Below are 144,179 nucleotides of genomic sequence, written 5' to 3'. Positions count from 1 at the left end.
TGAAAAAGGCAGACGATAAATGATCCCTCTGTCATGATAACAACAATCTAGAAAATATACAGGAATATATAAAAATTCTAGAAGGGAGTACCAAAAGTACAAACAGTTGATATGTAAAAAATATGGTTATTCTCTCACTTCTTGTGAGAGGAGGGAGGTTTCCAATATATTTAAGGCTTTGCATTGGGTGTCTTGTAAGTTTACCTGAGGTAGACCAACGGCTTCAGGTGCCTGAAATGCTAGAAGCTGCTGGAGGATGACTGACCTCAAATGGGTGAGATTCCAGGCCCTCCTACCTCTGTGTCCAAGCTCCTTCCACGCCAGGGAGCTTGTCTTGGTGATAGGGAGGAAAATGTGTCCTAAGTACATTGGGCTTTGCTTTACTCTGCCTGTCCTCTTTCTTCTTTTTTCCCTTGTTGTTATTTACTCCCTGCCCACCATACTCTTTTTTCCATTAAGGAACAATTTAGACACAATTAGATGCACAGATATGGAGTGTATAGTTCCATGAGTTCTGATAAATGCACACATTCATGTATACTCACCAGTCAAGATACAGAACATTTTTATCCCCAAGAAAGTTCTCTGTGTCCCTTTCCAGAAATCCCCTTACCTCCGGGCAATCACTGTTCCGATTTCTATCAGCATAGATTAGTATTGCCTGTTCTAGATCTTCATATAAATACAGTCATACAGATGTTCTCTTTTTTTGGTCTGCCCTCCTTTGCTCAATATACTGTTTGCAAGATTCATTCACTTTGCATGTATTAGCAGCTCGTTCTCTTCATCCTCTGGGTAGTATATTCTTGTGGTTGACTGAATAATGGCTTCAAAGATATCCAGGTCCTAATCCTTGGAACCTTTGAATCATATTTTATGTTGCAAAAGGGACTTTGCTGGTGTGGTTAAGCAAAGGAATTTGAGATGGGAAGATTAGCTTGGATTATCCAGGTTGGTCCTAAATGTAATCACAAATACATAGGAGGAAGGAGGAGGTTTGACTACAGATGAGGAGAAGGCAATGTGATGTGACCAGAGTCACAGATTAAATTGATGCACTTTGAAAGGGCCATAAGCCAAGAAACACAGGAGGCCACTAGATGCTGGAAAAGGCAAGGAATCAAGATCCTCTCCTGGAGGCTCCAGAAAGAACCAGCCGTGCCCACATCTTGATTTTTAACCTAGTGAAAGTGATTCCAGATTTCTGACCTCCAGAACTATTGGCGAATAAATTTCTGTTGTTTTAAGCTTCTCAGTTTGTGGGAATTTGTTACAATAGCAACAGGAAATCATTATTTTTCCATTGTATGGATATACCACAATTTGTTGATCCATTCACTTCTTGATACATTTGAATTGTTTGCTATTTGAGGCTCTTCTGAATTAAACTGCCAGGAATATTCTTATACAGGTCCTTGTGTGGACCTATGTTTTCATTCCTCTTGAGTACATATACTTTGGAATGGAATTGCTGGGGCATAGAACAAGTGTGTGTTTAACTTTATAAAAAACTGGAAGTTTTCACAGTGATTATACCATTTTACATGTCCACCGACAAAGCATGTTACCTGGTCCTCTTTTTAAAAACCAACACAAATAAGAAGGCTGAGATCGTTCACCCCAAAAAGTAAGGGATTGGTGGGAGTCAATTCCTGGGTCTTTTCTGGATGATTCCAGAACCTGATTGTACTTCCAGGGTCCTCAGCATGAGCTCCAGGATAGATTTATGCCTGGATTTTTTTCCCCCTTTATGTTCTTTTCTTGAAAAAGAAATAATTCACCTGCCTAATTGCCCCCACCCTCTTTTCTCTTCCCTCTGTCCCTGTGGGCACTCCATTAGCATGCACTGTACTTTCTCTGTAGATGAGAGTCACACCCCCAGAGACCTGGACGACCCAGGGAATAGGAGCCAGCAAGTCTAGACCTCGGGGTCCTGACAGTGACACAGAAAGCATGAATGCAGCACTCTGAATGCCTTTCCTGTTGGGGCAGTCAACCATATTATTCTTCAGTTAATGGAATTTTCTTGCTCCTCTAAGTAGAAAAACACCAGTAGCCCAGATGCCTCCCACTAACAGTAGTTGATAAAACACTCAAAGAAAAGGGACCAGGGAAAGAGAGGGGAAAATCCTGCCAGATCTATTGGTGTTTTTTCTTGTTATTGTTATTCTTGCTTTGGTTTTTTTCACCTAAAGAAAATGTTCCAGGGCCACTTCCAATCCTGATCCCTCTAGATTCCAGAAGTCTTCTGAGGTTAAGCTCAAGAACAAAGAGGCAGTTGTTTTCCAGATGCAACCTTGGTGAGCCAAGTTTTGACACCTGAAAGAGGATCTGGAATTTGGGGGTCAGCTGGTTTATTCCCCCATGATTCTCAAACCTGCTCAGATCACTAATCTTTTAAAAATGGTCCATCAGCTTGCTAAAACACTTCTCCCATCCCTTCCCATTTATAATATCCACGTAGTAGTAGCTGCATAGCATGTAACCTTCCAAGCACGCACCTTCCGTGTGAGCACGTGTTAAATTCTGGTACATCATTTGACACTTCTGAGTTTACATCTGTATACACCCTGGTATATTTCCGTGGTCTGCTGGCCATACTGGTAAGCTTGGGAACTCAAGATCCTGGCTGTCATTTGGGACCCTTTGGGCCCAAGGAGAGTCTTGTACAATATCAGGGGGGCTGGACCCGTCCTGATTGTTAGTCCTGGAACTCAGGGATGGTCCCTTGGCAGTGACTGAATGGGGCTTCCCTGCTGGGCCTGGCCGGATGTCCATCTGGGAGACCTCTTTGCACATGGTGGGACAAGTCCTCTCCCTGCTGTGCAGTCATAAAAGCTGTGGAATGGGAGCACAGCGTGTGGTACGAGCATGAGCTTGCACAAAAGTGGAAGCCTCCTGGGAGGCAGGGTACATGGCCTTGCAGAGGAAGGTATTTGGACAGAGGCCCCAGGCCTGACCCTGAGTGAGAGGTGCAACTGCTCGGATAACTCTCCTTGGCATGGAAAGTGCTGTGCAAGGTTTACATGAGACTTTCCTCCCAGAGCATATTCTAGGTTGAATTCGTAACAATGCCAGCCATTTGTTGTACCAGGCTTGACAATACATGCTTGACCTATCATCATCTCTTTGTCTTCTCACCTTATCTGGAAGGGAGGTAGGGAAACAGTAGGGCAACTCCTTTCAGGCACACACACCTCCCCATCTCTTCCCAAGCCAGGCACCCTGAGAGCTGGCACCCTGTGGTTCTGGAATGTGAGAGCAGCGTGGGGTATGGGCACATGCCTGTCCTCTTCAGGTGGAGTTAATGAGCACAAAAGTCTACACTCCGTGGGAGCCATGATGCTGCAGAGCACCATGAAAAGAACAGGAGACCAGGGTCCGGAGATGAGGATGTGAATGGAATTTTACTCTTGCTGAGTTCTCACTTCCTCATCTGTAAAATGGAGGATGCTACTCTCACTTCCTCCCAAGGCGATGGGGGAGGGGCAAAGGAGACCTTGTGAATGAACGTACAAGGTCAACTGTCAAGGCCACATAGAGGCGGGTGATTTTTGTTCTTGGTTGGGAGGCAATACGCATTCAGGCAGCATGATAGAGGACTTGTCCTTGGCGGGAAATGGCACCCAGTGAGATTAGCACCCAGAGAAGGGGTGGGAGCCAGGGAGGAGGTTAGTACTCAGGGAAGAGTGTGTATTGGTCAGAAGGATGGTACCCAACGAGACGGCTTTTACTCAGAGAGGAGGATGATGGCTGGTGAGGAGATTTGGACTCAGTGTGGAGGTGGGACCTTGGCGAGGCTCGTCAGGTGATTTGACCCATAAAGGGGTCTAATAACCAAGGTCGGATGAGACGGAAAGAGGCGGCTGGTGCAGTTCATCAATTTAAATAAAAAGCAGCAGTACGTCCTAAACCTTTAGTGCTCTGCCCACGGTGAGGTGTGTTAGAACATCCATTTGTCCACAATGGTTTTAGATTTCTGCCCAAGGAACACTAGTTAAAATTAAAGTCAACATTACTGCGATCAAACTGATCTCATATTTCTCCCGCCTGGAAATACCTACAATTCCTGAAAACAATGTTTCAATTTACCACAGGTCCGGAGGAATTTTAAAGTGTAATAACCGCCCTCCCCTTTCCTTTTCCTGCCTCCCACTCCTGGTCTTTTGGAGACGGCAGCGCACACGCGGACTTTCCATCAAGAGGAGACTGTTCATCCTTTATTTGGGCACCTCTATCTTTGCTGAAGAGCATGACAAACCTACAGATGCTAGTGACTCAGGCTGGATCATGGGGAGCAAGTGGGCGAGTCATAAGTGAACGACGTGCGTGTGCTTTCCTATCCATCTGACATGTTCCAGAGCTTAAGTCAGAAGGGTCATTAAGCCACTTTGGATTTGGGGCCACTCATTCACCCAGTAAGCTTAATTGACCTGCCCTCCCATCATGTGCCTGCATTTGCACCTGTGGTCAGGGCTGATATTTGGCACGTACAGCTCAGTCTATTAAAATATTGAGCTACTTTCACGTTTGTTGCCAAATAACCATTGACTGGACAGTTTGCAACATCCCCAAGGGTCTGTGTCCATGCTAATTGATCAATGCCTGTTACCACACTGATCGTTAAATAGTTGTCATCCCAGCTTATGGACAATTAAAACAAATTTCCATCCACATAGGTGGTGGGAGGTGCCATGCATTCCCTTGCTTGGAAAAGTCTCCATGGTTCTTTCAGGATGAAAGGAGCCCCTAACCATTATCATTGTTTAGGCGATTGAGAAAACTCAGTTGAGAGAAGACCCTTCATTGACAAGGACCAGAATTAATATTGGCTATTTTTTTTCTTTGGTAGTAAGAAAGTCACTGAAATAATTCAATCAGATAAAATAAGCAGACATGTGGCCTAAAAAATATGAGGTTTGTACAGTGAGGCAGATGCCATCTGGCCCAGTAGGAATTCAATGAAAATGGGATCATTTTCTTTAATGTCGTAACTATCCAGATCATTGTCTATTTGTAGAGTCTTGGGGCACGTTGGAGGCAAAATTCGGAAAGCAATTCTAAGTTGAAGCTTTTTAATCCTGAACCACAGTTGATCACCATAGGGTATGCCTGTACTGGAAACCTCTTGTTAATTTCCATATGTTCACCCATAATATATGATCATTGTAAAAAAAATTAGAATAGCTGAAAGCACATATTTTTCCCCATGCCAGCCACTGCCAACACTTTCTTTAGCCCTCCCCAAAGAGTCTCTGCTAGTGATTTGCCTGTATACAAACATATATTTTAATACTTAACACATGAACCACAGTATCTAAAATGTGCTTCTTTTCACTTAATGTATAGCAGAGAACTTCCATAGTGGAAGTATGGTGTGCTCCCTAGATCCTGCTTCCGAGTGGAGACACTCATTTCCCCGGCTGTCTGGAAGTTGATTGGTGACAGATCACAGCTAAGTCCTTCCCCTGGAATTGCCCTGGCCAAAATAACACCTTCTCCCAGGGGACCGCTCATATCCAGGGGCTGGTCAGTGCAGGGTATAAAGGCTCAGCCTTCACTCTGAAAAGCCTTCCCAGCCAGCTCCAGAGTCTCCTGTGGGATCAGCTGAGACCCCTGTTCCAATTGCATCTCAGTTTAACTCCTCCTTTTGTGCCCTCCTACTGCCTTCACGCCTGCACAGGTGTTGTCCCTGAGGGCATTTCCCAGTAAAAGTCTGGCCTGCAAACCTCCGTCTCAGAGTCTATGTCCCAGGAGCCAGTCACGACAATGCCCGTCTTTTTAATATCTGCAGAGTATTCCATCATACAGAATCTAACAATATGTTTAGTCTCATTCCTATAATAATGTTTTACATTTTCTGTTTAGTATTCTTTCTTGCTGTTTCCTTCTAATTTTTAATAGATTTTATTTTGTTTTATTTTACCAGATTAGTAGTTTCCTTTGTACTTTCTTCATTCTAGACAAACACTAATAGAAATACAGTTAGAGCCACATATGCAATTTAAAATTTTCTAGCAGTCACAAAGGCACGACTCATTGGGGATCATCTTAGAATTCTGACTACAACACACATTATAAAAGGTTTTCAAAAAATGAAATTAATTTTAATAATATGTGTTATTTAATCCAAGATAATCAATATATTATCATTTCAACATATATTCAAAGTAAAAATTATTAAGAAGAATTTAAAATTCTTTCTTTATTGTGTTGGCTTTGAAATCCAGTATGTATTTTATATTTACAACACATCTCAATTTGCACTAGCCACATTCAAGGGTTCACTAGCCTCATGTGGCTAATGGCTACCTAGAGAGCACACTTCTAGAGGTTTGAAAGTCTCCATCAAAATTATATTCTAGGATGTCAGCAAAAATGATGAAGTAAGGACCTCCAAAAATTCTCTCCTCCATAAAAGCAACAAGAACACTGGCAAAAATGTTAGAATCAACATTTTCGGAACTCTGGAAATCAACCAAAAGCTTGCAGCAATCTGGGAGCATTTATTCAAGAAAAATAGCTGAATCCTGGTAAGAACAATGAGCTTTGTGTCATTTTCTCTTGCTGTATTCCATTACTCCCTCCCCAGCACCACAGCAGCCCAGCAGCCTCAGGAGGGGGCAGAATGGGGTTGGAGCTCCTTCAAAGCCCCATCCTTAGAGAACTGTCATAATTTGACCTGGCTGATGGTTCTTTGGAAGACCCCCCCTTACAATGCTGTCTTTATTTTATCCCACTCAGAGCTCATCTAGTGCAAGCAACCTTTTCCCCAGGGGTGTGTGTTGAAAATACCAAAAGCAATTGTTGAACATCATGGCAGCCTGAGATAGTGGAATAAGAGTTGTGACAAACAATAGGCTAACCAAAAAGCTTAAAAGGAAAATCTGGGGAATGGATACCCATAGGGGACTTTGGAAATCTCCACCATATTCCTGGGAGTCTAGAAGGTCATGCAAAAGTAGGGTTGTGTGCATGCCCGGGGCTGTGTGTGTGTGTGTGTGTGTGTGTGTTTAGGAAAGACCTGAGGAGGTCCTAGTTCTCACCCCTGCTTAAGATGGAGTTGTAAAGTGCTTGACTGAATGTTGATGGTGTCCCCCAAGACACCCACAGAACTTCCTGGCAAAAACTGGGAGCTTTGTTGGTTCCAATCATCTAAGGAAGTGTCTGTTGAATCATTAACTGATCACTAATCAGAGACTTCGGTGTTCTCATACAACAAACAATATACAATTTACAGAATTACTTCAGAAAAGTCAACAAACAAACAAACATACAACAAACAACAACAAAACCTGGGATGGAATCTGATTTCCAGAGTTGCTACATTATATTATTTTAAATGTCTGGTCTTCAACAAAAAATTATGAGACATACAAAGAAGCAAGGAAGTATGTCCCACATGCAGGAAAGAAAAGCAGTCAATAGAAACAGTCTCTGAGGAAGCACAGACATTGGATTTACCATGCAAAGTAAACCAGCTATGTTAAATATGTTTTTAAAAACTGAAGGAAACCATGGCTAAAGAACTAAAGGGCAAAAAGTCCTGTGTATAGAAAATCCTAAAGAATCCACAAAAAATACAGGATCAGTATACAAAAATCAATTGTATTTCTATACAATAGCAATGAACATTCCAAAAATGAAATTAAGAAAACAATTTCAATTACAATAGCATCCATAAAATACTTAAAAATAGATTTAACAAAAGAAGTACCAAACTTGTACACTGAAAACTACAAAACATTGGTGAAAGAAACTGAGGAAGACCCATATAAATAGAAAGACACCTACGTTTATGGATTGGAAGATGGCAATACGTCCCAAATAGATTTTCATGTTCAATACAATCTCTATCACAATTCCAGATGCTGCTTTTTGAAGAAATTGACAAGATGATCCTAAAATTTATATGAAAGTGCAAGGGATCCATAACAGACAAAACAATCTTGAGAAAGAAGAAAAAAGTTGGAGAATTCACATTTTCCAATTTCAAAACTTAAGCTACAGTGGTCAAGATTGTGTGGTACTGGCATTAAGGATAGACACATAGACAATGGAATAGAATTGAGAGTCCAGAAATAAACCCATATATTTGTGGTCGATTGATTTTCAACAACACTGCAGAGACAATTCACTGGGGGAAAATAATCTTTTCAACAAATGGTGCTGGGACAACTGGGTATCCACATGTGTAAAAGAATGAAATTGTGCCTCTTACATCACACCATCTTCAAAATTTAACTCAAGAGGGATCAAAGACTTAAGTGTGAGAGCTAAAACTATAGAACTCTTAGAAAAAAACATAGGTGTAAATCTTCATGACTTGGAATAGGCAACTTTTTCTTAGATATGACACCAAAACCACAAGCAATTAAAGGAAAAATAGACAAGTTGGATTTCATCAAAAATTTTAAAAATCTGTGCTTCAAAGTACACTATCAAGAAAGTGAAAAGACAAGCCACAATATGGCAGAAAATACTTGCAAATCATGTACTTGATAAAGGTCTAGCACCCAGAATATAAAATGACTATTGCAATTTAACAATAAAAAAGGCAAATAACCCAATTTAAAAATGGGAAAGGAACTGAGTAGACATTTCTCCAGTGAAGACGTACAAATGGCTAATAAGCACATGGAAATATGCTCAATATCTTTAACCATTAGGGAAATGCAAAAAAACCCACAATGAGATACTACTTCATACCCATTAGGATGGCTATAATCAAAGACAGACAATAACAAGTGTTGACAGGGATGTGGAGAAACTGAACTCCTCATACATTACTGATAGGAATATAAAATTTGGCAGTTGCTCTGGAAGAGTTTAATATTTCCCCAAAGAGTTAAACATAGTTTCCATATGACCCAGAAATTCCTCTCTCAGATACATAATCAAGAGAAATGACAACACATGTTCACACAAAACCTTGTACGTGAACTTCATAGCAGCATTATTCATAGTATCCAGAAAGTGAAAACAACCCAAATGCCCATCAAAAGATGAACGAACAAAATGTGTTATATCCATATAATGGAATATTATTCAGCTATTAAAAAGAATGAAGTACTGATTCATGATACAACATGGATGAATCTTAAAAACATCACGCTAAATGAAAGAAGTCAGACATCAAAAAACACAAGTTGTATGATTCCATTAATATAAAACATCCAGAATAAGCAAATCCATACAGACAAAAAGTAGATTTGTGGTTGCCAGGGGCAGTGTGGGGAGGGAAAATGGGGCATGATTGATAATGGGTATGGAGTTTCCTTTTAGTGGTGATTAAAATACAATAATGGTAATGGTTGCACAAATTTGTGAATATACTAAATTGTACACTTTAAAAAGATGAATTTTATGGTACGTAAATTATATCTCAATTTAAAAAAATTTTAAAGGAATTTAATAAAAGAGATTGGAAAAAATTTTTTACTATTAGATACTCTTAAATTTTTAACAAACCTATTTTAACCTACATTTATCTATCAACATCAAGAATGAAATAGCCTTTATAAATCATCTTCCATTCTATTATCCCCACAATCTGAGAATTAAACATATTCTTACTCTCCCTACTCACCTCTCTACAACCTAAATTCTTTTGTTAATAATGATAGTGGAAATAATAATACACTTACTACTTGTTGAGTGCTAACTGCCAAGTACCTTGTTTGTTTTATACACATTGTCTCATTTTTCCTTAGCTCTTAACTACCATCTCAAACTACTCCTCAGACTGTTTAGGGATTTTTGAAAAACACTGTCTTCTATTTTAAGCCTCCATCAAACAATTGAAAATTAAGTCATGTAACAACACTATTGATGATTTTTTCTACCGATTTCTTAAAGCCACTTTCCTTTTGTGGCTTCTTTGACACCACAGAATCCCAGTGTTCTCTCACTTCTAGGAGGCTTCCTCTCATTCTCTTTTGCTTGATTCTCCTCTTCTTCCTAACTTCTAAATATTGCAGTGCCCCAAGACTGAGTCTTGAGACCTCTCCTGTCTTCATTTACCTCACACTTTAGGTGACCTCACCCAGTCCCATGGCTTTAAACACCATCTTTCACAGATAATTCTCAAGTTTGTATCTCCAATCCTGACCTTTTTCCTAAACTCCACCTGCCAATTTGACATCTCCACTTGGATGTTCAAAAAGCATCTCAAACTTAGCATGTCCAAAACCATATCCAGACTTGGTCTTCCTCTGATATTCTCCATCTCTGTGAATGGCACCGTATTAATCCAGTTACTCGGGTCAAAAACTTAAGAATCAAACTTGAATTCTCTCTTTCTCTCATACTCTACAAATTCAATCCAATAGTAAATTCTGTTTTTTCTATCTTCAATGTAAATCTCCACTTCCTCTACTAATATCATCCTGGTCCAAAACAATGTCACATATCTTCTGGATTATCACAAAAGACTCTTATCTATCTTGATTCGTTTCCTCTTGCCTCCCTACACTCTTGTCCCCAAACCCAAGACAGAGTGATCCTTTCTATTGTTTCCCATCACACTAAAGTATAATCCAAAGTCCTTCCTATGGTCTGAAGACCTTAGGTGATCTGCTTTCTTAATACCTCTCTCCTTCTCCTCCCACTGCTCTCCTTGACTTCACTTGACCCCAGCCACACTCACCTCCTTATTGTTTCTTCAGTTTTCTGAGACAATCTGTGCCCTATGATGCTTGGAACACTTGCCCCCCATAGCCTCATCGTAGCCTCCCTCACCTCATTTGGGTCTTTGCTTCAGTGTCAACTCAGAGAAGCCCTCTCTGACCAACCCCCCATCTCTAACAGCAGCTCCTTCCACTCACTCTCTTTACCCTACATTGTTTTTCTTTATAGGATATGTATGTTTGTTGACTTTATGTCCAGAAGCATGCAGATATGATACATATTTTGTTTTATTTCCTCCTGTAACTGTATCACCTGGAAAAATCGAACATATGGTTTCCATCCATGTTCATCATCGAGTAAAGAGATGGGTAAGAGCATTGGTTGTGTAGCCAACTTCTTGGGTCCAAAGAACCAGCTCTGCCACCCTTCTGGCTGTTTAACCTTGGATGAATTATTCTTATTCCTTCATCTGTGTAATGGGGAAAATAATAGTTCATACCCATGGTGATATTGGGAAAATTAAATGAGATATTAAATGTAAAGTTGTTTAGAATAGTGCTGCTTTCATCAGTGTAAGCCTTCAATAAATGTTGACTATCATTATTATTACTATTACATACTAGACTTTTTTCTTGATTCAGATTCTTTTTTATTATTTGGGTACAGTATATTCTTAAGTAATTTTCTCAGAAAGGGTAAGGGCATGTGAATGCTCTATTTTCCGGCATTCCAAAAGTCTCTCCCTTTGATTATCATGTTTGATCTATAGTCAGTGCTCAATAAATGTTACCTATTATATTTAGTATATACAAAATCTTCCCTTTCTTGTCATCTTTATTCTGATCTGTTTTCCTTGGTTTAGAGAACTTCTTCAAGTAAAACCTTCAGAAAGTACACGGGGTGGTACGTAATTTGAATCTTTGTATGTCCAAGCCCATCTTCCTTTTATTATCACACATGAATCATGGTTTGGCTCTAGAATTCCCACAGAATTCTGTCAATGTCGTTTCACTCTCCTAGCATTTGAAAACTGAAGATGAGAATTTCAATGTCAGTCCTCAATACACAGTCTTCTATTTTTGTTTGGAAGTGTGTAGGATTTTCTCTTCACGTGACATTTCTCTTCATGTCTCCTTTGTGACAATGTGGATGAACCTGGAGGACATTATGCTAAGTGAAATGAGCCAGATACATAAAGACAAATAGTGTGTGATCTCACATATATGTGGAATTTTAAAAAGTTAAACTCATAGAAACAGAGAGTAGAGTGGTGGTTGATGGGCTGGGAGGTGGGGGAAACGGGGGATGTTGGTTAAAGGGTACAAACTTTCAGTTATAAGATGACTAAGTTCTAGGGATCTAATACACAGCATGTTGACTATACTGTTAAGAACAGTTAATACAGGTAACAGTACTGTATTGTATACATGTAATTTGCTAAGAGAATAGATCTTGTGTTCTCACCAAAAACAAACAAGAAAAGGTAACTATGTGAGGTGATGGATGTGTTAATTAGGTTGATTGTGGTAATCATTTCACAATGTACACATTTATCAAATCATTACTTTATATACCTTACATATGTATAATTTTTATTTGTTAATTATACCTCAATAAAACTGGGGAAAATAAAAGACATTTCACCATAGCAGTTTTGGTTGACTGTCTTCTATTTAGTATTCCTGCCTAGTGTTTGTTGGTTTCTTTTGATGTGAAGCTCCAAGTCTTTCTTTAGCATAGGAGAATTTTCTTTTATTACTAATTGGATTATGGGTTCTCTTCCAAGTGAATTATTGTCTATTGGAATTGATTTAAGTGGCTGACTCGCTTAGATCTTTCCTCGTATTTCATATCTTAGTCTTAAAATGTCTATTTCTTTGGTCTTTGTTTTTTGAAAAAATTTTTAGTTATTCATGCATTGAATTTCATAAATGTTCTTTTTACTATTCAGCATCCCCATTGAAGTTTTTTTGATGTACTTTTTTTTAAACTTCCAAGATATCTTTTCTATTGTTGTGGTAGCTTGATTTGTGAATGTAAAATTTGCCATAGACTGAATATTTGTGTCCCCCCAAAATTCATATGTTGAAACCTAATCCCCAGTGTGATATACTGGGAGGTGGGGCCTTTGGGAGATGATTAGGTCATGATGGTGGAACCCTTGTGAATATGGTTAGTGTTTTATAAAAAAGACCCTAGAGAACTTGCATGATGACTCAGCAAGAAGACAGCTTTATGAGCCAGAAAGAATGCCCTCCTCAGACATTGACTCTCCTGGTGCCTTGATTTTGAATTTCTCAACCTCCAGTGTTATGAGAAATAAATTCCTTTTGTTATAAGCCACCTAGTCAATGGTATTTTTGTTATAGCAGCCTGAACAGACTAAGACAAGGATGAAAACAAGATGTTTTTTGGAAGTTTCTTCATGTTTTCTGTAGTATTTCCAATGACTTCATGTTTTTCCTTCTCCAATGGCTCTCCAAATGGGTTTACCTGTCCCAGTGCACTAAGTCCATACACTGTGGAACTGTGTAGTGACTCCTGGAGTTCTCTTTCAATTTAATCAACATTGCATCATATCTGGATAATATTCTTCAGAGTTTGTAATAATACGTTGGGGTTTTTCTTAGTTCCAGTTAGAATTATTCTTCTCTATTTTAGTTTCATTTTGCTTATTTCCTCCCCTACAGTTTTTTAAAATGAACTGTAAAGTTAACCTTTTACTACGTAAGCTTATTCAATTCATACCTTAATTTTTTTTTTTTTTTTTGCGGTACGTGGGCCTCTCACTGCTGTGGCCTCTCCCGTTGCGGAGCACAGGCTCCGGACGCGCAGGCTCAGCGGCCATGGCTCACCTCAGCCGCTCCGCGGCATTTGGGATCTTCCCGGACCGGGACACGAACCCGTGTCCCCTGCATCGGCAGGCGGACTCTCAATCACTGCGCTACCAGGGAAGCCCGAACAAAAATTCTTAATTTTAATAAAGTACAATTTATCAATCTTTATTTTAATGGTTAATGCATTATGCGTCCTGTTTAAGAAGGCTTTTTCTACCCCAAAGTAGGAAAAGAGTATACTTATTATCAAAGTAGGAAAAGAGTATACTATATTATCAAAGGTAGAAGGTTGGTTTTACCTTTCACATTTAGATCTAGAATCCATCTGAAACTGAATTTTATGTATGGTGGGAGATATAGGTTGAGATTCTTTTTTTTTTTTTCCATGTAGATATCCATTGTCCTGTATCATTTATTGAAGAGAGCTGTGTCAAATACCCAGGGTCCAAATATGCATGAGTCTGTTTCTAGATTTCTCTGTTTTATACCATTGAAACATCTGTCTATCCATCCACTAATACACATTATTCTAATTAGTGTGATTTTATAACTTGATATCCAGTAGAGCAAATCCTTCTGCCTTATTACTCTTCTTAAGAGTGCTTTGCAGTTCTTGGCCCTTTGCATTTCAATACCTGTAGGTTTTTGACACATACTATGACACTGTTTATAAATAATGAGAGTTTTATATTTTCTTTTCTAATTCATATATCTTTCATTTCCTTATCTTGTTTTTCTACACTGGCTAGGAGTGTCAGCACAATGTTGAATGGGAATAAAAGTGGACATTTGTGTCTTATTCCCATTTTCAAAGGGTAACCTTGCAACATTTCATCCAATAAGTATGATGTTTGCTATTGCTATAGTTTTTTTTTTTTCTAGATAAATTTTACCACATTAAGTTCTCTTCCATTCTCAATTTTCTAAAAAAAACTTTTATGGATGATACATTTTATCAAAAGATTTTTCCGAATCTCTGGGATAGTCATAGTTTATTGTTAATGTGGCAAATTACATTGATTATTTTCTAATGTTATTCTCAGAACAAATTTAATCATGATATTATCTTTTCATAATGCTGGATTTGGTTGGTCAGTGTTTGGGATTTTTGCTTGTGAGTTCTAGAGTATGATTGGCTTGAATTTTCCTTTCTTGTAATGCCCTTGTCATGTTTTGACATCAAGGTTATGCTTTCCTCATATAACAAGTTTTGGAAAATTCCTCCTTTTCTATTTTCTGGGACCATAGGTATAAGACTGATGTTATTTCTTCTCTAAATGTTTGTTTAAATTCACCATTGAAGACTTCAGGGAACAGAGTTTGACTGTGGGAAAAAGTGTTAAACAACAGATTCAGTTTCTCTAACAGTTATTCAGGTAATGTTTTCTTGAATCTATTTTGATTTTGGATTTTTTTTTTTTTTGATGCCTATAGGATCTGTAGTGATGTCTCTCTTTTAATTTCTGACTCTGGCCTACTTTAAATATAATCAGGCCTGAATCTTTACTGTCTCACAAACACCATTTCCATTGTTGTTTCTCTCATCTGAAAAGCCAGACTTCACTTCTCTCCTTTTCAAATGACACTCATCCATTAAGCTTCCATACAAGTTTCTTGGTCTTGCTTGATGATTATCTCATTCTGCACTAATTTCTTTCTTCTCCGGATATCTATATATTTTTATCTTTATATCTCAATTTGTCCTTAATTATATGCTTTTTCTGTTTTATTATTTTGTGCCCTCTAATCAAACTATACATTCTGCAGGTAATGACAAAGACTTGTCAAACTTCCCATAGAACTCAGATGGTGATAATTATACAGAAGGGCTCAGTTTAAAAACTACTGATTGAGAGATAATAGATTAATCCTATAGTCTATATAAACTCACAACTATAGAAATGTCACAAAAATAATTTAAGAAGATATTTTGTTGATAAGACAGTAAAATAACATCCTAAGATAGGAAAAATTAAAGCACAACAAAAACTGTTCATATGTCAACTCTTGTATAATAAAGGAGCATCACCCTTTTAAACTAGCCTCCATTGTAGTCTCTATTGACATAAAAATTAAGGTGTGGGCTTCCCTAGTGGGAAGCCTGCTTACCGCAAAAAAAAAAAAAAAAAAAAAAAAGAATGTTTGTTCAACAAAAGGTACCATTAACATAGTGAAAGGGCAACAACTATTTGGAATTTTTTAAAAAGCAACTCTTACAAACCAATAAGAAAAAGACACTAGAAGAAAAAGAGGCAAGCCACTTGAATGGGCAACTCACAAAAAACGTTATCCAAGTGGCCAATATACCTATAAATCAGAAAAGTGCAAATCAAAACCACAGTGAGAATCAACAGATTCATCAGAATTGCTACAATTAAAAAGACTGATAATACTAAGTGTTGATGAAGATATAAAGCAAAAAGAACTCTCATACACAGCTAGAGAATAAATATTGCAACCACTTTGAAAAACAGTTTACCATTACCTATTAACTTTGAAAACACACACACATTATGCTCCTACAGTTCCACTCCTATATCTATGCCCAATAGAAATGCATGTACGTGTGTATGCACAAGAATGTCCAGTGAAAGTTCCCAGGAGCCTCAAACTTTAAACAGTCAAAATGTCCTATAACAGTAGGATGGATAAATTAATGGTAACATATTCATAAAATAAAATAAGGTAAGCAATAAAAATGAATGAACTTCAGTTGTATGGAACAACATGGATTGATCTTGTAAACATAACTTTGAAGGAAAGAAACAAAATGCAAAAGAATGTATACTGCAAGATTCCATTTATATGAAATTCAAAAATCGAGTAAAACTAAACTATAATGTTTAGGGATATAAGCTTAGGAGGTAAAAAAAAGTTTTTTTTAATTCGAAGTGACTTCCATAAAAATCAGGATAATGGCCACTTTTATCAGAGAAGAATGATGATTGGGATATTAAGGAGACTTCTAGGCTGCTGGTAATATTCTATTTTTTGAACTGGTTATACAGATGTTCACTCAAACGATTAAACTATACATTTTTGTTTTCTCCCTTTTCTGTATTTGGGTTCTCTCTCTCTCCTCTCTCTCTGTCTCTCTCTCTCTTACACACACACACACACACACACACACAATCTCACACACACAATTACAAAAAGAAAAAAGAATCATTAAATACATTAAGATACACGTAAATTATGGTGTGCTGAGATGCTGAGTAGCAGTTTAACAAAATGAGGTAGATTTATACATAGGAACATTGGAGAGTTTTTGAAGACATATTATTACCATTATTAAATTGCAGAATGATGTTCACAATGTGATACATTTATATCAAAACAAACAATACTATATATTTTCATATATACCTTCATACATGCACTTCTATAGTACATACATACAAATATACCTACATATACTTCTTCATTACATAGAAATAATTGCAGAAGCATCTATGCAAATCTAAAAACAGTGGTTACTTCTAGGGAGAGGCCTGTGTGCATGCCGGGGGTGGGCGGGGCTGTATGTATGACTTGAATAACTAAAAATAAACAAACAAAGAAGGAAGGGAGGGAGGGAGGGAGGAAGGAAAGACCAAGCCCAGAATTTTGAGCCAAGCCACCCAAGATCACAATGGAGGTAGTCTAGAGCAGCTTCACTTAGAATATTCCCTAGATGTTTCTTTCCTCCATCCACACTTGGGGGTGCCATTAGTCAAGAATTAGTTCATTCATTCATTCAACAAACATACGTATTATTGTGTTCCCTGAAGTAGACCTGTTTGTAATTTTCATGTTTCAGTCCAGCCATTGAATGGACAAGTATTTGACAATATCAAGCCAATCTCGCCTTGATGACATTCAAAAACTTCACCATTAACAGGTGGCAGGTAGATCAGGTTTATAAGAAACACGTGCATTTCTGAGTGTTTAGTTACCTAATCTAAGAATTGCACACATTCTTCTTTATTTGGTTCATCAAATCTTTAAAAGCCTTAAAAGTGTAACAGTGGCAGAGGAGCTTCTAGGAACTCTGGGAAACTCTAGGGGGGATGTTGAAACTTTAAGCGTTCAAATACGTAGACACAGTGATGAGTGTGAAACCCCAAGGAGACAAGAAAGGAATTAGAGACACAATCACACCGGAGAACCAGATGTGAACATCTGCCTAGGTGTGATCCCTACAGAACTTGACACAGGACAGCTGTGTGATTCCTCTGAGATGCAGGAAACACGGACAAGTTCTCAACATCACATCAGGCACAGACGTGCTCTTCATACCCAGCAGAAAATTTTCTAACTCTCCTATATAGTGGGGAGTGTCAGTAAATCACAGGGATACTTGGGATCAGAAGCTTCATCTTGCCATCACAATAGCCTCTTGTGTGGACTCCCTGCTGCCCTTTCTGGTCTTGCAATTGATTCCCTACCTGCAGTTGAGTATTCCTTTCAGAGAGAAAATTAGATCACCTCTCTCCCTGATTTAAAACCCTGCAATGATGACACTTTTTATGAAATGTCAGTGCTGCTTCCATATATTCTAATGCAATCCTTCAAGCATCCTTGGAGCTGTTCTTAACATTCCCACCTCACAGTTGAGGAAGTTGAGATAAAGAGAGGTCTTCCCAAATCCCTCTAGCTAATTTGGAGTGCCCCTCCGCCGTCTCCACCCAAATGCTCTCTCCCATTTTTCTTGGGTTTTCTTCACAGCACTTATTACTCTCTGAGATTTCTATTTGCCTATGTGTTTATAGTCCATCTTTCCCCACTAGACTACAAGCTCCAGGAGGAGAGGGACTTTGTCTAACTTTGCCATATCCCAAGTGCCAGAATGATGCCTGACACATGGTAGACACTCAAGAAAACTTTGTTCACTAGGCACTGAACCAGTGAGCTTAAAGCTAGTCCCTCCGGGGTTTATGAAATGTTACATCCAAAGTGTCCAAGATAGTTACTTGCATTTATAATGAATCATGTAAATAAGTACAGTCTGAACTTTTAAAAGCACTGGGGTTAGGGGCACTGATCCCCTGCTCAGTTGAAAATCTGTGTATAACTTTTGACTCCCCCAAAACTTAAATACTAATAGCCTTGTTTATCAGAAGCCTTGCCGATAACATAAACAGTCAGTTAACATATATTTTGTATGTTGTATGTACACCTACATATATTTTATGCATTCATGACAGACCTAACTTTTCCTTAATTTTTAAGATATTTCTAGGCTGGCTACACAGTTTGTGAGTTTTTTCAAACTGTCTCAAATCTCCCCCAAATATTTAATATACTTAGTGAAAAAAATTGTGTATAAGTGGACCCACACAGTTCAAACCTGTGTTATTCAAGGCTCAACTGTACATTAAATATGATATTAACTCAACAACAAGAATGATGTATGTTATCTGTATATAGTTCATTTACCAAATGCTGACTATGTACCACGCATTGTTGGGTATGGGTGATAAAAATTACCCTTAACTTAAAGAGCTTATAAGTGTGTGTGTGTGTGTGTGTGTGTGTGTGTGTGTGTGTGCAGGGTGTGGGTGGGAAAGAGAATACAGGCAAGTAAACAATGTCACCATACTGTGTAGTAAATGCAGTTATAGAGGTAAACAGATGCTGATGGCATAGAGGAAGGGGAGGTGAATACAAAGGGGGATTGCGGTGGGGTGTTAGGGAAAACTTTCAAGGGGAGCTGAGAAAGCAGCTGAGTTAGAAAGAACATAATAATTACCCAGATAAGTGGGGAAGCCTATACAAGGCACCGACTTATTAAAGGCAAGGAAATGGGTACTTTTGGGGAACTGTATGGTACAAGGCAGGGATGCATTGAGAGATTAAACTGGATATGTATGGGAGAGCCATTCACAGATGACCTTGAATTTCACTGAATTTTATATCACCATGTCTGCTCTATTTCCCACTGTATATCCACTGCTGGATATTTCCCACTGTATATCCACAGTGCCTGTCAGATGGTAGGACCTCCGTAAATATTTGCTGAATGAGTGAATGGATTTGGAATGCTACCCCAGAGCAACCCTTGCTCCAGGAGCCAATTAGAGTTTTAAATAAGGAGGGGACCTGATCAGATTGACTTTTGAGATAGACCACTCTGAGAGCAGAAGAAGGAAGATTCAAGTCAGTGAGGGGTGATCGGGAGTGAATTTAAGGATCCTGGAGTGAGGTAGGTCAGAAGGATAAGATGGATTTGAGAGTTACTTGATAACTGGTTGCATGGGAAGTAAGAAGTAAGATCAAGGCTAGGAGGGTTGCAGATTTCTGGCATAAGACCTGGGTGTTTGCTGGTGCCACTCGAAGGACATGGGACCCAAAGGGGAGCTACTGGATTCAGCTGGACCCCTGAATCTGAGTTGCATTTGGAACATCCTGGTAGAGACGTCAATAGTCAGCCAAAATGTGGGCCTGGAGCCCAAAAGAGAGGTCTGGACTGAAAGAAGACGTGGACACCAGCAGGGTCTAGGTAATGCATGGAACCTGACAGCGTGAGGAGGGAGCCCAGGGAGGGAGCTCTCCAGGGAGGGGGCTGCAGGGGTCCTGGAGGCAGGTGAAAGGACAAAGCAGAGAGGTGACCCAAAACTACCTCAGAGGTGGTGGTGGACCAAGAATCATGGATTGAAGGAACCAATGTCAGAGGCAAAAGGATTTTGCCATTGAACACAATTGAAGCATGAAAGAATGACCAATAAGACTGAAAGCTGAAAGGATAAAATCCAGGATGGAGTGAGGTGGGAGGAATGGACCAAGGCAGGCAGCCTGGAACAAGCAGGGATGAGACAGTTTCGGTCTTTTCGTAACTTTCGATGCCATCTCCCAGGAGGTTAGAGCTTCTCTAAAAATTATGCCCCTGGGATGGTGGCCTTCACCTGTACTTCTCCGCCACCCAGCCTCTGCTGTACAGCACGTGAGCCATCAGCTGTTTGAGGTGGTGCAGCCGGAGCGGGGTCCAGGTGCACCATCTGCACGTGGGCAATTACATGTCTAGACTTATTACTCACATTCTCTGGCACAGATTTTCACATAAATCAGGCATTTCCAGCCATTCCCAGTTCCTCTTCCTAGATCCTCTGACCTCTTATGCTTCCTTGTTCTGGGGAAGTTTGGTTGCAGTTTCTCGGGGACTGAGAACATAGGATCCTTGCCGTTTGGGGCTCAGTTTCCCCAAGTTCTGGTTCTAATCTGAGGCCTGTTCTCTTTGGGAAAACAGCGTGGATGTAGACCATAAACGATTTGGGAAGTTCTTCTTTGAGAGGCCAAGTGAAGGAGGCATTCCTAAAGGCAGGAAAATCCGATGCACAAAGACATTCATCTTGGGATTGGTTTTAAGAATGAAGAATGAAAAATTGTGAAGTGAAATGGCCAAAAGCAGAGGAATGATTAAGAGGACAATGGCATTTCCTTGGGTGGAATATAACACAACAGTTTTAATACTAGTTACGAAGATTAGTTAAGAACATGGAAATGCCGCTGGTTAGATATCAAGAAAGGAATAGAATACAAAATGATGTGTATAGTATGATTAAAACTATGTAAATAAAAACACACAAGAAGTCTAGAAAGAACCTCTCAAGTCTCAACAGTGGCTGTGTTTAGATTGTGGGATTATGGGCATTTTTTTCCTGTTTCCCAGTTTTTCCATAATGAGGTTATATTGATCTTACAATGGAAAAATACATATAACAAAAATAACTTTTTAAAACCCTGAAATCTCATTTGACAGCTACCTTCTCTTCTCAGGTTTTTCAAGAACCAGGCTGTCCTGGTCCTCCCTCTGACTCCCTCTGTCCTCTGTGGCCTGGGGTTCATCTGTTGATCTGTCTAGGCAGGGCCTCCCCTGGAAACTAGACTCCCTCCTTGGTGTGGGGCAGGTAGGGCGCCGTCCTGAGGTGTGGGCATTGAAAGTGTGCAAAACCTATTAAACACAAGTTTTAAAGAGTAGCACACGAAGGCTTTCCCTGGTGGCGCAGTGGTTGAGGGTCCGCCTGCCGATGCAGGGGAGGCGGGTTCGAGCCCCGGTCTGGGAGGATCTCACATGCCGCAGAGCGGCTGGGCCCGTGAGACATGGCCGCTGAGCCTGCGCGTCCGGAGTCTGTGCTCCGCAACGGGAGAGGCCACAACAGTGAGAGGCCCGCGTACCACAAAAAAAAAAAGAGTAGCACACGGTGAGCAGGGGAAGCTTCCGGAAAGTTCTTGAGAGCCACTCTCACAGCCTGTCCCTGACCCTAGTCATGAAGCCCCCGGTAGGTAGGCTCATGAGGGTGGGGCAGTCAGCCTCCTGTGGCCACTCTAGTTAATGTCCCACCCTGTTGCACCAAGAGTAGACTCCCAGGCCATAGGGAAATAACTCCATCAAAGGCAGGGGCATGGTGTCATGGGGTAGGGGCAGGTCCCCTCTGGGAGACTCCGGAGAGGCAAGCCGGCTGACAGCTGGCCCAGGAAGGCACACCAGCGGTGGCAGAGACCAGTCTCTGGTACCCGAGAGGTGCAGATGGGAGTAGAGGGAGGTGAGGGAGGGGGTACTGGATGGCGCAGTAAAATAAGGGCTGGACTACAGGAACAGGACAGCCAGGCTGTGTTACAGCTGACTCTCTGTGGGATGAATTATTAGGGAGATAAAACACCAATGATGTTGCAGTGCTGTTGTTTTGCACAACTGTGGACCCAGGAAAGGAGAATGTCACCCTTTTCCACCCGACACTAGGATGGAGAGGCCAGCATTTATCCTAAGGTTTGAACTGCCTTTGAGTTCCTCCTAGAATGTTTTTGATTCAGGCCCCCTGAGGGGAATGATGCTGAAGGGACTCCCTAGGGGGAGGGTACATGGGGGCAGAAATGGCAGAGACCTGTGTCCCAAATGGAACCCAAGGCCCCAAGTTTGAGGCTCTTCTTTTTTCTCTAGTCCCCATCCCTGGGGGCTCCCCTGAGCTAAAGGCTTGGGTACCAACCATACAGGGACTCACAGGTTGATACCCAAAGTCCACCCCGTCAACGAAACCCTACCTTATACTGCCAACAAATATTTATTGAGTGCCCTCTTTGTGTCAGGCATTGTCTCAAGGACCAGGAGCAACAGCAATTAGACTGAGCCCCTGCTCTGGAGAGCCTGCATCCTGCTGAGTCTCAAAGGCACCACAAACCCATTATGTACTACACGCTGACACTTACAGAGCCAGGCACCCTTTTAGATGCTTTACGTGTATAAACTAATTTCATTTCACAACAGTACTTTCCTCATTTTCAGAGAGAAAACCTGATAAAGAGGTTAAGGTGCTTGCCTGATGTGCAGCTGGTGAGCGGAGAGCTGGGCTGGAACCCGGGCAGCCTGATTCTGTACACTACCAAACTTCCTGTTTCCTGCCCTAACCAAAAATTGTGATTTCCCTCTCACATCATCTCCCTAAATGTCACCAGTACCCATCCAATGACAGAGAACCACAGCCCAGAAGGCATTGCTGACACCTTCTTCTGCTCCCCCCTCCACAGCCACTCAAGCAACAAGCCTCACTGATTTTACCTGTTAAGTTTTTCAAGAGGCAGAAAGGTGTATGGTTTTTGTTGCCATTGTGTCCAGTCCCCAGCAAGTATAGTGACCACTCCACGGTGAGTCCATCAGTGAACCCCACAGTCGTGCTTGGCCTGGAGGGATGGAGTCCCCTATCTCTGGATGCATCACTTTGTTCTAGATGGAGAACGAACATCCCAGGGGGCAAATCATGACTGAGATGGAATCTCTTGTCAGGTTTGGTAGGTGGGAGCCAAACCGGAAGATCTCATTTAGATAGATATATATAGAGAGATAAATTAATGAATGAATGCAATAACTCTAGCACCTGAGGTGGGGAGCAAGTTCATGCAACCTCCATCTGTTTACTTGTCTGTTTTTTCAATCAGAATACACAGCAAACAGTTGTTAAACACTTCCCACATGGCAGGCAGGTTTCCTCATGCTTTCCACGTACTACCGTATAACACATAGGACCACAGTCCTATGCCTTAGGTATGATTATGTTACAGATGGAGAAATTGAGGCCCAGAGAATTCAGTTACTTAGTCAAGGTCACAAAATCATTAAGCCATGGGACCATGGGTTTGGATCCAGGCAGTCTGGCTTTGGCTCCGTACCGTTTACCAGCAAGCTCTACTGCCCAAAACAGCCACCTTTGGTGAGATCTCCTCTGAGGACAACTCTTCCCTGAGAACCAAGCATTTGTCCTTCATGGCCACACTCTCTTGGATTCAGGGTGGTTGCACCTTCTAAGGTGGATCTCAAGTGAGATTCCTTCTTCAGACCAAAGGTGATGGTCAATGTCAGCAGTCATTTGAACTCAGCACATGTGTCCTCAGGACAGTCAGGCTATGGGCCAGCCATCTTCCACAGTGGGCGTGGAGAGGCAGAGAGACAAGATACTTCTAGAGCAGAGCAGAGACAGATACACGTAGTTCCGGAGACACCAAAATTGTCACATCTATTTCTTCAGGAGCCTCAGCCTCACGTCCTGTCCCAGATTATATTCCAGGATATACTCTGGAATCCTTTAGTAAGTTCCTGGTTTTTGCTTTTTCATTGTAATAACTACAAAATGATGGCCGTTGAGATAGGCAAAGACATAAAAAGAGTGTTGCAGACAGCATTCAATTAACCCTAATTTTACAGATAAGAGATTAGCTGCAATCTGCTGTCTGTGTGTGGGTTTGAGCCTGCATGTATTTATAGGGTGTGTCTACTCAAATCACACGATAGAAAGTTGAAAGAGGCTTCAATTAAAATAGTTTAAAGGAGAAACTTGGAAGCCACCTAGAAAACATGTGAGGCAGTGTTATGAAATGAAATTCCAGGTGAAGAGTATAGGCAGAGATTCCTCTTGACACAGGAGATAGATTCCAACTCTAGTTTCCCAACCCCAGTATTCACAGCTGCCCAGGCAGGATCATTCTGGAAGTACCATGCACCCACATCCACTTCCAGTCTTCACTTCTCTATCAAGAACTTGAATCTGTAACTACTTCAGGATCCTGAATCTCTCACAGATAGACCAAGTTGGCCCAAGATAGCAAATATTCTCCTCTTGGCTGTTGGGTAAGTAACTTTGAAACCCCAGGAAAATCTGGAGATCAGAACAGAAAATGGGCTAAATCAAGACCAGAGTATTGCTGTATTGTATCGATTTTAACATCTTGCAAATTGTAGTGCATTGTACAATCAATGGTGTCATACAACTATAAAGGGTGGCACTTCTTCTTTAACGATATTATAAAATAATGATGAATCTTATAATTGAAGATATCTTAGATCCCATGAAATACTGTTGACCTTGAACAACACAGGTTTGAACTGTGCTGGTCCACTTATATGCAGGGATTTTTTCAATAAATTTATTGGAAAATATTTTTGAGATTTGCAACAATTTGAAAAAGCTCACAGACGAATTGCGTAGCCTAGAAATATAAAAAAAAAAGAAAGAAAGAAAAAGGTAAGTCATGAATGCACAAAATATACATAGATGCTAGTCCATTTTATCATTTATTACCATAAAATAAACACAAGTCTATTATAAAAAGTTAAATTTATCAAAATATGCACACAAACACTTACAGACCATACATGGTGCCATTTACTGCTGAGAGAAATGTAAACAAATGTAAAGATGCATTAAAGATGTATTAAATCATAACGCATAAAGTTAACTGTAATACATACTGCGCTACTGTAACAATTTGTAGCCACCTTCCGTTGTTTGGCAGTGTTTCAAGTGTTGTGATATCCACTTAAAAACGCAGTGTGATGCTCATCATTTCCAAGTGAGCAGTTCCTCTCTCCAGTAAATTGTGTTTCAGAGTAAAAAGTGACCTCTCACGGTTCTTGCTTACTTTTCATTGTGTTTAGTGCAATACCATAAACCTTGAATAACACCCTGGGACCCATACGAAGTGCCACCAGTGATGCTGGAAGTGCTCCCAAGAAGCAGAAAGAAGCCATGACATTAACAAGAAAAAGTTGAATTGCTTGACATGTGCCACAGAGGAGGCAGTTGCCCACCATTTCAAGATAAATGAATCCAATGTAAGGACCACTGTAAAAAAAGAAAAAGAAATTCATGTAGGCATTGCTGCAGCTACTCCAATAGGTGTGAAAACCTTGAGCTTCTGTGAAGTACCTTTTTATCTCGTATTGAAAATACAGCTATTGTGTGGGGGCAGGGTTGCTCTAAGAATGGCATGCCTACAGACTCTAATGTGATTTGAGGAACAGCACAGTCATTTTATGACAACTTAAAGCAAAAGGAAAGTGAAAGATCTAAAACAGGAGAATTTAATGCCAGCAAAGGGTGGTTTGATAATTTTGGAAAGAGATTTGGCTCAAAAAAGTTCAAGATAGCAGGAGAAGCAGCTTCTGCTGACCAAGAGGCAGATGAGTTCCCAGTTGCCATTAAGAAAATCATTGAGGAGAAAGAAACTTGCCCGAACAGGTTTTAAATGCAGGTGAAAAGGCCCCATTCTGGAAAAAAAAAAAAGCCACAAAGGACATTTGTTAGTAAGGAAGAGAAGTGAGCACCAAGATCTAAGGCAGGAAGTGACAGGCTAGCTCTACTCTTCTGTGCAAATGCAGCTGGGTTTATGATCAGGACTGCTGGTTGCACAAGAAGGCTTGAACAACAACAACCCTTTTTCTGGATTGGTTCATCGATGCATTATCCCTAAAGTCAGGAAGTACCTTGCCAGTAAGGGACTGCCTTTTTAAATTCTTTTGTTATTGGACAATGCTCCCGGCCACCCAGAACCCCATGAGTTCAACACCGAAGGCACTGAAGTGGTCTACTTACCCCCAAACACAGTATTTCTAATTCAGCCTCTAGATCATAAGAACCTTTAAGGATCATTATACCTGGTACTCTATGGAAAAGATTGTCAATGTTGTGAGAGAGAACCCCAATAGAGAGAACATCATGAAGGATGTCTGGAAGGATTACATCATTGAAGATGCCATTGTTTTTGTAGAAAAGCTGTGACAGCCATCAAGCCCGAAACAATGAATTCCTGCTGGAGAACACTGTGTCCAGATGTTGAGCATGACTTCACAAGATTTACAATGGAGCCAATCAAGGAAATCATGAAAGAGATTGTGGACATGGAAAAAAAAAGTGAGGGTGAAGGGTTTCAAGATATGGGTCTTGGAGAAGTTCAAGAGCTAATAGACACCACACCAGAGTAATTAACAGAAGATGACTTGATCGAGATGAGCGCTTCCAAACCAGTGCCAGATGACGAAGAAGATGTAGAAAAGACAGTGCCAGAAAACAAATTGACATCAGACAAACTGGCAGAAGAGTTCCGGGCTTCCCAGGTGGCGCAGTGGTTGAGAATCTGCCTGCTAATGCAGAGGACATGGGTCCGAGCCCTGGTCTGGGAGGATCCCACATGCCATGGGGCAACTGGGCCCGTGAGCCACAGCTACTGAGCCTGCACGTCTGGAGCCTGTGCTCTGCAACAACAGAGGCCGCAATAGTGAGAGGCCCGCGCACCGCGATGAAGAGTGGCCCCCGCTTGCCACAACTAGAGAAAGCCCTCGCACAGCAACGAAGACCCAACACAGCAAAAATAAATAAATTAAAAAAAAAAAAAGTAGTTCCGATTATTCAAGACTGCTTTTTTTTTTTTTTTTCTTTTTGCGGTACGCGGGCCTCTCACTGTTGTAGCCCTCGCGTTGCGGAGCACAGGCTCCAGACGCGCAGGCCCAGCGGCCATGGCTCACGGGCCCAGCCGCTCCGTGGCATGTGGGATCTTCCCGGACTGGGGCACGAAACCGTGTCCCCTGCCTCGGCAGGCGGACTCTCAACCACTGCGCCACCAGGGAAGCTCTCAAGACTGCTTTTGACTTCTTTAACAACATGGACCCTTTTATGATATGGACACTGAAACTAAAGCAAACAGCGGAAGAAGGATTGGTACCATGTAGAAATACTTATAGAGAAATGAAAAAGCAAAGAAGTCAGACAGAAGTTATGATATATATTTTTTTAATTACACAAAGTGTGCCTGCTCCTCCTGCCTCCCCTTCCCCCTCCTCCCCCTCTTCCAACTCTGCCATCCGGAGACAGCAGGACCAACCCTCCCCTTCCTCCTCTGCCTATTCAACATGAAGACGATGAGGATGAAGACCTTTATGACGACCCACTTCCACTTAATGAATAGTAAATAATCACCATGCCATACAGTTCATAAACATATCTTCTGTGTACGTGTGAGTGGCTTTGTGTAAAAATCTGATAACTGTGCATCAAGAACTGTGTGAGACGTTTTTGTGCCATCATCATGGAAGTATTTGTCATGTAGAACATCGTGGGCAAGACTTGTATTGAAGTGGATAGTGTATCCTTACATCAGCATAAGGTGAGTCATAGTGAATGTAAAGTTAATAATACATTAGTTTTCTTACTGCCTTACAACTTTGCTTCCAAAGAATTACATTACCATATAGTATGCCTCTCTCCCTTGTAATTGGAGAAAGTGCATATCAGCCTATCATCACAGGAAAGTGTTTTTTTAAATGTAACAATGTTTCTATTTTCTTGTTTTTTTTTTTTAATATTTATTTATTTTGGCTGCAGCAGGTCTTAGTTGTGGCATCTCCGTTGCGGCATGCGGGATCTTTTTAGTTACAGCATGAAGACTTCTTAGTTGCAGCATGCACGTGGGATCTAGTTCCCTGACCAGGGATCGAACCTGGGCCCCCTGCATTGGGATCTCGGAGACTTAACCACTGGACTGCCAGGGAAGTCTCTGTAACAACGTTTCTAATACTGTATTATGAACATTGTTATAATACTGTATGCCATAGATATTTTATAACAATTCGTGCATTAGTGTATAAGATAGGCTACCATGAGGCAACCTCATATCGATTACACTAGGCTATAATAAGTCAATCATATTGTTGCATCTTTGTTATCAATGCATGAATCGTTATACCTGTAAATAAATATGAATTTTTGTTTCACATTATCTTTTCATTTTTGATGTCTAGTTTTAGTAATACATATAACGTCTACAGTGCTTTGTATCATTGAAGACTCTACTGATGACAAACAATTCATTTTGTAAACAGACGATGTAAATTTATGGTATCGTAAATGCAATACAGCACCGTAAATGTATTTTCTTTTCCTTATGATTTTCTTAATAAAACTTTCTTTTCTCTAGGTTACTTTATTGTAATAATATGGTATATAGTACATATAACATACAAAATATGTGTATCAACTACTTTTTATGTTATCAGTAAGTCTCCTAGTCAATAGTAGGCTATTAGTAGTTAAGTAGTTAAGTCAAGTTATACATGATTTTTCAACTACAAGAGGGATCAGTGCCCCTAATCCCTGTATTGTTCAAGGGTCAACTGTATAGCATTCCTTTTGCAGTAAGGTTAGAAATAAGTTTTTAATCATCATAATCTGTGTGTTATTTAAAGAACCTTGAAACATTGAAGAAAATCTAACATATTAGAAAACCTGGCATATTAGACTTGTGATTTTAATTTGAAACGTTTAAGAGTATATAGTTAATTAAGCTTAGGGACAGTCTTTGGAAATTGTATTATCGGGGTACAATCTAACCCAAAATTACAATGGCTCAAAGGTGATAGGAGTTTACTTCATGCTCCTGTAACAGTCAAGTGGTGAGTGGTCCAGAGCTGTGGGCCAAGCAGCTTTGCTATGTGAGGTCTTCTAGGGAATTGGCTCCTTCTCTGCCTTGGCTCTGCCATGGCCTAAGGTGTTATCTTCATCAGCCTGGATGATGTTGGCACACCACCACATCCAAGGGAAGTAGGACAGAAGAGAGTCCAGGGCAAGTGTCTTAAAGAAGCACACATCATATCTGCTTATATCCTATTGGCCCAGCTTAGTCACATGGCCACAACTAGCTGTAAAATGTAGCCTACTGTTGGGTGGACATGTGTCCAGCTAAAACTCAGGGGTTTTAGCTAAAGGGAAAAAATGGGAGAATTAACACTAGAAAATATTTGGCAGTCATCCACCTTGAGTCTTAAGAAACTTCACTCACTAGATTTATTAAATTTCAGTAATTGCTTAAAGGCTTAGAAAGATTTCACTTGTCAGTTTTATAAGTTTGCCATGGCAGGTGTGTGAAGTGTTTCAGAGAAACAGATATATTTTAATTTTAAATGCACTTAAAATGTTTCAAGAAACTAAATAATAAGTTTATAAATAGTGTTAGTTATTTAGGAAGACTTACTATGTTAAACTTAAGAGTCAATTCAACATTAATCAGAGAAAATGAAAGCAATTAATATTATTTTTATATAAAAACTACCGCACATAATTAAGAATAAGATTGTGAGTTAAACATAAAGGGTTACAAAAACCCTAGGTTTTAAAATGTTAAAACTTTCCAGATTGACTTCTTATACTTAGTAACATGCATTTAAGTTTCCTCCGTGTCTTTTCATGGCTTGATAGCCGATTTATTTTTTATTGCTGAATAATATCACATTGTTTGGATGTACCATAGTTTTGTTAACTAAATAAACTTAGGAGGCAATAATCAAGCAAAAGGCCTTTATTTGGAATTGAAGAATTGCAATTCGGGACACACAAATTCAGGTAGCAACCCAAACAGTGTCCCACTATGGAATAAAAGTCAGAGGCTTTTAAAGGCAAAGAAGAAACGTTTGCATTACAAAGAATTTTAATTAGAGTTGCAGGCAGAAACTAGTCCTGGCTAAGCAAGATTGACTGCTAAGTCTATTGCTAGAGAGAAGAAAAAGTTCATTACTGTGACAAGTTGCAGGGGCTCTTGCAAAGTGCTTTGAATATTTAGTGTCGGCCCAGTTCGAAAGTTCATGGCTCCACCTGGGGAGGATGTATATGTTTGCTCTTCTTAATGTTCTCTCTGCTCCATTTTAAAACCCTTTGACATAAGCGACTCTATTTTATTTCACATTTCATAGTTTCTTCATTCGTTCACCTGCTGAAGGATACCTTGGTTGCTCCAAGTTTTGGCAATTATGAATAAAGCTGCTATAAACATCCATGTGCAGGTTTTCGTGTGGACATAAATTTTTAACTCCTTTGGGTAAATACCAAGGAGTATGACTACTGGATCGTATGTTAAGAGTATGTTTAGTTTTGTAAGAAATCACCAGACTGTCTTCCATACTGGCTGTACCATTTTGCATTCCCACCAGTAATGATAGTTCCTGTTGCTCTATATCCTCACCAACATTTGGTGTTGTCAGTGTTCTGGATTTGGACCATTCTAATATGTGTGTTGTGATATCTTACTATGGTTTTAATTTGCATTTTCCTGATGACCTATGATGTGGAGCATGTTTTCATATGCTTATTTGCCATGTGTATATCTTCTTTGGTGGCGTGTCTGTTAAGGTTTTGGGCCTATTTTACCGTTGAGTTGTTCTTTCTTTCATAGACTGTGCCTTTAGCATTGTATTTAAAGAGGCTACATACTATATTATTTCAATTACATGACATTCTGGAAAAGGTAAAATTATGGGGACAGTAAAAATATCAATGATTGCCAGGGGTTAGGGAGGAGGAAAGGATGAATAGGCGGACCATAGAGGGTTTTTAGAGAAGTGAAAATAATCTGTATGATACTACAACAGTGAAAACATATCATTATACATTTGTCCAAACCCATAGAACATGCAGTACCAGGAGTGAACTCTAATGTACACTATGGACTTTGGGTGATGATGTGTCATTGTAGATTCATCAATTGTAACAAATGTACTACCCTGCTGGGGGATGTTGGCTGTAGTGGAGGCTGTGTATGTGTGGGGGCAAGGGGTGCATGAGAAATCTCTGTACCTTCTCTTCAATTTTCCTGAATCTAAAATAGCTCTAAAGAAATAATCTTTAAAAAAATATTACCGGTGAAGTCATCTGGCCCTGAACTTTTGTTGTTTGGAGTTTTAAAAATCACTGATTCAATTTCATTACTGGTAATTAGTCTGTTCATATTTTCTATTTCTTCCTGGTTCAGTCCTGGGAGATTGTACATTTCTAGGAATTTGTCCATTTCTTCTAGGAGGTCCATTTTTATTGACATATAATTGTTTGTAGTAATCTCTTGATCCTTTGTGTCAGTTGTAACTTTCCTTTTTTCATTTTATTGATTTGGGCCCTCTCTTTTTTTCTTGAAGAGTCTGGCTAAAGGTTTATCAATTTTGTTTATCTTTTCGAAGAACTGGCTCTTAGTTTCATTGATCTTTTCTATTGTTTTTTAGTCTCTATTTTATTTATTTCTGCTCTGATCTTTATGATTTCTTTCCTTCTACTAACTTTGTTTTTTGTTTGTTCTTTTTTTTTTTTCTAGTTCCTTTAGGTGTAAGGTTAAGTTATTTATTTGGGATTTTTATTGTTCTCTGAGGTAGGCTTGTATTGCTACAAACTTCCCTCTTAGAACTGCTTTTGCTGCATCCCCTAGATTTTGGATCATTGTATTTTTATTTTCATTTTTCTCCAGGTATTTTTGAATTGTTTTCTTTGATTTCTTCAGTGAACCATTGCTTGTTTAGTAGCATATTGTTTAGCCTCCAGTTGTTTGTGTTTTGCAGTTTTTTCTTATAGTTGATTTCTAGTCTCACAGTGTTGTGCTTCGAAAAGATGCTTGATATGATTTCAATTTTCTTAAAAATTACTGAGACTTGTTTTGTGGCCTAGCATGTGATCTATCCTAGAGAATATTCCACGAGCACGTGAAAAGAATGTGTATTCTGCTGCCTTTGGATGGAATGTTCTGTATATCTCTATTAAGTCTATTTGATCTAATGTGTTGTTTAAAGCCAGTGTTTCCTTATTGATTTTTCTGCCTGGATGATCTGTCCATTGATGTAAGTAGGGTGTTAAAGTCCTGTACTATTATTATGTTACGTCATTTCCTTGCTTTATGTCTTTTAATATTTGCTTTATGATTTTAAGTGCTCCTATGTTGGATGCATATATATTTACAACTGTTATATCTTTTTCTTGGATTGATCCCTTGATGATTATGTAATGTCTTTCTTTGTCTCTTGTTACAGTCTTTGTTTTAAAATGTACTTTTTTTTGGCTCCACTGTGAGGCATGCAGGACTTTAGTTCCCTGACCAGGGATTGAACCCACATCCCCTGCAGTGGAAGTTCAGAGTCTTAACCACTGGACTGCCAGGGAAGTGCCTAAAGTGTATTTTGTTTGATACAAGTATTGCTACTCCAGCTTTCTTTTAACTTCCATTTGTATAGAACACCTTTTCCATCTTCTCACCTTCAGCCTGTGTCTATCTTTAGATTTGAAGTGAGTTTCTAGTAGGGATCACATATGGATTTTCTTTTTCTATCCATTCAGCCACTCTATGTCTTTTGATTGGAGCATTTGACATTTAAATTAATTATTGATAGGCATGTATCCATTGCCATTTTGTTAAACGTTTTAGGGATGTTTTTGTAGGTATTTTTTGTTTCTTTCTTATTCTTTTGCACTCTTCCCTGTGATTTATGATTATCTTTAGTGTTATGTTTGGATTCCTCTTTTTTTTGTGTGTATCTATTATAGAGTTTTGGTTTGTGGTTACCATAAGGTTTATATACGTAAAACTTTAAGTAATCATATATATGATTATTATATGACTATAATATGATCTCTTAAGTTTGAATGCATTTTGACAACCCTGCATTCCACCAAACATTTAGAGAAGTGTTAACACCTATCCTTCTGAAACTATTCCAAAAAATTTCAGAGGAAGGAATGCTTTCAAACTCATTCTACAAGGCCACCATCACCCTGATACCAAAATCAGACAAGGACATCACCAAAAAAAAAATTACAAGCCAATATTAGTGATGAAAATATATGCAAAAATTCTCAATGAAACATTAGCAAACTGAATTCAACAATACATTGAAAGGATCATGCACAATGATCAAGTGGAATTTATCTCAGGGATGCAAGGATGGTTCAATGCCCACAAATCAATCAACATGATACACTACATTAACAAATTGAAGAATAAAATCATATGATCATCTCAATAGACAGAGGAAAAGCTTTTGACAAAATTCAACACCCATTTATGATAAAAACTCTCCAGAAAATGGCATAGAGGGAACCTACCTCAACATAATAAAGGCCATATATGACAAACTCACAGCAAGCATCATACTCAATGGTGAAAAACTGAAAGCATTTCCACTAAGATCAGGAACAAGACAAGGATGTCCACTCTCACTACTATTATTCAACATAGTTTTGGAAGTCCTAGCCACAGCAATCAGAGAAGAAAAAGAAATAAAAAAATACAAATTGGAAAAGAAGAAGTAAAACTGTCACTGTTTGCTGATGACATGATACTATACATAGAATATCATAAAGATGCCACTAGAAAACTACTAGAACTAATCAGTGAATTTGGTAAGGTTGCAGGATACAAAATCAATGCACAGAAATCTCTGGCATTCCTATACACCAACAACAAAAAATCAGAAAGAGAAATTAAGGAAACACTCCCATTTACCATTGCAACAAACAGAGTTAAATACCAAGGAATAAATGTGCCTAAGGAGGCAAAAGACTTGTACTCAGAAAACTATAAAACACTGATGAAAGAAATCAAAGATGACATCAACAGATGGAGAAATATACCACGTTCTTGGATTAGAAGAATCAATATTGTGAAAATGACTATACTATCTAAAGCAATCTACAGACTCAATGCAATCCCTATCAAACTACCAATGGCATTCTTCACAGAATTAGAACAAAAAACTTTACAATTCATATGGAAACACAAAAGACCCCGAATAGCCAAAGCAATCTTGAGAAAGAAAAATGGAGCTGGAGGAATCAGGCTCTCTGACTTCAGACTATACTACAAAGCTACAGTAATCAAGACAGTATGGTACTGGCACAAAAACAGAAATATAGATCAATGGTACAAGATAGAATTCCCAGAGATAAACCCACGCACATATGGGCACCTAATTTATGACAAAGGAGGCAAGAACATACAATGGAGAAAAGAAAGCCTCTTCAATAAGTTGTGCTGGGAAAACAGGACAGCACATGTAAAAGAATGAAACTAGAACACTCCCTAACACCATATGCAAAAATAAACTCGAAATGAATTAAAGACTTAAATATAAGACCAGACACTATAAAACTCTTAGAGGAAAACATAGGAAAAACACTCTTTAACATAAACCACAGCAAGATCTTTTTTGACCCACCTCCTAGAGTAATGAAAATAAAAACAAAAATAAATAAATGGGACTCAATAAACTTAAAAGCTTTGCACAGCAAAGGAAACCATAAATAAGACAAAAAGACAACCCTCAGAATGGGAGAAAATATTTTCAAATGAAACAACAGACAAAGGATTAATCTCCAAAATATACAAACGACTCATGGAGCTCAATAGCAAAAAACCCAACAATCCAGTTAAAAACTGGGCAGAAGACCTAAATAGACATTTCACCAAGGAAGACATACAGATGGCCAAGAGGCATATGAAAAGATGCTCAACATCACTAATTATTAGAGAAATGTAAATCAAAACTACAATGAGGTATCACCTCATGCCGTTCAGAGTGACCATTATCAAAAACTCTAGAAACAATAAATGCTGGAAAGGGTGTGGTGAAAAGGGAACCCTCCTGCACTGTTGGTGGGAATGTAAATTGATACAGCCACTATGGAGGACAGTATGGATATTCCTTAAAAAACTAAAAATAGAACTACCATATGACCCAGCAATCCCACAACTGGGCATATACCCTGAGGAAACCATAATTCAAAAAGAGACATGCACCACAATGTTCATTGCAGCACTATTTACAATAGCCAGGACATGGAACCAACCTACATGTCCATCAACAGATGAATGGATAAAGAAGATGTGGCACATTTATACAATGGAATATTACTCAGCCATAAGAAGAAACGAAATTGAGTTATTTGTAGTGAGGTGGATGGACCTAGAGTCTGTCACACAGAGTGAAGTAAGTCAGAAAGAGAAAAACCAATACCGTATGCTAACGCATATATATGGAATCTTAAAAAAAAAATAATGGTACTGATGAACCCAGTTGCAGGGCAGGAATAAAGAGGTAGACATAGAAAATAGACTTGGGGATATGGGGTGGGAGAATGAAGCTGGGGTGAAATGAGAGTAGCATCGACATATATACACTACGGAATGTGAAATAGTTGACTGGTGAGAAGCAGCAGCACAGCACAGGGAGATCAGCTTGGTGCTTTGCGATGACCTAGAGGGGTGAGATGGGAGGATGGGAGGGAGGCTCAAGAAGGAGGGGTTATGGGGACATGTGTATGCATATGGCTGATTCTCTTTGTTATTCAACAGACACTAACACAGTATTGTGAACCAATTATATTCTAATAAAGATCTATTAAAAATTAAAAAGAAAGATATATGCACCCCTATGTTTATTATAGCATTGTTTATAGCCAAGATATGGAAGCAAGCAAGTGCCCACCAATAGATGAATAGATAAAGAAGATATGGTGTAGGTGTATATATATATATATATATATATATATATATATATTTCACTATATATATAGTGAAATATTACTCAGCCATAAAAAGAATGAAATCTTGCCTTTTGTGACAACATGGATGGACCTAGAGGGTATTATGCTAAGTGAAATAAATCAGGCAGAGAAAGACAAATGCGGCATGATTTCACTTATATGTGGAATCTAAAAAAACAAAGCAAATGAACAGACATAACAAAACAGAAACAGAGTTATGGAGAACAAACAGGTGGTTGCCAGAGGGGAGGGGGTGAGGGAGGAAAGAAATAGGTGAGAGATACAAACTTCCAGTTGTGAAATAAATGAGTCACAGGTATAAAATGTACAGTGTGGAGAATAAAGTCAATAATTATGTAATATCTTTGTATGGTGACAGATCATAACTAGACTTAGGGTGATCATTTTGAAATAGGTAGAAATATCAAATCACTGTGTTGTATAACAGGAAATAACATAGTTTTGTAGGTCAATTATACCTCAAGAACAAACAGACTCGTAGACAAAAAGATCAGACTTGTGGTTACCAGGGGTGAGTGTTGGGGGGAGTTGAACTGGATGAAGATAGCCAAAAGGTACCAACTTCCAGTTACAAGATAAATAAGTACTAGGAATGTAAGATAAATAAGTACCAAGGATGTAAAAAAATATTACAACTTTAACAACTTGAATATTAATTAAAACAAGTAGCTATAGGTGATCCTCTGCACTTAAAAGCCTTCTTCAGATATGAAAAATCTCAAGTGCCATGTTTATGAGCCTTTGGATGGGTTATGTTACTTACAACCAAAAAAGTATTGAGGAAGACTCAGTTTCTCCCCTAACCCCATTACATCATGTTTCTAGCCTGTGTCAGTGTCATAGATCACACAGCTATATTTCTAAATTTTGTTCTGCTTATGACAACCCTCCAAACACACATGGGTGGAGAAGATGCCTACTGGGATGCCTGTCCTCTTTGCTGCATACTGTTTCTCTGCACCCATAAACCTCCATATCTACAGGGTTCAGAGGTATCTTGCTGTTGTAATATGATTTGACCAACCATTTAGACTTGACTATTGGCCCAAGGTAACCACTAACCCAAGCAAGGCTAATAAGAGTGCCAGTTGAAAGAGAGCCTCAGACTATATCTAGGTGGCTAGAAGGATCATATGTAGACCACGGAACTGGGAACAGCTATCCCCTACTTTTGGAGACTGGTGAGCAGAGAAAAACGGTCCTTTTAGAGAGAGAAGAATTAAGCTGATGACAGATAAGCAGAAACAAAAGATGGAGAGCATCGGGTTCTAGTCTGTTCCAGAAGCCCAGTCAGCTGCACATTGCCTTGAGGCTTGGGAGACATCTGGTACACTAATAATTCATCTCTCCCTTCTGAGCAAAACAGAGTCAGTTCCTATTATTTGTAGCCAAAAGAATACTATCTAATATGCCTGAAAATATATTAAACTCTTCGTATGAAGCAAACTCATGGGTTTTATTTTAAAAAGAAATAGCTGCTTAGTTGTCTCAATTAGAGGAAATTTCCAGTGTAGTTCTGACTTCTGGATTTTAAGTACTGGTCCAAGCTATGCCCCTTGGTAAGTCCACAAAATCCAATTTACCTAAAACTCAACTCAGAGTAACTCTGGCCTGATAATCACTTGCAAAGTACCCAACACTGAGTATAAGAAAGTTACAGACAATTAACCACCTGTGACTCGTGTAGCATCTCATTATACTTAGTCTATTGGAAGATCTCCAAACTGCATTATATGGTCCATGGTTGAAACTATTAGTTTACCATTCTCTCCCAGCAAAAGCTACATTTCCCAGCCCCCCTTGAAGGCAAAGGAAGGCCATAAGACTAAGTTCTGACCCATAAAAAAGGAGTGGACATGATGGCGGCAACATCCAGAACATTCCCTTAAAGGAGCATCCCAAGTCTACTTTTCCCCTTCCTTCTGGAACGTGAACATAGACTGGCAGTAGGAATGGCCAGGCTAGACCACAAGATAGAAGTCATGTGCTGTAAATGGAAAGCAAAAGTCTAGAAAGAGCCTGGGTCTCCAGCCCTACTTACATTTACACTTTTCCATGTGAGAGAAATAAGCCATCTTATTTAAGTCCCTGTTATTTTGACTTCTGTTTCAGTAGCTGAGCCAGCACCTTAACTATAACACAGTCTTTGCATGGAAAAAAACCAGAAATGAATGACTGTTTTCTACAGAAGGTAGTATAGCCAAAAGTGAAACTTTAAATTTGTGCAATTCACTCATTCAACAAATATTTATTGAGTCACAGCCTATCACCTTTGGAAACAGTGTCCAGGCTGGTGAAGCAATCCAGCTCATGTGAAATGAGGAGTGCCCAAAGGAACATGGGGCATTTAGCCTATGGAGGGAAAAGGTTAGGATAGGTTGGAGAGCTGTCATCAGATTTAGGAAGAACTCATGTGGAAGAGAGGATAGACTTGCTCCATATGACCCCAGGGGGCTGAAGTAAGACCAATAGGGTATGCAGGGAATTGAACCCCTAAGATCCAGAGTTCCATGTCAGTTCTGGTTCTTGACTTTAAGCAACAGAAGCAGACTCTAATGTCTTAGGCAAAAACAAAATTTGTTGGAATGATATTTCTTGGGGAAATCACAGAATTAACCGTATATCAGAGTACTGGCCAGGAATCAAGAGTATCCGGAAGGCTGGTTAGCAGGAAGCATAGCCACAGCCATGGAGCGGACAGGGTCTAATCAGCATGATGGATGACTTCTAACTGGTCCTCACGTCTCTGAGCCATTCACTCAGGAGTCAGGATCATGGGAGAGAGAGTCTTATGGTTGCACCTAGATCATCTTCCATTCCCTGGCTGAACACGGGGCGGACGAGGGGAAAATAAGGTCCCTGTTGACTCTGAGGAGGAAGTCAGGTACTACCTCCAGGAGGAACCAAGATAGTATCAGACAACTATCCAGTGCTACTTCTAATGATTCTTTCAAAGCCCATGAATCTGTGACCTGTGTCTTGGAATTGGGAGGAACTTGTCCATTCAGGGAAGTTATCTCCTTTCTATATTCCTCACATATGCTCATACACTCTCTGCCGAATGATTCCAACCATGAAAGGTTCACTACCTCACAAGTTCCTTTTCATATTAGGACGAAATAAAGGCTGGGGGCTTAGACTCTGCCTGATGCTCAAGACCCTCCAACTCTGGTCCCACTTTTGTAGGGGTAAGTCCTGTGATTCTTCTACAGAAACCTTTCTTCCCATCCAACTTATTCACTCAAAGTCACCATCCTCTGACCCCATCAAAGCATCTTGTGTTTATTCTCTTTACTCCCCCTATCTATCTAAATGTTATCCATTCTTCACATTCCAGCTCAAATCCCACATCCTACATGAAACATTCTTGAACCATCCCAGCCCAAAGTAACTCTTTGGAAAGTTTTGCCTGTACTCTTCATTAGGTGGTTAATCACTCTCTTTTAAAATGTTTTCTATGTTTTTAGAATTGATACTTATACTTTATTAGATAATTTAATTTTAAACATACTTATATCTTCTCTCTCTACCTGGATTATAACTTCTTGAAGACATGAACTATTTCTTATCCAACTTTGCATCTCCTGTAGAACTTAACAAAATTCTTTCCACATGGACTTTTCTTTTTTTCCTTAATTGATATGAATACCAGAGGTGGGTATGGTCTTGACTCCTTATCCAGGAATTTGGGGAAGGGGAAACAGGGGAAGATGAGGGGAGAAGTAAGTCAGACAATGACTTAAAATAGCTTTGCTCAGACTATAATAATGATGTGAATGATTTATTTTTTTATAGCATTTTGAGTTATAATTGGTATGAAAACTGCATATATTTGATAAGTTTTGACATATGTTTACATCCACGAAACTATTGCCCTAATCAAGATAATAAATATATCTACCACCTCCCAAAAGTTGCCTCATGTCCCTTTGTAATCTCTTTCATTCACTTCCACCTCAAGAAACTGCTGATTTGTTTTCTGTCACTCTAGTTTGAACTTCTAGAATTTTATATAAATGGAACCATTCAGTATGTACTCTCTTTGTCTGGCTTCTTTCACTCAGCATAATTATTTTAAGATTCACCCATGTCGTTGAAGAGTTCACTCCTTTTTATTGCTGAGTAGTATTCCATTGCATGAGCATATCACAATTTGTTTATCTGTTGATAGTCATTTGAATTGTTTCCAGTTCTTGGTTTTTACAAATTAAGCTGCTATGAACACTTGTACAAGTCTTTGTGTGGATACATGATTTCATTTATCTTAGGTAAATACCTAGGAGTAGAATGGCTGAGCCATACGGTAGGTCTCTGTATAACATTTTAAGAAATTGCCAAAATGATTGCACCGTTTTTATTCCCACCAGCGGTGTAGGAGAGTCGCAGTTGCTCCATCTCCTCAGCGATATTTGCTCTTGTTTTTAAAATTTTGGCCATTGCATTGCAGTGGTAGCTCACTGTGGTTTCAATTTGCATTTTCCTAATGACTAATGATAAACATCTTTTCATGTGCTCATTTGTCATCTTCTTTGATGAAGTGTTTGTTCAGATCTGTTGTATATTATTATTTTATTTTATTTTATTTTTTTTGCGGTATACGGGCCTCTCACTGTTGTGGCCTCTCCCTTTGCGGAGCACAGGCTCCGGACGCGCAGGCTCAGCGGCCATGGCTCACGGGCCCAGCCGCTCCGCGGCATGTGGGATCTTCCCGGACCGGGGCACGAACCCGTCTCCCCTGCACCGGCAGGCGGACTCTCAACCACTGCGCCACCAGGGTAGCCCTGTTGTCCATTTTAAAAACTGAGTTGTCTTACTGCTGAGTTTTGAGTTTCAATTTCTCTATATATTTGGACACAAATTCTTTATCATACACGTGGTTTGTAAATATTCTCTCATGGTCTCTGGCTTGTTTCTTAACTATATCTTCTCAAGAGTAGAAGTTTTAAATTTTGATGAAGTCCAGTTTATCAGTATTTTCTTTTATGAATTGTGCTTTTGCTGTTGCAACTAAGAAATCTTTAACTCAGGGTCACAAAGATTTTCTTCTTCTGGAAGTTTTATAACTTTATGTTTTACCTAAATAGGTTTATGATAAATTTTGAGTTAATTTTTGCATATGGTATGAGGTATTGATCAAGGTTCATTTCTGTGTGTGTGTAAAGACATTAAGTTGTTCCAGAATCATCTGTTGAAAAGACTATCCTCTCTCTGCTGGATTGCCTTTGCAACTTTGTTGAAAATCAGTTGACCGTATGTGTGTGGATCTGTTTATGGACTCTATTCTGCTCTAATGATTGCTGTGTCTGTCTTTACACCAATATGTCACTGCATGATTTATATTCCTGTAATGTCTTAGATAAAGTGCTTTCACCCACAGATATAGAGCTGTGTTCATGATGTGGACTCTGGAGCTAGATTACTGTGTGCAAATCCTGGCTCTAGCACTTACTGGCTGTATTACTTTGGGCAAATTCTTTAGTATCTCTGTGCCTCAGTTGACTCATCTATAAAATGGGGATGATGACAGTATCCACTCATCAGATTGCTGTGATCGGTTTGTGTTGATACAAATAAAAGTCTGTAGAACAACACTCAATAAAAGTTTTCTCTTATATAACTTCCTGAATAAAACAGTTAGAGGAGTTAGTTAGGTATTATTGTTCCCTGAAATGTCTTGGCCAGTGTCACACAGATAAAGACTACACTTAGGTCTTCTGGCTCTAAACCCAGTGTCTTTTCCACTCCATCTCTGAGACTATAATGGAAACCCCAGTCTTTTTATAATCTAATCTCCGAGGTTATCGTCTATCACTTTTGCTGTATTCAGTACTTTAGAAGCTAGTCTTTAAATCTGGCTCACACTCAAGGACAGGGAACTATATGAAGTATAATGCCAGTAGGTGGGGACCGTAGGAGACCATCTGAGAAGCTACTTATGACAGGTCCCTTCACTTTTCTAAGATTCTCACAAGTCTGTTAGGAAGCGTTGTGGTCAGAGGCTTCTGAACTATGGAATGAGAAGCCAGGGAGAGTGTTCCTGAGCCAATGACCTAATAGGAGTCTTTGCCTTCCCCGCATGGAAAGAAAGCGAATCTTAGCTGTTTCATTCACTGTTGCACACTGGCCACACCTTTTAATTAGGAAGTACAGTCTGAGGCTATGCCTGTGGAAATAAAGGAGGTATCAAGTTTGGCCAAGCAGTTTTCTTCTGCCTTTCAGATGACACTAGAAAAGTGTTCATACGAAGCACAGAAGTGGGAATCTCACTTATGAAATAAATAACTTATTGATTCACCAAGATTTACTCAGCACCTACCATGTGCTACTCCCTCTATTAGGCACTGGGGCCACAAGAGTTTCTTTTTTCATAATTTTTCTGTTGATTGTTAAGGCCACAAAATCAAGAGGAAATCACATTGTGTTAATTTAGGTTCTCTAAAAGTGGATACCAAGATAGGATTAGACATGTAAGAGATTTCTTGGAGGAAATGCCTATGAAGGACAAAGGGAGGGAACCAGAGAAGGTGGGGGGGAGCTTTCAGACTGCATTACCGGTCTGACATCTGTGCAAGGCTGGGGGAAGGAAGGAGGGGCGGGTAGGGAGAGTTTTGCACTGCAGTGCAATTCCAAGAAAGGATGTGCCGGGTCCCTGGGAAGTATCTGAGCCCAAGTCACCCATCAGAGGAGTCCTGTGTGTAACAGAAGTGAGTCTGGATTTGTATCTTCACTGTGCTCAGTCCTTGACTGGGAGCACCTGAGGGATATGTGGCCTCAGCTCTAGTGGAGCAGCCGGTCCAGAGGGACAGCAGCTAGGGATCTGAGAAGCTTCTTCTCGCATCTGTCATGTGCATGTCACAAGGTATGACTAGTGTCATGATGAGGTGAGCATAGGTACTAAAGAAGTACAAAAGAGGTGCACCGAATCCAGACTTTCAGGGATAGGGCAGGCTTTCTGCAGTGCAGTGGTCAAAACTGAGACCTGAGAAGAAAAGAGGAATTAGCAAACTCACACATACTGCTGATGCAGGTGCAAACTGGTACCACCCCTTGGGAAAACCATTGGTATTATGTAGAAAAGTTGAAGTTTTACATACTCTGCGAGGTAGCATTCCACTCCTAGGGACAGCAATTAGAGGAACTCTTTGCACGTGCACATATATACACTGGTCTCTATGTAGAAGAATGTTCCCAGCAGTATTATTTGTGATAGCCACCCACAAAGGAAACAACCCACGTCCATCAGCAGAACAGATGAATTGTGGTACAATGGAGTAGTATCAGCAATGAAAATAAATAAATTTACAGCTACGTTGAATAACTTGGATCATAAACACAATGTTGAGGGGGAAAAGTCAAGATACTCATACAATACTTAAAAAGCAGGCAGCAATAAGCTACGGCTTAGGGAATGCATACATTGATGGTAGCGCCATAAAGAAAAGCAAGGAAAGTGGGGAGAGTTGGGGTTGTGTTTGTGGAGACGCACAGAAGAGGATTCTGGGATGTGTTATTCTGGCATGCTTGTTGAATAATTTTTCTTTAAATTCTGCATATGTGTTTCATGCAATCTCTGTCTGTATATTTCATAATTTAAAAAAGGGGGTGGATAGGAGTAGGCTGGGTGGAGGGAGTGGGATGTGCTCCAGGCAGAGGGCAAAGGACAGGGGGGGAAGTGCATGCAGAGCTCAGGGGCTTGCAAACACAATGGGGTGATGTGGTAAGGAGTGACGAGAATGATGGAAGCAGACAGGAGGCCCCTACAGAAGGAGGGGCCTCATAAACTCCTACTGAGGAGTTTGGACTTTACGCTGAGGGCAATAGGGAGCCACTAAGGTATTTAAGCTGTGGAGAGACTGTATCAGATTTACATTTCCAGAAAGATCCTTCAGCCCCAGTGTGAGGATGTGCCTCACAGTATCCAGGTGAGTGGCGATGAGGTGAGAAAAGGACGAGGGTTCCTGATCCTAGGTGTTGCTGGTGGCTGGTCTTCCTCACCATCAGACTAACTGCCCTGCTATGCTGCTGCATCTAGGGACTTGTAATTTCTAAACCACTGAATCATTAATAACAGAAGGAGAGTCTCCTATCTGGTTGCTCTCCAATGTCCATCGGTCATATTATTAATTGAGGTGAAAGTGTCATTCTGGGTCCCAAAGGCCATCTCATTAAGATGCTGAACATTTTGGTGCAGAGGAGAAAAGAAAAAAGCAAAAGGATTTGTAAATAACTGATCATTCCAAAAGATAACCCTCTGTAGGAATCATTTAATAATAGCACTATAGGTAATGATTCTCTATCACTAAAATGATTTGTTCCATTTGCAGTGCTATTATAGATGAGCATGTGGTTAATATGGGAAAGTTTTCTTAGTGATTATGTATTTAATACTAAGGTCAGTTGTGGACTTCTTTATTCAAGTGAGGAACTAAATTCCCAAGACATTTCCTGCATGTTCTCTTAAGGCCTCAGTAAACCTAGGCTGAAGGTTCAAGATGATTTATTGTGGGAGGAACCACCTAATGGCTCCCAATTACCTTGTAATTTTAATTGCATGTGAGGAAAATTTTTTTCTTACTGGCAGCATGGATAGCTGCTATTGTTGCCATTGCGTTTATTTTTTAAAATATGGGCAATCTGAGAAAGTAGATACTCTCTAATATTGAAATAATATATCTAGATTTGATACTTTCTAAAGTATAAAGTCTTCCTCATAGCAGCTTTGGAGGAAGTCGGCTACCTACTAAATACCTTCTCCAGTGACAATAATCATTTACCTCCTGAATATGTTCTCTGTTGGAATTCCCTCTGCCTCCTACACCCTCTTGCCTAGCTGTCATCTTCCTTTGTCAAGGGAAAGTCAACGAAGTTCAGATCAAGGGCACAACTCTGTTTTGCCAAGGCAAACCTGACCCTGAGTCAACGGGGGCTGCACAGCTATTAGGCGTAATCTAGTGCCTATGGGCTTTGCTTCTTTTTTTTTTTTTTTTTTCCAGTACGCGGGCCTCTCAGTGCTGTGGCCTCTCCCGTTGCGGAGCACAGGCTCCGGACACGCAGGCTCAGCGGCCATGGCTCACAGGCCCAGCTGCTCCGCGGCATGTGGGATCCTCCCGGACCGGGGCACGAACCCATGTCCCCTGCATCAGCAGGCGGACTCTCAACCACTGCGCCACCAGGGAAGCCCATGGGCTTTCCTTCTTTTACTGAAGCTCTATTCAGTCCTGTCTGATGACAATGTGGGCGTTCTTGCAAACGTGCCTCAACAGAGCCCCAGAAACACAGCGTGGGATAATCCTTACAGAGGGCTAGACTCTGAGATGGTACTTGAATGTATGACCTTCTTACCAGGAAGTGTTGACCGGTGGTGTCATGACACCCACCTTTCAACATTCCTTGGGTGGCCGGATCATTTAGGTGGTGTTTCTCCTGCAGGCTTCAGGACTGTCACTTTCCTTCTTTTGGTTAAAGTCCTGAACAGGGAGACAATTTTGAGCAATAAAAGATATCACCTAGGTCCTCCAGAAGATTATAACATTGTTATGAAGATTTATGAAGGTAAGACAGTCAGAGGAAAAGCACCAACACACTGAGTTGTAATATAAGCTTTATGAACCAAGAGCTGAGGAAACACCACATGGGGGTGTGACCAGAACTAAAGGAAATTCAGTCGAGAATGTTTGTTGCCATTGTTGACACGCGCCTCGCTAGCTGCCCCTCAGATAACTGATCAGTCTCCAAATCCTACAGATTCTATCCCTAACGCTCCTGCCTTCAACCTTCACAAGACTCCACCCCTTTTTTGGCCTGCACAATGCCCTCTGAGCTTGTCCCTGCTTGCACACGTGCTCACTTGCACACATGCCCCCTTTGAATCCATTCATCCCTGATCACCTCCAGCCTCGAAACTCCTGTGTGCTGAGCAGGGCAGGCTCATGCCCCTCTCAGGCCTCCCCTGAATGACTGCCCATCATTATTTTGCCGGGCGCTCCCGCCTCTCCCAGAAAGCTTTGCCCCTCCAAGACCCCTGTAGATGTGTTTCATCCACCCACAACCTTCTCCAGCTCCCAGCCTTTGTTTATTTTACTAAATCTCAAATCCTTCCACATGTTTTCTTCTGTATTTTGCACTTGTGGAGAAAGAACATAAAGCTTTTTAATATCTTCAACATTATTGACATTTAACATTAAGAACACTTGTGGGAGGAGACCTTCAAGACGGCAGAGGACTGAGATGTGGAGATCACCTTCCTCCCCACAAATACATCAGAAATACAACGACACATGGAACAACTCCTACGGAACGCCTACTGAATGCTGGCAGAAGACCTCAGACCTCCCAAAAGGCAAGAAACTCCCCAGTGTCCATCGGTCATATTATTAATTGAGGTAAAAGTGTCATTCTGGGTCCCAAAGGCCATCTCATTAAGATGCTGAACATTTTGGTGCAGAGGAGAAAAGAAGAAGAGCAAGAGGATTTGCAAATAACTGATCATTCCAAAAGATAACCCTCGTTCTTTTGTACCTGAGTAGGGCAAAAAAAAAAGAAAAAACAGAGACAAAAGAACAGGGAAGGGACCTGCACCAGTGGGAGGGAGCCATGAAGGAGGAAAGGTTTCCACACACTAGGAAGCCCCTTCGCGGGCGGAGACTGCGGGTGGCGGAGGGGGGAAGATTCGGAGCCGCGGAGGAGAGCGCAGCCACAGGGGTGCAGAGGGCAAAGTGGAGAGATTCCCGCACAGAGGATGGGTGCCGAGCGGCACTCACCAGCCCGAGAGGCTTGTCTGCTCACCCGCCAGGGCGGGCGGGGCTGGGAGCTGAGGCTCGGGCTTCGGTCTGAGCGCAGGGAGAGGACTGGGGTTGGCGGCGTGAACACAGCCTGCAGGGGGTTAGTGCGCCACGGCTGGCCGGGAGGGAGTCCAGGAAAAGTCTGGACCTGCCGAAGAGGCAAGAGACTTTTTCTTCCCTCTTTGTTTCCTGGTGCGCGAGGAGAGGGGATTCAGAGCGCTGCTTAAAGGAGTTCCAGAGACGGGCGCGAGCCACGGCTATCAGCGCGGACCCCAGAGACGGGCATGAGACGCTAAGGCTGCTGCTGCCGCCACCAAGAAGCCTGTGTGCAAGCATAGGTCACTCTCCACACCTCTCCTCCCAGGAGCCTGTGCAGCCCGCCACCGCCAGAGTCCCGGGATCCAGGGACAACTTCCCCGGTAGAGCGCACGGCGCACCTCAGGCTGGTGCAACGTCACGCCGTCCTCTGCCGCCGCAGACTCGCCCCGCACCCCGTGCCCCTCCCTCCCCCCCGGCCTGAGTGAGCCAGAGCCCCCGACTCAGCGGCTCCTTTAACCCCGTCCTGTCTGAGCGCAGAACAGACGCCCTCTGGCGACCTACACGCAGAGGCGGGACCAAATCCAAAGGTGTGCCCCTGGGAACTGTGAGAACAAAGAAGAGAAAGGGAAATCTCTCCCAGCAGCCTCAGGGGCAGCGGATTAAAGCTCCACGATCAACTTGATGTACCTGCATCTGTGTAATACCTGAATAGACAACGAATCATCCCAAATTGAGGTGGACTTTGGGAGCAACAATATATATTTTTTCTTCCTTTTACTCTTTTTGTGAGTGTGTATGTGTATGCTTCGTTGTGTGATTTTGTCTGTACAGCTTTGCTTTTACCATTTGTCCTAGAGTTCTGTCTGTCGGTTTTCTTTTTTTTCCATATAGTTTTTAGCGCTTGTTATCATTTGTGCATCGGTTTTTTTGGTTTGGTTGCTCTCTTCTTTCATTCTTTCTTTTTTTCTCCCTTTTCTTCTGAGCCGTGTGGCTGACAGGGTCTTGGTGCTCGGCCGGGTGTCAGGCCTGTGCCTCTGAGGTGGGAGAGCTGAGTTCAGGACATCAACCAGAGACCTCCCAGCTCCACGTAATATCAAACGGCAAAAGCTCTCCCAGAGATCTCCATCTCAACGCTAAGATCCAGATCCACTCAGCGACCAGCAAGCTACAGTGCTAGACGCCCTATGCCAAACAACTAGCAAGAGAGGAACACAACCCCACCCATTAGCAGAGAGGCTGCCTAAAATCATAATAAGGTCACAGACACCCCAAAACACAACACCGGACGTGGTCCTGCCCACCAGAAAGACAAGATCCAGCCTCATCCACCAGAACTCAGGCACCAGTCCCCTCCACCAGGAAGCCTACACAACCCACTGAACCAACCTTAGCCACTGGGGGCAGACACCAAAAACAACAGGAACTACAAACCTTCAGCCTGTGAAAAGGAGACCACAAACACAGTAAGTTAAGCAAAATGAGAACACAGAGAAACACACAGCAGATGAAGGGGCAAGGTAAAAACCCACCAGACCAAACAAATGAGGAGAAAATAGGCAGTCTACCTGAAAGAGAATTCAGAGTAATGATAGCAAAGATGATCCAAAATCTTGGAAATAGAATGGAGAAAATACAAGAAACGTTTAACAAGGACCTAGAAGAACTAAAGAGCAAACAAACAATGATGAACAATGTAATAAATAAAATTAAAAATTTTCTAGAAGGAATCAATAGCAGAATAACAGGCAGAAGAACGGATAAGTGACCAGGAAGATAAAATAGTGGAAATAACTACTGCAGAGCAGAAAAAAGACAAAAGAATGTAAAGAATTGAGGACAGTCTCAGAGACCTCTGGGACAACATTAAACACACCAATATTCGAATTATAGGGGTCCCAAAAGAAGAAGAGAAAAAGGAAGGGACTGAGAAAATATTTGAAGAGATTATAGTTGAAAACTTCCCAAATATGGGAAAGGAAATAGTCAATCAAGTCCAGGAAGCACAGTGAGTCCTTACAGGATAAATCCAAGGAGAAATACGCCAAGACACATATTAATCACACTATCAAAAATTAAGTAAAAGAGAAATATTAAAAGCAGCAATGGAAAAGCAACAAATAATATACAAGGGTATCCCCATAAGGTTAACAGCTGATCTTTCAGCAGAAATTCTGCAAGCCAGAAGGGAGTGGCAGGACATATTTAAAGTGATGAAAGGGAAAAGCCTATAAGCAAGATTACTCTACACAGCAAGGATCTCATTCAGATTTGACGGAGAAATTAAAACCTTTATAGACAAGCAAAAGCTAAGAGAATTCAGCACCACCAAACCAGCTTTACAACAAATGCTAAAGAAACTTCTCTAGGCAGGAAACACAAAAGAAGGAAAAGACCTACAATAACAAACACAAAACAACTAAGGAAATGGTAGTAGGAACATACATATTGATAATTACCTTAAATATAAATGGATTAAATGCTCCAACCAAAAGACATAGACTAGCTGAATGGATACAAAACAAGACCCATATATATGCTGTCTACAAGAGACCAACTTCAGCCTAGGGACACATACAGACTGAAAGTGAAGGGATGGAATATTTGCATGATATTCCATGCAAATGGAAATCAAAAGAAAGCTGGAATAGCAACTCTCATATCAGACATAACAGACTTTAAAATAAAGACTATCACAAGAGACAAAGAAGGACACTACATAATGATCAAGGGATCACTCCAAGAAGAAGATTTAACAATTGTAAATATTTATGCACCCAACAGAGGAGCACCTCAATACATAAGGCAAATGCTAACAGTCATAAAAGAGGAAATCGACAGTAACACAATCATAGTAGGGAAATATAACACCCCACTTTCACCAATGGACAGATCATCCAAAATGAAAATAAATAAGGAAACACAAGCTTTAAATGATACATTAAACCAGATGGACTTAATTGATATTTACAGGACATTCCATCCAAAAACAACAAAATACACTTTCTTCTCAAGTGCTCATGGAACATTCTCCAGGATAGATCATATCTTGGGTCACAAATCAAGCCTTGGTAAATTTAAGAAAATTGAAATCATATCAAGTATCTTTTCTGATCACAACGCTATGAGGCTAGATATCAATTACAGGAAAAAAAATCTGTAAAAAATACAAGCACATGGAGGTTAAACAATACACTACTAAATAACAAAGAGATCACTGAAGAAATCAAAGAGGAAATTAAAAAATTCCTAGAAACACATGACAATGTAAACACGACGACCCAAAACCTATGGGATGCAGCAAAAGCATTTCTAAGAGGGAAGTTTATAGCAATACAATCCTACCTCAAGAAATAAGAAACGTCTCAAATAAACAACCTAACCTTACACCTAAAGCAATTAGAGAAAGTAGGACAAAAATATCCCAAAGTTAACAGAAGGAAAGAAATCATGAAGATCAGATCAGACATAAATGAAAATGAAATGAAGGAAACAATAGCAAAGATCAATAAAACTAAAAGCTGGTTGTTTGAGAAAATAAACAAAATTGATAAACCATTAGCCAGACTCATCAAGAAAAAAAGGGAGAAGACTCAAATCAATAGAATTAGAAATGAAAAAGGAGAAGTAACAACTGACACTGTAGAAATACAAAGGATCATGAGAGATTACTACAAGCAGCTACATGCCAATAAATGGACAACCTGGAAGAAGTGGACAAATTCTTAGAAAAACACAACCTTCCAAGGCTGAATCAGGAAGAAATAGAAAATATGAACAGAGCAATCACAAGCATTGAAATTGAGACTGTGATTAAAAACCTTCCAACAAACAAAAGCCCAGGACCAGATGGATTCACAGGTGAATTCTGTCAAACATTTAGAGAAGAGCTAACACCTTTCCTTCTTAAACCCTTCCAAAATATATCAGAGGGAGGAGCACTCCCCAACTCATCCTACGAAGCCACCATCACCCTGATACCAAAACCAGACAAAGATGTCACACAGAAAGAAAACTACAGGCCAATATCACTGATGAACATAGCTGTAAAAATCCTTAACTAAATACTAGCAAACAGAATCCAGCAGCACATTAAAAGGATCATACACCATGATCAAGTGAGGTTTATCCCAGGAAGGCAAGGATTCTTCAATATACGTAAATCAATCAATGTGGTAAACCATATTAACAAATTGAAGGAGAAAAACCATATGATCATCTCAATAGATGCAGAAAAAGCTTTTGACAAAATTCAACACCGATTTATGATAAAAAACCCTCCAGAAAGTAGGCATAGAGGGAACTTATCTCAACATAATAAAGGCCATATATGACAAAACCACAGCCAACAACGTTCTCAATGGTGAAGAACTGAAACCATTTCCTCTAAGATCAGGAACAAGACAAGGTTGTCCACGCTCACCACTATTATTCAACTTAGTTTTGGAAGTTTTAGCCACAGCAATCAGAGACAAAAAAGAAATAAAAGGAATCCAAATCGGAAAAGAAGAAGTAAAGCTGTCACTGTTTGCAGATGATATGATACTATACATAGAGAATCCTAAAGATGCTACCAGAAAACTACTAGAGCTAATCAATGAATTTGGTAAAGTAGCAGGACACACAATTAATGCACAGAAATCTCTTGCATTTCTATACACTAATGATGAAAAATCTGAAAGAGAAATTAAGGAAACACTCCCATTTACCATTGCTCCAAAAAGAATAAAATACCTAGGAATAAACCTACCTAAGGAGACAAAAGACCTGTATGCAGAAAACTATAAGACACTGATGAAAGAAATGAAAGATGATACAAACGGATGGAGAGATATACCGTGTTCTTGGATTAGAAGAATCAACATTGTGAAAATGACTATATTACCCAAAACAATCTACAGATTCAATGCAATCCCTGTCAAACTACCAATGGCATTTTTCACAGAACTAGAACAAAGACTTTTACAATTTGTATGGAAACACAAAAGACCCGAATAGCCAAAGCAATCTTGAGAAAGAAAAATGGAGCTGGAGGAATCAGGCTTCTGGACTTCAGACTATACTCCAACGCTACAGTAATCAAGACAGTATGGTACTGGCACAAAAACAGAAATATAGATCAATGGAACAGGATTGAAAGTTCAGAGATAAACCCACACACATATGGTCACCTTATTTTTGATAAAGGAAGCAAGAATATACAATGGAGAAAAGCCAGCCTCTTCAATAAATGGTGCTGGGAAAACTGGACAGCTACATGTAAAGGAATGAAATTAGAACACTCCCTAACACCATACAGAAAAATAAACTCAAAATGTTTTTTGTGTTTGTTTCTGTTTTTGTTTTTGCAGTATGCGGGCCCCTCACTGCTGTGGCCTCTCCTGCTGCAGACCACAGGCTCCGGACGCACAGGCTCAGCGGCCGTGGCTCACGGGCCCAGCCGCTCCGCGGCACGTGGGATCCTCCCAGACCAGGGCACGAACCCGTGTCCCCTGCATCGGCAGGCGGAATCTCAACCACTGCGCCGCCAGGGAAGCCCTCAAAATGTTTTAAAGACCTAAATATAAAGCCAGACACTATAAAACTCTTAGAGGAAAACATAGGCAGAACACTCTATGACATAAATCACAGAAAGATCCTTTTGGACCTACCTCCTAGAGAAATGGAAATAATAACAAAAATAAACAAAAGGGACCTAATGAAACTTAAAAGCTTTTGCACAGCAAAGGAAAACTTAAACAAGATGAAAAGACAACCCTCAGAATGGGACAAAATATTTGCAAACGAAGCAACTGACAAAGGATTAATCTCCAAAATATACAAGCAGCTCATGCAGCTCAATATCCAACAGGCAAAAATCCCAGTCCAAAAGTGGGCAGAAAACCTAAATAGACGTTTCTCCAAAGAAGACATACAGATTGCCAACAAACACATGAAAGAATGCTCAACATTACTAATCATTAGAGAAATGCAAATCAAAACTACAATGAGGTATTACCTCACACTGGTCAGAATGGCCATCATCAAAAACTCTACAAACAATAAATGCTGGAGAGGGTGTGGAGAAAAGGGAACCCTCTTACACTGTTGGTGGGAATGTAAATTGATACAGCCACTATGGAGAACAGTATGGATGTGCCTTAAAAAACTAAAAATAGAACTACCATATGACCCAGCAATCCCACTACTGGGCATATACCCTGAGAAAACCATAATTCAAAAAGAGTCATGTACCACAATGTTCATTGCAGCTCTATTTACAATAGCCAGGAGATGGAAGCAACCTAAGTGTCCATCGACAGATGAATGGATAAAGAAGATGTGGCACATTTATACAATGGAGTATTACTCAGCCATAAAAAGAAACGAAATTGAGTTATTTGTAGTGAGGTGGATGGATCTAGAGTGTGTCATACAGAGTGAAGTAAGTCAGAAAGAGAAAAACAAATACTGTATGCTAACACATGTATATGGAATCTAAAAAAAAAAAAGAAAAAAATGGTTCTGAAGAACCTATGGGCAGGACAGGAATAAAGACATAGATGTAGAGGATGGACTTGAGGATACAGGGAGGGTAAAGGGTAAGCTGGGACGATGTGAGAGAGGGCATGGACTTATATATACTACGAAATGTAAAATAGATAGCTAGTGGGAAGCATCTGCATAGCACAGGGAGATCTGCTCAGTAGTTTGTGACCACCTAAAGGGTGGGATATGGAGGGTGGGAGGGAGACGCAAGAGGGAGGAGATATGGGGATATATGTATCTGTATAGCTGATTCACTTTGTTATAAAGCAGAAAGTAAAGCAATTATACTCCAATAAAGATGTTAAAAAAAAAAAAAAGAACAATTCTGGGCCTGCAATAGGCAGTTGGGGATACTTCACAATAATGTTAGAAGAAAAACTAACTGCTTCAATAAGTGGAGATGCAGGAAGTATTTGTCTTTTTAAAGTCATAAAGTTAAAAAATACATTAAGCATTTCTTTCCTAAAAAATAAGATATTGTGGTAAGGAGAACATCTCCCACAAACATCCCATAATTTATTTGCAGGCGAGGGTAGGCAAGGGTGCAAGTAAGAGAACATTCCATTTTAGGCAAACTTTGCTTTATCTTCTTTTTTTTCTTATAAGTGGAGCCCAAATTTGAGCTGCACCCCCCCAAAAAACCTTATTTTTTCAAGATTAAAAAAATAACTTGGGGGCTTCCCTGGTGGTGCAGTGGTTGAGAGTCCGCCTGCTGATGCAGGGCATACGGGTTCGTGCCCCGGTCCGGGAAGATCCCACATGCCGCGGAGCGGCTGGGCCCGTGAGCCATGGCCGCTGAGCCTGCGCGTCCAGAGCCTGTACTCCGCAACGGGACAGGCCCGCATACCGCAAAAAACAAAACAAAACAAAACTTGGAAATTGGGGAATTAAAAGAGAGGAAGATGTTTAGGGAACTCCCCAAATGCCTGACCTAACAACATATGTAGCACACAGGATTTCATTCTGCAAGGCACACAACCAATAGCACATGCAAGCTGACGGGGTGAGAGAGGTAAAGATTAGTCTAGATGTTTCTTAGAGGCTTGCTGAGAAGACAGAAAGAATCACAGGCAAATCAACAAGGCTGAAAGGATCTAAAAGGGTGGGCAAGGCTGTGGGTAGGGGGTTTAGGAAATACCACCGGTATACTGGTAAATCATTTAAAAACAAAATAAGTGTGAAATGTTGTCACTTGGATGAGGGATGAGGAACAAAGGTACGTACTGAGCAGCCAGGCAGAGAAACAGGATTTTACAGGTCCATGTTCTGGGAGCAATTAGCGATGGAACAATCTCAGGTCTTAGTGAAGTGAGATACAGGATGGGGAGCTCACATTTGCCAGAAATGGCTCCCTTTCATCAGCAAGAAGATGATAGGCTGGTGACAGTGATGATTGACAGCCTTAAATATGACTTGATTCCACCGTGGGATTATTTTCTCCGTTGATTGAAAACATTCACATTTCTTCACTTTCTGAGGGTTGTATTTAGAGATACAGGACTCTTTTTGAGATATCTTTGAGAATTAATGATCTAGTGTGACTCAAGGTCAAGCCTCATTATACTATAATATAAAATAAAAGGGTAAACGTGATTAAACTTATGTAGGGCATAAGCTGAGGTTACTTTTTTGAAATAGGATCAGATTTTGACTTCTTATTTTTTCTTTTCTATTCCCTTTCATAAAAACTTACTTGAAAATGTATTATAATTTCTGGCTAATCAAATCTTAAACGTATACCATATCAAATCTTTAGGAGACTCTAAATTACAGAGTAATTTTTTTTTTCTTGTAGAACTGAAACTGTGTTCTTTGACTAACTAATACCTCCTCTTTCCCCTGCTTCTCCCAGGTCCTCCTAATCACCATTCTACTCTCTGCTTCTATGCGTTTAACTATTTTAGATGCCTCATATGAGTGGTATCATATAGTACTTGTCTTTCTGTGTCTGGATTATTTCACTTTCATAACGTCCTCCAGGTTCACCCATGTTGTCACAAATGGCAAAATTTCCTTCTTTTTAAAGGCTGAATAATGCCCCATTTACCACATCTTCTTTATCCACTCATGGACATTTAGACTGCTTTCCTGTCTTGGCTGTTATGAATAATGCTACAATGAACATGGGAGTGCAGATATCTCATTAACATCTTGATTTCATTCCTTTAGATATATAATCAGAAGAAGGATTGCTGGATCATATGGGAGTTTTATTTTTAATCTCTTGAGGAGCCTCCATACCGTTTTCTATAGTGGCTGCACCAATTTACATTCTCACCAATAGTGTACAGGGTTCCCTTTTCTCCACACCCTCGCGATACTTGTTGTCTCTTGACTTTTCGGTAATAGTTATTCTAACAGGTGTGAGGTGATATCTCAATGCGGCTTTGATTTGCATTTCCTAGATGATTAGTGATGTCAAGCTCCTCTTCATGTACTTGTTGGTCATTTGCATGCCTTCTGCTGAGAAATGTCTATTAAGTTCCTTTGCCCATTTTAAAATCAGGTTATTATTTATTTATTTAGTGCTGTGAATAGTATGAGTTTCTTATATATTTGGATATTAACACCTTATTAGATATATAGTTTGCAAATATTTGCTCCCATTCTGTAGGTTTCTTTTTCATTTTGTTGATTATTTCCTTTGCTGTGCAGAGGCTTTTTAGTTTAATGCAATCCCATTTGTCTATCTTTGCTCTTGGTGTCATATCCAAGAAATTATTACCAAGGCCAATGTCAAGGAGCTTCTTCCCTGTTTTCTTCTAGGAGTTTTATGGTTTCAAGTCTTATATATACATCTTTAACCTATTTTGAGTTGATTTGTGTGTGTGTGTGTGTGTGTGTGTGTGGTGTAAGACAAGTCCAATTTTATTCTTTTGCAAGTGAATATCCTGTTTTTCCAGCACTATATGTTAAGAGACTATCCTTTTCCCATTGTGTATTTTTAGACCCTTGTTGAAGATCATCCATTGATCTCATATGTGTGGGTTTATTTCTGTGCTCTCTATTCTGTTCCATTGGTCTGTATGTCTGTTTTTATGCTAGTACCGTTTTGAGTACTATAACTTTGTAATACAGTTTGAAATCAGGAATTATAATGCCTCCAGCTTTGTTCTTCTTGCTCAAAACTGCTTTGGCTATTCAGCGGTTTTTTTGAAATTCCACATGAATTTTAGGATTCTTTTAAAGAAGTTCTCTAAAAATTGTCATTGAGATTTTGACAGGGATTGCATTGAATCTGTAGATTGCTTTGGGAACTATTGGCATTTTAACAATATTAATTCTTCCAACCCATGAACATGGATATCTTTCCATTTATTTGTGTCTGCTTTAATTTGTTTCATCAGTGTTTTGTAGTTTTCGGTATACAGATATTTCACCTTTTTGGTTAAGCTTATTCTTAAGCATCAGAGCAATTTTTAAAATTTATACATAGATACTGAAGAAATATTTTATAATTCTAAATGATGACTATACGTTGCACAAAAATCTTTTTTGGTGAATTTACATTTATAGTTACAGTAGGAAGACACTAAATTTGCAGCAGCATTCTCTATGATTTTATTATTATTTTTAAATGATACCGCCAGCATTCTGCAGCTGTGCTTAAAAAAAAAAAAATTGAAGGGGTGTAAAGTTTATTAACAACAACAAAAGATGGAACAGTAAACAGCTACTGAACATGGGATACTTCCTTATTTACAAGTTTCGCTGCAGAAGGCCTGTTTTAATCAGCATTTCAAATAATCAAAGGAGTACAATGTTCCTTTTTCTCCTTTTCAGAAGAAATGGAATGAGCCCTCAGGCAGCCACCAGCTTGGGAGAGTTGGGGGTGCTGACTGTGTTGAAGCATTAGGCAATCAGGCTAATTTCCTTATGCTACTTCTCAGGTTAGAGGGAGGAGGAGAAGCAGCAGCCAGATTCTCACTCACCCCTGGGCACTGGGGGAAACTGTGGCGCTTCCTAGGTGGAATGTTAAAAGCTGAAGTCAGCTCTTGGTATTGCCCTGGTCTTTGGCTCAGCATATTCCTTTGGGGTCCACATGTTCTCATTCAAACGGGGACATATGATTGGTAACAGGAGGGACAGTTGAAGTAGGGACCATCCTGGGAAACCTGTAACTCACTTCTGAAGGTCCAGAAAATTCCTTACTTCCTTATTTTATTTATTTACAATATTCTACTCTTTATATCCAAAGGCGAAATTACACTAACCAGGTAATTTGTATTAATACTTCTGTAGTTTCTCTTTGGAAGAATATGTGTGGTGTAGTCGTCCACGAAAGGAAAATATTAAAATCCAGGTATCACAGAAGAGTTTGTGTTCAAACCATCCTTATCTCTGGTGATGGATGGGAGGTTGGGGATGAGAAATAGAAAGGTGTCTGGATAAGGTGACAAAGGGACTCGTTCTTGGTTCACACAGAGCACGTCTACTGAATAAGAGTATGAGCTCAGTCTCCATAGTCTGGATGCAAACTTTGTCTCTGTTACTATCATAACCTTTGCGTGTCTGTATTTCTGAATCCCTAAAGTGGGGTTAAGAATAGTTCTTGCCTCATTGCAATGTAAAAATCGTAGCGTGGTGCATGATCCATAGTTAGTGCTCAGTAAGTTTTAGCTATTATTAAAGCACTTAAAAGTTGACAAACATTTCGCCTACGGACCATTTTAATGGGGCAAGCATGGGCAGAGGCTACAGTTGCAGGGGACTCCGACTCTAAAGAGTGCAGCTGGAGACAAATGCATTTAGTACAACTCCTGCCAGGGAGAGTACTGCCAACGGCTGGAGGGAGGTGACCTCTGCGTTCGTGCTTGAGGGGGTAAGGGGTACACAGGATGAGGCTCCACTCCTTCCAGGGCACGCACGATCCTGGACAGTTACTAAGTGGCTTTCCAAGCATCCAGCTGGTTCTCTAAATGAACGCCCAGTAAACATTTGAACCAAAGTCTTAGCCTATCCTTAGCAACAGCACGTGGGTCAGGCCGTGCTCATAGAACAACAAATGCCGGTCTGTGCAGGCATCGTTCTCAGCGGTTTAAGGGCATCAACTCACTCAGAGGCATCACAGCCCTGGGAAGTAGGTGCCCTTCGCATCCCCTTTTTGTAGGAGCCTGCCCAAGGTCAGGCAGCCGGCGAGGGACGGGCAAGATCCGAACCCGGCGGCCCACTGCCTGCGCCTGGCGCCCGCTTCGCCGCAGAAGGGGCCCCGGGAAGCCGCGCCAGCAGCCGCACTGGAACGGAGAGCTGTGGGCAAGGGCGCGAGGGGTAGCCGGCCCCTCAGCCCCTGTATCCCCCGCGGAGTGTGGGTGGGGGACGCAGACAGAAGCGGGAACGTTCCGGAACCCGGGTGCGCGGCCGGGGGCGGAGAGAGCCCCTGGTCCGGCCGAGATCCCGCAGGGAGCAGCGCAGCCACGGAGCAGGCCCCTCACGCCGGTAAGTCGCGGGGTAGGGGCGCGCGCACGGGCCAGACCGCACCGCAGCGCACGCGCACACGGGGGCGCAGGCTCGCCCGCCGCCCAGGATGAGACGGAAGGCATGGAAAGTTCCAGCTGGTTCGAGAACTGTACGTAGCAAGCGCGGCGGCAGCGGCGGCGGCAGCGGCGGCGGCAGGGTCGGAGGGGGCGTGCGGCTGGCGCTGGAGGTTCCCGGCCGAATCCGCGGTGCCTCCCCCCGCGCAGCACCTGCGAGGCCAGGGTGGGGGGTCCCGGCGGGGACCGCAGGCGGCGGGGAGCGCGGCTGTGGAGGGGGTCGGCGCAGCCGCCTCACGGAGGGGGCGTGGCTTGGCCTACGGGGGCGTGGCTCGCTGAGGGGGCGTGGCGGCCCGTCTGCGCAGCTGCCAGAGCCTTAAAGCCCGGGCTCGCTCGGCCGGAGCGTGCTTTCGCCGCCTGGGAGCTTTCCGGCACAGCATCCTGTCCGGTCCGCGCGGTCCCCGCCCTCCTGCGTCCCGGGAGCCGGCTCGGTTCGGAGCCGAGAGCTGTGTGTTCGGGCATGCCCCGCTACGAGCTGGCTTTGATCCTGAAAGCCATGCAGCGGGTAAGTGACCTTCCCCTCAGAACCCGCCTTCCCGCGCGGGCGCCCTCGCAGCCGCTAGGCCGCCGCCCCCCGCCCTCCCCGCCCTCCCCGCCCTCCCCGCGCGGCCGGAGGGGGCCGGGGCCGCGGGCGGCGGGCGTCCGCGCTGAGGGGGCGCGTGGGGCCGGCCGGCCCGGCGAGGCCGCGTGCGCGCGGCCGCGGGAGGGTGTGCCTCGCACGCGGCCGCCGGGCGGTCTGGCGGGCGGGAGGGGGACGGGGGGCGGGGCGGCCCGCGGGAGTCCAGTGGAAGGTCCGCGGGAGGACACGCGCCAGCGCCCGGCCCCGGCCCGGGTCCCGCGCCCGCCGTCGCGAAGCTGCCTCGTCGCCGGCCCCGCCGCTGCCGCCCGCTCCGGCCCAGCTCCGCCGCCCACCCGCCTCCGCCTCGCCTCCGCCGGCCGCCCCGGAACCGTCCGCGCTCAATAAAACCTTCTCCAAAGCGTGTTTGTGCGATTGTCTGGACCACGGTCGCGTAGAACCGGCTCTCACGTCAAAAAAAAAATCTTTGACTTCTCGTTTTCTGACTTCAGCGACAGCCCTGCTCCGGGTGCCCTTAGCCCAGTTTCATTCATCCAAGTTGTGGCCTTTTTTGCGCCTTCCGGAAGAAATTTGGCTCCCTCTGCTTTTGATTGCTCTTGAGGTAGAGGATTTCAGGTTTGGAGGGATGTTAAGCGATCCTGCAGTCCGTTCACTCCAGGTAACGCTGTGGCCGAGGACAGGGACCCGCGGCCCGGAGGCAGCTCTTCGTTCTCTGTTCTGGGTCAGGTACTCCTCAAGCCGTCGCCGAAATCCCCATTCTTCCGTGAATTCGGTAACGTAGAGTGTGGTGTGTGCTTTTTTTCCTCTCCCCCCTTCCCTTCCAGGTATAATAATAAAAATGATAATAATTCGATGTTCGAACTTTGGGAAGATAGCTTCCTACAGCGCCAGAGGCTTGGGCACATTCCATGTTTTGGGTCAGTTTTGAAAAGGAGCTGTTAGGAAGTCAAGCCTGGGGTCTTGGTCCAAGCGCTGTTGAAACGCTGCCAATCACAGAGCATTAGAAAATCGTTCCGTTCTTTGCACACTGTAAAGTGGAAAAGACACCAGTGTCTCTCGATCAGGTCTGGAGAGTCTGGTCAGGCATGCCATTGTGTCCCCAAGCTTGTTCTCCCTGAATTTGGGGGAGGGTAAGATTGCATTGTTTAGCCTCCTGAGTATTGCCCCTTTCTTGGCCCTCTTTCCTCTATACTGAAATACACTGCTTAAAGAGAATGGGAACAATGAAGAAAAGAAAAGCACAGTATTAAAAAGGAAACATTTAAAATTATGTGGCAGTTTAAGTCCTCCCTTTAAGTTATGCGTTTTAGGAGCTATCAGAACCTGGGAAGTGGAGATACTGAAATTTCTTTTGTTTCACCTTGTTTTAGGGAGAAAACAAGTATCATTAAACAGTCAATGTATTTGAGTCAACGTATAGACATAGTATTTGTTCATTCCATAAACCTTTGGAATGAAAATTCAGAACTCTTCTTTGTCTTTAGCATAACTGCCAAGTACTGTACATTTGTTAACAGAGCTTCAAGTATGTTAGTTAAATGTATTTCCTCTGTGTTCCTTTTTTTTTTTGTATCCTGTAACAACCAGGATTCACAGTCTTTGGTGTGGATCATACATTTTTTACTCCAGTTCAGATAAGCCACATAGTACAGTGTATTTAAAATAATAATTCAATTAACCTTCCTTGAAACCCTGGCGAGGTTGGGCAGGGGCCCTTTGCAAATAATCAAGGTGAACTCCTCCCTGGAGGCGGAGGCCTCCATGGCTACAGATAAGGACATTGTAACAATGATGAAGTTGTGTTGAAGAGATCCTTGACCTAAATAAAGTAAGATTAAACAACAAAAAATTTCTATTTTTGTATTGTTCATAAAACCTGTTTTTGAGTAGGTTGTTAATGGGTAACAAACACAAAGACTTACTGGTTTTGAACAGTTTTGCTTGCTTTCCATTTGGGGAAATTGGATCCTAAAATAAGATCCATACTTTGGGGGAAATGAATGAAAAATGCCACCATGAGCTTGTATATCTCTGACAGGCTTTGGGGAAGCCTTCCTTCTAATATGCAGTGGTTTGCAGTTCCGCTTGCAGGTAGCCTATTCTATGTAACTCCTCAACTTTAAGACGCATATCTTTTATATTTTTAGATTCTGAAATGTATACCTCTTACGGTGTACCCCTTGATGACTTATTTTCCTTTCCCACCTTCCTCAGATCATTTATGTATCTTGGAATTGAGGAAATATTCTTTGTTAGACAACTCTTGTAAAAGATGTGGAAGTTGCAGTCTTTTCTTGGATTCCCAGAGAGGTTTTCCTGTTTCTTTTTTGTGGTACTCTGTAGGCCTGAAGAGCATTCCTCCTCTCTTTAGGGTGAAAACTGAGCATAGAAGAGATTTAAAATTTTAGATGCAGGTACTGTGTTGAGGCTCTCACAGCATTTCTTGTGTTAAAGACTCACTGCATTGTAGCACAGACTCTTGTGGGAGTCCCCATTGGAAGATTTCAGGGTGTAGTATATAGAATGAATCTTTATTGAACTACATACAATTGTGTGTTAGTCACTTAGAAGTTTCAGTTCTATCTTTTTCTCAGTTTGCAATTGGAAGTCCATTATAATGAATCGCTGCTTGTGTTGCGCTTTCAAGTTTGTGTACTAACGAATGTAGATACCAGCCCTCCCAAGAAGAAATTTATTTGCAGGTACCATTTAGCTTGAATTTTATTAAAACGTGTGTATGTAAAGTTGTCTTTCTGTATTCCCCGTTTTTAATTTAGCGTGAAAAGTAGATAAATGTGGTTAGTTCTGAAAGTTGATGCGGTAGAGTAATGGATGTTGTGAAACCAGACTTTTAAAGGTGATGACTAAAGCCATTTGAAAGGTGGTTGCTTAGACCAGTTGTAGATTGTTAGGTATAAGTGTCTCCAGAATAAAAAGGTATTGAAAAGTCTTGTCATCGGTCAGCATCGTAAGAGTTTTATTCCTTTCTGGTAAACACAGTTTTCAAGGCTGTAGTATGGAAGGACATAGCTGTAGAAGAAAGATCACAAGCTGCAGGGTTCCAGGCAGTCTCAATTCAGCATATGGAAAACCTTTTCTAACAACTGAAAAAGTAACGAATTGCCTGTGAGATGGTGAGTTATCTCTCCACCTCTACCCTGACCTCTTGCAGTGGGAATGTTTAGATAGATAGAGGAGGAGGGGTCATGCATTTGGTAGGTGAGACATGACACTGAGTTCTGAGGTCCCCTGAGAGTTTGAGAAATGGCTTGTCCTTTGATTTCACTTTGAAATTTGATTTAACACATTGGTATTTCATTTCAGCTAGGTAAAAGATAGATTGAAAAGACAATTTTTGAATTTTAAAGCCACACACTGTGTTGAAAAGCTGTGTGAACTTCGTAGAAAATTTTTACGTTTGGGATAGGCTCAGGAAGAGGAATTTTGAGGTTAAAAAAAGATCTATGCAGGACATTTATATATTTTGGTTACTTAGTTTAGGAACACTTTATCATGTCTTAGCACGTTTGCCCAGAGGATGATCACAGTTGGCATATTTAGAGTTGTGAAAGCCCTGGGAAAATATTTTTTCCTGAAGTCTTCTCATTGCTACTTAGGAATTTTTACATGAAGAATTAAAGGTTAATGGTTTAAATAATAATTAGTTTAATTCTAAATGAATATAGGTATGTACAATAAAATAGCATTTATATATCCTCTGGCATAATTTTTCAAATAAGAATAAAAGTAGATAGCTACTTTGGAAATCAAATTCTTTTTCATTAAAAGAGATTTCACAAGTTATTTTATGTTTAATATCCTTCATTTTTAATTTCATTGAAAATCAGATTATATTTTAAATTTTACGATAACATTGAATTAGTTCTTTGCAAGTAAAGAGTTTTACGATGTACTGAGTTTAATTTATGACTTGGGTTTATAAGTTTAGAAATAGGAGTGTAGTGATATTCCTAAAACTGTGCAAAGCAGTAGGTTTTCTGATAATGCAGTGAAGAGTCTCTTCTGTTTCTCCTCAGTCAAGCCTTTTGGGTTAGAAAACCTGGCAAAAGTTGTGTACTCTAGAGTTGTGTCCCAAGTTTAGGATCTTGTGAAAGTAATTGCTACAAAATGTTTGCATTTTAGATACTTTTTGTAGGCATAGGGTCTAATAATGAACTCAAGTATGGAACTGGCCAACCTTAGGTCATTGTAGCTTGGCTTGCTTGGCAACATTTGATAACTAGGACCTAGTGATACTTTTGTTGTCAGTTGGTGGCAGACAGAAGTTCAAATGGAAACATATTTGTTCTAGTTGTCAGATGGCTAAGTTAGTCTCTTTTTCCTTCTGTGAGCCCTCCCTTAACAGCTTAGCTTGTATCTTTAATAATCACCCTTTGTGTTTTGTCTACTTGAAATCAGGCAACTTAAAATAGTTATCCAGTAACGAAAGACTTGAGCCTTGTGGGCAATGTTGTACTTTCACTTGGTACTAAAGTTTTCTTGGGTTACAGCTTATTGCCGCAGCAAGTGATTGAAGAAGGAGTCCTGTTCCTGCCCCTGAGCTTACAAGGAGTGGCTTGGGGGTAAGGAAACCTTCCTCACCAGACATGGTTTGTATGTATGAAGACTGCTTGTCAGAAGTTTGACATTCTGCACTAAATTCTTTGGTTATTCGTGACTCACACATTCAGTACAGCTGTTTGTTGCTTTTTAGAATCTACATGTATCAGATGCAGACTGCTATTGAATCTTCTCACCTTTAGATTATAAAATCACTTTAAAGAAAACTAAGTGTGAAAGCATTGAGGAAATCCTGAAGTAATGTTTTTCATCTAGTACCTTCACTGTATTTGTAGTTCAGGTAGAATTTGTCTGTTCAAGATGAGGAATACATCTTTTTAGTGGAAGGCAGTTCTGAACCAACAAGGAATGTTACCAACACATGTAGTTAATCTCTTAGGGGAATCAAATTTAAGGAATTAGTCAGATTTAAAGAAATCATTCAAATTTAATGAATATTTGGTAAGTTCTCAATTTATCTAAAGGAAAAACTACCCTCAGAAGTTCGGAAAAAGACAGTTAATCCAGTCCTGTTATCCTTGTTGTACTTAGAGCAGGAGTTGGCAAACTATATGGTTCACAGGCCAAATCCAACCTGTCACCTGCATTTGTATGGTCTGTGAGCTTAAGGAAGGATTTTACATTTTTAAATAGTTGGGAAAAAATTAAGAGTATTTTATGAAAGTTATATGAAGTTCAAATATCAGAGTCCATAAATGCAGGTGTTTTGGAACATAACCCTATTCATTTGTTTATATTTATTATCTGGTCCTTTACAAAAAAATTGCTGATCCCTTATTTACAGACACATGATTTCCTAGGTTCACCATTTCTCTTAGCTTCTTACGGTGCTGTTTTCTGAGATTTCTGCTTTGATTCCTTCCTTTCCCTCCTCTTTATATACTGTACCTTTGCCTTCATGTGGTTTGACCTTCATATGGTTTGCCTTTTTTTTGGTAACAAGTCAAGAACTCTGGCATTTTGTACTCTTCTGTGCTGGTTATAGCCTCCTGGATGTTCCCTTGGGTCTGCAAACTCAATGTGGTTCAAACTTAATGAGTTGCCTACCCCAAAACTTGTCCAGCTTATTTCTGTTTGTAGCTTCTGTTTTCTATCACATGTGGCTGAACCAATCCAACTCTTTGTTCCTTCAGTCTCAATCCCATATAGTCTCTTCTCTGCCCTAGCTGAACTACTTATGTTTCTTGCTTGGATTCTTGCAGTTTCTTAGGTGGTCTCTCTAACATATTGCTGGGGGGGAGGATAATCAATCCCTGTAAATATGCTTTTTGGAGTGCAAGAATATAAGTTCTTGAGATACTTTGAAAGAATTAAATTGGGATGCATTTTTAAGGAAATAACACAAACCATTGTCACAAAGCATTGTATAATGATGCCTTTTTGATTACATCATTACCGTCCCATATCAGTTGATTGTGTCAACACCATTGCCAAATTACAGCACATTCAGAAATGTGCTCTTTTTCAAAGATATTCCTAATGAAGTCTGGCATCCAAGGCCACCTGTGATATGACTCCAGTCTTTTTTTTTAACCTCATCTCTCAATTTCTTTCATTCTCCATTTCGTATAGTACTAAGTAAAGAGAATTGCTGTAGATCCCTATAAATACCATTCCCTTTTATTTCCTTCGGTGCCTGTGTCACACTGCTTTTCTTGGAATGCCCTCCTGTATTACCCCATCATCTCCATGAAAACATGCTTCAAGTTCATTTTAACTCATGTGGTACATGAAACAAATATTGAGGACCTGCACTGTTACGAGTATAATATTTCCTTTGGACTCGCATGGTGTGTTTCTGTGTCTTATCACATGGACCACTTTCTACTTAGTATTACAGTTAATTGGTGAATGTTTCATATCTCCTTTGGTAGGTTACATGTTCTTGAGGGTCAGGTCTGTTTCATTTCTGTCCTCTGCTCTGCTTTGCACACAAGGTTGATGTTCACTTAGCTGCCTTATGGGGATTCCTCTTCTATCTGTCTAAAACAGTTCTTGAATGTGAGATAGCATGCTGACCTCTTGTGCTAGTAAGTTGCTTTCAAGTCAGTGCACTTTGCACTGAGAGAGTTGTATGCTTATCAGAAGTTGTGTTGGTTTCCAAGACTCTTTCATGGCAGGTAATCTTGCTTTTATAATAATTTAAATATGTAAACTGATGAAATGAATGCAAACTTTTTTTTTTTCCTGAAAACCAAGTTGGATTCTTTGGAAAAACTTGATAAAGGTGAGTCACTAAAATAACGGCTGTAGAATTAGATATGGCTGTAATAACAAAGTTTTGGAGGAAGGATAGCAATAACCCAGGATGATTCTGTATGTAGACTGCTTTACAAGATTTCCTAAAGCTTTCCACTTTAATGAAACTGGAATGGAGATTGTAGATGACGCATTTATAGATACAGTTTAGATCAAGCAGCAGGAACTTCGGTCAGCAAGGAGCTCCACATCATCAATCCCATTCTCCAAGTGCTTGACCCCATATTAAGATTGGCAAATATGTTTATGTGTTAAATGTAGATAAAATGTTATGTATGTATGATTTTTTGATTTCCTATTTTAGCCTTAATCCCTTTTTTACTTACTACTTTTGTATATGATTGTTTTGGATACAAAGGCTTTTGCTTCAGTAAGTGCTCCGATTTTTGTTTTCTAAATGAATGGAAGAAATTAAGATCCGAAATGAAGATCCTGGTTGTGTTATGTTGGAATAAACAAAGAACTGACTCTGGGACAGCAGGAAGAGCTTTAGAAACAATGAACCTGGTTTTGGTTCCTGGCACCTACATCCTAGGAGTCTTAACCCTCTTGGATCCTCATTTCTGTCTGTAAGATGGGAGTGATCCCTCAGTTGGAGAGTCTTTGAAGATAAAATGGTAACACGACCTTAGAGGTAGTAGGTGTTCAGTATGTCATTAAAGTAGCTTTGTGATCTCAGGCAAGTTTTCAAACTTTATTGTGTAGTTTTCCATTATTCCCACTTTCTTAATGAAGAGACTCCAAAAGATAAATTTTGTTATGTGTAAGCTACCAGAATCCAAGACTGAATCAAACCTGGAATATAGTACTTGCTCAGAAATTTTTGTATTAGTGAACATGAGCCATACTGCATCATAGCTTGCATGCTAATTAAGCAAGGTCTAGCTTCTGCATCCGTGAAACGTAGAATGTGTGTGTGAGGGAGCCCATGAATGAACTCCACTGCTTGGAACGGCCTCTGTCAGACAGATGTGCAGCATTTATTCAGTAGCTACTGGCCTTTCCCAGTCTGAGTGCAGTGGGGTTCCTCATCAACAACTAAACTGTTTGCAAGTGGGCTTTGTGTTCATCTCTCTCATCTGACCTTGTATAACTAGTACTTAGGTTTAATGTGTTCTTTAAGTGAGAAGGTTGGGAAAAGTGAAGAACAGGAAACAATCTAAAGAAAAGAATTACTTTAGATAGACTAAGTGTCCAGGTGATTTGAGGCAGGTGGAGGGAAAACTTAGTATTTTAATCTTCAGTAAATGTTTGATTGCTAATTGCCAATTGCTAAATCTTTAGGGATGACCCTTTTTCAGTAAAATCAACACATGGAGCAGATAGATCATAGCCTAATTGATTGCTGCTACGTGATATCTTCAGTTAGTATTTTACTTTTCATTTTTGATGGAGCAATGTATTATAAAACTACATCTTTCCTTTTAATTGTTGATTTTGAGAGATTTTTTTCCACTCCTATTGGTACAGATTTTTTCTTATAAAGGAATTAAAATACAACACTATTATTTTATTTTTTAAACATCATAGCATATGTTGCTGGAATGTATATGTTTCATTAACATTAACATGTTAACATCATTAACACGCTTGATTGATTTTTAAATAATTGTCTTATAAGCCAGGGGTACCTGTGATCCAAGTCAAAAATAAGACCATTTACAAGAGAATGCACATATTGTACTGATGTGTACTTAACTGTCAGTTTTTTAAGTCCAACTTTGTTTCAGACTTAATTTGTGACTTTTTTTCTACCTGATTATTTTACTCTGAAGCTGCATAATGAAATATTGGGTGATGTAGGGTATTGGGTGCTGTATGAAGCAGGGTTGAGAAATATGTGTGTGTGTGAGTGTATAATAGTGGATGAAGAAACAAGAATGTGACCAAGAAGATCGAATAGTAATGCTGCTAACTTTGAAATCATTTTCATTGTGTTTGGAGATGGCAATGTGAAGTGTAAATATATTCATGAGTTAATGAAAGCTGTTTAACAAAGTTGCCTAAGAAATAGAAAGGTTACATGTTGAATTCTTTTGACTACGGTGTTTTAAAAACTGGGTAAGTATGAATCAGCCTTATTTTGTCATAGTTTGGAGTGTTGTAATTCAAGACTGAAAGGAGTTAGGTGGGCCCGTGGTAAAATGGTAGAGCTGCTAGGGGTGGGGGGAAGGTAGGTGTGTGTGTGTGTGTGTACGTGTGTGTGGGTGCACACATGCTTGTGGTGCTGGTGCTTACCACTACAGTCTATTATTGCCATGGGGAGTGTGGGCCAGGTTTTGCCAGCTTGTCCTTTTCTATCCTATTCTTAGCCAGAAATCCAGATTTTACAGGAAGTCTGATTTTTAAGATGTCGCAAGTAAAAATATTTAAGTACCATGGACCTAAGGAAATGTATCTGTTGGTCAGGTATGGCTGCCATCTTGTAATTTCTGATTTAGATGATGGGCTTGAGATGTTCTTTAAAGACATCCTTAATTGCCTTTAGAACTCTTTTAGCATTTAGGTTACAAAAATTGCTGCTCACACATTGACAGAACCCATCTTGTTAATTGGTCATTGATTTACAGCAGGACTAATAATTAGTAAATGGCAGACATGTTCATGTCTTAAAAGTAGTATCAGTTTCTAGTTCTGGACTCGTGGATTATGTATGCCCATTTAGGCTAGGTGTACGTACAGACTTCAGAGAGCTGTACAAAGACTGAGGCGTTGACTTAGTGTGAACTGTCAGAAATTGGTATCCATAGTCCACTTTTTCTTTAGATGTCTGGGTGATTGCTTATTTTAAGCATGGTTTACACCCACTGTACTAAAGCCTTCCAGGTTTGAAATACTGCTTCCTGGAAAAGACTGCTTTATCTAGAAAATGACATTTTTTTGCTCATGGTATATCTAAGAAATTCACATTAGCTTATATGACACATGATCCTTGGAATATAGGATTACTATGAAAAAAATTAGGTGCTCTTCTAGTCAGAGGATAGAACAAGAGGATGATACAATATTATAATTTTTGGCCAGGCTTCATGTTTCCATGGAATGGAAGCCAAGTCATTACCTTGACTGACTTGCCCTTCTTGTCTTTATTACTTCCCCACTCTCACTCCAGATACATAACAGCAAAAGTGCAAATAAACTCAGGTCCAGTTAGTTCTTCCCTACCTTTCAAGTCCAGGATACAGTTGATTTGTTCCCATCCCTCTCCCCCATCATTTTTATTATGATTACAGTGCCCTAGTTAAGGGAATCCTTACCCACTTTGGGAACATTTCAGTAGAGGTTGATGTGGATGAGAGCTTAAAAATGGAATTGCAAGTGAAGGTAGGGACTTAAAACCTCGACCTGGAGCTCTCAGTGCTCATAAAGTGGCATTTCCCTGCTTCTGTCCTAGCATCAAGAATTCCTGGTTCTGAATTCCCTGGCAGTCCAGTGGTTAGGACTCCGTGCTTTCACTGCTGAGGGCGAGGGCTCGATCCCTGGTCGGGGAACTAAGTAAGATCCCACAAGCCATGTGGCGTGGCCAAAAAAAAAAAAAAAAATTTCCTGGTTTTGTCTTTGTTTAGACTTCAGTGTCTCCTTGACACCTACCTTGCCTATTATAATGCTTTAATTTTGTCAGGTGTAGAAACCCACGTGCAGCTATAACAGCCAGATTGCTGTGGATGTACTTCAGTATGAGAGCACATTGTGTGGTGGTCAGGTCATACCTGAGCTTGGATTTCAGGTGCTGGGAAGGTCCTCGTGTGGGAACCCATGTGTAGTCTTTGCTTGTATTAGAAGGATGGAGGACCAAAGTCCCAGATACGTGTCCTGTTTTCAGTTGCTCAGGTGTCCTGTGTGCAAATTATGAATATAAGACATTGTTCAGTACTGGTTTTGATTCGGATTCAAGGTGAGTTTCTGCTGCTGAATAAAAAGCGAAATTTTGGGGTAAGGTCTTTGCCAGGCGTATGTTGCAGGGAAGGTGTACTTAAGTAAGTGTCCTTTTAAAAAAATTGCTTCAACCATTATTAAGTAAATATATGACCCAGTAGTAGGTTGTTTTGATTGTCATTCTTTTGTGCTGGTATACTGCTTGCCTTCTGTTTTGTTGGCAGTTACATGAGAAAGCAGTTTTGTGAAGTATACTACCTTGAAAACCTTAGACACTGAGTTTCCATCAGGGATGATCTTTAGTCCACCAGACTCTAGTAGCATGATTGGTCTCAGGAATGCCGTTCTTATGTATAGACTGAGGGCCAGGATTTTGTGCAAATTCAGTTTAAGGAGATTAAAGTGAAGAAAAGAAATTCCTTCTAATATCATTTCCTTTATTAAATATTTTATGTGATTAGGATGAAATAATTGGAAGCTACTTATAATTTCAACATCTCCTACCTTCTGGCATCCAAGGAAAGCACTTCTGATCTTATTTTTCTGGATTTGTATACCAGTCTACTAGTTCTATCTTTGAAATGTAAGAGAAAAATCCAGCTGCATTTGTAATGTACAAAACCATGCCTCAGTTTTATGTTCACTTCTTAGGTTCAGTTCAGGGCATAATTTCTTCCAGTCCTTCCAGATTCTGTTAAAGTTATCCTGTTCATGGTCCTATTGTTTACTTCTTGAAAATTCTGTATTCCCTAAACCTTGGAGAAGATGAGAAGGTTTTAAAATTTTCTAACCAAAAGTATCTGCCTGAGGAAACATCCCAATTTCAGGATCTTCTATTTTATGACTTGGCCTCCTGGGAGAATTAGAATCTGGTCTACCAGGAAGACTCTTGTGTTTACATTTTCTGGCCTCAGTCTCATGGAAAAATGAGAAACTTCTTGGCCTCTGTTCTTCTAGGAACATAAAATTGGAGCCAAGTAGGATGAGAACAGAAAACATGACGGTAAACCACCAAGTTGACCTGGTTGGATGTCCGAGATCTGTAAATCTTATGGTTTGTAATACCTAATTCTTAGTGGCTGGTTTAAGCAGGGTGTGTGTGTGTGTGTGTTACATATATGTGTGTGTGTGTATTCCCTCCACCCCTTGAATATTCAGCCATCTTAAGGGTTAGATAGTGTGATCTCCATTTTTCACATGAAAAAACTGAAGCAGAAAGGTACCCGGGACCACACAGCTCAGTAAGGGGCCAAGTCAGGATCCTAAAGGCAGTCTCAAACTAGAAGCTATACTTTTGATCACTGCATCTGTAGAAAACAGTGTACACTGTAGTGGTATTAGAGCTATAAAGTCCCTTTAGACTGAAGGATACCTGTTTTGAGTGCCTAGTAGGTGCCAGTGCTACCATGTGTTTGGGGAATAGAGGGTTAAACTGTAGGACAAAGTTCCAGCTTTCATAGGGCTTACATTCTAATGAGGGAGACAAACTAGCAAATGCTGTGAAGAGAAACAGCAGGATAAGGGGACAAATGTGGCCTTATATTTTCGTTATAGTGCTCAGGCAACGCTGAGACTAAAGTGAGGGAGCGAGCCATGGCCATTAACTGGGGGCAGAAGAGCAGGGATGAGTGCAGAGGTCTTGGAGTGGTTATATTAACATGGCATTCAATTCAGCAGGCTTTTATTTTATAGGTCGTCTTCAAGCTTTCCTGAAAGAATTGACAGCATATGACAGTTTAATGCTTACTTTTTTCCCACAGGACTTTTATCTAGTAATCTATCTTGATGAAGTTGGCTTGAGGTACATGTTTTTCCCATTTTATAGAAGTGAGAATTAAGATGTGGACTCGAGCATACGTAAAGGTGACTCGTTTAACGAATCTCCGTATTGTACGCATCACCCAGTTTCAGCAGTTATCACCATTTACCACTCTTGCTTTATCTCCACCACCCCTTCCCTTTATTTATTTATTTTTTTTGCTGGAGTATTTTATATTTATCTTAAAATTTTAAACCTTTAGAAGAGTTACCAGTATAAGAACCATTCAGTTAACACCTGTATGCTTTTCACCTAGATCACTAATTTGCCATATTGGCTCTTTTTTTATCATTTGAGAGCTGCAGGCATTGTTGACATGCCTTTCTTAGGAATAAGGACTTTCTTCCTAACCATAGCATGACCATTACGCTCAGATTTGACATCAGTACAATACAGTTATAGAATGTTCAATTTGTGTTCTAATTTACCTTGTTATTCCAGTGTTATCCTTTAGTTCTTCAGTCCGTTATTCAGTCAAGGCTCATGTATTTGGTGGTTGTTTAGTCTTTTTGATCTAGAGCAGTTCTCAAGCCTTTGTCATTAAGGACAGTGTCACTTTGAAGAGTCCAGGCCCTTTGGTCTGGAGAATCCCTCAATTTGAATTTGTCTAGCTGCTTTCTCATGATTAGAGATTAGGTTAAACATTGTTGGCAGGAATGTTACATAGGGATGTCAGTTTGTCCCACTGTTGGGGATGTCAAACAATTATTTGGTTTAGGTGATATCCACCAGATTGTTCCATTATAAATGTACCTTTTTTCTTTAGTAATTATTAAGTGATTTATGGAGTGACAAACTTGATTGAGACTCAATATTCTTTTCTCCAGCAGTCTTCCACTGGATTTAGCATTTATTGATGATTCAGAATCAGTTATTGCTGGAGTACTTTAAAGCAAATGCAGATATAAAATTTCTCCTATAAATATTTATCATGTATCTAAAAGGTAAGGGCTTAAAAAACAAAAGCAAAAAACCACAGTGCCTTTATGCTACCTCACTACAATTCCTTAACATGTAATATCCATATTCAGATGCCCTGAATTGTCTCAGTTGCTTCTCTACAGTTGATTTGCTTGAATCTGAATCCAGGCATCCACAGGTTGTATTTACTTGATGTTTTTGCAAGTGTTCCTGGGTATAGCATTCATGTCTGCCTTTAGAAATAAGATTAATTCTTGATGGGTGTAGGTGTTGACAGCTTCATGCATCCATTCTGAAGTTCCCATCAAACTTTCTTTCACCTAAGGGTTCTAGCATCCATTGTAATCATTGCCTAGGGACATTACTTCATTAGGGATTACGAAAGGTGATTCTCAGATTGCATCATTCCTTCTGTATCAGTGAGCAGATTTTTTTCTGACCTGTGTTTATTTCCACTTTTTTATGTATACCTTCCTGGGGAGAGTTGTAAAAGGATACATTCTTCATCTTTACAGAGGATGGTTCTGGACTTCCTTAGTAATTCTGTAATATGTCCTCAATTTTCTCATATGTAAATTTGGGGGTAATTATGCCTACCTCTTGGGGATTTTGTGAGGATTAAATGGTCCGGTACATGTAGCTTAAAAATGGTGCCTGGCACTCATGTTGGGGTAAGCGCTAGTTATTAAAGTAACTTTTTCATTTAATTCTTCAAGTGTAATGGAGAGGCAGAGATGGGAGAGGTTCTTCATGCGTTGACATCAGCAGGATGCTTGAATTTGTATAGAGTGAGCTGAGGGAAGTGCTGCTTGCCCACACCAGGCTGTCCTTTTTGACTGCATGGAAACAACCATAATACACGAAGCATATATCACTGCACACTGTGAAATGGATGTTGACAATTGAAGAGGTAAAATCTGGAACACGTTCTGAAATGGAGTTAGTACAATGAAGGGAAGTAGGTAGGTAGGTAGGATGAGATGGTGGCTCCAGGTACAGGTTTTTACTATGTCACGGCCCTTTGAGATTTTTATCTGAACAAAGGGCAGCATGCTTGCCTAGCCTGATTTGTCTTGTTGTCATTCTACACTCAACTAGAGCTGTTTCAGATTGCAAATCACTTTGGTAGGGGAGGAAATGCTTTACTTCTTCTTGGCCTTTTAATCTGCCTTCTCTTTCTGCTTTAAAAAAACCCCACTGTTGATAATTGTATAGAGTGTTGGAAGTTTAACACTCTTTTTTTTTTTTTTTTGCGGTACGCGGGCCTCTCACTATTGTGGCCTCTCCCGTTGCGGAGCACAGGCTCCGGACGCGCACGCTCAGCGGCCGTGGCTCACGGGCCTAGCCTCTCCACGGCACATGGGATCCTCCCGGACCGGGGCACGAACCCGTGTCCCCTGCATCAGCAGGTGGACTCTCAACCACTGCGCCACCAGGGAAGCCCAGTTTAACACTCTTGATCAGGTGTTTAGTCATTAATATTTGATTCATTTATTTAAACATTTGAGCACCTGCAGTGTGCAAGATAGTGTTCTAGACACAGACCCACATCAGTGAGCATCAGAGACTAGGATCTCTACCCTCATGGAATTTACATTTTGGTAGTGAGGTGACAGTAAATATGAGGAAGTTGTATAGTATGTTAGAAGGTGTTGAGTCCTGTGGAAAAAAATAAAGCAGGATAAGGAGAGAGTGAGATGGTTAGGAAGTTACTTTTAAGCAAAGACAATGAGAGGAGAGTAAGTCTTGTGAAAATCTGGGGGTGCAGAGTGTGTCCTGCATAGGGAACAGCTAGTGTCAAGGTCCCGAGGCATGTTTGGTACATTGTGCATTGTGAGTGAAGAGGTGACTGCTTGCTGTGTTAATGCCCTGTAGTGGACCAAGGGCCAGAGCTTGGAGACAGGTTAAGAGGCTAGGGCAGTTAACTGGATGAGATGGAATGGTGATTTGGGGCAGGGTGCTAGTGGTTGAGATTCTGAGTGGTCTGATTCTGGATATAGTTTTTGAGAGAAAGCTAACAGATTTTGCTAATGGATTGATTATGAGTGGGTTGAGAGAGAAAGTGAGCAAACCTTCAGGGATGACTGATCATTTTTGGCTTGAGCAATAGTAAGGATGGAGTCGCCATTTTCTGAGGTGAGGAAGATTGAGAGTGGAACAGCTTTAAGGGGGTGAGCCGAATTATTCATACTCCCAAGGAAAAGGGTAGGTGGTTACAAACTCTTCATTCAGTAAGGACAGTGGTTCATAGATTTTGCTATGAGAACTCATATCTATAGATCATATAGCCAGTTCTTTTAACCTAATGTCTTAAGGATGTAAGAGTTAGCAGATGAAGGAAGGCTGAGATTCATATGGCCTGTGGTAACAAGGTCAGATGTAGAATAGACTTTGAGACTTAATTTTTTAATTCTAACACTGAAAAAGAGAATGGAGGCAAAAGTCTTGGACTTGGAGAGTGAGAAGCTGGTTGAGCCTTGATCCTCTAGCCGAATTTCCTGCTCTGTGTGTTTTTACTTATATGAGAAGCCTGTGCCTGGGACTACTTTTTGTTTTGAATCTCTTCGTTTTCTTCATACATATATTCATCACAAATGATCATACATAAATACTTCAGTTGGATTTTATCCTGTACACTCTTTGCAGTCACTTTCGTTAACATTTGTTATATATACATCTCAGTTGTTTTCTCTGCAAACTCAAAATTTTTAAACATGGGTGATATTGAATGATCTTTTATTAATATTGTTTGTTTCTATTAATAAATGTCCTCTTCATGAAAGATAGTATTGCATAGTGATTAAGGGAAGAAGCAATTTAAACCTAGATGGGAGTGCAAATCCAGATGTAAACACAAATAACTGTATCCTGGGGTGTTATACTACTTCATTGGTTTCAGTTTTGTGTGTAAAATGATCATAATAATTGTACTTATCCCATAATTGTTGTGAGGATTAAAGTAATGCATACAGCACTCTAGGCACAGTACCTACAAGGTGTTAGGACTTAGTGCCAGGTAGTTATTTTTTATCTCCATTATTTATAACTCATTTATGATAACTAGTCGTTTGCAAGCAAATAGTGCTGAGCCTCTTGAATTCTTCCCATAAAAAGTTAACACAAAATGCTTAGTCATTGGGATTACATGATATGGTATCATAGGCTCTTCTACTCCGTTACTTTACATTTTAATTTCTCTCAAAAAATATAGGTTATTGGAGTTTGCTCCATACACATGTTCTGGTATCATCCACATAAATATTGAAACCAGTGGTAGTTTCAAATTTACCCCCATACCCAAAAGGTCTTCATTGCTGAGACTGCTTTCGAAAAATAAAACCAAAAAGACCCCTGGTGAGCCATACTTCTACATTCTTAGAAGCAAATTAAAATGACTGTATCTTGGGGGATGTGTGTATATGGATGAAATGATAAATCTGGTGATTTATGAACTTTTCTAGGTGAATAAGATTTTATTTGAAGAAATGGCTTACTTACATGGGAAGCCATCCCTCCTAACCCCCCACCCCCAATAATTTGCTAAAAGTAGAGCCGTTCTGGTTGGTAGAGGGTTGCTGGAGGGGGGCTTAGATCCCTGTTCACTCTGCCTCACCTCCCACCCCTGTGATGGGACACCCCCATGTCCCATCTAGGAACCCTCAGAATATAGTTTGAATGCCATTTGAGTTCAATCACGGTTTCATACATTTCTTACATACTTCCAAAAACTTGAATAGCAAGATTGTAGGTATAGTAGAAATGTTTTGCCAAAGAAATTTAAGGGCAAGCTCCTTAAATGTTTTAGGGACTATTATATGATTACATGTCTTCAGCTCCACTTGTAATTTAAAATTGGCTGGAATTCATATCTGTTGTATTAGAAACACTCATTTTCCTTTTGGTGTCACTGATAAACTGCTATCATAGCCAAGCTCTACAATTTTAAAGTTAAGCAGGGGTTGAGGAAGGCCCTGTTATGAGTATGTATATACCAAGCGCCAGTAACCTATTCCGCTAGAGGAGTTTGCTTTGCTGGACTTTGAATCAAGATAACAAAAGTGAAAATGTGTCTGAAAAGTCCATAAGTAGAATTTTATATAAATTTAGTGAGTTTTTTTGTATTTAACTTGAATGAAGTGATGTAGATAGGAGCTAATAGTTGAGGTGGTTGGGAGCCTGTTTAAAATATTTGTGAGAGAACTGCATATTTAATACATTATTTTATTTAGTTCTTTTTATCTATAAACTTTTATGAGGCTTTTAAAACACCTGGGGTATCGTTGACAGTTTAATTTGAAAGGCGCCGATATCACCACTTCTAGTCTATGCAAGTTGTAGACAGTGAAGTGACGTTTACTGAGCACCTGCCTGTGGCACTGGGCAACACACTTTCTAGGTGTTACTTATTCCTTATTAAACCATTAGGAGCTGCGTGGTGCTTTCATTTTACAGATGAGACAGTTGAGGCTCATAGAGATTGTTACTTGCCTAAGATCCTGCAGTTAGGAAGTGACAGAGCTTGGACCCCCAGCCCTTCAAAGCTTGTCTGCTTGCTTGACCATGCCACCTACACATGTAAGTTTTCAGATGTGTCGGTGTATTCTGTACCCCTTAAATTACTAGTTAGTAAAGGGAATATTTTCCATTGGATCAAAATGAGCAAGACTTGGCAAGCCTGCTGTTGACAGTAGTGGGCTCTGCCTATTCAGATTGTCCTTTTGAATGTTTGGTTTTTAAATCGACCCCAAAGCTAAAAAGGTGGTTTGGTCACTTTGAGGGTCACTTTGTTCTACTCTTTGGTAGTTCACTAGCCTCATTGAGTTTATTATGACTTGCAGCCCTGATGGCTTTAAGGTTTGTTTTTCTTGTTCTTTGTTTGGTTTTTATGGCAGATGACTTTCTTTTAAGAGTGACCATACATCCTGGATTTTACAGAATGTCCCAGAATAGCTTCCTAGTTTGGAAGATAAACTATATGTTTTTCCTAGATAATAGAAGAGAGATGTTAGGTTTGGTCATAACTAATTATGTTTTGATTATATTACCTGAAGGGGTTTAATAGCCGATTTAAATTTGGTCTTACCTATTTTACTCTTTCTAGTTCAAACACAGCAAATATTTGTGTACACTTCTTTATTTGGATTAATTCTTTAACTGTAATTTAATTCATCCAAGTAAATAGTACTTTCATGTACCAAGATTGTATTTTAATTTTGTGCGGAACTATCAACAAAACACTGCTTTCTGAGACAGAAGCCCCCTTCTGTTGGGGAGAGTCTCTCAGTTTCACAACACCCTTGTGTTTGATTGAAATCAGCTAAATTTCTTACACTGGCCATCATAACTAGGGGACCGTTTCTTTATACATTCTACGCCTATTACTCTCATTATAGAAATAATCATTTTCTTAAAAATGCACTACCAAGGAGCCAACCCACATACTTATCATTACTATACCTACTTTATTACCTGTCCCACCTTTCTCACTTACGGGATTTATCTGAACCGTAAACCAGCTTAGTCCTAGAAATATAAAAACATAAATTAAAAAATTTCGTTTTAGCTGGAGAAAAAATTTTTCAATGTATATTCTTTCTAACAATAAAGGAACTCTGGATAGTGTTTGTTATATTTCTGTTGTAGAAATGTTTACTTCTTTAAAAGAGTGAGAAAAAATATGCAAAACTTGTATATTTTATTTGGAACCATTTTTTAAGCATTGCACGGTTTATCTCCTGAAAGCCTGTGACAGTCTCTCTTAATGACTAGAATGTGAAATTTGGCTGCATTGTATTATAGTATTTCATATCTTTCTGTAAACTAATTTGGTATGTTTTTGTTTCCTTTTCCAGTCTTTACTAGGTGCTGGTCTCTGGATGTTTTTTGTTTAAGTTGGAAAAATCTTAAATCTGTCCACAGACTGATATGGTATCCAGTGAGATGGGGACTGTTGGCAGTGGCTTTTGAAGGATCTGAGGGGGCAGAAAGAGTTGAGAACTCGGCCTTGAGCTAGTGTTTGGCGTCGTCCTGCTGCCTCTCTTGTGGGCCCAACATTTTTTCTCTCTAGCGTACCTGCCAGCTGTTCTAGGGAAGTTAGGGGTTAGACCAGTGTAAGCATTCATCAGGGAGCAGAATATGGCTTAGATATCTTACTTGCATCATATTTGACAATGGGAAGCAGTGTTGTTTATTTTAGCAGTGCTTCCTAGTGATCGGAGAAGGAAGGGCTTGTTTTGTTTCTGAGCACTCTGTTCTTTGAACAAATAGGCTGCTGCAGCAGCCACTACAACACATACCCGCTTCCACCTTCCCTCCAAACAAAAATAAAAACACTCTGGGTGTTTGTCCCTTCTTGAGGAGACAGATAGTCAAGTATTGCTGTTGAGAAGAGAGACACTTGAAATGGCCATTCTGACCAGTGAGCTAGGCTTATCTGTGTGTAAGTTGGAACAAAATGGCAAGGGCATGGCTTGGATGTTGGATGGCAGTGGGAGCTCTGCTGGAGGCAGGGATCTCCTAATTGCCAACTACAGTTTTCTTTGTAATTGAGAACCTCACCCTTATACTGAAATGTTACAGGTACCCTTTTAAATAATTAATATTTATTAGTCACCTGATTAGATTTTATTAAAAATTTAGGTAATTCTTCCTAAATAATGTCCAAGTATTTTTTTTAATAACTTGAACATTTGGGGGTCGGAGAAAGTAGTCATAGAAATACAAGCAGCTTCAGGTTTTGGCAAGTATGAAGTGATACAAATACCAACTTTTAGTGTATTTTATGTTTTTGTGTGTGGCAGTTCTACTCATGCCAGTCATTATTGACACTGGCTTTTAGTCAGGTTTTTTTTGGTGTAATTGTTGTAGTGCTTTATGCTTAAAAAGGCATAAAGATGGGTTTAAGACATTTCTACGTGGCAGCATTATTAATTAGACCTAATAACCTAATTCGGTAGCGTGTTTATCTTTAAGCATTATTTCCAGCTCTTTTCCTTACCAGTAAGAGGTTTGTTGTTAAGTGTTTAGTACTGTGGTCTATTTGGAAAAGAGGTGGCTTTTAGTATCATTTATAGGACTTAATGATTTTTAAAGGAAAGTATCTAGATTCATCAAAAAGCATCTGCTTTGTCAAGCATAAAAAAACATTACACTCTGAGGTTGCCTTATCTCAAAAGGAGAAATCACTTTAGGAGTTAACATGTGGAAGGCATTAGGTTGAATAACAAAATGTTTTTCATATTGATCTTTCAGCTCCAATTATAATAACTTTGAAGATTCAGAATTTGTCTCTTTTTCCAGGAGAAAACCCGTCATATTCATTAACTCAATTTTAGGTAAATTTAAATGTCTGTTTTTCAATAATTTTCTTAATCCAGGACTGAAAAGATCTGATTGACTTATTGAAGATAATTTATTATCTAATGGTTTATAGATGTCTGTTTTGTTTAGGTTTGGAAGATATAATAATAATAATAATGACGTTATTTTTCAGTCTTCCAGAAAAATTTTCTATTTCTTCCTCCTCTCCTTGCTCTGTATACCCTTCAACAAGAAAGCATTAAAAGGAAAAATTATTCAGCAAAATCAAATCTTGAGTCAGTGCCTTTATCATCTCAGAGGTTCTCTTGGAAATAATGCCTGATGAAATGGAAGGGAAGGAAATGACTTTCTGTAACATTAAAAAAGTCTTTTTTTCAATGTCTTCCTTCTAGCTAGCAGAGTAAAATTTTAGGGTTGTTTATAAGTTGTATGTTCCTAGTTTTTTTGTGTGGAACATTTTGTTTCCCCTTAGGGCAGGAGTCATGTCACAATTTCTAGGTTAATGTATGATGACTAGCACAGATGTACATTTGTAGTAGGAATTTAGGAAAATTTTGTAACAGTAGTCTGCACAGACTAAGCAGTACTTGGTATTGTGTTTGGGGGTAGATGATAATACTTAGTAAATGCCTGTTCTGTCCAGGACCCTAACTGGCTATAAAATACATTACTCTTAGGATTCACAGTATTTGAAGATTCATTTTGGTGTCCTTATTTATTATGAATAATTAGTGTCATCCCCCCGCCCCCAAGGTGCTTTAAGACCTTGGTGCCTTTCCAATCTGAGACTACCACACTAAGACAAGAAAGGGCAGTGTCATGGTGGGCATTTCTTAGTTGCCAGAGAAGTTAAGCCACTTAGTTAGGAGGTCAATTAATTTTTGTTCTTACTTCAAAATGATAAATATTCTTCCTGACTTTAAGTATCAGATGTGATAGTATGGATCGCTCTTTCCTGTGGAACTAAAGTACATATATTTTAAAAGTTTTTTTTTTCTTTTTATAATGTCTTGTTGCGCCGTTTTGCTAGACTGAAAGTTTCCTCATCGCTTGGTGAGCCCCTCCTCTAATTCAATCTTTGTCTTTTGTCTTTGCTGCCTTGCAGGGTTGGTACAGTAGGCTTCACTAGACTTAGCTGCAACTCAGAATTTCTCCTCCAGCACCTGAGTAAATGCTGATGGTCTTGTGGAGAGTGGATTAAGAGTACGAGCTAAGTTCTCAATCCCAATTAAGAAGCGGAGGAAAATTTAAACTGTCTCCTTCAAAGTTTATCACAACCGCCACCATCAAGACAGCAAACCAAAGGACAAAGACTTTGACCTGCTGTGTTGCTCTGTGTAGTCCAGTTCACGTACGGTTTACAGACTTGGCTGGGGTTACTAATGAGTAAATAAAAAGTTGGACACTTCTGTCATTGGACACTTTTATTCACAGAGTTACCAAAATGAGGGCTGTACTGGAGACAGCAGACATTGCCATAGTGGCCCTGTATTTTATCCTGGTCATGGGCATTGGTTTTTTTGCCATGTGGAAATCTAATAGAAGCACTGTAAGTGGATACTTCCTGGCGGGGCGCTCTATGACCTGGGTAGCAATTGGTGCCTCTCTGTTTGTGAGCAATATTGGGAGTGAGCACTTCATTGGGCTGGCAGGATCTGGAGCTGCAAGTGGATTTGCAGTGGGCGCATGGGAATTCAATGCCTTACTGCTTTTGCAACTTCTGGGATGGGTTTTCATCCCGATTTACATCCGGTCAGGGGTATACACCATGCCTGAATACTTGTCCAAGCGATTTGGTGGCCATAGGATTCAGGTCTATTTTGCAGCGTTGTCTCTGATTCTCTATATCTTCACCAAGCTCTCAGTGGATCTGTATTCGGGTGCCCTCTTTATCCAGGAGTCTTTGGGTTGGAACCTTTATGTGTCTGTCATCCTCCTCATTGGCATGACTGCTTTGCTGACTGTCACCGGAGGCCTTGTTGCAGTGATCTACACAGACACTCTACAGGCTCTGCTCATGATCGTTGGGGCACTCACACTTATGATTATTAGCATGATGGAGATTGGCGGGTTTGAGGAAGTTAAGAGAAGGTACATGTTGGCCTCACCCAATGTCACTTCCATCTTGTTGACGTACAACCTTTCCAACACAAATTCTTGTAATGTCCACCCTAAGAAAGATGCACTGAAAATGTTGCGGAATCCAACAGATGAAGATGTTCCTTGGCCTGGATTCATTCTTGGGCAGACCCCAGCTTCGGTGTGGTACTGGTGTGCTGACCAAGTCATCGTGCAGAGGGTCCTAGCGGCTAAAAACATTGCTCATGCCAAAGGCTCTACTCTGATGGCTGGCTTCTTGAAGCTTCTGCCAATGTTTATCATAGTTGTCCCAGGAATGATTTCCAGGATACTGTTTGCTGATGATATAGCTTGCATCAACCCAGAGCACTGCATGCAAGTGTGTGGAAGCAGAGCTGGGTGCTCTAATATTGCATACCCACGCCTGGTGATGAAGCTGGTTCCTGTGGGCCTCCGGGGCTTAATGATGGCAGTGATGATTGCAGCTCTGATGAGTGACTTGGACTCTATCTTTAACAGTGCCAGTACCATATTCACCCTCGATGTGTACAAACTCATCCGCAAGAGCGCAAGCTCCCGGGAGCTAATGATTGTGGGGAGGATATTTGTGGCTTTTATGGTAGTGATCAGCATTGCGTGGGTGCCCATCATCGTGGAGATGCAAGGAGGCCAGATGTACCTTTACATTCAGGAGGTAGCAGATTACCTGACGCCCCCAGTTGCAGCCCTATTCCTTCTGGCAATTTTCTGGAAGCGCTGCAATGAACAAGGGGCTTTCTATGGTGGAATGGCTGGCTTTGTTCTTGGAGCAGTCCGTTTGACACTGGCCTTTGCCTACCGTGCCCCAGAATGTGACCAACCTGATAACAGGCCAGGCTTCATCAAAGACATCCATTACATGTACGTGGCCACAGCGTTGTTTTGGGTCACAGGACTCATTACTGTAATTGTTAGCCTTCTCACGCCACCTCCTACGAAGGAACAGATTCGTACCACCACCTTTTGGTCTAAGAAGAGCCTGGTGGTAAAGGAGAGCTGCTCCCCAAAAGAAGAACCGTACAAAATGCAAGAGAAGAGCATCCTGAGATGCAGTGAGAATAGTGAGGCCATCAACCACGTCATTCCCAATGGGAAATCTGAAGATAGCATTAAGGGCCTGCAGCCTGAAGATGTTAATCTGTTGGTGACCTGCAGAGAGGAGGGCAACCCAGTGGCTTCTTTAGGTCATTCAGAGGCAGAAACACCTGTAGATGCTTATTCCAATGGGCAAGCAGCTCTCATGGGTGAGAAAGAGAGAAAGAAGGAAACAGAGGATGGAGGCCGGTACTGGAAGTTCATAGATTGGTTCTGTGGCTTTAAAAGTAAGAGCCTCAGCAAGAGGAGTCTCAGAGACCTGATGGAGGAGGAGGCTGTTTGTTTACAAATGTTGGAAGAAACTCCACAAGTAAAACTAATACTAAATATTGGACTTTTTGCTGTGTGTTCACTTGGAATTTTCATGTTTGTTTATTTCTCCTTATGAACTTTTAAGGATATGATGAGACACTAACTTAAGAAAATACTGGTCTTTGAAAAAAACAAAAAAACAAAAAACAAAACACTTATGTAACTGTTGCATCTCTCAGGCATTGTTTACGCTGTAGGTTTTAGCCAAATTTTACTTAGCAGAAAAATCATCTATTTGCAAGACTTTATTTTCCCAGAGATGGATGAAAGTAAAATTTCAATCTAAATGAAGTAAAACTTGTTTAACAGACTGAATTGTGCAAATGTGGTTTAAAATTTTCCATACCAAAGTAAGGAGAGACCAATTATTCTCATAGAGCACTTAGAGCAGAATATATGCTAAGATATCACGAATAAGATATACTGTCTGCACTGCCAAATCTTGGTAGGCCTTCTTACCCTGAAGTAGAAGACTTGCTCATTTTAAAGTTTTTTCTCTCTCTGTAATCCCTACTTCCATTTTAAAAAACTGAATTTGTAGACATTGTATAATCAATTATGTACTGAAAATCGCTAACATGTGCTTGTTTCAGGGCAAGTTCGTTTGCCAGGTTCGTTTTGTTAGCATGAGCCTATGGATTCTGAATGCTGAAAGAAAGGAAGAAGAATGTTTTCCTGTAGCTATTCTTGTACCACCAGTATATGGAATGTTGGGAAAAAGTTTGTTCCAGTTGTTTTTTTCTTTTTTTCCTACTTTGAAGTTTAAGTGAACCATACTCAAACGACCACCAAGTCTGTCTTTATAAAGTTGTATGTCATGATTATATTGTACATGATTATGGGGGAGAAAATGAAGTAAACATTGCTGATGATCCCCAGATTTACTGACCAGATTAAGATCATTTATATAGTTTGGAAATTAGCATCCCCTAAGCAGCATTTGATCGACTAAGCTGAACAGGTGATAGTCTAATACTAAATATTGGACTTTTTGCCGTGTGTTCACTTGGAATTTTCATGTTTTCATACTTCATTAATTCTCTAGCTTTGTTCTTGTCATTTGGTAATATTCTTTATTAGCCAGGTACCTTCCCAAGTGGATCCATTTGGAAGATATGTCCGGAAATTTGAAGAAGAATTAACTCTGCCTTTGTGCTGGGTTGCCCTACTTGATTAGATCGTGAGATATTGCAGTTGAGTTTTTAGAGTGAAAATTTAATTCTCAGATCATATTGTATCCTTGATAAGTCTTTTTTCCCCTATTTACTTTTTTTTCAAAAGACTTGCCATGTGTACACAGCCTCTACATTTTTGTTTAAAAAGTTAACAGTGACTTAGAGTGTGATGATATTTTGATGCAAACTGACCATCAGTAACAGAAAACTCAAGAGTGCATGCTTTGCCATTGGTGGATTGTCAGTATAGTTTTTCTGTAGAATGGATAGCATGTTCAAGAGGTGCCATGAACAAGAACTTCTACGGGTTTCGTAGTGTGTCTTGTAGAGGAGATTACAGGACTTGAGTTAATTGTAGGACCCTCTATCTTGACCTGGCTTCGTACCCAGTTACAGCCTTCCTGGAAGAGAATCCATTTTTCACAGGGTGATTCCCTTCATGAGGACAGGGTACAAAAGACGTTTGAGAAGAGCTCTACAGATTAGGTAGTTCTTTGTGTGTCCTGTCCTTTTTCCTCCATGACAGATGAAGGAAACTAATTGTGTATGTACTTTGACTTTTCTGTAATCTGATATTTTTTAAATTGCATGATTTTATTAACCTTTATTCTTCAGGGGAAAATTATTACTTTTTTAGATATTTTTGTAGATTTTGAATCAAAACTCAGTCCTAATGACTTTAAATTTTTTTGTATTTATAAACTAGTTTCATTATGATGGATTTGATTAGTTCAAAGTTGATTTTAGAAATTGTCAGGTAGCATAATGTCTTCCCATCTCCAGGGGGCTTTCTGAAGGACTGAGTCTGTAGATGAAAAAAATAATTCATGTACGAATAGTATGATTTCTGAGAGCTTATTAGAGTGCCTTGTGGAATTTTGTTCTCAATTTCATTCTTAAAGTTTATAAGCTGGGGGCCAAATAAAAATAAGGACCATCCTTTTCTTGTGTGGAGGCTGAGGCTGTGACATGTCCAAGGTTACAAAGTCTGTTGGGAAGAACAGAAAACCAGGTGTCCAAATCTGGATTCATGGTTTGTCCTCTTCTTTTTTCAGAGGAACTGTTCTTCGAGACAGCCTTTTGATATTTGGGGAAATAACAAGATCTTAGATTTTTCAAATTGACATTAAGTTGTAGGAATTAAAATTTTTCTTTGACTCTGAACACCTTGCTGTGTAACTCAGCAGTGAGGATTGACATATTGGCTGAGCAGCCTTCTTACCCCTTCTATTAAAAGCATAAATGAATAGGTGGTATTTAAGTGGATTTTTCCCCCCTTTATTTAATGTTGACTCCTAATAGTTTGGGATATTAGCATCCCCCTACCTTCTCTCTGCTGTTGTCTTAGTATGATACATAAAATACATCATCTTGTGTCTGTTCATGTGTATATAGCAGTAGGTCAAGTTTAGAGTACTAATGTTTGTAAATAAGGAATGATTATTAGCATATCCATTAGGATTGTTTATTCTTGCCAGTATAAACATTTTATTTAGACTGAAGTCCCTGAAGCTTGCCCTTCTTATTGCTTCCCAGTAATAGATAATGTGCTTGAATAAGTATGTGAATTCCTGATTGCAACTTCATTTCAGGGGACCATTCTTCAGTCTGTATTTCATTAGAGAATGATTGTTCATGGAATGGTACATGGTCTGTCTTAAAGCTAGCAAAATAGTCATACTTTATACTAACTAAATGGGTCCTAAATGATGACATTGATACCTAGACATTAACATGTATATGTTTTCATATTGGCTCAAGCTGAGGTTCAGAATTGGCTAAGAGTGATTGACTACAGTAGTTAGCTACGAGTCAGAATGAAGCGAGGACACGTGTTCAAAGGTGGAGAAAAATATTGTCTTATCTGCTGTTAATGGTATCTCCAGTTCTTAGATTTTTGTCCTCTCAGGCAATCTTAGTCTCCAGATCTGATGAGAAGAGCTTATTACCCTGACATGCAGAATGATTATTGGTTCCTTTGTGGTACCTCTAATTTCCCTGTTCATCTCAGAATATTTTGTCCTCCCACCCAAGACAGTAAGCGGCTTTTGAAACAGCTGAGCCAGCCTTTTCCCCCAGCCTTTCTTTCCTGGTGAGGTTATCACTCTTATCTTTTGGTTAGAGAAGCATCAAGCAGTAGCAATGGTGCTGTGTCCTTTGGCCTAAATCCAGCAAATCTGATCTCCCAAGACTTCTTTTTCACTTGGCTCAAAGGATCCATTGTCTGTTTGCACAAAGAGGCTGGCCTGGGTCACAAAGCCCTAGCTCTTGGGGATGGCAAGTCAAGTAATTAGTGGGGGCCCATCACTTCATGAAACTTCACATTTTAAGAATTGAGTGAGAAGGTTGTTACTCAGTTCTCTAACCTGAGGCTAAGTGGGGGCTTGAAAGTCTTGTCCAGGGTGATTAGAACCTTTAAGCCTCTACATTTCTCAGTCCATTGCTGTCTTCTCTATATTGGGTGTGTGGATCTTCCCCTCTCTTTAGATATCATTTAATGTAGCTTATGGGTTATTCTCATTCTTTACCACCCTATAGAGCTGCTATATTATTAGCTATTAAAAGGTTAGACCCATCAATGTTCCCACTTGGCAGTATTCAGCTTACTTGCTTTTCTTATACTTTACTCCCATATGTCATTTTCATCTGAGGTATGATGGCTGAAAATGACCACATGGGTATCTAGTAGTGACACCTCAGCATTTCCTGAGTTTGGGTTGAGAGATGTATAAAGACCATTGTTGTTAAATTACGTGAGTACGGAGACTTGCCAGGACAAAATTTTCTTAAGTCAGAAACACTATTAAGTGAGATGCTGAGAAGTACCTGGGTGATGCAGACTTAACAGAAGACAAAATTAGCTTAAAATGTGTTAGATGTAGAATCATATTCATTGAACTCTAGAACTTGAGGTATCTTTGCTATCAGCTAGTTTAAACCCCTCCGCATATAGATTAGGGTACAGTGAATAAGATCAAGCTTGTTAAACCCTGGTTTGATGTTAAATATCGTAAAGTATGAGTTTATTAACATATTTGAGGTTAAAATGACTGATATTTCATAATGATACTTTAGTAGAAAAAAATGCTTTTAGGTTTCAGTATTCATAAGATTTATCATTAGCCAGGTGTTAAATTGTTTAAGTCATTTGAATGTTGACATTAGCCTGAGCAGACTTTACAAATGGGATATATTCCTATTTGTGTGTATGCCTACCTACCATTCAGAGAGACTGGTTTCCCCCTTTGTCTTCCCTCACATTGCTTTAATTATTCACCTATTCTTTCAACACTTAACAGATTCCTATTTTGATCTTTTGTCAGCTTAATTCGCTTTGTTTCAGGCTTATTGTCATGGTGTGCAGAAGTCCTCCTTTGCCCCATATTTGAAGGTCTGGATCCAAATAGTGATTCACTAAATATAGTTGTGTTTAAATATACTAAATTTCTATTAGCTTAAACTGTTCTCAAGAATTGTTTTCTTAGACTTTGTGTTCACTAATAATAAAAGCCCTTAATAATTCATCAGTATTTTATTCTTGAAACTCATTTTTCAAAAATTAGGAGGCAAGAATAGTTAAATTCACACCAGTCCCTTTGAAATGATGGTGTCACAACGTAGAGAGGAATGGAGTTTGTTTTGATGCCGAAAAGCCTTGTTCTTGCAGTAATTAAAGCTAAAAAGTTGGAACTAGTCAGTTGGCATATAGAGAAACCCTTTTGTACTAGTTAGGTATGAAGCTGGATTACAAAAGAAGTAATCTTTTGATCACTACATTTGGCTTTCTTGGTTGACTTAACTCAGGGCTGCAAACCCCTTTTCCTCCATTAAGCTAACTTCTCTTAATTTGGTATGCTTTTTGTCAAACTCTCACCTCTGTTGGAAGAGTAGATAGATACTCAACTACTTTGACTCCAGAACAGAATTTAGCTAAGGTTCAAAATAATTGATGGGCTTTGCCAGCACTGAGTCCCACACCATTATTCACGTTGTCATATAAATGTTTTTATTTAAACTTCTCTCCAGTGCTGGGAATAAGGCTTTAAACTACTGATTCACCTTTAAAGGAATGTTAAGAGAATTGATATAATTTATGTTTGTTTCCATCTCAAATCCTTTATAAAGGTAGGATTTGGCTTATTGTTTTGGGTTAAGCACCCCATTTATCTGATAACCAACAGGCTTAACCATTGGCATATAGTCTTTTACTCAGAAGTAAACAGAAAAGGTTTGATGTATCTGTATCATTACTCATCTCGTGCACTTTACTTTTTCGGGGAGAACCATAATCTGAGACTTGACTTAAACCAATAACCTTAATTTATGTAATGACTTTTAAAAGTTTGGTTTGGTTACCTGGATACATAGTGTGTTTGCAGAGAGGGATGCTAGAATAAATAAGTCAAGACAAAGCACAGTGGTCTCAGATTCTTGTTAGTGTAGGAGCAGTGCTTTGCTCTCCTCAGAGAAGCACTGTATTATAATTGTTGCCCAGGATAATGGAGCCCCCCACCCCAGTTCAAGACAGTTTACAGTAAGTGAACTCTGTCATTGAGGGAAATACATTTTCCAGTGATTTCGGCAACAGCACAAGTTGACAGTAGATAACCACACCTTTGTTGGAGACTTATATTGGAAATTCACCTTGTACCCTAGTGCTGCTGGATAAAGGAGTGTTTACTTTTTTTATTGCCTCTGGACAAACTACTCTGGATAATTTTCCAATATATCAGTGTAGCCTATACCTCTGTAAGTGGAATGTTCCTTAATAACTCACTTTTTTGTTACACTAGTTGGAAACTGAAATTAAGCTCATTGCTATCTATATTATTGAAACCCCCAACTGGCAAAGGCCATTCTGTAGGGTATATTCCATAATATAATCATCTTCTGAAATTTATGTTTTGATTAGTGCCTTCTGGCTGCCAATACTGAATCTGCTAGTTCACACCTTTCCCTTTCTTGATAGATAACTCTTATTTGTTACAGTTCCTCTTTTTAAATATCGTTATAGCTAGTGAAGAAAATACATTTATATTTACATACTTTATATGCAGCCTCTGTTTAAGTTCAAGGAACCAGGTAAGTCTGGTTTGTGTTGCAGCTTAAATGTTATTTATTCATCTGTATTTGTTTCTTTTATATCCTTAATTAAAAATTTAAGGTTACTTAGTCTGTGAGTATATTTTAACTTTATCATTTTCCAGTGTAGGTTGGATAGGCATATCTGAGAACATATATGTGACAACCGTTTCACATTCCACGATAAGGAAAAAGCTGAAAGTAAGTGTCCATAGAAAGCACAAAACCATGTTCCCTCATATTTGTAACTCCATATGTAGAAAGCACAAGACTAACAGTATTCTCATTGTCCCACAAGTGCCAGGCATAAAAAGCCCACCATGGGTTTGTCTCGAGTTGTCAGGATGAGGACCGCAGTACTGAAAGCCCTAGACAGTGAGGTACCTAAGATAGGGGTCCTAAATCATAAGGGATTCAGTGTTCTAATCTGAGCACGTTTGTACTGCTTTGGTGGAGGAGAGAATACCAATGTCAAGAATGCTGCAATTGTATTGGGGGGTTACTAGCTAAAATGGGGTCTGTGGGCTCTTTCCTACAATCTGGAACTTGAGAAACAGGGACAGACTTCTAGGTTTTTGGTGGGTGGAACATTTTGACAAACTTCTGCTTTAAGCTGTAGAGCCATTGGATTTTTTTTTTTTTAATCATAAATCTTTAGGAAATTTTACCTCCCGTCAATAGTACCTTGAAAACATGGAGAAATCTCACATTTTAATAGGGCAAATACTAATCTTTAATCTTTGCGTAAATTTAATCTAAACTTAATGAAGTTATTTTTTCATATGCTTCACTGCACTTCATTTTAATAGAGCAGGATTTGATCCAAGTGTTACGAGCATCAAACTAACTGAGACAGATCTGCCAAATGAAGTGCTTTGCTTTTCACAATGGTTGTAAGAGTCTAAAGGATTCTTTTGCCTGTCTCATTACCCGCTTCAAGACTAGATTAGATGAAATCTGTGAATATGCATGCAAAAGAAGAAAATAATGTGTTTTCTTGAACTCGACATTATCCTTATTTTACTCCTCACTTTCTACACCTGAATAGTCCCTGTTTGTAAACAATGAATAAATACATTTGTGTCTTGGATTTTGCCTGTATGTCAAAAGATGGAAGGACTCTCAGGATGGAGAGAAGTGACTAGCTTTGTTCCCACTCTCCTCTATTTTGTATGTTTATCTTCTTAGGGATAATCATCTTTAATAATATATGGAATGAAGATTAAAGCTGGTATAGACTAATGGAACATGTTTTAGAAGAATTAACCTGAGCACTTTGAGGGAGAGACTTACGCCCTCTAGCCAAAAGTCGCCAGGTTGTGGACCTGCAGCATTTTTTGAGAATGTAAAACCTCAGGCTTCGGTGGGGTTACTGGAGAGGAGTACCAGAAATGCAGGAGAAAGGAGAGGTTTGAGGAACATCTTTGGCTTAGCAATATGTGATAAGGCAAAGCAGTAATAACCTGTTAGTCCTGTGTAGAATGTGTTCTGTACCTTTAAATTTTGTTTTTAAATTTAAAATAGTTTTTAAGAACTTAAAGGATGCTTTTGAAGATTCCTTTGGCAGAATATCTTTCATCTGTAATTCCATGGAAAATTGCTTTAATTAGGTGAAAGTGTTCCTAGCGGTGTAAATATGTATAAATAGAATTTTCTAATTTCACTGTGAGATCTCTAACTTTTGAGTGGCAAACAGATCAACAGGTCTTTTGCTCATGGACTTTTCTGTGGGGTTGTTAAAATGCAAAAGCTTTATTTTTTAAATAATGACATATTACATTAGTGTCAGATGATGGTATGGAATCTGTTGCCCTGCTTTCCCCCACCAATAATGCTTCAGTTTATAGATTGCCAACAGAGTTCCAAAATAAAGCGAGGATTTACCCATTCTTTGCTTGGACATCCCATTTTCTGTTGCCTGGACCTATGTTGGCAATCACATATGAACTATGTTATGCTTCTCAGTGCTTCTTCTTCTCCTTTTTTTTTTTTTTTTTGATAAGGTGGATATCAAAAATAGTTGCTGTGCAAAAGTTAGTAGTCTTCTTCAAGAAGAAAACCAATTCCTTTTCTAATATCCTGTGAAATTGCTTCATTCATTCCTTTATTTTTAAGCCAAATGTCAGCAGAGTACTGCTGCTTTTATCTAGTAATTTTGATATGTAAGTATTAATGCATTTTTAAAAGATGTCTACATTGAAAAATGTTTTTCCCAGTGTCCTGCCTCTTAAGCTTTGTTCAAATGTTCTGTGAGAGACCAGTCTGTGCACTGGGGTTGTGTATTGTATACATGGATTGTTTTGTCAGTTATGCATTGTAGACCAAATGTGATTTTAAATGAAGTTGTTGGGTTATTGGTGAGTTTTTTGAATTGTAAACTGATTTCCAGGGTACCTTCATTGTCCACAGCATTTTTTTTTTTTTTAAGGCTTGACTGATCAGGTCCATCTCACTGTACAATGTTTTAGTTGCAAGCAGAAAGTAGAATTTGATATAAACCAGGTTACTTCCATATTGAAAGGAATACAATTAAAATTGTAGATTTAGGATTGTTAACCATACATGACAATTCTAACTTGACTTATTCTAACCTATTGTATACAATCTTATTTTTTAAATTGTAGACATGTATGATCTTGGTTTAATGTGTTTTTAAAAGTGTTAACTGTTTAAAAATGAAAAAATGAAGCAAATCTGCTAAAGAGCTGTCAGTTTTCATTACTGACTCTGTAAAATACACTGTTCTTTGTGTACTATGTGTTATTTTGCCAGCTGCTGCATTAGCCTTTAAAAGTATTTGGAAACTTAAGATGAACTACATTTCTTGCAAAGTATATTCCTTTCTGTGGTATTTTGTCCTGTAACTGAAGTATAGTAATTATTTTATGGAAATGTTAGCACTTCTGTACCAACTTTGAATAAAATGAAAAATTTACACTTCTGTGACTAAGTATTTTCAATATGAACACATGTCTACCCTCAAAAGGTTGTATCTCAGTTCCTTTTCTCTTGGCTCATGAAGAGTTCCAGTGGGTTTCCCCCACCAATTATTGCCATTCTTTACCTTGGAAAACATGGCCTTGCAAATACTGACTGAGAATTAAGTTGTATATAAAACATTGAATAAATAAAAATATTCTTGGTTTTTTCATTTCTAATTTTGAGATAATTCCAAATTATAGGAAAGTTGCAAGAATAGGTTGAAGAACCCAGGAATCATTTTCATCCAGATTCACAGAGGTTAACATTTTGCCACAGTTGCTTTGTCATTCTCTCATCAGACACTTTCCTGAACGGTTTGAAAACATAAGTCACAGACATCATTCCCCTTTACCTTCTAAGTACTTAGGGATATATTTCTTAAGACAAGGATAATCACAATATAATCAAAATCTGGAAAGTAACTGGTACGATATTTTAATCTAAAGTCTTTATTCAAATGTTGCTGTTTCAATAATGTTCTTTTATAGCAACTTTTTTTTTTAAGTTTGGAAACCAGTTCATTGCATTTAGCTCTTATGTCTATCTCCTTTAGTCTGAAATAGTTCCTCAGCTGTTCTTTTTGTCTTTTGTGGTATTGATATTTTTGAAGTGTAGAGGCCAGTCATTTTGTGAATGCCACCCCTATTTAGGGTTGTTTTCCTCATGATTTGATTCACACTATGCATTTTTGGCAGGACTACAACGTAAGCAATAATATGTCCTCAAAGCCTCACACTGAGAGGCATGTGTTGTGTTGTCTCATTATTATTGACATTAACTTTGATACTTGATTGGGGTGGTACCTACCAGGTCTCTCCACTGTCTAGTTAATGTTTTCTCCTTTGGTAGTAAGTAAATTGTGGGGAGATAATTAGAGTTTATGTAAATAACTTATTCCTCATCAAACTTGAATCCCTAGTTTTAGCATCCATTGATAATTCTTTTTTTTTTTAAATAAATCTATTTTATTTATTTTTGGCTGTGTTGGGTCTTCGTTGCTGTGCGCGGGCTTTCTCTAGTTGTGGTGAGCAGGGGCTACTCTTCGTTGAGGTGCTCAGGCTTCTCATTGCGGTGGCTTCTCTTGTTGTGGAGCACGGGCTCTAGGCGCGTGGGCTTCAGTAGTTGTGGCTCGCGGGCTCTAGAGCACAGGCTCAGTAGTTGTGGCACATGGGCTTAGTTGCTCTGTGGCATGTGGGATCTTCCCAGACCAGGGCTCGAACCTGTGTCCCCTGCATTGGCAGGAGGATTCTTAACCACTGTGCCACCAGGGAAGCCCCACTGATAATTCTTGCCTGAGTAAGTTATTACTGTGGTGGTGTGAAACAGTGATTTTTCTAACTTTTTTTTTTTTTTTACTATACTGAAATCAAGAGTTTCCCCTTTTCCCCATTTATTTATCAGTTTGAACTCATGTATTATTTAGTGGGTTATAATTCATTACTGTCATTATTTTGCTCAGATGTTTCCAGATTTAGCTAGCAGGTCTCCCTTCAGGCTAGTTTGTGTCCTGTGGCACGTTCCATCGTTTTTTGAGTACTTCCTTATTTTCCAGCACAACAAAGTGTTACAGGCTCATCTTGTACTTTCCCTGACCCATTCAGGATCAGGCATTTAGTAGGGTATGGTATTTAGAAACTAAGGTCTGGGTGTGCTCATTCTTACAGAGGTAAACATGGTCAGTGTACAGAACTAGGAAGTTCGCGTACACATCTCCTGATGCCTCCAGTTGTAAACCAGCACCAGAGGTTTCTTTTTAGCCTCCCCTTTCTATGTTTGTATCTCCCTTCTCCAACAGCAAGAAATCTGATAATACTGACACATTTACTTATTTTTTTTCAATTTTACAGTGCCTTAGAATTAAAGTTTTTGCATGTCTAAAAGTGTTTTTATTCTACTCATTTGTCTGAAAGTTTGGCTGAATATAGAATTCTGGATTGGGAAGTAGTTTCCTTCAGAAATGTGTAAACATAAGGCCATTCTTCTCTAGCTTCTAATCCCTGTGTTTTAAAATTTCATGATCATGTGCCTTGAAGAAAGCTTTTCTTTCACTTGTACTGGCCCTCAGTGGCCTCTTTCAATTTGTCAACCCCGTGTCCTTCAGTTTGGGGGTAATTTTTCTCCTCTTGGAACTTTTGTTCTTGTCTTGGATCTTCTGGACTGGTCCACTTGGTTTCATACAGTCTTTTAATTTTCACCTTTGTCTTTTTGGTCTTTCTAGAGGTGTATCTAAACTTTATCTTCCAACCCTTATGTTAAAAAAGAATTTCTTTAAAATTTCTGTCAGGTTTTTAATTTTTAAGAGATCCTTTGTTCCCCAAATCTTTCTTTTTTATAGCCTTGTTCTTTTTTCATGTATGCTGTATTTTCTCATCTTTGAAGATGCTAAAGTTTTCTCCTTCTGCATTGTTTCCTCCAGTTTTTATTTTGTTTGTGTTGGTCTCACATGTTAAAGGCTTTTCACAAATGTGTTCTGATCTTTGGTGGTTTGCTTATGTTTAAAGGGGTGGACTAAAAAATGCTCTGAGTGTGTGGGTGGAGTTTGTCGGCCTCATTGTTGGGCCTTCAGGGCCTGGCTGTTGGTTGAATGACTACTGCAGTCTCTTTAGAACAGGTCAGATTCCCCACAGAAGGTTTTTTGAATGATAAAAGGCCTTGGGCCATCATTCTGGAAGCCAGTCAGGAGGAAGAGCACAGGGGTCTTCAGCATGCAGTGTGCCTTTTTTTCTTAATTCCTTTTTGGTATAATATCTCCTCTTACAGCTGTGCCTGTGTCCTGCAGTCCGTGTACTTCTCTGTTTTACCCACTCCAGAGAATCAACCTCCAAACATGCATCTAGAGGTCCAACCAACTTTCATAAACTTTCAGCCAAGTTTATTTTAGTCCCCCACTCACCCCTATTTTCCGAGGTGTACTCAGTGTTGCCAATTCCCAGATCTTTTGGGGAATTCTACAGTGTAAATATGGTTGACTCTTGGTTTTCCCCATTGCTGCTTTTCTCCATCTGCTTTTTTTCTAAAATTGAATTGCTGTTTCCCCCTCCTTTCTCCCTCATTCTTGCAGAGTTGTACGTTAAAAAAACAAACAAACAAACAAAACACTCCTTTACAGTAGCTCTAGTAGGTTTTCAGGAGGGAGCATAACATGCTTATGTTGAATACTCCAACTTACTGGGAAATCCTGGTATCCACTCTTCACTTAGCATCTGAAGCTTAAAATTTCAGAGCCTGTTGCCAGTTTCTGCCTTATCCTAAAAGAACATGTTGTCAACCATAAGCACAGTGGGAGTTTAAAAATTCTGCTTATCTTAGGAGTTATATGTGACCTCCAGGTTTGAATGCAGTACTCCAGGGTAGATGCTGCTGATTTTAGACTGGAAGGAGAAATAAACACAACAAAATGAGGGCTATCGTTACTTTGGGTTTTACTCTCCTTCCAATTCTAATTTGAAATTTTATTGTCATGCCCTATGGCAGATTCTCTGTAAAATATTATTGTCTCTACATAAGGCTTGCTGACTCAGTTACCAGGTTTCATAGGTTTTTGGAGGCTGAGTTTTGTTGTAATATTCTCTGGTACGCTCTAGGAGTCGAATGTCCATTAGTTTTATTATTCCCAAGAATCTTCAGAAGTTTGGAGGCACCTTTACGTGTCTCTCACTATGGTTTTTTGGTTTTTTTGCGGTACTCACTATGGTTTTTTGTTTTTTTTGCGGTACGCGGGCCTCTCACTGTTGTGGCCTCTCTCATTGCGGAGCGCAGGCTCAGCGGCCATGGCTCACGGGCCCAGCCGCTCCGCGGCATGTGGGATCTTCCCGTACCGTGACACGAACCCGCGTCCCCTGCATCGGCAGGCGGACTCTCAACCACTGCGCCACCAGGGAAGCCCTTTTTTTAAAATTAATTTATTTTAGTCTGCATTGGGTCTTCGTTGCTGCGCGCGGGCTTTTCTCTAGTTGCTTCGAGCGGGGGCTACTCTTCGTTGCGGTGCGTGGGCTTCTCATTGCGATGGCTTCTCTTGTTTAAAGAGCACGGGCTCTGGGTGCGTGGGCTTCAGCAGCTGTGGCTCATGGGCTCTAGAGCGCAGGCTCAGTAGTTGTGATGCACGGGCTTAGTTGTTCCGCGGCACGTGGGATCTTCCCGGACCAGGGTTCGAACCCGGGTCCTCTGCATTGGCAGGTGGATTCTTAACCACTGTGCCACCAGGGAATTCCCTCCCACTATGTCTTTATTTCCACCTTGCACCTGTTTGTTCCTAGTTCCTTGACCGTATACATCTCTGTTTTTGACTAACAGGATATGCTTAACTTTATTATGTATCTCTGCCTTTATATATATATATACATTATATATATGCATTATATATATATATGCTGTTTTTGTTTTTGCAATGAAGATCTTATTTCTCCTTGAATTTTATTTCATTTTTTGGTTTAATCCTTTCTTCCTTTCTAGTTGAATTAAGTACAGTTAGTAACTTCCATCTCTCATCTATCTTTCCATTTATTCTTTGATGTACGTATTCATCAAACATTTATCGAATGCATCCTGTGTGCCAGGTTCTTTGCATCTCCAGCATCTAGTAAAGATGAATAGGAAGCAACCTTGAAGAGGCTTTGTTAGGGAAGGACATGTACTTCTAAATAATTACACTTGCAAGATAGGATTAGGGGAGGAAAGGCACACTTTTCCTAGGAAGTAGCTGAATCTCGAAGGGTGTTTTGATCCCTTCACTTCCTCTGTGCTTTTATTATGCCCTTTCTCCTCCCTGCTCTTTGGAGCAGTGTAGTCCCGTAAGTACCTTCCTCCCACCACTTGAGTTAATACACACCACTGCAGTGGCTTAGTTGGTGATGACACTTTTGGTGTGTTGTTCAGCAAGGTATGCAGATCTGACTGTCTTGCCAAAGCCCAAGTTTCTCATTATTTCGAGGCATATTTTTAAAAAATTTCTTCTAACCCAGTCAGACTGATATTTTTGCTAAACCCATACACTGATGCTTAGAAGATTCACAGAATCTAAATTGGCTTTTCTCATAACCCTTTTGTCTCTACTGTCAATATCCTTTGCTGATTCTTACCTCCTTGGTCTCCCTGTCATTCCAGTGCTGTCCCCCTTCTACTCTCTGAACAGGATGAAATATAAGGCGGAGGCAGTGAACTGAATTGTGCATGAAGGAGAGCAATCAACAAGACAGGTACAGCTCCATGATGTCTACCTGATGCCTGCTCTCACTATCAGTTTCATGAGCTGTGGCATTTCATTTACTTGCTGCCATAGTAACCAGGACTCCTGCCAATCTTCTTGTTTCCCATCTTTTATTCATCTGTAAGTGCATCTGGAGGGGAATGAGGAGGAAAGAAATGGAAATCTCCCAGTAAAAGGATTGTGGATTTTGGAATGTTCTCAGAGTAGCAAACATGGGTACCTTAATTTTGGCATTTTCCCAGCTGTTCAGGCAGTATTAACCACAAGTAGTCAGCTGTTGTGATTGTCATTTCACATTCAGGGAGGGCTCCATTATTACTGTGAGAAAAGTGGAGCATTTATGTTCCTTAAATTAGAGTTGAAGGAGATCATTGCTGAAAATCCTTTATAAACTACAGTTCAGCCAGAATCATTCATCTTTGGAGTGGTGAGAGGCTAGCCAGCTTCCTACTAGAATGTGGTTTTCACCTTTGTCCACACCTGGGGAGCTTTGAAAAATCCTAGTGCCCAAGATTTTTGAATCCCCAATAGACCAATAGAATCAAAATATCTGAGGATGAGACATAGGCATCTCATTTTAAAAGCGCCCCAGATGATTCTAATGTGCTCTAGAGGAATGCCTTGGTAATTTTGCCCTTTTCCTTTGACTTACCCGAATCACAAAGGGAATGGTTGGTTATATGCAAATGAGCCCCCACTTTTGGCCTTAAATGGCCTCTGAATGACATTCTTTGAGTTGAGACCTTGGAAAGAAGTGGGTTTATTAAGGAACAAAACTGCATTATGGTTGAACTACTCATGTTTACTGATAACCTAGGCACATAAGTAATTGACAACTAGTAAATTCATGTGAAGTTGGATCTCATGTAATCATGACTTCCTTCTTGCTCTCTGTGTTAGTTCTTTTAACTTTATTCATTTATAGCCTTTTGATACCAATGCCGGTATTTATGTCTCTATGTGGACTAGCTGCAGGGGTCCCTTGGATGCCCATTGCATTTAAGGTAAGTCCAGTTTATGATTTAAAGACATTCTGCCTACCTTGCAGCTGAAGTTACTTTACCGATCATCCTATTATTTATTTATTTATTTATTTTTTGCGGTACGCGGGCCTCTCACTGCTGTGGCCTCTCCCATTGCGGAGCACAGGCTCCGGACGCGCAGGCTCAGCGGCCGCGGCTCACGGGCCTAGCCGTTCCGCGGCATGGCATGTGGGATCTTCCTGGACCGGGGCACGAACCTGTGTCCCCTGCATCGGCAGGCGGACTCTCAACCACTGCGCCACCAGGAAAGCCCCATCCTATTATTTTTATATTTGCAAATTCAGCCATGCTACGAACTGTGACTCTACTTCATTTGCACTTTGCTGTTGGCACGGCATTAATCTATGCTGAATCTGGCAGTCGTTGGACCCTTATTCCTCTGATTTTTTTCTTCCATTCTTCCCTGGGTTCTTTTTATTTTCATCATATCATCCAAAGAATACATTTTTGTGTCAGATTTCCCAGATCTCAAGAATCTGAGTCTTGGCTGCATGGCAATAGAATGGGCAGGCTCCTCTTATTTTTCACATCATCTTGCTTTCATTGGCTGTTGTGTTTTCAAGGCCACAGTTGGCCTTTTCCCATCACATCTCTTTGGTCTGCTCTGATTCTAGAATCAGAGATCAGAGATCTCTGGGCTCCTGACTTCGAGATTCCAGTTTTTCCTCTGATTCCCAAGAGACAGAGCAGCCAGTTGTAAGAGCTCATGATGCTGGAAGTATAGCTTACAAAGCTCTTTCAGTAACCGCTGAAAAGCTATCCATCTATACCTCCCTGATTATTATATTTTTTAAAACGTATATGGATATGGAATCAGTATGGATATGGCATGAGTTCTAAATGTTGAGGCATAGTTTCAGGGCTTTGACACAGAATTCACAAACTGTGGCATCTAGTAAGATAGCAATTGGCATAGACTCGGGAAGAAATTCTTCTTAAAACAGAACAAAACTGAATTCGCTCCCACCCCCACCCCAAAAGTTTTTAAATCACTTTTCATTGCTCATTGTGAGAGAAATCAGATAGTAAAGTGCAGAAAGAAAAGAACAGAATACTCCTCTCATCTTACTACCTAAGGAAAACTGGTATCATTTAGCTGTATATTCATCCAGACTTTTAAAATATATGTATCTTAGTACTTTTTTTCTTTTGGAAAAAACTGGACTGACCCTACATGCTGGGTTCTTTTCTTTATTTTATTATTATAATATTTTCATGTCAGTATGTAAGGATCAGCATTCCTTTTGTTTTAATGGCTGCATAGTACTTGTTCAATCAGTAAAAATAATTTATTGAACCAGACTCCTATTAATGAAGAACTACATTTCCATTTATTCACTATCCTAATAATTTTGTGGTATTTTCATAGCTAAATCCTTGTGCGTGGGTATGACAGTTTTCATAGAGCAATTTCCTAGAAGTGGCTGTAGCATTGAAGGCATACATATTTTAAACTAATATATATTGCCAAATTGCCCTCCAGAAAGTTTACGTTTTTACCAAAAGTGTGTTTGAAGAAACTAAATCTTAACGTTCTGGGCAAAAAAAATATTGCCGCGAGTGGAAAAAAGCAATGGCTTCTACCTGTACCGAGTACAGTGTCCACATTGATTCTACCCCAAATATAAATTCCATCAGAACCTTCTTAATCCAGACCTGCTCTGAGAGGACCCTAACTAACGCTCCTTCTACCTCTTGAAGAGGTGTTCTTCAGCCTTTAGAGTCTGGCTGAGGCCTGCCATCTCCAAACCACCAGTCAGAAGTGTTTCACCCTCCCTTTATTAGTTACTTATGTGTGTCTGCATATCTACATCACAGACTTCTAAAGGGCAGGGACTTTGTGTTTCATATCCCCGTGGCTATCCTTTTGGAGGTGGATTTCACAGTGAGCAACTTGGAAATACCTGTCTTGAGGGAGGCACTTTGAGAGGAATGTTTGTGGATAGCTATTAGGTTGAGCCTTAAGAAATGGTCAGTATTTGGACTGTTCTTGATCCTCCCAAATGGCAGCTTCGTAAGGTTCAACCTATATTTCTGATACCCACAGAGTTTGATATATTTATAAGAAGTCATCCAGTTTGTACTCACTCCATTTCCAGATGTGGATGTACACACCTTCTCTTTTACAGCTGATTTATGCCATTAAGATTATTTTAAAATTGTTCTGCAGTGGAGAGTTCTAGATGCCCCCGCATACTTGCTTCTCATGAATATGAGTGTGTATATTGAATATCATATTCATGAGTGCTTTTCACTTAGTACGTGCTTCAGCAACTCCTAGGGCTCTATTGCTTTAATGGTTAAATGACCACTTGATATGTCTGAACTGTGAATTTGCAGTATTTAACATTATTTTAAAATTTTGAGATATTTTCGGTTTGCAGAGTACGCAACAGTGGCTTATAAAAAGAAACAGGTTTTCACCTCATTAGAGTATTTGTTACTTTCCCAGTACACTTGATGTGTATTGGTTCCCGTCTCTTCTTCTCCTGTCCTCTCCACCGCTTTTTAAAGTCTGTTAAGTCTTTGTTCATAGTTATTTTATATATTTTTAAATAAATGGTTTAATGATTCATGGGCAAAGTAGTAGAGCAGTTAAAAGATCTCAAGCGTTTTCTATCGTTGACCTTTAAAAAATCTTTGAGTTACTTTTCTAGTCACTTAACCTACAAGTTATATAGTGTATAATAGTTCATTAGAGGTAAGTATAATCATGTTCCAGCATGTATTTATGTATCTTTACTTTTTTTAGTGTTCTAGACTTGCCCTTACTGAATTTTATTCTAATTTTTAAAATAGCTTCTGTGCTTAGTAATTTTTATCCTTAATTACTGGGAGGACTGCAGCTCTTGATTCAATAAATTGTGGGGCAAAGAGGTTCTACTGAGTCATAAAAATATTTGATAAAACAGTTCCCATGGAATCATTCCCAAAGTTGGGCTCTGTAGATGTTAGGGCTGGCACCTCACACATTTTGAGGTAGGTGGTGTCCATTCTCTGCTTCCAACTGAGGTCTGCTAGTGGCAGAGCTTTCCCTGGAAGCTGGTTCTTCTGTTGAAAGCTGTGCTCACAGATTTTCTTTTTCAAATTGCTGTGAGACTCTCAATGCAGAATTTCCAGGTACATTCTCTCTATTTGGAAATGTAAATTTCAAGGAAATTTTCTTGAGGAGATTAACCTTGGAATTAAGATGCAGCGTCGGTTGGGAAAGGCTTTTACATTTACATTTTCACAGGTTTTGACAGTTTTCTGACCTGGCTCCACCTTCCCTAAATCCTACTTGCTCCTGGGAGTTGCACTACTCTTTGTAGAGTGAGAAGGGTGAGGGGTAGGTAGATGCTTCACGCCATTAAATGTTGTGGATTCTGTGTGGTTTTCATTTCCTGGTGGGCCGTGAGGGTGTTGTAGTGATAGCTGGGTGCACCCGAGGGCCACTGGTTCAAAACTGTCTTTGCCAGAGAGTCTAATTTACAAGATAATTTTGTTGAAAAGCTTCTCTTCTGGGATGAAAATAAGTTTAATTAGATTAAACACTGGTCGTTGACCGATGGTGTTTATGATAGTCCCATGAATTCTTAGCTTATAAATAACCTTACTGAATGGGGATTTTATTTGAGGGGCAAGTAGAGATGTCCTTCCTTTTATTTTCCTCATCTCCTTGCTCTTTACTCTTTTTTATAGAAACTTTGCCCATTAGAATCCCTAGAACTGCAGTTTGCAGAATGTGATCTGAGGAGCCTTGGACTTCCCAGAGACCTTTTCAGGGGGTCACTGCAAAAGCAATAGTGGGTAAAACAGCTGGTGCCTTCACATAAATCTAGGCACCACCACCAAACTCTACTAGTAGTGTATTCCTCACCACCATGCAATTGTAGTGTTTGTAAAAAGGCGGTTGCACTTCAGAATGTCCTTCAGAATGATGAGTGGTGCCAGAATAGTATTGGAATTTAATCTCAGCAGGGCCTTTAGAAGTCGAAAAGTCTAACTTCCCACCTGGTGCAAAGATTGAAATGACGGTCATCCCGTATCTTTGCATTTCGAGTGATGGGAAGGTCAGTTCTTTACAAGGCAGCCTACTTCACTCTCATATAGCTGTAATTTTCAGAAATGTGTTCTTGTTTATACATCAATGCTCTGTTTCTCTGTAATTTTTACCTTTTGATTCCAGTTTCTCAGTGTCCAATCCAAATAAAACATACCTATCTTTTACATAGTAGCCCTGAAAATATTTGAAGTTAGCTGTTGGGTTTTCCCAAAGCCTTCTTTTGTAGCCTGAACACCAGTAGGTCCAGTAATTAATAATAATAATATCAAAATTTGGTTTTAATTTTGTCTAGGATGAACTTTCTTTCTTTAAGTATTGTTTAGTGTAAATTCTTTGGATAGTATTATATCTTATCACAGATAATTAGAACAATCCAGGTTTAACATTTATGTTTATGTATGTTAGTACTTTATATTTCTGAAATACATGAAATATTTAGTTTCACTTCTATTAGATGAATTCTGGATTCTTTTAAACCGTAGTATTGGTATTAACAGTGTTTTGGCACTACATGAAATAAACAGAAAAACACTAGTACTGTAATGTTGCTTCAGTATTATGGTCACTACCCTGATAGTGAGGTATGTTGTATATGAAAAGTGGCTTCAAATTGTATTAGAGAAACGAGGAAACTTCCAGTCCCTCGGGGGGGAAAATGAGAGTAAGTAAGCAAGAGACCCTCTTGGGGAGGTACATTTGATAACGCTAATTTATTCAACCACCATTTCTAGCGCCCGCTCCGGACTCTTGTAGATTTGGGGAGTACAGTTGTGTACAAGATAGACAAAAGCGCTTGCTCTCCTGAAGCTTACATTCCCGTGATGAAAGGATATTTATAAATTGCTGTGTAGAAGTAAATGAGAATGACATAAAGAGTCCCTGAGGTGGGTGGGGCACTCTGGGGTGATGAGGATATCAGAAGAAAAGAGAGACTTTTTAAAAACTTTGTGCCCCCAGGATATTTTGAGAATTGTGACATAAATGTTGTTTGTGACAGGCTTATAGAGACAGAAAATTTGTTGAGAACCACTAATTTAGCACACGAGGAAACTGAGGCACAACTTTAAAATGGATACATTTTAATAATCTATTATTAAATTTAATAATTTAAAGAGTGGCATAGCATTAGTGAAGGAGCTGCGACTGGAGTCCAGGTTTCCTAGTTCCCGTTCACATTTCATTCACTGTTTCTTTTCCATACTTTTTTTGTCCAAGTGAACGTTTTTGGCTCTCCAATCTGTGCTGTAACAGAATTGTGTTTCATTGACATATGGTGGGTTGGAGGAAAGTCTTAAGGAGCTGCTTTCAGATGGGGTGAGAGAAGCCCGTAAGGAGCACATGCGCACAACCTCTCTTAGAATAGTTGGAATTAAAGGGTTCAGAGACCTTGTAAATGAGAATTACGCCAGCAAGATCGTGTGCTTCCTGTAGACCATATGTTTTTACAAATTGAACATTGTGCTGTGTTGAGCAGAGCTTTTTTTTTTCTTTTGGAAGCCTAAAATTTTTAATAGACTTAGAAGTTTCACCAGTGAGGGAAGCTGAAAGCCTGGACTGATTCGATTAGGAGCTTGGTGGGAGGAATGGTGATTTTTGTAGAATCCCTTCTGAATCCTGTGATGATTTGAACAGTCAGGCTGATGTTCCTTATTAGGTTGGCGCCCTGTGTTTCTGCCTGCGGACCCATCCCATGGGGAACTCACTGTCTGTAGCTCAGTGGCCCAGGCTCATGGTATTATCTGTGGTACATTTTAGGGTGAGTGGATTGAGGCCTTGCCAGCTTCCCTCAGTCCGTTACACTGTAGAGCAGAGGTTGGCCAGATAGTAACTAGTTTAGACTTTGAGGGTCATATAGTCTCTGCTGTAATTTCAAGTCTGCTTTTAGCATGAAAGCAGCCATGGACACTATGTAAATGCATGAGCTGGCTGTGTTCCAGTAGAACTTTATTTGCGAAAGGAGGTAGTGAGCTAGATTTGGCCCACAGGCCCTGGATTGCTGACCCTTGATTTAAGAGTGACGAGGTAGGTATATGGGACTAGTTGAGCAGCTCCCTTAATAAACAGGAAGTCTTTTAACCCCTCCTTCATCTTTTTAACTTTTGGGTCATTTGAATTACAGTGAAATGAATGTGGCCATTCAAACAGTCTGCAATTTGACCTTGACATGCCGAAGTTAAAATGTGTTTTGATATTTTCCCAAGTTACATTCTTGTTAGGTGGCCTTTCCCCTTTTTTGGACAGAAGCAAATCTTATTATACAAGCTCTTACTTCAGAAGAGGATGCTCCATGTTTCATACTGTAAACTCTTCAGTTGGAATTTAAACAAGAGGCATTGAGATATATTCCTTTTTAATCGGGCAACACTGAATTAAAATTTATGATTTGGGTAGCTAATCAGAAGACTGTAATCAAAGTGTGTTGTGTGTGTGTGTGTGTGTGTGTGTGTGTGTGTGTTCTCCCTTACCCATTCTTTATTTGGATAGACTGTTCATCTACTTACCATAAGTTAATTGATGCAATATCGAGTCAAGAAATAGCATTTTTAATGAAATGAAATATTACCCTGCTGTTGTAATGAGGTTTCTGCAAAATACTGAAATGTCTGTGAACTAATGAAATGTGAGAAGAATTTAGGCTCTGTTTGATTTAGAACTATATAAAAATATTTGTTTACAATCGTAAGGAGAAATTGCCATAGACTTTTTACCTAGTTAGTGTTAATGCAAAGAGATTTTGGCCCTTATTTTTGTTTTCAGGAAGTTTCTGTTTATCATAAGGCTGCTTAAATATATAAATACACATAATTTTCAGTAGGAATTTAAAAAATCCCTAGTGGGCTACAATATGAAATAAAAGTAGAAATTTTATTTCTACACCTTAAACTAATACTTAGTGCATTCACAGCATTTTAGCAGTATTTGTCAGAAAGAAAATATACAGGTATATAGTGGATTTTCTTCAGTTACTAGAGTGTACACTTAAAATTGTTCTGCAGTTTTCTTCTCATTTGATCCAAAATGAGCCACTGGAAGGTAGCCTTTTCTTAAGTTCACTCCTGCATTGAAGATTTCTCTGCTTGCATTTCTTCACTTATGTCTGAGGAGAAGTACTCTTTTCCTTGCCAGGGTGTCCTCTGGCCTCCTCCCCCAATTTGACTTTTGTCAGTGTTCCTTTTCTTTGCATCAGGCTCTTCCACTTGTTAACTGCCATGTAATCTCAAAGTCATGACATCTCTCAGAGGCCCAGTTTCCAAATCTATCAACCTTCTTGGCTCCTTTTTTTGTGTGTGGTGAAGATTAAATATGTACCAATAAAACACTAGATCAGTGTTGATCACGTAGCAGTTACGCAGCAAATCATGTTGGCCATCGATGATGATGTTTAAAACATCCGACATTTTATCCTTCGACTGGTTCATTCCCCTTTAACTGCTAACTTCCTTGTGTTTTCTCTCTCCTCAAAGTTGACTCAAATTTGTTTGCCCCTCAGGCTCTAGAGCTTTCTCTTTCTGTCACCTCTACCTTTGCAATCTAGCTTTTAGCCCCATCTTGCTAAGTGACCGTGCAGTCACTGTGCTGTGGTTTTTTCTTCATCTCCATCCTGTCATTCTGGAGGCTGCCTCTCCCCTTAGTTTCTGTGACAAGGCAGGTCTGGTTTTCCTTTTGCTGTTTGCTTCTCTGACTTTGAGTCCTCTTGTCAGCCCCCAAACGTTTGCACTCCCCCCGCACCCCGTTCTGTTGTTGGTCTCTTTTCTTCTCTCCCCACCCCCTCCCTCAGTGCCCTCACTCCTCCCAGGGTTTCAGATAGCCCTTCTCTGCAGATGACTGTTAAATGTGTAATTCTAGCCTGCCCTGTTGTTTTGAGCTTAAGGTTTACATCTTGAGAGGTCAGCCTGGGGGAACTGTGGGCATCTCAGACTCAGCATGTCCTAAACCAGAGTCATCTTTTGTGTCCCCAGCCAGCTTGTCCAGATTTCCCTTTAGCTGTTAATAATAACCCCATTCTCCCAGCCACCATGTTTGGTGCCCCTCTTTTGCCACGCCTCTCCCTCATTTTCCACATTCCGTTAGTTGTGTCTTCTCAAGTTTACCCCTATAAATTGTCTTTTCTTCCAAAAGTTTTTGGTGTATACATGTGCATAGAGGGCTATCTGGAAGGAAATTCACCAGAATATTTGAAGTCTTTTATCTCTGGATGATGGGATTTTATATTGTTTCAATTTTGGTTTTTAGTAACAGGTATTGATTGTTTATATACTTGGACCCAACCTACGATCTTAACTTCTCAGTCCTCCTTGTCCTGTACTTCATCAGATGGGACTCCTAGCTGTTTTCCTCAATACTTTCTTGTCTCTGCTCTTTTACTCAATGCCTGGTTTGTTTGTTCTTTGCATCTCCCGTTGTCATTTTCCAGGGCTCCCCTCCAGACCGCTTTCTTTAATGGAACCCTTCTTCCAACTGAATGTGCTTTCTCTTTTCATGAGCTCTCTGGTCCCTATGTCACTTCCGGTGTTCTGCCTTCTGGCCTTCTTACATGGGTTTTTGAGTTCATGTCTTTCTTAGATTGTAAGCTCCATGCGGGCAGAGATTGGGTCTTACTCATCCTTTCTCCCTTTTGGTTACAATCTCTCAGTTTTTCTTTGGGAGACAACCCCTTTTCCCACTGGCTGTCTATGGTTTTGGTGAGATGGTCAAAGTGTCCTGCCAAGAGGATGCTTTCCCTGGAATTTGAATTTTGAATCATGGGCTACAAGGACTGACAGTGATTGGCGCTGATTCATCCTGGCCAAGGTGCTCTGAAGACAACACTCATTAGTTCCTGCCTCCCAGATCCCTGGAGCTGCTCTGGTCCCTGAACTCTCCGAGGCCTGCTGCTTCAGATTTTCCTTCGTATCTGTGAGCTATCTCATATCCTTATGATAAATGTGTCTTTCTCTCTCTTTTTTTTTTTTAAACTTTGTTAGCCAAAAGTAGTTTCTGTTGCTTTTACCCAAAGATCCCTACCAATAGAGCTGTTATGATTGGAACTGACCACACTTGATCATTCTAGTTCTTACATTGATTCTGATGTGTTTTTTTCTTCTTTTTAAAAACAAAACCAAAAACCAGCCAGAGACTGCTGCTGCTTTGAAGCGTACACTTGAAACCCTGATGGACAGAGGGGCTGTGGTGAGGAACTTGGAGAACCTGGGCGAGCGTGCGCTTCCTTATAGGATCTCCGCCCACAGTCAGCAGCACACCAGGGGAGGGTAAGTCCTTCGTGAGTCACTGGACACGTGCCTTTGGTGGGCTCCGTAAGGAGCGCTGTGTAATTCATCTCAGGAGTTATTAGACGCTCATAGATCCCCACTGCGCCAGGTGGTGTGCAGTTACGTGCCCCAGCAATGTTGTGTTGCAGATGGGATGCATTTATGCTGACCCACAGTAAGCTAATCAGAGCTCCCAAAGAGGTCATGCCAGCAGTAATACATTTATAAGCTTTTGATTGTGGGAAACTTTTCTCGTCAACTTAAGCACTGTTTTCCCCTGGCATTTCTTTAACTTTCGCCTTTAAAACACCTCATTGAGCAATGTGTTGTCCACCTACTCAGTGCATCCTTTGTAAATATGAAGGTTGCAGATAACAAGCAAAATGTACTTATTACTAATGTGTATAACCAGAGCCTAAAATCCCCAATAGGAAAATGGTTTTACCTATTCCAGCCAATTTTAATCACAATTTTCTGTAATGGGACCTTTTTCTCACATAGTATATAGCGAGTTCCTCAAACATGTCAAGGATTTGATTTTATAGTGATACCTATCCTTGTAGAAATTCTTCAAGGTCAGTTTGTTGGGTTGGTTTGCCGCTTCTGTAAACTCATGCCCAAGGTTTCTGGTTTGGAGGAAGAATCTTATTTTGTTGGGTTTCCTAGAAGTAGGTGATAGAGAAATGGGAATCAGTTTTTAGCGGAGCAGGGAAGGTGCAGGACTAGAAGACTTGATTCTCCTTCTGGGGCTCCCAGCTGTGTGGCCTAGACCAAGTCACTTGGCTTCCTTGGATGCTGAACTCAGGTGGTCGTTCTCCCGTCCACTTTGTCACAGTGGTCAAATGAAATCACCTCTGAAGGTGTGTTCTGTGGACAGTACTGGGTGTTGTATGAGGCTGCTTTTAGTCACGTGGGGCGAGCAGCCTTGTGCAGGTTTGCTACACGTGATGGGCCCGAGTAAAGTCACATCTGACGCCGGGCTTTCTTACTGCTTGTAAACCTTCTGCCGAGATGTGGCACAGATTGCACGTTTCTTTTGATTGCTTCGCCTTGTTTTGTGCTAGCGTTCAGCTTCTTGAGAGCACCTCTGAAGAGTGTGCCTGCGGCGTTGCTAGGCAACCTGAAATGCTCGGTGGCTTATTCCTCTCCGCAATCATAACAGCAGTAAGCAATGGAGACTGTGTGTATAACTTTTTTTTAAACTTAAACCAAACAAAGGGGTTTGGTTTTAATAGCAAGGCTATGAATCCTTTTGCCTTTTTTTTTTTTTTTTTAAGAGAAGCATATAAAATTTGGCCAAGAGTTATTAGCCAGGTTCTGTTATGGAAGGCACTGAACAGGGAGAGAAGTCAGTTTCCTCATTATGTGCTTTCAGGGATGTACAGTAGGAATGCTTTCTTCTGCCCCCTTTCCAAGTAGAGGATTTGACCTTGTTGAGGGCTAGTGTGACCAGCATCCTGGAATTTGCATTTCTCACAGTGCGTGGGTAGCGCTGCTGCTGCTACTGTGAGGACCACGCTTTGAGAACTGCCGCATTAATTCATCTAGTTTTCAGGCCTCTGTGTGCAGTGCTGGGGTAGGGTGGTACTCTTTCTCCTTTATGGATAGAATAAACTCAGATCTGGGAAGAGCTCACCTGGAATCAAGCCAGAGCTGCTGACAACCCCAGACCTACATTCCAGATTCCTGACAAGGTGCTGGTGCCCCACCAAGGGCTGTGTTGCCGTCACTTAGTTCATTTATAGTTAAGGATTTTACTTCTGGGTGGTTTTTCTGTTGGTTTGTTTTTTTACTTTCAGACTCCTCAGAGAAGAAGAAGCAGCATCCTTAAAATATACCATACTGTGTCTATTATACATCAACATAAAAAGGTGGTGCCTAGCCCCAGTGGGGGAGGTTCATGTTTTAAGTTTGCTTTTCTGAGGATAAATCAGTATCTGGTATTTATTTGCTTGAGGTAGTGTTTTCCAAAGTGTGGTCTCTGAAATGCTAGTGATACAGATATGCTCCACCAAAAATGGAGGGTGTGTGTGATCAGTCAGATGTGGGAAGCCTTAAAAAAAAAAAAGTGAAAAAAAGTGACTTTCCTGGCAGTCCACTGTTAAGACTCTGAGCTTCCGCCGCAGGGGGCGCGGGTTTGATCCCTGGTCGGGGAACTAAGATCCCACATGCCGCGCGTACCGCGCAGCGTGGCCAAAAAAAGAAAAAAAGATGTGGGAAGCCTTGCATGATCTAATCCTGGAAATTCACAACACACCTTAGCGTATAAATGGTGAGAAGCCTTTCCATAAGATGCCCTAGTTTGTCAATTTTACTTGACCATGTTACTTTGTTTTTGTAACACTCACTAATGTTCTTCACAGTGGCTTTTGGTAAATGAGACGAGGGGCTAGTGTAGTTGGGGCTTCCCTGGTTTGGAGATTTAAAATTGAGTGGCGTGTCAGATGGCTGCATTGTGGAGCTTAAGTTAGTCTGATATTCCCTCAGCTGCAGCCAGTCCTCCCATAGTCACTAACCCCAGTGACGTTTGTAGTAGGCATTTTGTTCACTTGTCAAGTTCTTTTTGTGCACTGACATAGCCACAGAAGGCATTACAAGCATGTACGAAGGAGACTATGTGCCCCGGTGTGTTAGGTGCTGAGAAGGTTCACTTTTATGAAGTGGTTGAGAAGAAACAGGGTGGACTTGTGTGTTATGCATTTATTAGCATTCAGAAGTTTTGGGCTCTTTTCAAACAGCCCTGGAGGCCGTGAAACGTATCTGTAATTTTGGTGGGGCACTGGTTTGACTCCTGAGGTTGATATGTTGAGAGCCAGTTTTTTAACTGGCTAACGAGTGAGCCCTAGATGCCCTGCGTGAATCCACGTTGCATTGTGGTCCTGTTGGTTTTAAGTGTTTGTTGCTTTTACATTTTGTGGGAAGAAATGGTATATCCTAGTGGCATTCCTAGGTCTCAGGATGGTTCTTAGGATCGTTGTGGTTCTTGATCTCAAGGAGTTTTCACTTGAATTAAAGACATGACTGCATATGGCTAACCTAGGCACCAGCCAAGGGGCTGTAAGCGCAGGGGCCCAGCACAGAACCGTCCCTCTGGCCGAGGCTGACAGCCAGGCGTCTCTCTTGCAGTTACTTCCATCATGTTGAGTGATTGCCTCCCATCTCACCTCCTTCCCCCAAATCCATACCCCTGCTACACACATGCCAAGTAGGCCTGCCCGAAAGAAGAATGGACTGAGAGAGTGCTTAGGGTAGGAGAGATAGTGCTACTTCAGGGTTACTTGGGAAGCTTTCCAAAAGGAGGAGGTGGTACCTTGAAAGTGGTACCTGGTGTTTATTATTATATCAAGCCTGTTACCAGTTTATGCCAAAAAAAATAATCATTATATTCCAAATATTAACATAGTCAGTCCTGACTTTGGGAACAGGTTACATTCCAGGAATTTGTCTGTAAGTTTATTGTTTATAACTGGGAACCTGTTTTCCCATTGGAACAACTTGATGGTTAAGTTCCCAGGCTGATCCACAGAAACTTACTTAAACGCATAATCTCTGAGGGTCAATAGAATTGGACGAGTCATTTATGTCCCCTAGTGACAGGGAAGAGTTGACCGGATGCCCTCTTGCTGTTTGGGCCAGGTTGGGATGGTTGGGAAGTTTGGGTCTTCGGACCGTTTTTCCCGACAGAGGCTTCTGGCCTCACTCACCACCCATTTCACGAGGCAGCGTCTGTAAACCACTGGAGCATGACTAGGAGCTGGGGGTAGAGTGGGGGGTCGGGGGGGGGGAATGGTCTTAGAGGGGCTGGGATTTATTCTCAGCTCTGGATTTGCTTTGGTCTCCTGGGGGCCCCCCCAGATTATCTTTCCTTTGTGCTTTCACATGCTCACCTTCGTACCCTCATCAACTCTCTGGGAAAGGCAAGGTGGTTGTTGTGGAAAATTCTTTCTGTATTCCTTGGTGTCTAAAAGGGGACAGTGTTACACAGGCAGAAGGGAGTAAGTGCTCATTTAGACCCTTGCTCAGAAGAGGCAGGTTTTTACTGAATCACAGTATCAGTCACCCTCTGCCAGAACTGCCTTAGCATCTTCCTCCAGGGCTGCACAGACTGGTTTAAGGCTCTCTTTCCACTAGATGGGGCTGGACTGAGACTAAGAGGGATTTCTGGTGCAGGAGAGGGAACCTTAGAAGAAACCGTAGTCTATAATGCAGCGATGGGCTTGTGCCTGTTTGTAAAAGGATGCCCCAGATTGCTTTGACTGTTTTTACCACCTCTGCTTTCACTGCAGTGCGATTGGGCTGACTTCAGAATGTGTGTGTATGAGAACTCTTAAGTAGTGAAGGAGGTTTTTCTTGCCTGTTTTGTCCCTCCTTTGTCTGTTCTCATGTGTTTAAAATGTGAATAGGTGCTTATAGCAAAGATCTGCGGGCCTACATATAAGACGCCCTTCTGTTTACGGGTAAGCAGAATGTTAAAAATAACTGGCTCTATGGTGAATCAGTGGAATTTTACTGACTTGCTCTCCAAATGTGTCTGCAGCTAACTCCAAGAGTGCTGGCACCCTCTCTAGAGGAGATTGATTCTCCTCTGTAGTTTTCCCGTTAGCTAACGTTTCTATGTTCTTGTGCTTTCCTGCCAGCATTAAGTCCAGGCCAGCATCCTGACCCCATTCTTGTGTGTAGGTGCTTCACGATGGGGTTTCAGGGCAGGGCTGCTGTGGCCTTGGAGGTTTCCTTTTAGTGGCAGTGTCCCAAGATTTGTAAGAATTCTGCAGCAGGTTTGGTAGTTTTTAAAATGCATGAGACCCAACGGATTTTAAAAAAGGAATGGGGCTTTTCCATGCAGAGGCTGTCTTGGTTTTAAGGAGAATAATTCACTGCTTCAGTGAAGCCTGAATCCAGCAAGGTTTAACCGATACAGTCTAGGAACTGGCATTCAAACGGATCTGTTTCCTATGTTCCAAAAGGCTTGAAGAGGCTTCCTGGCTGCAAATCCCTCTCCTCTCCCTCCCCCACCCCACTCACGGGGAGCCACTGAGCGCTTCAGTGGAAATTTCCACTCATCTGCGGGGGGGGGGGCGAGGCTGTGAGTGAGTGTGTGACTGGGAGGGACAGACAAAGAAAACTCACATTCAAGCAGGCACTTTCTATGGACAACTTGTAACTGTAGGGTGAAGACGGAAGTGAAATAAAAACCAAATAGAACCTTTAGCGTTTAGGTGCGTTGCAAGAAGCCACTCGGGTGGGTGAGGGCTGGCAGGCTGCAGAGCCTTGTGTCAGGAGGCCACTGAGTGGTTTGCTGGTCTTGTTGCCTGGAGAGGAGGGCAGAAAGGACGCTGAGGGCTGCTGGCTCCCTTGAGAAGCTGAGCTGGGGATGGAGTATGCTTGGTGGCACTGGGCTCAGTCTGTCCTGGGCAAGCCCTTTCTCTGGGTCTTCTCAGATCTCTTTGGGGTTTCAGTCATGTAGTGGAGAGTTTTGTAGTGCGTGTCTTAAGAAACATAGAAAGGGTTAACTGTCACCTTCAAGACCACGTGGGCAGTTCTGCCTACGAGATGGTTCCCTGTTCCTCCAGCTTTTGAACATGGGACTGTGATGAGAAATGCACTAGTGTACTAAACCTTTTTTGTCCTTTCTCTCCTTGCCGGTGTCCGTCATTTCCTTGCTTCTACTTCTGCAGCGTTGGTGCCACCTAAAATCCAGGTGCTTTTCTATAGAAAAGAGAGAAGCTGATGTCTACCTTGCGGAGGAAGTGATTCTATAATGAGAACCACATGTGGGACAATACACCTTGAAATGTCAACACCACTGGGTTTTGTGTTGAAGGCGAGAGCAGTGCTACCCTGGCTACCTGGTGTGCAGAACCATTTCAGTGGTGCTACTGAACATGTAGTTGGAGGTGCTGGGAATGTAGACTGTAATTAGATTTGAGATTGCTAAACTGGATTTTTCCAAAATGATTGGTTCATATATTGATTTAATCACTGATGAGAGTAAATGTGGAGAATGGAAAACTGGCTATTTGGAGAACTTGATTTTTTTTTTTTTCCTTATTGGAATGTCAGCTTTTGGGCATGTCTAGGCAGTTGTCATTATAGTCATAATTGTAAACTACCTTGAGTGAGGAGCTTATCCCGAGAATGGAGATACGAGTCTACATGTTAGACGTGTTACAACGTTTGGTCTTGTGTTTTGATTCTGCGTAGCTAGGTTAGGGGAAGAAGCAAACATCGTTATCTCATTGTGGGATAAAGGTGGAGCAGATTCCTCTGGAGATACCGAGCCCCTCTTTTGGCCCCCTTCCTTGAACAGCAGCTCGTCTGTATTTCAGAATGGCTTCTCCATGGCAGATTTCAGTGGGATGTAGGGAGTTCCGAGGTTGTTTTGTCAACCTAATTCCTATTTTTGCAGGTCTGTTATGGACCTGTGTTGTCATGGGAAAGGGATCCTTGCGACATCAGAAGCTGCCCAGACCTACAACTCCAAGTAGGCTGTTTCTGGGCTTCACTTCTCATTGTCATTCCTTAGGTCACCTGTGGTTAGAAAACCCCACTAATATGTATAAAATAGGTAACTAACAAGAACCTGCTGTATAAAAAAATAAATAAAATGAAATTCAAAAAGTAAAGAAAAACCCAGTAGCTAGGAGTCAGGTGTCCATGACCGCCGCGTCATTTCCACAGTCTCCTGCGGGACTGGGAGATGTGTGCAGGTCTTGGAAGCCTGGGTTTCTGCTAGCACTGTGGCCCTTGTGACTTCTCTCCCCAGCTGGACTCAATGTTCCAGGGGGTCAAGGCCATGTGTACCTCATTTTTTTAGTCTCCTGAGGTTTGCCCATAGTAGATGTTCATTGATGGTTAAGTTTGTCCAAGATAAGTCAGTGAGAAGAAGAATATATCCTGGCAGTAACCAAGAATTGGTCAGTGCATCTCTGTGTGGGAAAGCCTTAAAGGACTATTGACCTGTGTGCTTGGGCCGCTAAGGCAGATAGAGATTGTCCTGGACTCCTGCTTGTTTCCCTCACAGTGGGGAGGGACAGCTTGGTTCCCTGGAGGGAGATGTGGAGGTAAGAGGTTAGCTATTTTTTAAAATTAATTTATTTTATTTTATTTATTTTATTTTTGGCTGCGTTGGATCTTTGTTGCTGCACCCGGGCTTTTCTCTAGTTGCAGCAAGCAGGGGCTACTCTTCGTTGTGGTGCGCGGGCTTCTCATTGCGGTGGCTTCTCTTGTTGTGGAGCACAGGCTCTAGGCATGTGGGCTTCAGTAGTTGTGGCACACGGGCTCAGTAGTTGTGGCTCGTGGGCTCTAGAGCACAGGCTCAGTAGTTGTGGGCTTAGTTGCTCAGCGGCATGTGGGATCTTCCTGCATCAGGGCTCAAACCCGTGTCCCCTGCATTGGCGGGTAGATTCTTAACCACTGCGCCACCAGGGAAGTCCAAGAGGTTAGCTTTTAACTCTGAATACAGTAAGATCTGCCCATCTCTGAGCCACTCCTAGCCCCTTCTCTGTCTTGGTGGTGTTTCCTTTTTGTGGAAATTTCCACAGTGCAATAAGGAGCATGGGAGTAGAAGCAGTCTTGCCCACATGCGCCCCAGGCGTAGATCAACAGTGTGATAAGCATGAAGTGACTGTCACAGCTGTGGCTGTGGGCACTAACCCATTTGCATCTTGGCCAGTGCTTTTGTTTGGGTTTCGTTGCTGGATGAGTGTCCTGACTGGTAGAGGGAAGGCAGAGTAGCTAAAAGAAGGTAAAGGCTGGAGGGGTTTTGGTAGTAACAGAGCCTCCTGAAGCCAAGCTTAGGGTTCCCAGACCTTTTTCTAGTGCTTTTCTTTATCCTTGAGAAACCTTCAGAATGCCAGTTGCTGGCTAGCAAGAGGTGTAGTTGACAGAGTGGGAGCTGAGGGGTCTGGAGTCTGGATCCTGCCTCTCCCTTTGTGACCTGGTGCAGATCAGTTCCCTTGAAAGCAGCGGAAGGGGTTGGACTGCGTCGTCTTCACGGTCCTCTCCCCCTTCACTGGGGTTCTGTAACCCTGTGATCCCACAGTTCTCTGTGGCTTCTTATGTCCTGGAGTCAAAAGATGTACTCTTAGAATCCTGGCTGAGGCTGCTTAGTAACTGAGTGACCTTGAACTAACGACTTAATCATTATAAAATTCAAAGGAGATAATGTGTAGGAAACCACTTTGAACAGTGCTAGTTGTTGCTGGGGAGAAGGCTGCTGGGCCCACACCAGCACCCAGCACCACTTCCTCTTGCACTTCCTGAGTTGCCACATGGAGTGGAGCTTCCACTTCCTCCTCCTCTCCCTCAGGAACTGTTTAAAAGAAAGTTCTATCTAAGACACTTGCCTTTACATTTCTGAAATAATATCTGGCCTCTAGTTTCCATCCTTGGGTATCCTTTTTACCCTTATCACAAAATGGTATCCAAAAAGCTTTGGGTTATTTCTTAGCATTATTTGGTGAATGCCAGTGTATGGAGGATACTGCTCAGGAAGACTGCACGGTAACTGATTTGTGGGCAGATGAGTTGCTTGTTGGCTATCGTAAACACACTCTCTCTTAGAAACATGTTTAGACTCAGAGGCTAGCCCACAAAAATACCTCTGTGGTGTAGAAGAATGGAAAATGGAAGAAGACAATGCTTGCTGAACCCCAGATATGGTATCTGAGTAACTTGAATACTTGACCGTAAAGACGGGCAGGCTTAACTCACTAGAGCAAGAGACACCTGTGTACCCTCTGGTGGGGGGATGTGGAGCATTTACAGGGCTGGCAGTGGTAACTGTGCCCAGAGCATGTCAGGCCCTCGCTAAGCATTTCCCTCCATATGTTACCCTGTGTAATAGATGGCATTTCACAGTGCACTGCCTCCGGCTATCAGGGCTTTAAGTGGAGTAAAGCAAAAGAGGAAGACACTTCTAGGGAAACTAGACGAAAAGCAAGGAAAGAGCAAGGAGCTCAGAGAGGACACATATGTGTTTAAAGAAAAACTGCTGCTATAGAACGAAGTATTGTGGGATGTTAACAGACAGAGGGGTGAGGTCATAACTTGTCCATGGTAGCTAGGCAAGACATTTTGATGTATACTGGATGAAAGAACAAATGGATAAAAAAAGGGAAGAGAGATGCTGGAGGCCATGTTGAATGAGAGCGTTCCCAGCCCTGGCCACCAGGCGGCCATAATTATTGGGGGTTGGAGGAGTGGGAAAGGTGCTGAGAGTTGACAAGGAGAAGGTAATTTAAGGTCGATTACACTTTTTTTTTTTTAACATCTTTATTGGAGTATAGTTGCTTTACAATGGTGTGTTATTTTCTGCTTTATAACAAAGTGAATCAGTTATACATATACATACGTTCCCATATCTCTTCCCTCTGCGTCTCCCTCCCTCCCACCCTCCCTATCCCACCCCTCCAGGTGGTCACGAAGCACCGAGCTGATCTCCTTGTGCTATGCGGCTGCTTCCCACTAGCTATCTATTTTACGTTTGGTAGTGTATATATGTCCATGCCACTCTCTCACTTTGTCACAGCTTACCCTTCCCCCTCCCCATATCCTCAAGTCCATGCTCTAGTAGGTCTGTGTCTTTATTCCCATCTTACCCCTAGGTACTTCATACACTTATTTTTTAGGCTCTAATTCAGATCCTTACTCAAGGTAAGTAATCAATAATTAACCATTGAACAAATGAGCAGTTCTTAAGTTGGGTGATTGCTACCGTAGTGCCTGCTTTGTGGAGTAGAAATAAACAAGTAGAATTAAACCTTGGAAGATTTGGCCAGGTTGGTGTGTAATTTTCAGAGTAAGCCCAAATTGTGGTCTCATTGTTGAGCACACGTGCAAGTCAGTGATCAAGAAGTTTGCCAGGTCGTGGAGGAATTGGCATTTTTATTTCATTTCTTCGTTGTTGTTGTTTTTTGTGGTACGCAGGCCTCTCACTGTTGTGGCCTCTCCTGTTGCGGAGCACAGGCTCCGGACGCGCAGGCTCAGCGGCCATGGCTCACGGGCCTAGCCGCTCCGCGGCATGTGGGATCCTCCCGGACCGGGGCACGAACCCGTGTCCCCCTCATCGGCAGGCGGACTCCCAACCACTGCGCCACCAGGGAAGCCCTTTATTTCATTTCTTGAAAAACCCTCGGCGTCTTCATCAGCTGTAGTTACTCCTCATCACCACCACTCTATATCGAGTCATTCACCAAGTCCTGCTCATTCAACTTCTACATACCATTTTAAAATCAACAGCTTTGTAGAGGTATAAATGACACATAATAAACTGCACATATATGTAAACCCATGAAATCACCACAATCAAGATGATAAATTGGTCACCCCTAAAGTTTCCCCCTGCCTCCTGTGATCCTTCCTTCCACTTATCCGCCACCTGATCTCCTTTCTTTCACTATAGATTAGCTTATATTTTCTAAAATCTTATTTAGATAGAATCAGGCAGTATGTACTCTTTTTTACTCTAGTTTCTTTTACTCAGCGAAATTATTATGAGATTCATCAGTGGTATGTATTAATAGTTTATTCCTTTTTATTGCTGAGTAGTATGCCATTTTATGGATATACTACAGTTTGCTTATCAGTTTACATGTTAATGGATATTTGTGTTATTTCCAGTTTCGGGTTGTTACAAGTAAAGCTGCTATGAACATCGATGTAGAAGTTGTTCTGTGGGCATATGCTTTAATTTTCTTGGGTAAACCTAGGAATGGAATGGCTTGATCGTAATGGCAGGTGTATGTTTAACTTTTTAAGAGACTGCCACACTTGTTTCCAAAGTTGGTTGTATCATTTTGCATTCCCACTAGCAGTGTATGAGAGTGTCAGTTCCTCTACATGCTCACCACACTTGGTATGGTCATTTTTTAGCCATTCTAGTAGGTAACTCTTTGTGGTTTTAGTTTGCATTTCCCTAACGACTAGTGGTATTAAGCATCTTTTCATATGCTTCTTCGCCATTGTATATCTTCAGTGAAATGCCTTTTCAAATTTTATGTCCATTTTTAAAAATTGTTTTTTTAATTAAACTTTGAGAGTTTTTAATATTCTAGAAATAAGTCCTTTATCAAATATGAGTTTGCAAGTCCCAGTGCATGCTTGTCTTCTTATTATCTTAAGAGTATCTTTCAAAGAGCAGTTTTTAATTTTGATGAAGTCTAAAATATCAAATTTTTCTTTTATGGATTGTGCTTTTGGTGTCATGTCTAAGGAATCTTTGCTTAACCCAAGGTCACAAGGATTTTCTCCTGTGTTTTCTTCTAGTTTTCTAGCTTTGTGTTTTATGTTTAGATTCGGGTTCTAGTTTGAGTTAATTTTTTGTATATGGTACAGGCATGGATCAAAGAGCTCATTTTTTTGCCTATGGATATCAAATTGTTCCAGCACCTTTTGTTGAAAGGACTATCCTTTCTTTACTGAATTGCCTTTGCACCTTTGTCACAAATCAGTTGTGCATTTGGATCCATTTCTGAACTCCCTATTCTATTGATCTATTTGTTTATCTTTATATAAATGCCATACTGTCTTGATTACCATAGCTTTATAGTAAGTCTTGAAATCAGGTAGTGTTAGTCCTTCAACTTCATTCTTTATCAAAGTTGTTTTGGCTGTTCTTGGTCTTTTGAATTTCCATATGAACTTAAGAATCAGTTGTCAATTTCTAACAAAAAAGCCTTAGGATTTTGACTGGGATTCTTTTTTTTTTTTTTTTTTGCGGTACGCGGGCCTCTCACGGTTGTGGCCTCTCCCGTTGAGGAGCACAGGCTCCAGATGTGCAGGCTCAGCTGCCATGGCTCACGGGCCTAGCCGCTCTGCAGCATGTGGGATCCTTCCGGACCGGGGCACGAACCCGCGCCCCCTGCATCGGCAGGCAGACTCTCAACCACTGCGCCACCAGGGAAGCCCCTGACTGGGATTCTTTTGACTCTTTATGTCAGTTTGGGAAAACAGACAACTAAACAAGTTGAGTCTTCCTACCCACGAACAGGGTATACCTTTCTATTTATGTATGTTTTCTTTAACTTCTTTCAGCAATGTTTTATAGTTTTAATTTACAAGTCTTGCACATCTTCTGTCAGATTTATCACTAAATATTTAATTTCAAGGTCTGATTATTTGTTGCTAGTATATAGAAATACAGTTGAGTTTTGTTTATTGATCTTGTATCTTGCAACCTTGTTAAACTTACAATCTGGTATCTTTTCCATAAGCTTCTTCAGATTTTTCTGTATACACGTTCGTGACATCTGCAAATAAAGACAGTTTTACTTTTTCCTTATCAACCTGGATTTTTTTGTTTGTTTGTTTGTTTGTTTGTTTTTCACGGTACATGGACCTCTCAGTGTTGTGGCCTCTCCCACTGCGGAGCACAGGCTCCGGACACGCAGGCTCAGCGGCCATGGCTCACAGGCCCAGCTGCTTCGTGGAATGTGGGATCTTCCCGGACTGGGGCACAAACCCGTGTCCCCTGCATCAGCAGGCGGACTCTCAGCCACTGCACCACCAGGGAAGCCCAACCTGGATGTTTTTTACTTCTTTTTTTTCTTGCCTTGTTGCACTGGCAAGGCACTTCAGTAAAATGTAGATAGAAGTAATGAGAGTAGACGTTCTTGTTTGTTCCCGCTCTTAGGGGGAAAGCATTCAGACTTTGACCAGTTAGTATGATGTTAGCTGTAGGTTTTTCAAAGATGCTTTTTATAAGGTTGTAGAAGATTCCTTCTTTCCCGAGCTTGCTGAGAGTTTTTATCAGGAATGGATATGGGATTTTGCTAAATGCTGTTTTTTGCATCTATTGGAATGATCACATGGTTTTTCTTTTTTAGTTTGTTAATATGGTGATTTTCATTGACTTTCAAATGTTAAGCCAATCTTGCATTCTTGGACTAAATCCTACTTGGTCAGGATATATTGTCCTTTTTATATATTTTAGTAGTCAGTTTGCTAAAATTTTGTTTTAAATCTTTTCATTTATGTTTATGAGGGATGTTGGTCTGTTTTTTTCTTTTCTTATAGTGTCTTTGTGTGGTCTTGGTACCAGGGTAATGCTGACTTCACAGGACAAGTTCAAAAGTGTTGTCCTACTTTCCAGACCAATTTGTATCAGAATTGGTATTTTTTTCTTAAACATTTGGTAGAGTTTGCCAGTGAAACCATTTGTGCCTATAGTTATCCTTGTGGGAAGGTTCTTAACTACAAATTTAATTTCTTTGATAGATATAGAGCTATTTAGGTCATCTGTTCCTTTTTGAGTGAGTTTTGACAGTTTGTATTTTTCAAGGAATTTCAGTTAGGTTGTCAATTTATTGCAAAAGTTTTTTTTATGATATTCCCTTACCATTCTTTTAATATCTGTAAACTTTGTAGTCGTTTCACCTTTCTCATTCCTAAATACCGGTAATTTGTATCTTATCTCTTTTTACTGATCAATCCGATTGGAATTGTATCAGTTTTATTGATCTCAGTGAACTAGTATTTGGTTTCACTGACGTTCTCTATTGTTCTTCCTGCTTCAGGGATTTGTGCTCTGATTTTTATTATTTTCTTTTTTGGTCTTACTTTGCATTTAATTTGCTCTTCTTTTCCTAGTTGCTTAAGGTGGAAGCTGAGGTCATTGATTTGAGGCCCTTCTTCTAGTCTTACATAGATGTTTAGTGCTGTAAGTTTACTGCTAAGTACTGCTTTAGTGGCATTCTCCAAATTTGATGTGTTGTTTTCATTTTCATTCAATTCAAAGTATTTTGTAATTTCCCTTTTGATTTCTTCTTTGACCCATAGGTTATTTAGATGTATGTTTAGTTTCCAAGTATTTGGGGATTTTCTCAAGATTTTTCTGTATGACTCGAATCCCTTTAGATGTATTGAAAATGAACCCATATTCTGGGCTCATTTTATGGCCAGAATATGGTCGTCCTTGGTAAATGTTTTGTATGCCCTTGAGAACCAATATGTATCTTGCTGTTGTTGGGTGGAGGGGTCTATAAATGTCAGATCCAGTTGGTTGAGGCTGGTGTTTGCTTCTTCTCTAACCTTGCTGGTTTTCTGTATACTAGGTCTGTTGATTACTGAGAGGAATGTTAAGAGTTTCCACCTATAATTGTGGATTTGTCTCTTTCTCTTTTCAGTTCTGTTAGTTTTTACTTTCTGTGTGTTGTAGCTCTGTTATCTGTAAGTACACATTTAGGAATTTTGGGTCTTCTTGGTGAACCCATCGTTAAGTATTGTCTCTTTTTTCCCCTGATAATTTTTTTTGCTCAGAAGTCTCCTTTGTCTGATATTACTGTAGCCACTTCAAGTCTCTTTTGGTTAGTGTTTTGCATGATATATATTTTTCTGTGTTTAACTTTTAATTATTTTTACTTGAATAACTTTCCCACTAGGCTTGTGAATGGTCACATGGGAAGTTGGGAATTTTTCATACGAGTTTTGAACCCTCTCCTTGTGTAGAACTACACAAAATGCCGTACTTTTTCTAATAACGTTCTTCCTTGCTGAATTTGTTCATTTTTACTTTGGTCTTTCCTGCTTTCTGTGAGAATTCCACCTTTCATGCCAACACACCACTGTGAAATATTTACTGTGGACCTGATGTATGTTAGCCTATGTTCAAGGTGCTGGGGATGTAGCAACAAAGTCCTTCTTCCTAGGGCAGTTATGTTTCAGTGGAGTGAGACAGACTGTAAACAAATATACAGTGTGTTAGTGGTGATAAAGTGCTATGGGGAAAAAAATAAAGCATTAAGAAAGGGAGGTAAGAGGGATGAGGCTGGGTGGGTGGGGCAGAAGGGCTGCCTGACAAGGTGACTTTTGGACAAGACGTGATGGAAGTGAGGGATGAACTGTGTGGAACTAGGGTGAAGAATATTTCTGGTAGAGGCACAAAGAGTGCAAAGACCTAGGATGGGAATATGCTTGGGAGAAGAGTGTGGCTGGAACCAAATAGTGGTGTCAAAGGTCATCTGAACCAGCTGGAACATTGTAGAATTCTGAAATACTGCGCTGAAAACTGTCCTTTAACAGCACCGTGGTCCAAACCAAACAGTACAAGTGAGGCTTCAACTTTTGCAATAGAGCATGGGTGGGGTGGGCAGGGAATAGAGACACTTATTCCTTTGCATCGGCATACAGCAAACTACTGATAAACTACAGTTAAGACTGAAGACCAGTGAGCTGTATGAGATGTCTGTCTGTATTAGTCTGGTCTGAGTAGATGAATGTTAAATCCTTTCTGTCACCCAAGATTCAAGCAGTTTTCTTTTGTTCCTTGTCAGTTCTTGAATGTGCTGGATAGTCTTAGATGAGTCCCAGGCCTTTCTTAACCTTTTTCTAGTTTGTGAAGTATGGCTGATACTTACTGTCTCTTAGGTGCGTTAAGTCACTTGTAAAATCCTTTGGAAAATTAGAAGACTCATAGATGTTTTCACAGAAAGCATCAACTAATGGTTTGAAGAATTCAGTGGAGTGTAATGGGAAAGGCCGTAGGAAGGGGGGTCGGGCACAGCACTACACTTAGGTTCAGCTGGTCAGCTGGCAGTTTCTGTTTTGACAAAGATGTGTATGTGTGTTTGTAGGTAGTTGATGTCTGTATGTGGAGAGGAGTAAGACAAAAACATAGACCAAAATAGTGGGATTGCTGTATTTCAGAATGCAGCACATTCACAAATTTTTATTTTATTGCAGGTATTTCTTGGTGGATTTTTACGCACCGACAACAACTGTCGAAGGCATAATGGAGCATTTGTCTCGAGACATTGATGTGATTAGACCAAATATTGTAAAACACCCTCTGACTCAGGAAGTGAAAGAGTGTGAAGGGATCGTCCCAGTCCCACTTGAAGAAAAGCTGTATTCCACCAAGAAGAGGAAGTGAGAAGATTCACCAGATTTTAGCCTTCTATTTAATTCTCTCACTTTTGAGCACCATGGATTAATAACTGACCAGCCTGATCTTTATGTAAGAGGGTGCTTTCAGTGCCCTTTGATTTTTCTAAGGTACTTTTAGTTCTTGATCCCCTTTGCTGTGAAAAGTCGGGCAATGGCCTCCTTAGAGCCACTTTGTAATATATGGCATCAGCGCTCCCTGCTCGATTGTGTTTCACGAATGTAATTTGTCAGTGAGGACTTTGCCCTACAGCAGCACTAACACTGCTTTGAAGAGCAAAGATTATAAAAACCACTTTGGATTACACGCTAGTCATTCAGACTGTATACCACCATGCAAAATAAAAATTTAAGACCATCGTATTACACGAGTAACTTTTGATCAGAGTGAAAGTCTGTGATTTTAAAGAACTTTTGCCTCGTCACCTCCCCCAGCACTGTGCCCCATCCAAAGCCTCACAGCTCCAGTCTGCCCAGAATGCTGGCAGCGTGTGGGCGGGGCTCCCGGTTACCAGCGCAGGTTCAAGACTGGGAGAAGCCACGGTGAGGGCAGGTGGGATGTGTCTGTCCCTTGACTCCTGGGCAGTCACTTTTCCTTTCCTCTCGCAATGAACTTGCCCCTGTGGTGGGTGCTGCTCTTGGTAGAGGGGCGTGTGTGTTCTGTGGCAGTTGGTGGTGGCACTGCTTCCTGTCATTCCTCTGCCAGTAGCACTGCTTCCTCACTGTCCCTCGGGCCTGCAGACCTCTTTGGGGAAGTGGCCACCTTTGAACTCTGGACCTCCTCCCTTCTGCCCGTTACCCTGATGAGCCGGAAGCCAATTGCTGTTGAGTTGGGGACGCCCAAAGAGCTAGCTGGCGCCATGCCTGCGGCTAGTGGCATGCTGAGCTCTTAAGTTAGGGGGACTTGTAAGAAGATCCATCTTTTTTGTTGTTGTTTTTATTTGATACTCATAGACATATTTTTAAAAACATGTCCTGGAAATAAAAAGACAGGTTTTGCTTTGAGAGATTTTTGTTAGCAGGGGAAAAGTTGGGTTTGAAATGTTGTTGTACTTTGAGACTAAGAAGCAGCTAGTCTTTGCTTAAAATTGATTTAATTAGGGTTATCATATTTAGCAAATAAAAATGCAGGATGGCCAATTAAATTTGAATTTCGGATAAATAACGAGTCAGCTTCCACATAAGTATGCTCCAAATGTTGCAAGGAGTATGCTTATAGCAAAAAATGATGCATTGTCTATTTGACATTCAGATTTATGTGGGTGTCCTGTATTTTATGTGGTAACCTTGGTATAACTCACATAAAGGAATAATCAATACCAAGCCAGAGACAGCAAAGCTGAGAAGAAAGTAAAGTCAACATCCAGCATCCTGGCTTCAGCTGACTACACTGGCAACGAGGCAAGTTACGGAAGAGAACCCGGCGGGTGTGCCTTCATGTGCCCCAAATCCTTGTGCCCTCAACCTACCGGAAAACTGATCTAGAAACCAACTGAAATTTCCTTTCTGGCCAGTGCCAGATAATCTGTTCTGTGAGCCTGAATTTACACCACAGTCTGAGAATTCTCCTTTAAAAAGCTCCATGTGTGGTCTCTGCCCCAGGCCTGGGACGCTGAGGACCTGGGGTCCCTGGCAGTGGGCTGGCTTCTGTGGTGGGTGAGGATGAGGCTTTTTGCTGGAACAGTCACTGGCATCTCCTCCTCAGTCTCCTCAGAGCTGGTGAATTGGAAGAAATTGACCGGCCTTTCCATCTTCCCACAGCGGGGCCCTGCACAGGGCGTCCATCAGCAGCCCAAATGACAAAGCTTCTGCACACAAGTTGCTGGGGGAAGTGCCAGTTACTAAGTTGAATCTCTGGTTGTACTAATCACACAGTCAGATCATATTGAAGCCGGAGGGAGCCCAGAGATCTGGCCTCTGCCTCTTTTTAATGGTGAGACTGAAGCACAGACAGATGTGCAAGAGAGGTGCCCCAAGAGCCAGGAGGAGCCCAGCTCCAAACTAGTCCGAGGCTTCCTCCCTCCGGGATGCTGCCTGTCTCTGCCCTGGACGATCAGATTCCGCCCTTTGCTTATTCTTAAGAGCCCGGGCAGCATCCAGCTTCAACTTCCTCCAGAAGCAAAACTATTAAAAAGTCTCTTTGAAGAGCAATAGTTCAGTCAAGAGGGTCATTAAGAACTGTACACTGGAAATAAAAGGGATAAAGTGGAGATTATCGGGGAAAATATGCTTCTTCCTGTTCATTAGGGATTTCCTGAAAGCTCAGGCTCTCAGCCAGGGCTCGAGGGATCACAAGCTCCTCCACCAAATGGCTTGGGTCTCCATGTACTGTCGCTCAGGTGCTCTCTGAGGTGCGTCTTGCGTTTTCCTTGCAGTGTACTATGTGCGTGCTGCGTGCCATATGCTGTGCTGCTGCACACAATCTGTTACCTCATTTAGCCCTTTCAGCAGCTCTGTGAGGGAGTGGTGTTACCCCTGTTTTCTGGATGAGAAAACGGACTCCAAGAGATTTGAACTTGACCCCACAAGTACCAAGTGACAGCTGGGATCTTGAGCTGGGGACCCTGACGCCATGGAGTCTTTTCCATCCGGTGGCACTGAGGTTGTCATTGTTCTCTCTGGTTAAACCAGGCACCTGGGTGTCAGGGGTGAGTTAGTGTCACTCAGATAGTAGCAATTGTCCTCGTGTCCTGAGTGTGGTGCTGACACTTTGTTTTCCTGCACTTGCTAGCCCCTAGGAAATCGACGGACTCCGTTGGGCATTCCAGGTCATCGAGTGTTCGGAATCCTGTGGCACAGTTTAGAGCGGCTTAGGAAGGAGGCTGGCTAAGTAGGACAGCTGTGCTGTGTGCCAGTTCCCCTCCAAAAGGAAGCTCCAAAATGAAGCCACTGTCCCTTCCCCCTGAGGCGCTGATTCATAGCTGGACCTTCAGCCACTAAGGGGCCCTTGCCCCCTTGCAGCCTGTTGGGATGCCAGGGTTTGAGCAGGGCCTATGTGCAGGTCACCTCCGGGCTGCTTCTTTGCCCTGGGTCCTCTTGCCCAGGTTGGCGGCAGGCAGAGGCACTGTTTGGGTGGTTTGCCCCTTCAGTGGACGGTTATCAGTGAAGTGCTGGGAGTAGAGCATGGGCAAAGACAGTCCTGCGGGGCTGATAGCTGGGAAGGCAGAGCGGTGTGGGTGTTGCCACATGGGGGGTGCTGCAAAGGGCAAGAGCAGAGGATGTGGTCGGGAGGGGACAGGGAAGGCGAGACCTGCAGGATGCGGAGCCAGTCCCATGATGTGATGGTGTCGGCAGATGGCACAGCACGTACAGATGCCTCGAGGTCCTGAGCTGGAGACCAGAGGGTGGAGCGGGCAGGATGAGGAATTGGGGGGCCAGATCTGGGATACTGGATGGAAACTCCCGAGAATAAACACGAAGGGATAGGAGTCTGCTGAAGTGAAAGGAGACACAGAAGCATAAGAGGCCAGGTGTCGGGGTGAAGCAGCAACTCCAGAGTGCTCCCTTTGGGGGCCTCTTCCTCAGATTTGTTACCCTATTTGTGGTCCACTTGGAACAGGGTTGAGCTTCCAGAAATCCTTTTTTTTTTTTTTTTTTTCCCTGCATAAGGTGGGCTCAGGAAGGTGGAGAAAGATGGAGGCTGTGGACCCAAGAAGCTAGTCCCAGGGGTGCCTTGGAAGCTGCTTCCTGGAGATGTTGTCAGGTCACAGAAGCATCTGAACCCGAGACGATGAAGTCCTGTCCCGTGGAATGTCCACAAGGAAGGACCACTAGGCCCAAGTGAGCCTTCTGCTGAAAGACCAGGTTTGTGTTGATTGAGATGAAATACCAATTAAAAGATAGAGGAGCACTGAAAGCATGAGCTGCGTGTCCATGCTTCTGGTTGAGTCTAGAAGAGGAGTTATCCACCCTGACACACCTGAGGGATACCACACACACCTTCAGCAAAAGCTCAACATGGACATTATACCTTTCCCCTCCTCACAACTCCCTGAGGCCAGTATTATACCCGTTTTACAAATGGGGCACTCAAGTGCTAAGAGAAAATGAGTGACTCCTCCAAAGCTACCAAGGGAGGAGTTGGGATTGGGGATTTGAATGTCCACTTTGGGCACACTGCGCCCTTCTAGAGGAGGCCTCTGCCAGTCCCTGCAGCCCGGGCCACGCTGACTGACCTGGTACCCTGTGCCCTTCCTGTCCCACACCTGGACCAAGACCCCGGGCTTCATCACTATAGGAAGGGAGACAGTGGATCCGGGACTCCTTGGGAGTGCTTTTAATCTCAGGTCTTCAAAGGGAAGTCCTGAGAACACTGGAAGGAAAGTTAGTGTACCCTGGAGATCAGGCCTCCTTTTGTCATGTTTTTCCAAACTGTTCCATAATTTCCCACAGAGCTTTTTTCTCTCCACATTTCCCCAGGGGTGTGTTAATAGGGCACACACATGGCAGGTGCTGCCCTGGGCAGGATACAAAGACGAATGGGCTGTGTCCCTGACCCCAAGCCTCTCACAGATGGGGGAGGTGGAAATATTCAGCCATCTGAAGACAGGCCATAATAAAAACATTCACTGAGGTTCATACCAAGTGCTGTGGAAACGGAGAACCGGATTCGTTAGTACTTGGAGTGGGGGGAGGTGGGGAGTTTTCCAGCAGAGATGGCGTTTAAGCTGGCATGGGAGCAACTAGTGTGGAGCATGGGTGGTGGGAGATGGGAGGTGGCTAAGGTGTGTTTTGGAAACGCCTGGGAACGGGCAGGTATGGTGTGATGGCGGGAAAGGGCTTGGGGTGCAGGAGAGCCTGGAAATTCAGGGAGGGTCCAAGTTGCCATCTGTTGGTGAAGAGACATTTTGTGGCTGCTAAGGGTTTCTTGAAGTGAAGGGACCATTTTGAAGAACCAAGAATGAGTGCTATGCATATTAACTTGTTCTGAAAGGTGCCTCCTAATTGACCAACCTCCCATGCTGCCCACATGTTCATGAGAACGAAATGATTATACAGACTCATCATGGAGAAGTACAAAGAGGGCTGAGGCCAGGTTTTCAGATGTCCCCCGGCAGTAGACAGAGTGGACTAGACAGTGTAGTGCTTGCCCCATGGCCCCTACCTGACCTGGGGGCGCTCTGAAATGGCGTGAGGGAGCATTTGGAAAGTATGCAGCATCCTCTCCTTGTGGTCTGGAGGGCTCAGTGAGAGATGACTGCACCTGGCATCCACCTGGAAGGCCACCTGCCACCCCCTGCCCTGTTTTCTGCACCTGGACACAGGCCAGTGTGGTGCTGATAGTGGGGAGTTTCCAGGGCAATTTGTGAGATTCTCAGTCACCTTGAAAAAAGCGTAGCAGTGGGATGAGCGTAGAACTTTGGGTCAGAGACCTCCTCAATGGACCACATGATCACGGACCGTTTCTTATCTTCTCTTAGCCTCCAGTGCACAAGCTGGTCTCAAAGAGCCTTTCCAAGTCTATCAGGCCCTGGACCAGGTCCACTGTCCCCCCAGTTTGGTGGGGTTTTGGGTGGAGGGTTATTCAGTCATCCTGCTGGTTGGCAGGATAAGGAGATGGGGAAGGGTTAAGAGAATTTCTCAGAGGCTTTGCACACTCTTCATCTTCTGGTAAGGATAGCTGTTTCCACAGCCTGCCAGGGGGTTCTGTGAGGCTATCACTCTAATTCTAAACAGAATAGGCGCTGTACTTGATCACAAGAAAACAGCAAAGGGAGCTCCAGAGGCCAGCATGGTCATTTGCTGGGCTTGAATTGCCGGCGTTCTGTTTGCTCTGAGAACAAAGTTTTAAGGCATCTGGACTTAGACCCAAACACAGGCACAAGGCATCCTGTGAGTCCACAGGAGGAAGACGGTGTGGTGACCAGGAAGTTCTTGGGTGGTGGTGAGGTCTGGTTTTTGGAGAGCTGCGCCATGACCCCAAAAATCAGCCCCTAAGTTTATAGCAACAGCAGCAATACCTAGATAACCTTGCACACTCCCAGCTACCCGCAACCCGACAGGGAGATTAACAAAAGTCAAACTCCTGAAGCCAGACCGAGTGTCCAAAGTGCTCAAGACCTTTGGGTTGCTGCAAAGGGGCAGAATTGTCTGCGTACTGCAACTGAACCCTTTTCTCCAGAACACCTGGGGCTAAGCTGTGCCTCCTCTGGGGGAAGGAAATGTGATTTCACTTCATTTCCCAGAGATTTGCCCCGAGATGATTGCATTGTGAGTGAAGACAAGGATACATTGTTCAGTGGATAATGCCAGAAGTCAGGATTGTGCAAAATGGGCCCTTGACCTCTCCATTCCAAATAAGTGGGTGACTCCGTTGTTTCCATAAACTTGTATTGAGCTAAATGATGTGACTTGGATGTAGCACTGTTTGTCCATGTGGATCCCCAAATGTGAGCACCTCTTTGTGGAAGATTAGATTTTGCTTTTTGGACAGAGATTAACTGGTACTGTTAACTGGTACAGCCAATTTTCATTATTCAAAGATTCTGTTTTTGTGAATTTGCCTACTCGCAAAAATTTATCTGTAGCCCCCAAATCAATACGGTGTCTTTGTGGTCATTCACAGATACAGTGGCAAAATTTTGAGTCTCCGGTGAATCTGTTCGCAGCCAAGGATGAACAGGTCTTAACACTGTAGACAAGTGTCTTTTTCTCCGTCAATTTAGTGTCGTGTGTTTTGCATTTGCGTACTTTTTGTTGGTGATTTTACTGCTTAAAATGCCCCTACCCGTGTGCCCCGCCCACTGTGTAATGCTGAAATGCTGTCTGTTGTCCCTAAGCACAAAAAGGCTGGGATGTGTCTTACGTAAAAAATACATGTGTTAGGTTAGCTTTGTTTTGGCCCAAGTTATGGTGCTGTAGGCCTTGTTCAATGTTAACGGATCAACAATATATATTAAGTTAGGGGTCATTAGAAAGAAACACACAGATAAAGCAAGATTATGTATCGACGGGTTGACACAGATGTTGTGCCCAGGCGCTCGCAGGAGCCTAACCCTGTATTTCCTCTAGGAGCAGTGGTTTTATTGTTCTCTAAATCAGCATTCGTAGCAACTGTGTATGACAGAAGTATCAGGCATGACGAGAACTGACTGTATTTGACGTGGGTTTTGTGCTTTGTTTTTCTGCTGAGCACCTCTTTGACATCTTCCAATAATTCTCCAACTTTTATTTGCAACAGAGATTTTTATTCCCACCACTGTTCTTATTCTGCTTGTCCGGTTTGTCTTTCACCATCCTGCCTCCCCCCCGTCATCACTTGCATTCTCCTCCACCAGCTCCCATCCACTAGAGAGCCACATGTCTGCATGAGCCAGGGGCCTTCTCTTTGTGGGGAGCACAAAGAACCTTGACAGAAAGGTTTGGTGATGTGGCCAGAAAGAGCCTGGACACTGTCCACTTGTCTCCCAGCCTTAGAAGCAGGCGATTCAGTGGGTTTAGTTAAGGGATAATTAGATTAGCAGTGGAGCAACCCCTTCCCAGGACTCTGTGATATCTCAAGGGTTTTCATAACACTCTTCAAATCAAATACTTTTTTTTTTAAAGATAGCATTTTAAAAATTATTTACTTATTGGCTATGCGGCATCTTTTTTTGTTTTTATAAGTTTATTTATTTATTTTTGGCTGTGTTGGGTCTTTATTGCTGCACGCGGGCTTTCTCTAGTTGTGGCGAGCAGGGGCTACTCTTCGTTGCAGTGCGCGGGCTTCTCATTGCTGTGGCTTCTCTTGTTGCGGAGCACGGGCTCTAGGCACGCAGGCTTCAGTAGTTGTGGCACGCGGGCTCAGTAGTTGTGGTTCGCAAGCTCTAGAGTGCAGGCTCAGTAGTTGTGGCGCATGGGCTCAGTTGCTCCGCAGCATGTGGGATCTTCCTGGACCAGGGTCCCGAACCTGTGTCCCCTGCATTGGCAGGCGGATTCTTAACTACTGCACCACCAGGAAAGTCCCCGGCATGTAGGATCTTTGTTCCCTGACCAGGGATCAAACCCGTGCCCCCTGCATTGGAAGCAGAGAGTCTTAACCACTGGACCGCCAGGGAAGTCCCAATCAAATACGTTTTAATTACCTTTAAAACAACAGCAAAAAGTTGTTCACAAAGCAGAATCACAAGGAATTTTAAAGACGCTGATTTTATGAAGTAGGCAGTTATGGCCAATGTTTTGAAAGCTTGTTCCTCTTCCATTTCTCTCTTACCAGATCTAAATATAATAATATGGAATAAGTTACTTAGTGTGGTTAAGCAAAATGCTAAAGGAATCTCTGTTTGCTCAGTACTCCCTTATCCTTCCTAATCCTGAAATGGTTCTCGGTTAAATCTCTATTGTGATGAAACGTGATTGCTCTAACAACTGTGGTCCTCACCTTACAGCACTATTCACACTCTGCTTGCTTTCTTAAAACCTTCACATGGATTGATACACTAGAAACATCCTACTTTAAAAAGAACTCAAACATCCCTGAAAGAACAGAAGATACTGTAACAAACTTGAGGTCCTTGTCACTCAGATTGAACAGATACTGTATTTTTGCTCTATTTCTTTCAGTTATTTTAAAGAAATGAAATGTTAGATATAGTTGAAGTCCTTTTTTTGTATCTCTTCTCATCTATTCCTTCCTTCCCAAGAGGTAGCCATCATTCTCAAGTCAGTGTGCATCATTTATATCCACCTTTTATGTTTTATTATGTACATATTTGGTCATAATTCATGATACTGCTTTGTGGATTTTTTTTTTTTCCGGTACGCGGGCCTCTCACTGTTGTGGCCTTTCCCGCTGCGGAGCACAGGCTCCAGACGTGCAGGCCCAGCGGCCACGGCCCACGGGCCCAGCCGCCCCGCGGCATGTGGGATCCTCCCGGACCGGGGCACGAACCTGCGTCCCCTACATCGGCAGGCGGACTCTCAACCACTGTGCCGCCAGGGAAGCCCTGCTTTGTGGATTTTTAATGAAGTAACTGGATTTTTAATGAACTAACTGGATGTGGAGGCTTCAGTAACGTGCTTTTTTTCATTCAACACTATCATCTTGAGATCTATCATGTAGATCTAGTTCATTGATCTCTGATGTTCTATAAGGTGCCATGTGTGACTACAACACACTTTGGTCACTTGCCTCTTTTTTTTGTTTGTTTTTTGGCTACTTTGGGTCTTCATTGCTGCTTGCGGGCTTTCTCTAGTTGTGGCAAGCAGGGGCTACTCTTTGTTGCAGTGCGCAGGCTTCTCATTGTAGTGGCTTCTCTTGTTGCAGAGCATGGGCTCTAGGCGTGCGGGCTTCAGTAGTTGCGGCACGCAGACTCAGTAGTTGTGGCTTGCAGGCTTTAAAGCGCAGGCTCAGTAGTTGTGGCACACAGGCTTATTTGCTCTGCGGCATGTGGGATCTTCCCTGACCAGGGATCGAACTTGCATCCCCTGCATTGGCAGGTGGACTCTTAACCACTGCGCTACCAGGGAAGTCCAGCCACTTGCCTCTTAATGGGCATGTCTAAGTTTACAGTGTTTCAAGCAAAACTCTAGTGAACTTGCTGGCAGATATCTCCTAGGGCATACATGTGAGTATTTCACTAGACATTGAATTGCTGACTCATTGGGTATTTCCATTTTCATCCTTACTAGTTATTGAAAAATTTCTCTCCAAAGTCATTGTACCAGTTGACGCACCCAACAGCCAGATTTGAGAGACCCTGTTTTCTTTTTGTTTTAAATTTTTCTTTCTTTTTTTTAATCATTATTATTTTTTTACATCTTTATTGGAGTATAATTGCTTTACAATGGTGTGTTAGTTTCTGCTTTACAACAAAGTGAATCAGTTATACATATACATATGTTCCCATATCTCCTCCCTCTTGCATCTCCCTCCCTTCCACCCTCCCTATCCCACCCCTCCAGGTGGTCAAAAAGCACCGAGCTGATCTCCCTGTGCTATGCGGCTGCTTCCCACTAGCTATCTATTTTACGTTTGGTAGTGTATATATGTCCATGCCACTCTCTCACTTTGTCACAGCTTACCCTTCCCCCTCCCCATATCCTCAAGTCCATTCTCTAGTAGGTCTGTGTCTTTATTCCTGAAGAGACCCTGTTTTCTAACATCCCCCAATACATGGTATTAATCATGTTATTTAAAAAAAAACCAAAAAAACTTTACCAATCAAGTGTCGAGAGCTGTCTCTCTTTTAAACTTACATTTTTCCCTATTATTAATAAGCATGAGCTTATTTTCACGCTGATGGTCATTCTGTTTTTTTCCCTTGTTAATTGCCTTCTCATATACTTCGTTAATTTCCTTCCTGGATTTTTCATCATTTTTCTAACCTAAGAAACTGAAGGCAATGCTTTCTATACAAGTGCAGTTCAAAAGAAGGCCTAAGACCCCACCCTGGCTTCACCCCACCGCTGGCAGGAATGAGGAAGGGCGTCCCAGATCCCAGATTTTACATGCTTCTGGCAACACCCGCATTCATTCTTGCCTTCCCCCTTCCTCCCCTCCCCCCAGCCTGGCTCTGCTACTGCCTTGAGAATTTGGGACTAATATTACGATGCTTTATTCTGGTTTGTGAGAGTCACCACGAGCAGGCTAGGATTTCCAGATCGTCCCTCACTCTCAGCAACCCAATCCACATTTAGCTCAGGACGTACCGTCTTTCACCTCTCTCTCTCCACTCTCAAAACCTATTCTCTGTGCCCCTGGGACTCACAGTCATCAGTCAGATCTCTCATCTCTTCAGCTTGTTCTAAAACATCTCTTTCTTCTTGTTGCCCCAGCTGAAACTGGGATCGCCCCTGAGCCCCTGCTTCCCCTGGAGCCCTCTCAATTGTGACTGTTTTCTCTCCCATCACCCCTTTCCCACTTGGCCTAGAGGCAGAGCAGCCATCCTCCTTGGCTCTCTGCCCCATCCAGACCATTGCCCGTCCTGTCCTAAACTCCCTAGACTTCTGTCATCTGAGGACCCCAGGCCACACCCTCTTGTTCCTTGATGACTTCAGCTCCTGGCTCACCGTTACTCTTTCCACCCAATCTCGTATGATTCTGGGTGATTTCGGTATCCACTTAGGTGATCCTCTCTAATACGCTGGCCTCTCCATTACCTGATCATCTCCTCTGCTCCAGTGGTCATACCACCCATCTTCCCTTTGTCACCTGCTCCCTGGTTATACCTTAGACCTTGTCATTACCAATAGCTACATCACCCAACACCTCAATTTCCCTTTCTTATCTTTCTAGGTCATTCCCTCTTGAACCCCAGCTCCCACAATCCATTCTGTCAACCCCGCCGGGACCTGCCAATCCTACCATCTTTTCTTTGTGTCTCGTCTCCCTCACGCCATCACTTTCCTCCCTACTCCAGCTGAGATTCCATCGCTGTGGTCACCCCTCAACTCTCTAGATCCTCTCGTGCTGATTATAGTCAAATGCTTCACGCATTCTGTGCCTGCACCTGCGCAGCTGAATGTGGCTGGAGAAAAACCCATCTCTGCTGACCGGTCTCAGAGACCTGGCACAGCGCCACACCCCTAGTCCATTGACTCTGCACCCCCAGGCAGATATTTCCTTCCTTCCCTTGTCAAACTTCCAGTATCCTTTTGGCCCAATTTCACTCTCAGCTGATGACCTCACTCCCTATTTTACTGAAAAAATTAAGGCAGTTAGAAGAAAAGTTCCACAAATGCTCAAACCACACCTACTGTCCTCCCGGCATCTGTAACCACATCGTCCAACCCCTGTCCTGGGTGGACGGCCCGTGATGCTACAGAGGACTCACGCCTTCCCTGTGCCCAGAGTTCTGTCCTCTCGCACCTGCCGAGGCATCACCCAGCAAATTTCCCCCCTCCCTCCTGCATCATCAGATTTCTCGGTCTTCTGGTCATTCCCATCAGCAAAAACATGCTGTTAATTCTCTCTGAAAAAAAACTTCTCAAAAGAGTTATCCACGTTCGTCCTTTCTTCTCAGTCTCAATGAAGATAATGGCGAAAGGAGCAAAAAGAAGCCCAGCCTTTTGTATTCAAGTGCATCCCCCCCCACCCCTTGAACTCGCTTTTGCCACCTGCCTCACTCACTGCTCCCCTCAGCCCTCATTTCACTCTCCCATCAGAGGCGCTGGCACAGTTGCTCGCTCACTCCCCCTTGAAAAGCCTTCCTCTCTTGGTTTCTAAGGCATCACAGACTCCGCTTCTCCTGACTCTGGTCTCCTCTGAGGGCACTTTGCTGGTTCCTCCTCAACTTCCCTGACTCAGCCTCAGGCTGTTCCAGGTTCAGGCCAGACCTCTCCTCCAGCTGCTCTCACGCCCACACTTCCAGGGTGATGTCACCCACTCTTCTGGTTTTAAATATATATTCATCTCTATACCTTGGAAACATCCTGTACTCCTCACTTTCCTCCACATCCCCTATCCAGTCCCCATCCTGTTTTCTCACCTTCAAAACGTATCTGGAGTCCAACCAGTTCTCATGTCCTCCACAGCCGCCTCCAGGGTCCAGACCACATCATCTCCCAGCTGGACCACAGCAAGCAATTCCTTTATTCTTTTCCTGGGGCTGCTGTAACAAAGTACCACAATCTGGGTGACTTAAAACAATGGAAATTTAGTCTCTTACAGTTCTGGAGGCTGGAAGTGTGAAATCAAGGTTTGCAGCTATTTTATTGACAAGTATACATTTAGCACAAGGAATGGAAGCCTAATTAATAACTGTGTAGCAATATGTATCATTTTGATGATTACATTATTTTAAACAACAAACTGCCCTGAAAATGAATGCGATAAAATTCTTGGTCATAATGTTATTAAGAAATAATATTAAGAAATACTGTTAAGAAATTATATATTGGTTTCAATATATAAATTGAAAATATGATTGCTTAAAATGTGACTCCCTCCAAAGGCTCTAGAGGAGGATTCTTCCCCGATGCTCCCAGCGTCAAGTGGTTCCTGACATCCCTTGTCTGTAGCTGCATGTCTCCCATCCCTGCCTCTGTCTTCACGGGGCCTCCTTCCCTGTGTGTGTCTGTGTCCCCTCCCCTCCTCTTAGGATACCGGATTTTGATTTAGAGCCCATCATTTAGTCTAGGGTGATCACACCTAAAGATCCTTAACTACATCTGCAAAGACGATTTCCAAATAAGGCCACATTCTGAGGTTCCGGGGGACATGAATTTGGGGAGACACTGTTCAATCCACTCCACCTCGTCTCAGGTGCCCTCGTCCTACTCAGCACCTCCTGCTCTGACTTGCAGCCCACAGCCTGGGCACATGGCTCCTCGGCTTAAACCCTCCAGAGGCTCCTGTTTCACCCGAGTAAAGGCCAGTGTCCTTCTAATGGTCTAAAACCCAACCTCCTTCTCTTCCCCTCCCCCACTCCGCTTTAGCTACACCAGCTCCCAGGCTTTTGCTTCCGGCAGTGCCCTCTGCCTGCCTGGCCCTTCCTCGAATCTTCCTATTTAGCAGACACGCATGTAACATTTATTATAGGCCAGGCCCAGTTATAAGTATTTTATGAACATTAACTTAGTTAATTCTTCTTGTTCTCTGAACATCCCTCTGCCGTGGGGCCTGACACCCCTCGTTTTACAGTGGAGGAAACCCAGGTACAGAGGAGTTAAACTGCTCTCTCAAGGCCACACAGCTTGTGTGAACGATCAGAGCGCATGATCCTGATGGGGGCACAGCACCACCTCTCTTTGAGGGGTTGGCCAAGTATCACCTTCCCAGCGGGGCCTTTCCTGACCACCCTGCTTTGAAATGCAGCCCACACCCCTGCTTTGGAATGCAGCCCACCTCCTTTCTCTGCTGTATGTTTCGCCACTGCACGTGTTTTGCCATCTGATACGTGTGTTATTTACTTGTATCTATAGTGTCTGTCTCCTCCCAGGTGGAATGTAAGCCCTGTTGGGGTATGAATTTTATCTGGCTGGTTCATGGATACATGAATAGTGCCTGAAGTGGTGCCTGGCACATTGCTGTTGGATGAACGAAGAGGAATTTTCCAAGAGAACATGATAGATCTAAAGTTAGTGTCCTAGACTTTGAAACCTCCCGTCCTAAGAGAGCCAACGTCAGTGACCCTGTCTTCCATATGTCCCGAGGGGCAGAATGGATTGGTCAAAAACTGGATAAAGATGAATAAGGATAAGTACAGCAAAATACCTGTGGATGTAAAATCACAAACTACCAAGAGTAAGTTGGCAGTAGGTAACAAAAACCACCAAAAAATGCATGGCCTGTGGCCCAGCAATTCCACTTGTGGGCATTTGCCTTGAATCATGATTGGCGCACAGAGTTAAGGTATGACGATGGTCACCACATTGTTCTTTGATAAAATCAAAAAGTTGAAAATCACCTAAATGTTCTGCAGTAGGTGACTATTGAAATAAATTGTGTATGGACATACTGTGTCACCATTAAAAAAATCAACATATAACAGCATGAGAAAATACTTACGACATATCCGTGGGAGTAAAGTGAAATGGTATCTTAGATACATAAACTTAATATGAAAATAAAACAGATTTGCCCCAAAAAAGAGAACCAGATTTACAAAGATAGGAAAAAATACATAGATGGGTCAATATAATATCAATGAGAGCTCACGGATATAGTAGAAAATCGGTGTCTGGTATAATTTTGAGCACAGAAACAGCATGAGGTTGGCAACCAAACTGGAAGAGAAGCAACCAGCCTGAGGGTCACCCACAAGGAAGGACTGGGTAGGCATTCAGCAAGCTAGTCTAGGACGACAGCCAGCCCTTCGGCAGCAAGGATCCACTGGTGCTCATGCGAGGGCCCTTATGTAGCAGCCCGGTAAACCCACCGTGGGGACCAGAGTGCCCCGGAGAAGGTCCCTCGTGTAAACCTGGGTGGACTCAGAAGATGGAACAAAGGAGAGGTTTTGGTTTGAATAAATATCTCAGCCCAAGTCTTCTCGAGTGCTTGTTGGTGTTTCCCTCCATGTACTGGGCTGGTTCCTCTTCAGGTTAAATAAATTAGTGTTGGTAGATTCATTTCATTTTGCCTCCTGAGCCAGTCCGGACTGCTGCTAGGACTGACTCTGAGACTAGGAGCTGCTTTTGTGTTGAAGCGGGTTGTAGTGATGGTGACCCAACAGCCGGGAAAGAGTGAGATGGCTCTGAGCAGGGGAACAGCGTGGGACCCCGTCTGTTATTGGATGAAAAAAGTAGCTTGAGAGCAGTCCAGTCCAGCCTGATCTCTTCTTAAAAAGAGAAAAAACTCAGGATAAAAGACCGAAGTGCTGAGTACCACCCTACCAACAGTAGTCTCTGAGAAGTGTCATGATGGTGTTTTTGATTTTCTTTTGTTTGTTAACTATCATTGCTAATTTTTAAAAAACGATGGCTATGTGCTGAAGAACACGGTAGAAATATTTGCAAGAACAACGAAGAAATACTGAGCAAGCAAAACAGCACGAGAAACAACCTGAAGGGTCATCACAGCAGCTTTCCTACTCTGCAAATATGATTCAGAGAAAGCTCATATGGCACGGAGGATAGTAGAACTGGTTTGTGAAGTCATCGTCTCTGGGGGCTTTATTAAGCTCTTCCTGGTCTTAGGAGAGACCCAAGAGGGCTCAGCAAACACAACTAATAATAGAATTAAGAAGATGATAACGGTTTGGATTATTTAGCATAAAAGAAATTGGGGCTTAAAAATTGTGAGTGAAGAGGTTTTAGATGAAGACACTGATCAATTTTGAATCATTTTCACAGAGGACAGAAGAGGAAATGGCCTTAAATTGATTAAGAGAGAGCTTGAAGAAGAGATCCTTGCTAGGGAGGCTGTTGAGAGCCTGGCATGGGCTGACCTGACCGTGGGCTTTCTCAGTCCTGGGAGGACTAAATATAGGAAACACCATCTGTCCTAGAAAATCCAGGGAGACTTTCCAGAAGGTTCCTTAAAGTTCCAATCCTATGATGTCTCAATGAAGGTAGAAGCTCACCCAGTCCATTCTTGAACATCCTATCCTGGAACTCGACGTGTCTGTGTTCTTGGCTAGGACTGGTCTTGGGAGAGCTGGTGGCGATCTCATCTGTGTGATGAGAAGGCTGCCAGAATACCAGTCCTCCCACTGAGTCATGCTGTCTGAAGTTCTACCAGGTGACAATCATTCTTTGGTCATCAGGAGCCCAATGGAGTGTGAGTGATGCACTTAGGGTTTTCTTTGTTTCTATTCTTAGGTTCAAGAAGGAATAAATGTGGAGATTTTGAGATAACTAGTTTAGAATTTCTTTTAGGGGTTATCCCAAACTATTTGCCTAGAAATAAGGCAAAAGGGCATGTCCTCTGCATGTCACACAGAGGCATTGTTGAACAGGCTCACCCAAGGATTACTTAATTCTTGAGGAGAATGTACCTGTGTTTGACTTTACTATTTACTAGTTGACAAGCCCAGACACAGTAAAGTTGCATGTTAACTTGTCAATTTCTGTCCCTTAGAAAAGATAACCACGAAGGTTATGGTTTTATTCTCACACAGGGCATTAACCAGTTTTGTATCTAACAAATGATTCAGCCATCACTCTGACATTCTGTTTTTAAAGGTCAGTAAGTTCCACAAATGCTCTTTGAACCATCTTTCCTGTCCTACTGGTTGGCTCATTTTCACGAGTTAAATAAATCTTGGACACGTGTTCATTCTATGTCTTTATGGGAGTCATGGGCTTAACTTTTTGAAAATCAATAGTTGGATAGGAAGGAGGAGAGGTAACATTAGGAGAATAGCTTTGAGAGCATGGCCCTGATTCTCATCTGTATAGATGTTTCTATGGTCATTCTTGGAAGGAGAAGGATCGTCAGTTCCATGTAATCCATGATGAGACAACCCTTGGTGAGCAGGAGGTGACTGGATTTTTTCCAGCCTTGACAGCTAACTGAGAATGCGGTCTGCAGGATTGGGTGTGGGGGATTCTGTGCAGTAGAACGGTTAGGGGTCTGAAATGAAAACCCTGGTGGATGCAGACGTCAAACTGGAGAATAAGATTTCAAAGGCAGAGGGATTCAGGGGAGGTCAAGGTCCTGATGTGAGTGTGGGAGAAGGTGGCTGAAATTCACCGGAATCAAGCAGTTCAGGCGGAAGGTGGCCTGGAGCCAAAGGAGCCACCTGTGGGGATGTTGAACTCCTCTCTGATGGTGACAGACCCTGGCAGTGGCAACAGGAGCACTGACCCTGGGATGCTGGAAGGGAGGAGGGCCAGGCCTCAGCCATGGCCAGAAGGTGGAGGGACTCAGGGGGGCCGAGGATGACAAGGAAAGGCCCCTTTAAACAGAATGGGGGCGGGGATGCTGCAGAGCTGTGTAGGGGGATCGAGGGGCCAGTAGAGAACTGGCGACCCGAGGAATAACAATTCGGGCCGTACCAGCAGCTCTCGGGGTGAGGGCGGGAGGGGAGGAAGTCCGCCATGAGCAGCCCAAGCATCATAAAAACCGTGTGGGTGACACAGCGGGGCTGAGTGTCCGAGTGAGGTCGCTGCCGGCCCTGCCCCAAGGCACAGACGCAGGTAAACCTCAGACACCACCTTGTATGGTGTTGACATCTCCTTCCAGGCCTTTTTCAGAAAACAGCCTCCTTCATCTCACAAGGGTCCACGGTTGGGGAAAGCTGAGGAGGCGCTGGCCCACCCTTTCAGGCCCTAGAAGGCAGCACACAGCAGCTGAAAGCTTTGGACCTGCAGGGCTGGGTTTCACTCTGGGCTGGCAGTTTCTAGACTCTGTGCCCTGCCCCCCCATACTGGGGCTGCTCATCTGGTCCCTGCCTGAGGCTCAGATGCCACATCACACAGCGGGTCTCAACTGTGGAGTGTCTGGGGCCCTGGCTCCAGGGATCGGAGCCCCTCATAGGCATCTCCCGAATAAAACAAAACACCACACTTCTGCGCATTCACTGTGTGTGGCCTGTTTCACCCCATGGGCGTCTCTCTTCACAGCTGCAATTTCCAGGTTTATCTCTGTTCTGTTTTTGAACCTGTTTGCTTTTGATTACGATTCGGGTTTGAAAGGGAAGAGGCACACACTCTCCAGCTCCCTGTTTTCTTTCTTGGATGGAATAACACAGCTTATTTATAGTGGGATTATTTTTTCCATTATGGCATATGTACTTTTATTACTCTACCACCTTATGTTTTGAATTGCATGGGGAAAGAAACGCATCAAAGAATACTCCATTGTGTGTGTGTGTGTGTGTGTTTTTCCTCCTGTAGTTGATAGTGGAAAAAAGTGTAGCATCCAATTAGTCATCCTGTACCATGATGGTTTTTTGCCCCGACCAGCAGAATTACATTTTACACTCAAAAGAATTCTCTGTAGGAACCCTTTCAATTCAACATGGGAGGAGATAAGATTCAAAGTATGGCCAACCCCATGCATCACACCCAAAGTCCGTTTCTTCTATGGTTTAAAAACAATTTTTTAAAAAAAAATTAATTTGTCTGCCTTGGGTCTTAGTTGTGGCGCACAGGCTTCTCTCTAGTTGTGGCGCTTGGGCTCCAGAGGCACGGGCTCAGTACTCATGGTGCACGGGCTTAGTCGCCCGCGGCATGTGGGATCTGAGTTCCCCAACCAGGGATCGAACCCGCATCCCCTTCATTGGAAGGCAGATTTTTAACCACTGGACCACCAGGGAAGTTCCTCTTCTGTGGCTGATGGTGCTCTCCAAGGTTGCAGTGCGCTGTAGAGCATGAAGGTTTAGGCTTCTGCAGAGAAGTCTGGGCATGCTATTCCTTTTTTCTTTTTTCTATTCAAACCTGTTGAAGACATTACTTAACTAAGCATTTTGCTACTGCCCTTTGCTTATAGCCACCTTGGCTCTCCAGGTCACTTCTCCATCACCCTGGTCTTTGCTTTCTTAGGCCTGGAAGGAGGATAAGAAAAACCTCTCTCCTTGGAATCAAGGAGGTTCCTTCATTGCTCAAGCAGGCTTGCAAAAGATCTGTTTGTATGTCACATGAAGCCTTGTTACATGTTCTAAATCTTAGGTTTCAATCCTACCATGTTTTCTACCTATTTTGGACTAAATAGGTACCTTCATGAGATGCTTCTGCCTCTGTCTTCATTTCTAGAAGAGAAAATGGAATCACAGGGGAGGGCGCTTGCCTTGCCTGGAATCCCCACAATTTAGGAGAAAGACTTTGAACTTTACTATTTCTGTTTCAATTTATACAACTAAAAGGGAAGCAGATCTTTACCAACTTGTGATGCTCTCCAGGAAAGAGGTGGGGATGCTGAATATCCCATTTTTCTGTAGTTCATTTGCTCTCTGGTTACTTTAAAAAGCATCCTACTGACATGGAGAAATTGGAACCCTCATATACTGCTGGTGGGAATGTAAACTGGTGCAGCTGCTTTGGAAAACAGTCGCAGTTCCTCAAAAAGTTAGACATACAATTACCATGTAACTCAGCAATCCTAGTCATAGGATTCTACCCAAGAGGACTGAAAAACTTATATCCACACAAACACTTGTACACAGATATTATAGCAGCATTATTCATAATAGCCGAAAAGTAGAAACAACCCAAATGTCCTTCAACTGATGAATGAATAAATAACATGTGATATATCCATACAATGGAATATTATTTGGCAATAAAAAAGAATTTTTGCAAGCTATGTAAACCAAAAATAAACATAAATCATTGGGGCAATTTTTTTTACTTCAGATCAAGGAACCTATTTATACCTAAACACCTAACAA

The 144,179-nt window shown here is 41.4% G+C and overlaps 2 protein-coding genes across 3 annotated transcripts; both read left to right on the top strand.

Moving 5' to 3' along the window:
* Positions 1-59,345: 59,345 nt before the first annotated feature.
* On the top strand, positions 59,346-94,421 carry SLC5A3 (solute carrier family 5 member 3). Of its 2 annotated transcripts, none has more exons than XM_022553021.2 (2): positions 59,346-59,454; positions 81,408-94,421. In XM_022553021.2, the coding sequence occupies exon 2, from the start codon at positions 81,747-81,749 to the stop codon at positions 83,901-83,903; it is 2,157 nt and encodes a 718-aa protein (XP_022408729.1). In that variant the 5' UTR covers positions 59,346-59,454; positions 81,408-81,746; the 3' UTR covers positions 83,904-94,421. The 2 variants fall into 2 exon arrangements, with proteins under 2 accessions (XP_022408729.1, XP_089766409.1); XM_089910283.1 differs by lacking the exon at positions 59,346-59,454 and adding an exon at positions 80,302-80,316.
* MRPS6 (mitochondrial ribosomal protein S6) lies at positions 59,357-128,064 on the top strand. Its single transcript, XM_030760924.2, has 3 exons — positions 59,357-59,454; positions 108,470-108,609; positions 124,288-128,064. Exons 1-3 carry the CDS (start codon positions 59,410-59,412, stop codon positions 124,475-124,477), a joined length of 375 nt encoding a protein of 124 aa, XP_030616784.1. The 5' UTR covers positions 59,357-59,409; the 3' UTR covers positions 124,478-128,064.
* The last annotated feature ends 16,115 nt before the right edge of the window (positions 128,065-144,179 follow it).

This window comes from Delphinapterus leucas, chromosome 4, assembly GCF_059928025.1.
Source record: "Delphinapterus leucas isolate spDelLeu-1000000601 "Yukka" chromosome 4, BTC_Dleu_Yukka2, whole genome shotgun sequence".
NCBI lineage: Eukaryota > Metazoa > Chordata > Mammalia > Artiodactyla > Monodontidae > Delphinapterus > Delphinapterus leucas.
Note: the sequence above shows the minus strand (reverse complement) of the source record. Positions and strands in the feature narration are given on the sequence as shown.

Excerpts from the sequence above, each read along its gene's own strand:
- MRPS6 (XM_030760924.2), top strand. The coding sequence starts at position 59,410 with ATGCCCCGCTACGAGCTGGCTTTGATCCTGAAAGCCATGCAGCGG. Across the intron at positions 59,455-108,469 it reads TCCTGAAAGCCATGCAGCGG|CCAGAGACTGCTGCTGCTTT; the intron begins GTAAGTGACCTT and ends ACCAAAAACCAG. Across the intron at positions 108,610-124,287 it reads CAGCAGCACACCAGGGGAGG|GTATTTCTTGGTGGATTTTT; the intron begins GTAAGTCCTTCG and ends ATTTTATTGCAG.
- SLC5A3 (XM_022553021.2), top strand. The coding sequence starts at position 81,747 with ATGAGGGCTGTACTGGAGACAGCAGACATTGCCATAGTGGCCCTGTAT.